This window comes from Amphiprion ocellaris, chromosome 7 (assembly GCF_022539595.1).
Source record: "Amphiprion ocellaris isolate individual 3 ecotype Okinawa chromosome 7, ASM2253959v1, whole genome shotgun sequence".
NCBI lineage: Eukaryota > Metazoa > Chordata > Actinopteri > Pomacentridae > Amphiprion > Amphiprion ocellaris.
In genome coordinates, this window is record NC_072772.1 from 1,882,368 (window position 1) to 2,020,740 (window position 138,373).

Below are 138,373 nucleotides of genomic sequence, written 5' to 3' on the forward strand. Positions count from 1 at the left end.
TACTCTAAAATATGCAATGGCAACTTGTAATATTGGAATAATACAGCTGTTTATGTTTGAACCAGAAACTAATTCTGAGAAGCAATAATGGTACAGGAAGTCTCACTCTCAAAATTGACACGATTGGTTCATTAGGTTTGTTACATATGAAACCCCAGATGTTTAAATCTGTATTTTTGAGAGTATCATTTTTACACTGTGGATCCTCAGCCTGGCATTGACTGCGTATTTGGCTCATGATAAGTCTTCTAGCAAATGAAAACATCACCAGAAACTTGATCTTCACGGAAGGGGGAATTTAAAAAAAAAAAAAAAAAAAGGAAATGCAGTTGCTGTCAGCACCAAGTGATATTTGTAGAAATACGAACTTGACCAGACCAGTGTAGACATTTGCAGTGGACTTCTATTAAAAAAATACATACCAACAGTATCCACTTTTAAATTATCACTTGTGTTCAATGACAACCAGTTCAAAATAAATTCAAATCACACATTTAGAGCATGTCAGATGTCCTCCGAGCACTTGTGGGGTTACATCAGACCAGATGGGTTTTGAACTGTTCAGTTTTGGCGCTGACAGCAGAAAACAGGAGGCGAGCGAGACAGAATGCATAAAATAGTCAATTGTTTTATTCTTTTTTTAACCATGCCACTGAACACTGACGCATACAGAGTTTGTGCCTGAATCCACACTGAGAAAACACTTTCACACACTGTGTTACAAAGCTGTAATGAAGAGGGATTTTACTGCACACATGGCAAGAAGAACAACCCTGATTGGATACCAGGTCGAGCTTTGATCTGGCCCTGAGGTAGACAGACATTGACATAATCTAAACAATGCTAATCACATCCTTCTAGGACACATCAAATAAAAGACAGCTGCATTATCACAACATAGAAAGATCAAAGAAAAAACCCTTTTCAAACAAAAGTGCTCTATTTCTTTTGGTCCACCGAGGAAATCCATTTATAGTGCATGTTCATGTAGAATAGATACAGTGAATGTGTGTTTTCATGGCACTGAGTGTTGTTGGCTACTTAAGAAGGCATTGGTAATGCCCGCAGATGCCAAGATTTGCAAAACACACAGTTTTCATCCGAAGATCTCAGTCCATTGTCACTTTGAAGGGAACAATTTGAGACAAGCGTGTACTTTTATTTTACATCACAATTGCTTGGAACTTGCATCAGAGTATCAGCCACTATCACAGTATGTTGCTTCCAGTTGCAATGTTCAGACAAGGTGAATCTACATGGCAGTCTATCTTTAATTAACAATAAACAAACACCCAGAAACAACTACCAATAGCACAGACCCATGTACTCAAGCACATCAATGCTCTACTTATAAAAGAGGCACAAGGGAGGGATCTTAATCAAATCAGAGACTTATAAAACACACACATTAAGATGTTTCTCAAATCATACCAAATGTAAACAGATAGCAAATTACTGTAATACAAAAATACAACATGTTTAAATCTATAAGGCCCGTGTTAGGCTCACATAAGGGAATAACATACCATGACAGTTTGTACATTACAGCTACACTACGACTGACAATAGCCTGCTCATAGTAATTCAATGTCAGAATTTTCTTTTCATGTTTTATAAAAAAAACAACTTCTTTTCATGTTTTCTTCAATTTTCTCCTAGAAAATTCTTATTCTGTGATTTCATAAGACATCTATATATAGTTAATTATAAAAAAAAAACTACACATAAAAGCCGTTTCGAGGCTTTGTCGCGTTTTTTATTTTTATTTTAACACACCGTTTGACCATGTAAATTTGTGATGTATTTGTTAGAAAAAATAAAACCACTGATGGATGAATAAATTTGCAGTGGATTTCAAAAAAACAAACAGTGAAGAGTGAGGAGAGGTAGAGCTCGCTCTACTCGAAAACCATCCCGAGAGACACAGACTGTGTGATGAAAACCAGCACATATTTGGTAACAAATAAAACAACATATAAATAGCAAAAATCTATTACGAGAGAAACTCAAATTGTGAGCCAGCTACCTCGAAACAATAACACCCACTGCAAGAAAGACAAGGCAATTAAAGAGATCAAGCTTATGAGGTCAAAACGTGGCAGCCATTCAAGTAAAACATGCAGAAAATAAACAACTCCAAAATAAAACTCCAGCAACAGCAAAGGGGGCAGACAGGAAAAAAATGCAGAAGTCACAGGAAATTAAGAGAGAAAATGTTGCAAAGTTCAGCCAATCAAGCCTTTGTGGAATTATTTTCAACATCTACTGCACAATCATAGAAGATGACTGGAGTTGCCCAATGGTTCAGCAATCAGTCAAAACGCTCCTGCTGCACATACAGGTCAGCAGTCACAGCCATTGTGGCATTGATTTTAACCACAGTGGATCCATTAGATACAGTTTATCAAAACTGTGTGTGCATGAGAGGAAGAGGGAGAGAGGAACAGTGTGTGTTTGTGGACAAAAAATAGGTAAATCATCAGGAAACTGTCGACAATTCTGACAATCGATTGATCTTTCAGTCATTTTCGGGGGAAAGTACAAAATATTCACCGTTCCAAGTGAGAATTTGAGTTCTATATAATTGCAAACTGAATCTCTTTGGATTGGACTGTTTGTCAAACAAAACTATTTATTTGAAAATGTCATCTTGTCGCCAAAATGTGCCTACTGTTGGACATTTTTCAGAGTAAAAAGGATCTGACTGGTAATGAAGCTAATCATTAGTCGCAGCCCTATTGTGTACACACATTTTGTATTCGCATGTCTCTGTTGTCAGGTTAAAAACTGTACTATCACCTAGAACGACAACTTCCCACAATGCGCTTTTCAGTTTATCCAAAAAGAGCTTTTTTTGTGAAAACCCTCACAGAAACATGTAATCCTTCAGCATTAAAAATCAGCATCACTGAAGCTACCAGCGTTTCATCCAATAGTGAAGGTGTATGTGTGTGTGTGTGTGTGTGTGTGTGCGCGCGTGTGTATATGTGTGTGCAAGTGTGAGACTGTGCAACGGGTCCAAGTCCTGCTCAGACATAACAGACATACAGGTAAGTCTTTTCTATCCTCCAGTCCGGCGGCACCTCCTCTGGCTTGTGGCCCTTCATGTGCTTCTGCATGGCGGCCAGGCTGGGGCAGAAGTCCTGGCAGATGGTGCACTGGTACGGAGACGCTCCGTTGTGGGTGCGCAGGTGCTTGATCATAGCCGAGTAGTCTCTGGACCGCTGGTGACACAGCTTACACTCAAATGGCTTCTCACCTAAAAAATTCAACAATACAACATTAACCTTGTAGACCTGCAGCCAGAGGCCTGCCAGGTGAGACGGGACTCACCTCTGTGTCAGTGCACTGTACTTGAACAGGTGTGTGTGTGTGTTTGTGTGCACGAGCGTGTGTGTGTGTGTGTTTGCGGTCAAGGATTAGACCTATATCAGTTTGCCTTTAGTTTGATACTAGATATTGCTCAGTCAGTCATCCACCAGAACCTCTTTTTTTTTCTCCTCACTTCAGAGAGATATCGGATAGCGGGCACTAAAATTTCGGCTTTGCTGAAACATTTACTGCAACATTTACTGATTTAGTTAAATCTATTAGTAGTGTTTTTATGTGAAGTAAATTAACATGAAAGCTCTTTGTATCCTTATTTGTTGGAAAGCTAACAGCTGCAAAACTATCAAAATGTTGTGTTTAAGTAATGCATTTAATCTGAATTTGAATAAAACTGTTAATGTTGCTGTGCTTTCACTTATAAAATAATAGATTTGTGGAGAACATAGTGCTTTTTCTTTAGCTGTAAAAAAAAAATAAGTTTTATGGAAAGCAAAGTTTCATTTTTCAGTTCTTCACGTGAATTTCTAAAAGTGAAAAATGCATGAGTCTATTTCCCTTTCACTCATAAAATTTTTTTTTTTTTTTAACCCTGTACTTGGCTTTTAACTGTAAGAAAATACAGGGTTTTAAGAAAATCGAATTTTTGATTTTTCAGCTTTTCTTTTTGTCAGTAGTCACTTGAAAAGCAAAAAGTGAAAAACCTTAAATGCATTAGTCTGAGGCAATAGTTTCAGATTTTTTACTCTGTATGTGGGGTCACTCCTAAAAATGAGTCACAAATATGTGCAGATATTTTTAAAAAGATTTTTTAAAAATCCTGTGATAGGAAGGAATGGTAGTTTGTGGCATTAAATCAAAACTGTAACCATGTTTGTTGTAAGATGTCACCTAGTGCAACAGTGTGATCTACAGCTTTACCATTTTAAATCAAAATATAATAACCATACAAAAAAAAGTCTTTTAGCAGCACCAAAACTCTAAAATCACTGCTCTCCTGTAGTTTTTCGTCTCTGAATTCTCGCCTGTGTGCAGGCAGTAATGTGTCTGACAGCAATAGATTGGCATATGTGGCATTAAATCATAATATTGGCCAAGTTTGTAGTTACATATCACCTACAGCAACTGTGTGATCTTTAACATTTTAAATTTAAGAATAATGAATAGTACAAAAATTCTCTAATACCCTGAAAATCCTGCTGTTCTGTAGTTTTTCTTCTCTAAACTCTCACTTGTAATGTATCTGATAACGATAGGATGGTGTATGTGGTGTTAAATCAAAATATTAGTCATGTTTATTGTAATATGTCACCCAGTGCAGTCACCTGATCTACAAATCTTAGTATCAATACCCTGAAGCCCTGCTCTGCTGTAGTTTTTCCTCTCTGAACTCTCACCTGTGTGAACACGGTAATGCGTCTCCAGCTGGTGTTTCAGGCTGAACCTCTTCCCGCAGCCGTTGCACTCGTAAGGCTTCTCTCCTGTGTGGATGCGTTTATGGCCCCTCAGCGTGCCGTCGTCTCTGAAGCAGCTCCCGCAGAATTCACACTCAAACGGGTGATCGCCTGAAAGCACAATCGTGTCACAACAGCCGTCGCAACATCGCCGTCGCCCGTAATCATGAGAAGTTAGCTTTATGGTTGGCACGACATGGCATGGTGCATATGTAGCTGCATAGGTCAAACAGTCACACAGGCCTATTCCGCACATGCATATCAAGTAGGAAAATAATGTGCTTTCAGATGTCGCTAATGTTATGACATGAGGACACTCCTCTTGGCTGTCTGCTAATAGCTAATAAAAGCCCTCCAGGCATGTGCTGCTCTGTTCTCTATACTGTAGTTAATCTATTTCTCTCCTAGGCTGAGGGTTTGACTCATCTCCAATGACCTATGTGCCTCATTATCTCAGTGTCCACAGCAACAGCCAAGTCAGAGGATACATTGCTCTCCTCATTACAGGCCGATTCTCCTCAATCCCCCACCCCACTGTGGAGCAGATGACATTTACAAAATGTTACTTCCAAGCAGAATGGCATACAAACAAGATACGCTGCCATGGCCAAAACTCCCTTCACTTCTGTCTCTTCACATCAATTATGTATTTCTCCCGTCTAGACATCAAGCCGTCCTGACAGCTGGGAGTGTTATTTAAGGTAAAAGAAGAAAGGGGGACATCTTTTCAGTAAATATCTCTCCGTCTCCTGCGGCACTAAGACTCACCCTCGGTAGAACACACAGACAAGTCATTTCCATTTGCTTTTCCTTCAATATTTATTTGGGTTTCCTCTATCATTTTGGGTGAACCACACTAGAACTGACAGCCGTGAATTGCAGAGGCCCAAAGGCTGTCTAAGAACCCAAAATATAAACAGGATGAAATTGCCCAAAATATGCACCGGCCATAACGGTACAGTGCTGTCATCAGAGAGGTGAGTCATCTTATAGAGAAGGAGGAAGGAGGGTGGGAGAGGATGCATGCAAATTGACTAAAACCTTAAAGCCAATAACCTAAGGAAATTAACCCATATACAAAAATAAGTACAGCTGCCTTTGTCTCCTTTCCAACATATGCATGCGTTTGACACCGACGTGTGCGTTTCATGACAGGAGGTGACACCGTAGATAACAGCGACGGTTCAAACGGTCCGTCTCTTACCCGTGTGCGAGCGCAAGTGTCTTTTGAGGGTAGTGTGGCTCGGAAAGGGGCGCTCGCAATGGCTACAGATGTAGCTGTGCATGCCTGCGTGGACCTCCATGTGCTGCTGCAGGGCCTTCTGGGTCTGGAAGCGCTTTGCACACAGCAGACAGAACACCGCCATGTCAGTCCCTGGAGAATGCACAAGACACAGACGCACAGTTATTTCAGTACCATACACAGACAGGGCCTTAAGTGGGGAAACTGGGTCACTTCAACTTTGTGTGAGTCCTCTGAGGGAAAAGCTTCTTTCAAAGAGCAAGTGCCTCTACCTAAACTAACTCCCCTAAAAGCCCAGAGGCACTTTCAGCTGTGAGTCTTTATATGCTCTATTTTAAACCATGAAAGTCATTGTTTTCTTTAAGAATTTCCCACACAATGCACAGCATGCCAATCACACAATCAGTGGCTCCTTCCTGGTGTCTTAGATGTGTAATTATTCTCTTCATTCCCCATCAGGAGTCAGCTCCAGCCTGTAAAGTCCTCTGCCTCTGTGCTCAAAGAGCAGCTGATAGTAGCTCCACCCTAAATGATGCCTACACTATGCGCTCTGTGCAGAATGTTAAGTAGTGATATCAAGCCATTAAAAGCAGGACTGCAGGAAAAAACACAATCCAGTTTAATCCTGTGTGTGACCTGGCATCTCTTTGGGGCTGCTTTCCTGTTGCACAGAGTGTGGAGAGGAATACAGATAGGGAGACGCTGGCAGGGTAGTTTAAGTCAAAATGGCTATGTGAAGATCCATTGGCTGTCATACAGTCAACACTTGATCTACAGGCTGTGTACGCCTGCACTCAAATCCATTCTGGCATTCACACCGAAGCAAATTCATATGTGCAGTAAGACTGAGGGACTGGTTAATCAGCAGCATTGGACATAATGTGCATGTCCTGGAGAGTGAGGCTTTAATGTGAGATTATGAGGTCCTTATTTCTCTGTCTGCTCAGGTTGCAGATCATTTACAATGCTAGCAGGTCCCATTGCTCCTGACTCAGATTCAATCAGACATCTCCAGCGGAGGATCATTAGTAAACAGAGGACTGTGCCAGCACTTCATTGGAATTCAAGTGGGGTTGCTGTGTCGCATTTAAAATGCAGTCTGATGAGGTCCACTAAATCAAATCATTTGTTACTGTTATTGAAGTGCCTTGAGGCAACTGGCAATTAAATTGGAATTAACGCAGGGAAAGGGATACAGCACACTCATACTAAGAGGGAAGAGTGTCAGACACTTGCTTTAGGTTCAATCAAGTTAACAGACAAGCCTGTTCAAAAGAAGAAAGAAAGAGAAACAAATCAAGCAAATTCTCAGGGAAAACTCAAAAACACAGCGTATTGTTTAGTAATCCATGTATCACAATTTGCTCACACAATGCAAGACACTTTTTGTTCGACTCAGAATTTCACGGATAGCTGCAGTGTGGCATAAAGCCTCTGCTTTGAAACCATGAACCGAATTTTTTAAAAACACTAATAGAAGAGATCATTTGTAATCATTAACAGAAAGATGGGATGAAAGGCATTCCCTGATTTTAGCAGTCCTACAGGGAGGCGATCCAGTGGAATGAACTGCACCTGTTCAGAGGCTTGAGCCTATGGACTTGTGCACAAAGGGCACACAATGAGGTTCAGGCCCTCATTGACCAAGCCCATTAGTCAAAGGCTCCTCACGCAACTCCTACAATCCCTGTCTTTATGCTGCTCCCTAATGACCAGGGCCCTTTCTCACCCGTGGATCACAATGTTTTAGTTGTGGACAAAAGGCCGTCCATTCTCAACGCCTCTGCACCCTCCCCACTCCCCTGATCCGCTGACCATACAGGAAATCCTTTCACTGTCTCACCAGCTTCACCTTCTCCCCGAGTCATACCAAACTAATGCCAGCTCACGATGCACTGTGCAACACTGAAGTCTGGATAATGATCTATTTAAAATGGCTAAAGACATTTAAGAAGCACAGAACGCAGTCTCTGCATGACCCGTGATATGAAGCCACTTTAACTAGTTTTGTGCGTAATATCTGCTGCAGCCAGCAGGGGGAGTGCTTTCTGTTCCAATGTGTCCATGTTACTGAGGCTGCAGGCAGAGTTGAATAGCACATTATCCACCTTGTAGATACTTCAAAGCTGCTTTAATTATCCTCCCTCAACTCTTTCTTTATTAACCATCATATATAGTACATGCTTGTTACAATGCAGCTTGCATACTTTTGTCTGTCTGCTCTGAAAGTTTAACATCCTAGTTTCTCTGTGGAGCTAAACCGTTACTCCCTGACACACTCTTAGACACTCACAGATGTATAACCTGATCTTTCTGTCACCAACAATACTGAAACTTGTGAAAAGAAATATGACAAATATTCTGTCACAAGACTCTCACTCTTGATCTCAGGTTGATGCTCAGTGACAACAGCTCAGCAGTCGTTTTCAGCTTTATTCTGTGCAACTGATGCTGGAAATAAAAATACCAAATCATATCTTGAAGTGTAAACAAAAAACCTTTTGGAGGCACGGAAGTGTTTGTATGTGTTAGTGGAGGCATTTCGCCTCACTGCACTCTGTTAACTTTTCAAACAAAAAGGATTTGCGGTCATAGAGTTTTCCAGTAAGCTTTGGTAATAAGTGCAGAGGAACTTCTTTATGAGAGAATAAGCCCTAAAGTTGGCTGTCATTGCCCCCTGCTCTCACCCTTAACCAGACAATGGGCCTGGGATTTGGGTTTTAAGGCAGAGGATGACCCCTTGACCTTTGGCCCTCAATGGGGTAAATACCATGTAATCAATGGTATTTCTCAAAGGCTGGAGAGTTGACTGAGCATTGTGTTTAGTGGGCAGGAGCTTTAACAGTGGGAATAATGATTTACTTTTAGGCAATTCTGCTACGAGGCAGAAAATATGAACATTGTATGGCTACTCTAATGCACAATTAGCTTAGGAACTGATGACAGTTTGAGGTTGTTGCGCTATTTCAGCGTATCGCCACTAAGACGATGTGTGTGCTCATGTGATTTAATATGGTCTGCCTTCATACATCTGCCACTTATTCAGTCCAACTGAGGTGGGAGCCAGCCAGGCTCTCACGCTGCCTAAGAAACAAAACCATGTGTCTAGGCAACCAGATAGGATCATGGTCCTTGTTGGGGTGAAGTGTTCAAGCTAATCCCTTCATTCACAAATAAGCGCAGCCTGTTTCTTTTCAAGCGGCAAACAAAAGTTTTCCCACCCTGAGAATCTGGGAGTAAACCCACTGCAAATTGAACAAGAGATTGTATCAGTGATGACCGCAAATCTGTATAATTTCTTCTGTGTTAATCTTAACTTCCGTGCCCTGAGAGCCCCAATAAAAAACGATGGGTCTGTAAATAAGCTGGTTTTATATTTGCTGAAAATGTGGAAATTTAACAACATTTTAACAGTAATGAAGAAAATAACTGCCATTATTTTAATAAGCGCTTTGACAATTTGATCTTTTTGTTTCGGTAAATTGTGAATGACAAGTCGGCGCTAAACAAATCACCTGCTGCTATCAAAACAACAAGGAATTTCACACAGATTTCACAGTTTACAATATTACACCAATGCTGCTCATGTCTACCAGTATGCAGTGTGAAGGCACTATATAAACCCTGTCCTCGCGCCCAGCTTGGTGTATACACAGTGTCTGCTCGCACACTGCTAACACCCGGTTAAACATACACAGTCATGCAGGCTAGATTACATACTAGACCTCACATGACCCTGTGCATTCACGCTACTGTATGCAGTCAGCTCCCCGTAGATGAGGCGACTCGAGAAGCACAAACACTAACAGTACCTTAAACAACCCCGGGCGCTCATCAGTAGACCACTAATCTACCCGAGTGAGGAACAACCGGCTCAATAATTAATGCAACAAGAGATACGTTGCTCGTGTTTAACCACCATTCCGTGGACCGGTTCATTCAGGTCACACACTCTGGTTCTTTTTGCCTCGATTCCTAGAATGTTTATCGTATCTTCTGTACCTATTTATTATATTTCACTTTACATGAAATGGCAGTGCATCCTGGAGGCCTTTGTGTATCATTAACAGTCAGTGCAAATAAATACCGAGGGCACAATGGCCAAACAGAGCACAGTTCAGTTCAGTTTAAGTCTTATACGAATTACAACTGGGTTTTAACAGGAGGGTGCAGTATGATGACAGACACGCAATTAAGCGAGCTAAAAGGTCCGCATTAAGGAGGATGCATTAGAAAGCCTGGCCTGTATCTGAATAGACTACAGGACTGTTTAATTAGGGTTTGGACAGAAGGTAATATTATTCACTTGATGAAGCAGCCTGTAATGTGTGGAAACAGTGCAGCTGCTGTGAGTACACAAAGGCAGCACTCTTATGGCCTTTTCCTGAGGGCAAGGTGGCAAAATGGCCAGCCAGCACGGTTCGAAGCATATACAGTCAATTTCTGTGCGTGCTGTAGATAAGCCACACTCTTGGGTTTTTTTCTAAAACTGAAAGCTCGGTGCCCCAGAGCCTCAACTTGCTGTGATGAAACAAACCCCTTTGTTGTGAGAGCAATTCGGAGACATATCCTTTCTTTTATTTTGGGCACTGACAAGTAGGTCAGAGGAGACTATTACAGTGCTGTGGTGAGGAGTAAACAGCAGCACATGATGTTGTTTTCCTCTCAGTCCTGGCATCCAACACCAACAGCAATCCTCTTGCCCTCAGGAAGTCCTCACATACCCCCTACCCCCTTCCCTTCCCACAGTTCAGCCCGCCCCCAGACTCCCACCCTTCACCCTCCTCTTTGATCTTTAACTTCAGCAACCCACGGCCGTTCACCTCTGACATATCAAAATGGCTAAAGAGACTTTCACTGTAAGCTAGTCTTGCAGCCAATGCTGCCAAATTGCCGCAGAGTAAGGTCTCCCAAAAGTAGCATTATTTCCCGTCCAGAGGAGGTGGACAGCAGCGGTGCAGCTGCTGAGGTCTGACAAGTGTTAATCTGCTAAGAGGAAACTCATTTGGCTCACTGGTTATGCCACATGGCAAATTGAAGCCAAGGCTGCACTATCGACACTAAAAAAAATCACCCTGGTGCTTCTTAGAGGAAATAAAACCCAGGTGATTTATTCTTTTAAACGTAAATCTTTGCATGAAGTCGAAGCGTTTCCTCACATGATCCAGCTGATTAGATTACCTGTAGCTCCTGGTGTAGGCTCTGAGGCCTACAATGAGAGTCAGTAAAACAGAAAAAAAAAAGGGTCATGCGTCACAGCCGACCGAGCTGAGATCATGTCAAAATGAGAGAGTAATGCCCTGCCATACCCTGCCTCAGGACACACTGCCAAGCTGAAACTGAGCTCTGGATGTTTACAACTCACATAGAAGAGGGTAGAAACTTCTGGGCATCGTTAACACCCCTCCATGTCCACATCCATTAACTATTCATACTGTGTGTGCCACCTGGAGTTACAGTTACGTGCCAATGCTCCTGAGAGGGTGATCACCTTTCTCGGACAGTAGCAGAAAAGGTGTGGATTCAGACACTGTCAGGCAAATGTACGGTTTGGCAACAATTCTGCTTTAATTTTCACTGTCAAACACATGTTGGACAATAGATTGAGATTGAAGTCAGTAAGGAAAGCATAAATTCATTACTTTACAACCATTAATAAACTAATTACTGGCACCTTATGCTATAGAAGTATGTTTTATTAACTCAAAATACTGCTTTTAATGCTTTTTATTCCATCAGTTGCACACTTAGTCGCTGTGTTTTCACACATTGTTTCCCTTTTTCTTTCTGTAAAGCACTTCCTAATGACTTCACCTCCTCAGGCAGGTTGTTCTAAACCACCAGCCCAGATTGCAAATCACCATCCAGGTTTGTGTAGCCACTCCGCCAAAAGAAAACCCAAAATGCTAACTATTAAGAAAAAAATATTTTGACTCATTCTCATGCCAACTGTTAATGCCAGACAGTCACTGGGTGAGAAACAGGATGCAATACAAACATTTTCTTGATTTGAGATCATTGAAAAAAAAAAAACAAACCACAAAGGTGTTTGTGCTGGTGTTGTTGTGAGTATGTGAGGTAAATAATTTCACAACTGCTGTCAGGAAGGAGTGGAGGATAGTATGTCTGTGTAGCTGTAACGTTGGCTCTGTGGAGCTGTGGCAAAGTGGCATGCAGCGGGTACGGATGCCAAGAGATATTAGTGGGTGATATGTGAGAGGGCCTCCCACCTCCCTGTTGATAAATTATGGAGCATCATGACAGGAACAGTTTAACCCAGCCAGCATGACGAGCAAGTTTAGACCCATGATCACAAGTCCCGTAGTCACGGCTTACTCAACAGCTCAATGCATGCTGCCCAGGTTAAACATAATGTGTGTGGTGTTGGTGCTCATGTGTTGTAAAAGTACCTGTGTGTGTTTGCCTGTGGGCCTCCAGAGCATCCTCCGAGGAGAATGTCGCTCCACACTGATCACACACCAGCGCCTCTGCAGGAGCTGTGGACAAAATCAAGTTTGTATCTTCGTCAGACATAAATGCAAACTTGTGTGTTTTGTAATTGTAGAGTAAGTCGGTTAATTTAGCATTTAAAGAGAGCTGTGGAGGGAAAAAAAAGAAAGCAACAAGAGCAGGAACAAAGGAACGCCGTTTGAAAAGTCACCAAAGAGCCTCGCTTGTCACACACTTGTGCTTTTCAGGTGTTAACACAAGGAAGCAAATGTGCGGAGTACAATGGAGCAGAGGAAAGCGCCATAAAAACACAACTGGGGACAAACAAAAGCACCAGACAGGGTGCAATGGCCCTTCTTCTTGACAAAAAAGAGGCGAGCTGAAGAGTTTTATTTACCGTGCCCTGTTATCAGGCACTGAACAGTGAGCAGACTGTCTGCCTGAGAGGCCACAGAAGGACTGGGTGTTCTCTCTACAGCAGACGCTTCCCGCCTGCGGCACATCCCTTTATCAAAAAAAAAAAAAAAAAAAAAAAAAAAACACTTCAGAGTCAACACCCCAAATCCCATCGCATACACTGTAACTACAGTTCCCAGTTCACCTTTGGAATGCCCTTGTCTATTCTGATGAAGGCATGAAAGAGACAAGTATGCAGTCTGCTTGCAGAAACGTTGCCTCCTTGTTCTGCACTCACCTCACACCTGCACAGACAGACACATAGGACAGATATGCACACACACTCTCTCTTTCTCTCACACACAGCTGTTTGGATGTGGGTTGGCTCTCACAGAGATGTAAATCGGTTGCAGATCCATACTGGCCCAGGGCTCATTCACTGATCTATTTTCTGCTCAGCTGGCTTTAAATGAAGTTAAAATGACTCATTAAAACACCCACAAGCTTTGGGAACTCTGAGCGCTACAGCCTAAATGTGGTCCTCTTTCAACTCTTACGATGCCTCTATACACAGACAGTGTGCCACTGTTCCCAGTGCTGCACACAAATAATAAAAAAAAGCCCCAATCTGTCCATTTCTAAAAACAACAATTTTTGAAAACAAACTGTTACAGTTTTGGAACGGTGCGTTTTGTTACACAGCACAAAAATAAAACTTGGTTTGGAGAATCGTCTTGCACAGTAGTAACAGTGAAACAGTGTTGTAGATGCTGATGTTGTGTGACGCTGTCCAGTGTGGTGTGTTGTGTTGTGTGAGATTGTGTGATAAGGGAAGAAGAGAACATAGTGCATTGTCTTGTGCAGTCAAAGGCACGGAGTGTGCTCTCATCCATAAACCATCAAACTGTCTCCAGACGCGGCTGCAATCGTCCTCCATCAAAACACTTTGTCTGGCATACCAAAATAAGAGCCAGCATCGAGCTGAATACCAAATCAGCCCATTAGAGCAGTGGAGCACTCGCTCCTTAGCAACCAGCGGGATCTAAGGCTGCTATACCGAAATACACAGTGACAAAGAAATGAGATCCACATCTCCCCCCCCCCCCCTTTTTTTTTTGTAGTATTATGGGTTGACACATTGGGATGGGGAGAGTTTATGCAAAAATTCAAATTAGGTTAAAGGTGCTGCTGTTATTGATGTCACTGCGAATTGAAAATCAAAGCATGTTGCCGAGGTCTGTGAGTAATGCGAGGCAATATTTGTGTTTAGGGTGGCAGAGGGTATAGAGGAGTCAAAAAAAAAAAGAGGCACGACTCAGGTGAAGTTTAAAGAGGCAGATTCTCTCTCATCTGTCAGCAGTATGTCATTCCCGAACAATCCTCAGAGAGCAGGCGGAGAGGACAGGGACTTCGCCTTGTCTGTACACATATTCCGACTGAGGTTTCTGTTTCTGTTTTAGTTTCATTTTTAGTCCCTGATCCTCCTACCCTCCCTCATTCTCCCCTCCGCACCCCTCCCTCCTCTTCCTCTATTTTGGATAAAGTAGCTGGGAGAGCAGTCAGGTCTGATTAAGTCTGCATTTGGGTACAGTGTGTTCCTGGACACACATCTGCGAGCGAGCCATCACACACGCTTCGGAACACTGGCAGAACACCCAGGCCTGCCGGCAGCTGATGATGTCATCACTCAGAAGGGGCAGAGCTGGCGAGCTGCCAGAGTCTCCGAAAAAACACAGAAACGATTGAAATGGAGAGAGAGACACGAAGAGGAGAGAGGGAGGTACATAGACCTAAGCATGGAAAAGAAAGCATGATCCAAGTATTCGGAGCAGCACTAACTGGTATGGGGGGGGGGGGGGCGTGAACAGGTGCATCTGAAAAGGCTGCACTACTGTATCAAGAGGGTTAATCAGCACGGAACGCTCTGAGGCGAGAGTTACTTTCGTACCTGTGTGAGACAACATGTGCATCCTTAGTCGCATGCTGTCCTGGAAGTGTTTGCCACAGTATTCACAGCCGTTGCCCTTCTCCTCATTATGCAGCCTCCTGTGGAAAGACACAAACACTAATGTGAGCGTGTTAACAGAGGCAGGAGCAAAAGCGAGAATGCACTTGTGACAATGAAAGTATCTCGTTTCTGCGCCTTTTCTGTAAGGTCTCCCAAACCTAGAAGCACCATTGTCTTCGTAACAAGAGGAGCATGTTTTAATTCCGGCAAGAATCCCTTCGCTGAATGCAACATCATTAGTGTAAGAGGCCCTTGGAGTTGTGAATCACAACGCATGAATGCTAAAAGAACACAGACAATAGGATATCTGGCTAATTTCAGAGTGCAGACATACGCGTGCCTCCACCCGCCAGCACTGCAAGACACTGGGCACGCACTCAAACACCACACACAGACACACAAGTGCACGCACGCAAACCCACATCCCGGCATAATGTGAGCACACACATACACTTCTCCTGTAACTGCAATGAAAAGGAGAAAAGAAGATGATTCGCTGAAGCTCCGCCAGCAGCAAAACCTATCATATCATATCACACACATCCGAGCATGCAAGGCATCTGTACTGTTATCCTTACATCACCCCACTAACAGCACAGCAAATGGCCTAAAAAGAGTCTGCGGTTACTCTGGTCATGAGATGTAAATGAATACACACAAATTCAACTTTATTAGTGTAAAATGAAAGTGTAATTTTGGAGCAACATTTTTGTCTTTTTACAGTTAAGTTTGAACATTTTCCCAACCTCTGTGTAAGATATTTTAACCTCAACGTTCACGCAAGATTCATTAGATTTTATTCCGGGTATCCCGACAGCCGAGACGTCTGAGGTGTGAACATTATATTTCCTTTTTCTCGCCACTGTCAACTATTCAATCAAAGGGTAATTACAGAGTGTCCTGATGGCCTAGGGGTTTAAGTCACTGACCGTGAAATCACGATGTTTCCAGTTTGAGTCCAGCTGGGGACAATTATTGCATTTCATTTTCACTTCATTCCCCTTCTTTCTCCCCTCATTTCACTGTCACTGATACAATAACAGTAAATTATTTGGAGTTAATTTAAGAATAATGACATGAGCTGCCTTCAAACACAAGGAAAAAAAGACAGTTTGATTTATTAGCAGATGCTTTTTTTAACCAGTGCTGAAGGATTATAGGTAGTTGTCATTTTGCAATTTCCAGTATAATTTTTTTAAAGTCACTTTTTTTTTTATTCACTCTGTGACATTTAAATCATGTGATAAAGCGTCTCCACATGAGATACAATCAAAAGCATAACTCACACAAGCAGGACGGCATGAATTTGTATAATTTGTATACCAAGTTTAAATCCTGGGTCAGACATGCTGCTAAACATATATTCTGTGTTGCAGCTTTTAATTCAAAAAATATTAATTGTTCAGTTCTATGTGTAACCTTGAAAAATTACTCAAATAGTGAAGCTTTATTTTGGTAGGCACTACCTGTAATTTTGACAAATTCTTCTATTTTTTTTAGTTCTTTATTCAACTAGATTGGGTACATTTCTGCATTGCCAAACTGAAACCGTGCAAGGAGAGACTTCTTGAACAGCACTATAAAATGTCAATCTGCGGGCCAGGTGTATGCTCAGTGACCTGGTTACACACCTACAGCAACTTCATTACATCCTCAAGCAATGCCACCAATGCAGCTTTTTCAACCTGCGGACATCCGCCTGTCTCCATGAGTAAGCAGCGCGCATCACTAAATATCCCACAGGATGCTCCGTTTCAACAGAGCTCTGGAGTGGCACGAGGCTGAAATGTCAGCCACAGGCGCGAACTGAGAAAGGCTGTGATCCTAATCATGGGTTAGCTGCGCATTAGGACTTTGAACTCGCAAGATTGACTTATTTCTGCTGATTAGCGATGACTCAAATACTGCACAGCACGCACAATTAGAAACATCTGCAATGAAGTTAATGAGAGTTGTCATTGTGCTAGTTGTAAACATTTTGTGTACGGTGACAAAATGCAAACTGACAAGCTCATAAATAAAGTAAAAATAAACAAACAAAAAAAATCAACAAAGCGAGTCGGGAAGCAGAAGTTATCCATCATCTTGCTGAGGCGTCCAGCATGGTCCCTGCTGAGAGGCTCCTCTCTGCTGATGCTAAGGAATGCATATCAAATAGCCAGGGAGACAGCCTGTTGTGTGAGGCACACTTCAGCGCAAATAATCAAACTGAATTTGGAAAATAAGGCTTTGTAAATAACAGCATTATGCGACACCATGGCCTCTTTATACGAAACCCCTCACAAAGACCCAATTCAAAACTTGCCGACACGTCTCACTGTTAAGACATGAGTGCAGGTGTCCCTGAGAATAAATTAACATATTTGCTGTTGCTCCTTCCAGCTTTTAACTCGCGTTGTATTTTAGCATCACGGGATAAAACAAAAAAAAAAAAAAAAAACAATCCTGAAGACTAAGTATGGTCCAATTCAAAAGACACGTGTCCAGCATTTCAGTATTCATCATACTGCATACAAGCACACAACAACCTGCACATCCATCTTTTATTAAACACACTTTGTCAGTAAAAATGTTGAGCAGTGTGTGTGCAGCAGTGTTTTCTCCTCAGCACAAGTACATTTTTTTTAGTTACAGTACTTAAAATAAAACCATTAAAACATACAAGAAAGCTGCAGGAGAGTGTACCAAAAAAAAGATGGATGTTTAGTGCGTGTTACCTGTGCTGCTCTATCGCCTGCCTGCTGTGCAGCTGAAGCCCACATTCGCCACAACACTGCTGGCCTTGAGTCTGGCCCTCGTGCCTCATCCCTGCTGCAAACTGGCCCAACCGGCTCAGGAGCTCCCTGTGCAGCAAACCCTGGTGCAGCAACCCACTGTAGGCCCTCGGGTCCAGCGGCACGCCCAGGGACGGGGCCACCGAAACTGACACCGGCATGCCCTCCGCTGTGTGGTTGGAGGGCACCGAGTATATGGAGGCCAGGTGTTTGTCAGCGATGCCGGGAAAACAGTCCAGAGCGTTTGCCACCACTTGCCCTCCATCTTCGGGGCTCGTGTGCAGCTCCCTGGCGCTGGTGATCACACTGCCTCTCAGGGGCGTCCCCGGGCCCTCGTCTCTGGGCTGGTCTGACATGCAACTTCCCTCCCCGGTGCTGGAGGATCTGCCCTCATAGCCGTTGGTGTCGTCCACCTGCATGCGCTCTGATTTTATACTTCTGGCAGGATCCAGGGAAGAAACCTGGGACAACTCTGCACTCTGAGCCTGCAGCTCCATGTCGACCTCGGTGGCCGGCTTGGGGCTCGATTCTGGAGCCGCTTCGGACTCAGGACCCGGGGAGCTCCTGTCCGTCATGTGGTACAGCGCCAGGTGATGCAGAGCGGTGGGAGTGGTGCGGGTGGGTCCGTCCTGTATGGAATGCTTTTTGGACATCAGCATGTGCCTCCAGTGCCTGGCCCGGCCATGGTCGCTGTGGTCTCCAGAGGTGTGATTCTTCACAGCCACCTCCTCGGTCTCCTCTGCCTGGATGGTCTCCAGCACCTTGAGGCACTGCTCCTCCAGGTACTCGATCTCCAGGATCTCGGCAGCGTACAGCAGGTCATCCAGGTCTTCAGCGGTGGCCTGCAGCGAGGCGGTGTAGGCGTACTCCAGGATCTGCTGGAAGGTCTTCGGGGACAGGAAGTCGAGGGCGTAGCGCAGGCTGCTGCGGTGGAACAGGATCTCGAACATCTTGCTGGTGCAGGCCAGGACAGTGCGGTGCGCCGGGAACTCCTGGCCGTCCACTGTGATGATGACATCACATAAGGTTCCGGTCAGACGCATCTGATTGGCCCGCTGCAGGAGCGTGCTGGAGTGAGTGGGGTTGTGGAGCTGGAGAACACCCATGTTTGTCAGACCCGTATCCACTCGGACCTTTGCTGAGGCCACGCATGAGGTGTGGCTGTCCTGCCTGCTTCAGTTGCCTTCAGCCAGTTGGGGATCTGTGGAAAGTGTGAATGATTAGATACATAAAAGGCATCCAATTACACTCTATTTTGTTTATCCATCAAAAGGAATATTTTTCACATGTGAAATATATAAACCCCCACGTGATTTCTTCAAGGGTTTCATTTGATGCACCCATACATGTTTATGTATTTTAATTAAGAAGCAAAGCCTGACAACAGGTCGATAAGAGCAAAGCAACAGTTTCCATTGCAGGTGATTAGTCTGAGGTCTCGTTCAGAGCGGTCACGTCGCTGTAATAACGTCTGCATACTGAGAGGTGACGGTTCAATTTATCAAGCTCCTCACACACACACACACACACACACACACGCACACACACACAGAGAGAGAGAGAGAGAGAGAGAGAGAGAGCTCCGTGCCCTCAACAGGTAGGCCCGCTATTAACAAACGCCTTCAAGGGCTGATTAGTTCATTTAGGCTGCGCACTTCCATGATTAGATGCGTTAAAGACAATTAAGCCGCCGCTGCTAAAAATACCTCAATAAGTTCTCAAAACTACCAAAATGATGGAAGCAGAGAAAAAAAGCGGAATCCATTTTGCTCCACTACATTTAAATACCTTGAATGATGTTTAGGACGTGTGTGATGCTTGGTGATGCTGACAGGCTGCATCCTCAACTAACCGCAACATCAGAGCGCATCAGGTGCAGACGCGCAAAAATCCAACCTTTATTATCCAAAGAAAACAAAAAGACAAAACCACACATTGCGACAAATTAACCCTCAATGCTGCGCTTATTTACGGTCTGTCTACACGTCTGTCTCTCTGAGGGAAACGTCCGAAAATAAAAGACCCAGTTTGATGTGAAATAGATGTCACGGAGAACTGAACAGTCTGCGTTCCAGTCAAATCAAGTTTGGGAAAATCCGAAATCAGGCTGCGACCGAACTTGGCTTTCATTTCCACGTGTCTGCCGTGAAAGCACAATTCTAATGAGCCGACACACAACTGGCGATAATCAAATATTAATTATTAAAATTAGTCTGGGACTGAAAAGTAGTTCATCGGAGCGGAGTCGGCTGGAAATGAAATCCTGAAGGAGAGAATGAGAAGAAATAATAATGCTGTTTTTTTTTTTTTTAAAAAAATGGATGTCACAGCTGATCTTACCTGCGTCTCCTAACGTCCTTCGCTGATTATCAAGGCAACATCATGCTTACACATTTCACAGTACCCGCTCCAAACTCAGTCCTGCTCCAAGTAAGCAAATCACCAGCCAAGACACGACGGTCAAAGCAGCGGGGAGAAAAGCGCACCGCCGACTGGAGCCTTCACAATAAAACCAGCGTCCTGAGGAACCACGTGTTGAAGAGAGGAGACGATCAGAGCAACAAGGAAACACGGAAAAATACCTATGAAAAAAATTGGACTTAGTGAGTACTTGTATGTTGCTGCTACATTTTAAAAAGAATGTAGCGTTTCTAAAGTAGTTCTAAATACCTCATTAAAGATTAAAGCCCCTTTTCAGACACCTGCTCCTTTAATCTGAGGGAAACTAAACCGGCAATTTCATGTCTGAATAAACACCCTGATCACTTTCTGTAAAGGTTGTGAAGGAAATCCGACTAGGACAGATTAGTTGGATCAGTCAGCAATCCTGACTCTCAAAATGACACCAGTATGTTCAGTAGATGCATGTTTTTTTTTCTTCAATTCATTATAATAAGGTTTTTTTTTTTTTTTTCTAACTATGTTGCCTCACATTTGTTTTGGCTCCAGATGGTGGTCAGGTTCAGCCAAAGCTACAGTTTTAGATAATGGTGGCAAGAGTCCAACTCGGTTAAATGTAAAAGTTTCTAAAGACCCAAAACTTCAAAAACAGAAAGCTGGTTTGAAGACTGTCCCTTGAATTTTATTCTCTTTTAGGTGTTTTTCATTTGAACCTTGTTTTTACAGTCTAACTCTCCATTTTCTTTTATTCTATAAGTCCTTTTTCTTTTGCTCTTATCCCTTGTATCTGCTTATTTGGCACTTTTAGTATTTTATTTGCAGCAATTGGTGTTTGTCCTATTAATGTATTTATACTGACATTCTGTGTTTGGCTTATTGTATTTTTGTTTTTTTTGCCGCATTCAACTCTATTTCTCTACTTTTTGTTTCTACCATCTCTTTTTCTTTCTGTTTGGCCTGACTGGCTTTCTATTGTAATATTGCTTGGGTATATCTTTTTACATTTTTAAAGGTGTTCTAAAAAGATATTATTATATACCACAGATGCGCTTTACACCTGTTTGCTTCTCTCCTGCTCTCTGTGCTCATACTCTGTATTTTAGTACAGCCAAATTCCAAATTAAACTGTCCTTGTTTACGTATTTTTCAGTTTCTGCTTTCAGACAGCTGAACAAATATGAAACAGAGCTGGAAACGGGGCTCGTTGAGATTACATACTAACCAGCAGTCACTTCCAGTCTGCTGCTCTGCACCGCTTTCATTAACACAATGTCATGATAAGCTACAATGAACCGATCAATTTTCTTTTTTGAAGTAGGATTAATGGTTTAGATTGATCAATGGTAATGTAGTGGGAAGATTAATTGATGTAATAGCAGTAGTTTGTGGAAGACCTGGTAACATTTTTCATATCTCTGTGGCACAAACCTGAACTGCATGAAGTTGCATTAACAGATAGGCACAAAGAAGTGACATGCTTTGAGTTGTGTGAAGCAGTTTGGGGAAGGCTTTATCCACATTTTAATGGTCCAAAAAACATCACAGAGAGCACCCAAGACACAGTTTGCTTCAAAATTCCAAAACACATTTCTCATTAATTTTGCTTGACAATAGCGCATGTATTTCTAAATGAAATATCCATAAAAATATAACTTTACTGCAACAAAGACGGAGACTGCAATAGACCAGGTTAATGAGACTCACAAATAATGAATGTAATCAGGGTTTAGCAGAGCTGAAGTTTGGTTTGTTGCTTCCAGCTGTTTTTAGGAGTCTTTCCTCAGAGTTAATTAAATACCTGCAGCATCAAACAGCAACAGGATCCACAGGAGCGTCTCCAAACCAGGAGAGTTGTGCACATTTATGCACATGGAAAGACAGCATGAACTGCATTATTTATTTAGAATTTAGGATGTAACAGCAAGTTACACTATTCACTTTTCTTTACGTCAGACAAACGAGCTGTCACACAGAGTTACAGTTTGTGAACTACAGTTAAATCATTTGTTACATAGCAGTTGTTGTCTTGTTTATTTGCATATTATGTAATATGCATCACTTAATGTACTGTCCAAACTTGCGTGCATATAAAGTATCACATGCTTATTGTGGTTCCCTCTATCACTTTGATGGAATCATTTGAATTAAGCCTCAAGCAATATTAATGGAAAAGTGACCAATGTCTGAATGAGGGATGTCGTCACTGTAACAGATGGATGAAGCCAGAAATGTTGCATATTCTGTGTCTGAAAAGAAGGTTAAAACTATGAAATAAAACGAAGACAGACTTTAATGTACACTACCAGTCAAAAGTTTGGAAATACCTTCTCATTTAATAGTTTTTCTTTATTTTCGGGGCTATTTCCATTGTAGATTCTCACTGAAGGCATCAAATTTATGAATGAACACATCTGGAATTATGTAGTAAATAAAGAAGTGTGAAATAAGTCAAAACATGTTTTATATTTTAGATTCTTCAAAATAACCACCCTTCCAGAGATGCTGAAAACTTCTTGCCCCTTTTGCCTTCACTCTGTGGTCCATCTCATCCCAAACATCTGGATTGGGTTCAGGTCAGGTGACTGTGGAGGCCAGGTCATCTCCATCATCTCCTTCTTGGTCAGATAGTCCTTCCACAGCCTGGAAGTGTGTTTGGGATCATTGTCCTGTTGGAGAATAAATGATGGTCCAACTAAACCAAACCGGATGTGATGTCATGTTGCTGCTGGATGCTGTGGTAGCCATGCTGGTTCAGGGTTCCTTCAGTTTGGAATAAATCCCAACAGTGTCATCAACAAAGCACCCCCACACCATCACACCTCCTCCTCCATGCTTCATGGTGGGAACCATGCATGTAGAGACCATCCATTCATCTTTTCTGGTCTCACAAAGACACAGCGGTGGAACCAAAGATCTCACAGTTGGACCCATCAGACCAAAGCCCAGATCTCCACTGGTCTAATGTCCATTCCTGGTGTTTTTTGGCCCAAACTAATCTCTTCTGCTGGTTGCTTTTCCTTAGTAGTGGTTTCTGAGCAACTATTTGACCATAAAGGTCTGATTGGTCAGTCTCCTGAACAGGTGATGTAGAGATGTGTCTGCTACTAGAACTCTGGGTGGCATTTATCTGGGCTCTAATCTGAGGTGCTGTTAATTTGTGATTTCTGAGGCTGGAGACTCAGATGAACTTCTCCTCAGCAGCAGAGGAGACTCTTGGTCTTCCTTTCCAGGCTCGGTCCTCGTGAGCCAGTTTCGTCGTAGCACTTGATGGTCTTTGTGACTGCACTTTGGGATACATACAAGTTTTTAAAAATTTTCCAGACTGACTGACCTTCAGTTCTTAAAGTAATAAAGGAGTGTTGTTTCTCTTAGCTGATTGGTTCTTGCCATAATATGGATTCTAATAGTTGTCAAAAAGGGCTGTCAGCTGTTTACCAACCTGACTTCTGCACAACACAACTGATGGTCCCAACCCCATTAAGAAGGCAAGAAATTAACCCTGACAAGGCACACATGTGAAGTGAAAACCATTTCAGGTTCTACCTCATGAATCTCATGGAGAGAATGCCAAGAGTGTGCAAAGCAGTAATCAAAGCAAAGGGTGGCTACTTTGAAGAATCTAAAACATAAAACGTGTTTGACTTCACACTTTTTTGTTTACTACATAATTCCAGATGTGTTCATTTATAGTTTTGATGCCTTCAGTGAGAATCTACAATGTAAATGGTCATGAAAATAAAGAAAAACCATTAAATGAAAATGAGGCTGCTGCAAAGAGAGTTTGTAGAATAATGCTTAAATGTGATTTTATTTACAAATTCATAAATACTCATTTTATAGCAAGCACTGCTACATATCGCCACAAATTTGATGCACATTTTTAAAGTGATATTCTTCATGTTCATAAATACCTCAATATGTTTTATACATAGAATTAAAGTAACTTGTTAGAGTTTTGTTTCTTTTCAAGTCTTTATCCTAAATATGTTGCATGCTTATATTAATTTGGAGATAAAATTAGCCTTGGCTGATAAAAGACAAATTAGATGCAAGTCTGTTTTAAAAGTCAGACTTATGCACTTAAATTGCTGTTAAACTGCCAATGAAAATGTTTAGTACAAACATAGAGAACATGCTTTTCTTGTGGAAATGATTCTTGTTTGCCAGCCTTGGTTTACAGGTTGGGGGAAGGGGAGTAAAGAGTGACAAACCTGTGTTTGACTGGAGGAAATCTAATGTTACAACTGAACCTGTTCCCCCCACTGCAGCTGTTTTCATTTCTGACATTTAAACAGATGAGTGCTGCATGTAAACAAGCCTGAAGATAAGAATTTACACATTCTAAGGCCGTGGCATCCTGGTGCTTTAGTGCTTTCAGATGCATGTGACCATAAGAGTCCCTGGTTTGAATCTGACTCAGGACTTCTGATGCATGTCATCCTTTGCTGTCATTGTTTACTCCAGGCTTTTTAATCTCCATTTAAGGTGAAAGTATCCCAGAAATACTGAGAAAAAAGGAGAAATACTGAGAACAGGAATCCATCCAATGCCTTAAGAAGTTTAACTTTCATCTCGTTAACCATTCAAAAATTTGTGGGAAACAGTGCGTTAAATACCAACAATGTCTAAGCCTTTAAACTGTGGCCTGAAGTGGTGAAATATATCTAAGGGCATTTAGAGCTACTCTGTTTTTAGGTCTAAATTTCATGCAGCTTAATACTTGTTGCATAACTTAATCTACTAAGTAGGGTAAAGATGCACACTACCAGTCTAAAGTTTTAGAACACCCCAATTTTTCCATTTTTTTTGGAGGCTGTGCTGTCCACTCCATGTTTTCAAGCTTACCATCTTGGTCTTCTCCTGAGGTAGTTCTGGTTGAGCTTGGATTGATGTTTTGGGTCATTATCTGCTGTAGGATGAACCCCTGACCAGCTAGGAACATACCAGAGAGTTCTGCATGGAGCTGCAGAATGCTGTGGTAGCCGTTTGGGTTCAGGGTTCCTCTCACTCTGTACAAGAACTAACCCTGGATCCAGCAGAACAGCCCCAGACCATCATGCCTCCTCCTCCGTGTTGGACAGTTAATGCAACCCACTGAGGAACCATCCTTTCTCCTACTGGACGGCTACAAAAATCCTGATGGTGAACCAAAGATTTCAAATTTTGATTCATCAGTCCATAATACCTTCTTCCAGTCTTCAGTAGTCCATTGGCAAGCATCTTTTTCTTATTCTGACGTCTTAGCAATGACTTTCTTGCTACAACTCGAAGTCTTCTCTTTACAGTTAAACTGAGACTTCTTACTACGACTACTATGAAGCTGATTGAAGCTGTTGTCCCGTGAGCTCCTATCACCAAGCTGTTGACTCTCAGAAACTTGTCTTCTGATTCTGTTGTGGCTTTGGGTCTTCCAGACCTCTTCCTGTCAGAGTTTCCCCCAGTTTCTGAGCCTTTTGATGGTGAAGAAGACTGTACTCTGTGACACTTTGACTTTTCTCTGTAGGAAAGATGTACATTTTTAAGTTTTATGATGGCCTGTTTCTCTTCTATTGTTAATTGCCTTTTCCTTTCCATTTTTATAGCAACACACTACTTTCTGCAGTACAATACTGTTCTAATAATGCGCTCGATGGTATGATGCCATGGCGTGTTCCAGCACTACTTTCATGCAGACAGAAGGGGTTGTAGGTAATCTAGAAAAGTTGGGACACCTGTGGGATTTGGTAGCACCAACTTTCACAGCTTGTTCGACCTTCACTGCTGCTGAACAGCTTTAAGTTGTTAACCCATTTCTTGTTCCCTGAAAAAAGGATATTTGTGTAATCCTGAAAAGTACTTTTTTTCAGTTTTGGGTAACTTACCTGTTTTTAAAAATCTCTGGCAGTTCAAGACTTACCTTTGTACCATTTCAAGCTATTCACTGGACTTGAACTACTTGAATTTCAATGAAAAACTGGGACAACTGGGGCGTTCTAAAACTTTTGACCGGTAGTGTAAATGTGCGGAAGTGCTTGAATAAATATTAATTGTGTGCTAAAATAAGTTAATTAATCATAATTGATCATAAACTTTGGTTGTATACAGCAAGAGCAGCAAGAAGGAAGAAACAGTTGTGTCTTGTGTCAATTCTTTTTTCTTTTTTTTAACCTTATGTGCACAGATTCAGACTTTTAGGATTTAATACATAGCAAGTTTAAGGAATCAATCCTGTTATCTTGCAGTGTGGGGCTTTCTGTATCACTGTTCTTCTTCAGTCAGTTTCTGGTTTACACATATATCGATACATTACAGCTATATTCCAACTTTGCATTGCATAAGTGTAGATATACTGTGTTCGAGTGGCGTCTTAGGTGAGCTGGTGTGCTCGAGCTGCAGCAAGTGGAAGAAGGGGCTTGTAGATGGAGGACATTTTTAGGAAGGAAAGGGTTAATTCTCAGTCAGGCATTAATGAGACCACGTTGGATCAGATGTACTGTATCAGATGTTACTGAGGAAATAATGTGACACTCGACCAGCTCTGGGCAACAAACACTACATCAGTAGGTACTAATGTTTCTGCAAAATCCCAAATTACATTCAGTGAAATCTGAATTACATTAGTGAGACAATAATCTAACAAGTTTCAGACCTGCTGGAGTCACATTAGTGGCTGTATTTTGACAAGTTATGTACAATATGTTATGTAACAGATAACCTTTGGGTGCGTGACGCTACACACCCAATGATTCCAAGAAACAGCACTGAGGATGTGTCCAAGAATACAAACTATATGTTAAAAGCTAACTTAGAAAGCAATGGAAGTTAATTTGTAATGTTGCAGAGCTGTGTGTGTGTGTGTGTGTGTGTGTGTGTGTGTGTGTGTGTGTGTGTGTGTGTGTGTGTGTGTGTGTGTGTGTGTGTGTGTGTGTGTGTGTGTGTGTGTGTGTGTGTGTGTGTGTGTGCGTGTGCGTGTGTGCGTGTGTGCGTGCGTGCCTGCCTCAGTTAACTAATGACACAAACAGAGGCTTTGAACTCTGCAGTTTTCATTATGGAAAAATCTCTTTCTGGAAACTGCATTCACTGTAACATGTAATTTAACTGTCTGTGATACATTCATTGGTTGCTCTGTAATGTGTAACAACACATTCTCCCCCTTTTCTGACACTCCACGTGATGTTTGTCTCTGTTACATCAGTTTTAAGGTCAAGAAAGAGGCTTTGCTGTAGATATAGTCAGGTCCATAAATATTTGGACATTGACACCATTTTCAGCATTTCAGCTCTGTACACCACCACAGTGGATTTGAAATGAAACAATCAAGATGTGCTTTAAGTGCAGACTTCCAGCTTTAGTTCGAGGGTATTTACATCCAAATCAGGTGAAGACCGCAGAGAGAGAGAGTGTGTTCTTGATGTGACCAACTATTGTGAAGGGTAAGAAAAACCCTTCACAATAGTTGGGCACAGGGATCAGGGAAAGGATTCTTCTGTCGTCCACACTTGTTTTCTGTGGTCTTCTGGGTCTTTTGGCATTTATGAGCTGATCAGTGCATTGTTTCTTTTACAGAATGTAACAAACAGTTGATTTGGCCATACGTCATGTTTTTGCTATTTCTCTGATGGGCATGTTTTGATTTTTCAGCCTATTGATGGCTTGCTTCACTGATAGTGACAGCTCTTTGATTCTGATTCTGATTCTCTTTGGACTTCATATTGAGAGTTGACCTCACCAGATTCTAAACGCAAATACAACATTTGAATTGAATTCTTTACTTTTTATCTGTTCAAATGTGCAAATGAAATAATGAGGTAACACACACCTGGCCATGGAACAGCTGAGCAGCCAATTGTCCAATTACTTTTGGTCCCTTACAAAGGTGGAGGGCACATCTAAAATGTGTTGTAATTCCTGCACTGTTCACCTGATTCGCATGTAAATACGCTCAAATTAAAGCTGGAAGTCTGCACTTAAAGCACATCTGGATTGTTTCATTTCATATCCATTGTGGTGGTTTACAGAGTCGAAATGCTGCAAATTATGTCAATGTCCAAATATTTATGGACCTGACTGTATTAGCAGTAGTAATGGTTTGCAGAACCAGCAGATGGACTGAAAGTTTTGACACTGTTTCCACTTTTGCTTCATTGGTTCTACCAAGTTTATAATTGTATTTCCTAAACAAATGGGAATAAATTGAAAACAAAATAGGAATTAACAGACATATCCACTGACAGGGTGCATAAAAGGAGGACATGCTTCTTGGGGATAATTATTAGACTTCTGTGACCACTGATTTCTGCCTCTTGCTTTGTGGTTATTGGTGGAACTATACAGCGTTTTCTTCTTAACGTTATAATGGATACTGTTTTGTTGATGTCAAGCCGATTGTTAATGCCTCTCTTGCCGTATCCCTCTTATTTAGCCACCAAAATGGCTTTGTTGAGTGATAATTTAATTTGGACTCTGTGTCGACTCAGAATGCAGATTCTGCACAAAATAATGGTGGCTAAAAAAAAATAAAAATGTTTTGGGCTAGTGACACACTTCCTTCCTACACTCTGCTGCTAACTCTTTCCATACCTTTACTTCAGTCAGATTGAAATATGAAACAGGTGATTTTTATAAAGATGGTTTTTCTCTAGATGGTGCAACTTGCATTGTATTTGAGCTCAGTTTCAAAACCCGACTTTAATTAATCCCAGTTTGGACTCGAGAATAAACACACAGTATCATCACAGCAAACTGACCAAGAATCGTTGTAAAAACAGTGGAGATCAGGTGGCGTGATTTTTGAAATGTTTACAGTTTCAGTACATATTTGAATCAAATTTATTGAATTATTTACTGTTGTCATGCATGTCTTTTAAGAAGATGCTGTAATTATTTAACCACTATGATAAAACTGGAACAAAATGATCATTGTCAACAGCTTGTTGTGTAGATTTTGTAAAAAAAAAAAAAAAAAAGAAAAAAGCAATCTTCACCACATTTTGCAGTGTATACTGTGGTGTTATAGAATGGGATTTTCTCAGAGTTTGAAGCAACATGACCCCAACTGTCAACTCGGACACAAAGATGAGTTTTAGCTTTAATCAGTGACTGGAGAAGGAGGTTAAAATGAAAGACCTGGATACTTCTTCCAAAATACAAAAATAAAATATAATCACTTCAGTGCCTGTCAAAGCATTGGATAGTTATTATTAAATGTTTTTGTCCATTTTGATGAAGCACTATACTCCTCTTTCTCTGTGTATTTCTCATCTTTATTTGTCTGTTTTACTTTGAAGGCCAAGCTGCTAACCTCCTGCTTCATCGCGGCTGCCTGCTGCTGACTTTACTGGCTGCAAATCATCAGTGGGGGACGTCACATCTCTGAATGATCCAGCAGGGGCTGCAGTCTCAGACATCTACAGGGCATCTGAACTACTGACAGCCTGCCGGGTGAGGAGCAGTTTGTTGCCCAGAAATAAGCAGAAATCTTGATTGATTCACACATTCACGTAGAGAGCTGAGGAGCTAAATGACATTAGGTGAGAGGGCAGCAGCCGGTCCAGCGTGGGGCCTGAAACTAGATGCCATGCTGGGTCACTGTGGTTGTTGACACAGCACCAGTTTGTGTGGTTCACGTCCATACAGTCATCAGAGGTACTGCCACAGCTGAAAATATCTAGACCTCACTGGTACATAGTTTTTTGACATCCTATCCTGGAAGTATTAAGTTTACTCTAGGACAAACATGCGTTATGCAACACGTGTTTATTTGCTCCCCATCTATCTGAACACTCAGCCCGAGGAATTTCCAGCCTCTACATAACCTGTTTGCACTGTAACCTTTCAGTAAATAGTCCTGTGTGTCCATGACATGGCGATAACAAAAAAGGAATCCAAAAATAGCTCTTTCCTGCCATCTGCTGTCCAAAATGTATCACTGCAAGCTTCTGAATCTAACAGCATGCAGTTACAAGAAAAGGGAAAGGAAATTAATGACAAAATGGGCCAGGACAAAATTAGATTCGGAAACCATTTTTTATTTTGTAAATGGGTTAGCACTCAGACTGTACACAACAGATGTTTTCTGAGTTTGACCCAATAAAACCAAAAGGAACGTCCAGAGACGAGGGAGCAAGGTGGTCTGGTAACAGCCATGGAGTACAAGGAGAGTAAAGCTTGTCTTGTTTGTTCCTGTTCATAGACTTCGAATCTGTGTTCGGTTCTCTGGATCTTTTATCAAACGCTTTTTTTTTTTTTTTTTTTTTAAGTTTGATCTTGTGTTTTCAGGTTGGACCACCCTGCTTCCTGCCAATGGGATCCTGAACTTGTCAAGCAGTCGCTCTTGGTGAGTGATTTTTGTACAAAAAGACAAAAACTTTAAAAAAAGAAGAAGAAAAATAAATTCAAAGACCACATTACAGAACACTTGAATAACAACTGGGGGAGAGAAATAAAAGCATTGTGTAATTATGCCAGAACAAGCCCCAAAGGTAACACTCATTAAATCAATATGACAACTAGTTGCCCCATACAAACATGGGCACGTCTATCTGCCTTGTAGTTATACGTTATGAAGTACTGACTGAATTCATGCCAAGGCTCAAAACACCTCCCTTCACTATAGCTGGCAATATATAGTGCTGTGACCAGAGACGGACAGTTTTATACACTACACGTGTTATAATGACCACATTAGTCCATTTATCATACTTTTCTTCTAATAATACATCAAATAAAAAGGATAGGCTAAAATCTCTCACGACAAAGCTATGCAGATTATCATAGAAACTGATGACAAGACAATCTACTGACACACAGGCACAGTGCACAAGCTTGCAGGCAGGAATGGAAAACAAATCTTTGTAGTTTTTAAATAGTACAAAAATGCTTTTTTGAGTTTTTCATTTATTTATATTTTTTGCACATCTCAAACTATAAAGCCAGACTCTTTGATATGTGTAAATGTGAGGAAGAAACTGTAGCTATCATAGTTGCTGCCCCCCCACAAAAAAGCACATTTTTAGCTCGAGATCATAAGACATTCGCTTAATTCCACAGTTCTTCAACCCTTGGCGGAGAATCAGCAGTTCTGCTGCCAATTTTTGTTGTTTTATAAACATTTGTGTTCAATGAGTTGTCTGTTTTTAGTCAAACACATTTTATTAATGAATATTTTTAACCAGCACTATGGTAAGGCAGCGACAGACTGAATAAATTTGATCCTAAAATGGTCCAAATCTGATCCGATCCTGCACACTGTCGGTTTGTTGTGGGATTTTCTGACAGTCTCGTTCCCCCTGCAGCTGGCTGTGGGTTAATCCTGTATTTTTATAACCATAACAAATATGGTTATAATCCAAACATTGAACTCGGGCCTATGTTTAATCATTGCCAGCATATCTGTGAGATGGAAAATCCCTGTAACAGACAAACTGAAACAATAAACCTTGTAAACAAAATGTTACAACCACTTGCAGGTCAGACATGCAGAACAAGCTATTTAATGAGACTAGCCCACAAAAAAAGGTCAAACTAAAAAAAAATGCAAACAGTTTTACATTTGAACAGTAGAACATGAAAATAAGAAAAATAATTTCTATATATAGTTATTTTTTTTTAACATTTACATTTCTCATAATAATCCAATACTTTTGCACAACTGCAATTAAAACTATAAGCACAATAGAAAGTAGAGTCTAATTTAATATATTTACCAAGCGATCATTATAATTAGAGATTGTTCTTAATCATCCTGACAGGTCAAATAAAATAAGAATAAAAAAATAAAATAAATCTCTTATGACCTAAAGATAAATCCCTTGGGTGTAGTAAACATTTCATGAATAAAACCAGAAATGAAAGCACAGTCAAAGTGCACTCTAACCAATCGCCACAAGTGTGTGTTTTTTTTTGTTTTTTTTTTTTTTAAATATGTAGTTAAGGGCACTGGAAATCAAAACTCCTGCAGTGTTTCTTTCGCTCTTTGCTGCTGCAAAATGTTTTGGATTTGGGCTGGGCTTTCCCCGGCCCATCATGCTTTGCTCTCGGTGGTATTTGTCTGTATGACACTGTTGTGTTCTGCAGTGATCAGGGTGTTTGGTAAGTCTGCCTCCTCCAGTTTGCCTTTCTCATCAGAAAAAATCTTCCTGCAATGGAAAGAAAAGTTCAAAATTAGAAATCTGGACATCTCTGAGCAAGAGAACAAAAACATTCTCAGCAAACAAACACTTCATTTGAACACAGTTTTAACCATTTATTCCCAATGACATCTTCACCCAATATGTAAGAAGACACTGTGGATTTAGAGATCTTCTTACATATTTCTTCACCACCTTGACGACAGTCAGATAAAATTAACAAACAGATAATGACATACCCATATAGCTGCATCTTCTAGCATTCCTGAGCTAAAACAGCAAATGTTAAGCAAATAAAATCTATTAATCAGTTTACTTCTACTTCAAAGAGACTATGACAGAGCAGTTGATGAGCCGTTTGATATCCATGTTCGTCTTAAAGCACAGTCTCTAGACGCTGCCTGCAGCTCGTCTCTTCTGCAGGAAAACACCATAGTCCAGCCTCTGTTCCCTTTAGAGGAGCTGCAGAGTTGGTGAGGATTTCGGCAACACTCAGAGGATTATAGCTACGCCCTGAGACAAACCACCCATTTCAGACATGGAATATGTAACGTCACTATTAAAGTGATTGTTTTGAAACGGCAGCTTGTTGCAGCTGTACTCAGACATGACAGGACTGTTAAGGAACGACCCACAATGCTACTCGGCCTCTGCACAAGAGGGAGTTGTGGCACCAGAGATGGAAGAAGAAAATGTTTTGTGTTCTCCTAAAAGGTACCATGCTTGATTAATTTTACAACATGATTTGCTTTAATTAATGACCGTTTTTAACACTAGGGAGAGTCACGTAATAGATTTTCTTGTTATTTCATCTTTTGAGAATTCTGCTGCTCATTTTAAAATGTCTGACATCCCACAAACATAAAATGACAAGACATTTACTTGAGGCCCCCCTTTTCTGTTTGTTCACCGGATTAAAATGTCTCTATTTATCTGTAATTTCATCTATAAAGATGGCATGAATGAAATTTGAAATATAGGAAAGGAGACTGCAAATCTGATTATTATTGTTTTTAAGATTTTTTTGAGACTGTTTAAAGGCTGCAACTAATCATTATTATCCAGTAATCTGTGATTATTTTCTTGATTAATCAGCTTTTAAACTGTCAACACAGTTCCCTAATACCTGAGGTGAGCACATAAAATTGCTTGTTTCCTCTAAATACTTCAAATATTCAGTTTACTATATAGTAAAACGAAGAAATACGAATGACATCAACCAATTAGTTATAATTAACTGATTTAAAATGAGAAGAATCATATCTGCAGGGTTTCTTAGTGATTATTAAGAGGTGATAATAAAGTGACACATTTGTTTTGTGTTTGTAATCCGATGCACATTCAGTCCAGTCAGAACGTCATACAAAAATCGTACAAGGCCCAAGCTAGTAAGACTATCTTTGCGATTTTTACGTATTCAGGCATTTATTAAAACCTAAAATCAGCAGTGAAATCACACTTGTGTAATGAGCTACATGTCTGAAAAGGGGCTCAACTATGTTTGTGGTGAATGTTGCAAAAGTAGAGAGACCCCACAATGGAGAACTGTCACACATAAACAAAAAAAACCACAACACAATTTCACTCCTATCCACAACAGTGTACTACTAATAATCCCAATGTCATTACCACAATTTACCATTACAATATTTCATATTGTGTGGTCAATGGCAAGATGCGGTGGTGAATGAATGGGCATACAAGTTACACAACCACACATACACACACACACTCACGCACAAACACACACACACACGCACACAGATAAACCTCTAGAGGGAGCCGTACTCATCGTTGACAGGAGGAGCAGTCTTGGCCAGAGTCTCTGATGCCTCGCCTGGGGGGGGGAGGTCTGCTCCGTCTCCATTGGGCAGAGAGAGGGGGCTGTCTAAGCTAATGAGGTCTGCGGGGGGCAGGGAGGATCTTTCGGTTCCGTTTGTCAGCTCTAAGTCTAAATCCACGTTTTTGAACCGCGCGTCAGGGGTTAGTAAGTCATACGTATCTGACGGCAATGTGAGGAAATCATCGGAGATTGGTGCCTTGAGACTGGCGGGGAGGTGAGTGGAAGAAATTGGAGTAACAGGTAAAGGGGAGGAAACGCCTGCGACTAGAGAAGCAGGTTTCTGGGTGTCCAGGTCTTCAAGAGCACTGTGGATCACTGGAGGAGCTGCAACAGCTTTGGCCGTAGGTATGTTATTGTCAACGGTTTGGTCATCAGGTTTGTCTGTAAGGCTACACCCACTGGAATCTGGGGCAGTAGGTTTACAATGTGGGTCTGGTTGTGGAGGGGCAGTAGTTGCTCGAGTGGAGGCAGTTTGTGCTGGTATCTCTGTGTTTAAGGCTACAGCGTTTGGCTGTGTGGAAAGCTTGGTGACCGGTGTGCTTGGAGCGGGTTTCTTGGTGTTAAAAGCGGGAGAGGATGATGGCGAAGATGAGGCGAGAGGGGAAACAGGCGGGCTACTTTTAGCATTCAAGGCTGCCAGTTTAGGGGAGTGTCTACGCTTTGGTGGGATTGGTGCCCCAGGTTTTTGAGGATTAATCTGATCAGGCGTACGAGGAGGAGTGGTTACTTTCGCTGGTTCTTCTGGAGGGTTAGCTCCTCTTTGCTCTATTAACGGCGCTGTTTTCGCTTCGACGGCAGACGTGGAAACGACGGGAGTCGGCGGGGCCGTGTTCGATTCTGGGGTCGGGGCCGGAGCCGCAAGAGGGGAGGGTGAGGGTTCGTTGGCCGGGGTAGACAGGCTACAAGTGAGGGTAGTGGTCTCGCTAGAGGGGCTGTCCTGAGCGGGATCAATTGTTGCAGTGGCTGTGTCAGAGTTGGTGGCTACGGAGGAGAGGGTGTCCAGTGCCAGAGCAGCAGTGTAAGCCGCCAGCCTGAGAGAGCAGGGAGAGAACAGAGACACACAGACTAGACACCAGGGTGACTGTGACAGAGGAAGGGTGGCTCGGAGGAGAGCATGCAGAGGGATTAGTTGGCTTTAGAAATTCACACAAACATAGACAAAGCAACTAAAAAATAGCAACTATTAAGCCTAGTGAGAAAAAAAAAAAACAAAGAAGAAAAAGAGGGCGTCATGCTGTGAGTGAACATTCAAGGATACATCCCATACACACACCAACATGGAGTACACTGACTAGGAAAACTAATGTACTTAAAAAAGGCACCAGCCTTCCTGTGTAAAACTACAGCACCACGCAGAACCACCTAAAAGGGTTAAACAGTACCAGTGACAATCTCATACTGCATCATCTAATTTTTCCAGACTGCTGATATGAGATGGCTTGCTGAGGTTGTCAAATGGCTTCATGAGTTGACCACACTTGAGAGGACAAAAGCCTTTCTGTGTCTTTGACTGGTATTGCTTCAACCTTCATGTAATGAGACAGAAAATTTCCAAAAGCTGGAGAAAAAACACAAAGTACAGTAATCCCTCTGTAAGGGAATAAAAACAGAAAAGCAACACAGTCCAGTGGACTCCACTCAAGAATGACCTCGACTTTTTAAAAAATTTCAAGGGTCAAATTTTGTCCTGTTGAATAACATGATTATTCTTTGAAGTGGAGTGCAGTGTACGACAGCTAAAAGACTTGAGCGGTAAAAAGGCTGTGTGCTGTTTGTCAGCTTTTACTCACTCTGGCTCTGTGAGAGGTGTAGTTTCACTGGGTTCTATTGGTCCTGCTGCATTATGATTGGCTGTGCACTCGTCCTCTGTTCTGACTTCCACTATCGGCTCTTTGGATTCATCTTTCCTGTACGACAGAGACAACAATCATTGTAGAATAACAAGAGACTATCTGATATGACAGGTGTTGTTTCTGGTCCAATCAGCACTAAGGGCAGGTGATGCAAGAGCAGTGGGCAGTTATTATGTCTGGGACTGAATACAGAGTGAATGCTGCAAATAAGGGGATTGGGCAATATGTTAGAATTTCCAGCCAGCCAACATCAGTCCTACAACCAGCGACTGCCAATGTGTTTGTGGAGGTGTGTGCGTAGTCACCACACTAAACAGCTGTCTAACACTATTTGAGAAAGAGCTGGATGGTGTCCTTTGAAGGACACCTCAGCTTGCAGTTTCAAAATCACTGATTTTCACTATTTTCCCCATGAGAGCTACACTAACAGGACAAAGCCAACACGGGGGCCAGTTTTATCACAGAATAAAAAAGTGCACCTTTGATTCAAAATCTAAATGAATCTTTACTGCCAGTGTACATCACACTATTGAATGCTGCAACAGTCAAACTCTAGTGCTGCTATGCAAGTGTGCAGCAGTCTGGTGACATACTCCAACCTTTTACAAATATAAATTCATCTCAAAACTTTAGTAAAAGGATAAGAATGTGAACAATTTGCAAGTTTAGAGGTCCTTTACTAGCTAATCTCCTGCCTGCCAACATAGATGGATGTTCCAGCCTCCTCTGGCTGCTACAGTATTAAATAGTAAAAGATGGGACAACCACAAACTACAGTTAATCTACCATACTTGAAGTGTGTATTATGTATTGGCAGACACTAAATTTTAAATGACTCATACCAGGAGTAAAAGAGAGAACTTGATTGGGACGCCCCTAGCATATATACATACAATAAAGCCTTTGTGTACTATTTTTATCAATAATGTATATTGGCTATATTATCATGGTATTATTAGCTGCCATACAAGCCATGGGGTAAAGCTTGGTGCACTGATTCACACTGAACAAACAGGTGGGGATGCTATGCTATTAAATGATTATGGTGCACAAATGCACATACAGTTTTTGGTCCAGTTTCAAGTATGATTTATGAAGTGAACTTGCTTTTTAGCACCAATCAATCCGACAGCAACTATAGATCTGCTGCAAACCAAATGGACCTCTTAATTATTATTTAGTCACTGCTCCATTTTGTTAACGATGGATATCAGTACAACAACAACATTTATAATATGGTCCAACTCCAACTGTCAGTTTCTATTAGCACACTCTTTAAATTTTACTTTACAGTTACAATTGTATACTGATTTGAATTTTCAAAGATGAAGCCCATTAAACTAGTAAAATATAATAAAAAAAAACTGTTGACTAAGTCAGTCAATCTCCATTAACCGATGAAGAAGTCTATTTGGCTGTATTTTTGTGAAACTGGCAGCATGAGATGTAACTCAAATCAATATACAATGCAGTGGTCCCATTCAAACTGATTCAAAACTGCCTTTATGTGCCCATGAGATTATTTGTTCAATGCTTCACTGAAACCCAACATCCTTAATGTTTCACTGAAAGAGAAATCTGCTTTCAAAACTTCATCTCATTTAATGGCCCATTTTATTGATTCATGTATTATTCCTGTTCCTTAGATACCGACTGAGCAGACCATAATGCAGTCACAAGACATGTTTACTTCACTCAAGAGGCACTCTGGGTTTTCTTTTTGTTGTTTTTTTTTTTTAAATGAAAAACATTTCCCTGGATATCTTTTGATCTATCAGCCCTGAACTTCAGTGTCAGGTTTTCAAAGGCTTTCGGGGTAATTAAGAAGTCACTAATTGAGGCTGAAGTAGAAGAGTTAAGGAAGATTTAGGCAAAATTTAAATGACAAAAAAATCCATTAGAACAACTTGGTTTTGAAAAGCATCGAATCCATAAACTTCACAGGCTGAATACTCTACAAAAAGTATTTTGTCATTCTTCTTACAAAAACTTGCATCAACAGTTTTTTTTTCAAACACCTGCTTAAGTACAGTTGCAGACACTTGGCAACGTTAGCGCTGATTTGGAGTTATCTGTGTCCATCTGGTGAAATCAAAGCTCGTGTGAATAGGAACTGCTGTTGGACCATGTTATGCATGTTGTTCTTGCACTAATTTTATTCCCTCACAAAACCAGAGAATGACTAAATGACAGCTAAGCCATCCTAAGTAGTTGCTGTCCTATCGATTGGTGGTATAAAGCAACACCAATCAATTATATTTGCAAAAAGAACCATAAACTGTATGTGTAGCTGTGCAATCTGATCACTTGACAGCATATGTCCTCCCCACCTGTTTGATCACTAATAATTATACGGTAATGCAGCCAATATGCGTAATTAAAAAAAAAAACAAAAAAAAAAAACTCAAACCAACTATGCTAAGCATACACAAGATGGCAGTAGAGGCTACAAACATGGAAGTGTCACAGCCTGCTCAAGACCTTTACTAAGTGTCGAGCATCACAATAGTGCTGCTGGACAGGTATATTAATGTAGAATAATTAGGGGTAATTATATGCTATGTATAAATACAGCTCACCACACTATAAGCATGCAACCTTTTCTCACAATACCCGAGCTTTGACTAAAAGTGAATAAATAATAGTAAAAAAGGTACAAACTGCTGCCTGCTGCCAATCCAGAAACAACGCACACTTGAGTTGTACTGTTTTATTTAGGTTACTGCAGCATCTCATGCTAGCTAGCGTCTTGAGCAAAGACAACAAAAATGGATTGATTTGATTTTTATTCATCTTCAACGGACCCAAACACTTTTCTGTACACTGGAAAGAAATGTTTTTTGGTTTCAAGTAAAGCAAGCTGGAGTGTTATTTAATAAGCACAATTTAAAATTTTTGTTCAATTTATTCATCTGGGAGCGAACTACAAATATAACATCAAGTCAAGAAAACGCATACTGCTTCTGCTCATGCCAGTATTATGAGGCAAGCCGGCTTTTATTAGGATAGTATTTTCTGCATTATAAGGTATAGGTCGATTTGCTTAATGGTTGGGGGGGCTTTTGGAGTTTTGTTGTAAAAGTAGTCCTACCAGTGTAGCTCTCAATCAACATGCCCTTCCTGTGATGCCATTGGACTCTTTTTGGAATAATGTTGGACAGCTGCACACGATGCACACACAAGTTTGGAAATATATTAGCAATCACCTGCTGTTGGACCATGGTCACATTCTGGACTGAACAGTGTCTGTCGCCTAGTTTAGTCATACCTCCTTATCCTAGTTTCCACCAGCTCCAGAGGGAAATATATGGCTCTTTAGCTGCTAAATGCTCCATGATGTTCACCAGCTAGTTGCTCATTTTATCTGTCTGTTGTTTGGTGCTTGGCAAGTTTTATACATTCAGTTTGTAGGAGCTTTTTCACAGACAGATGCCTTTTCTCAAAAGGACAATGATAAAAGCACTGAGACTGAATAAGTGCTGCTAAGACGCAGGCTGTAAAACCAAATCACAGATGCTGTAAAGCACTTTGTGGAGCTGAAGGGGAACTGTAGAGTTCAATAACTGTGATAATTCTCTCTAAAGTTGTCAGTTATAGGCAACCATTTCATACTGCACTTGGCCATCTAATCCATTTTTAATCTAGAAATATTTTTGGCATTGATTTTAATACTTGTACATAAACAGTAAGACACTTTGACGTATAACTGCATGGTAAGTTCAACTTGGCCAGAGCTGGCAGCTGACAGCAATAGGCAGCATGTATGGAAATGAGGTCTGCGATACTCACACGAAGGCTGCCTTGCCCTCCTCCAAGTTGTGCCCTTTTGTCCCTGTGCCTGATTTGCCGCAGAGACACATGATGAGGCCACATTTGTTGACAAAGTAACAGGTGACATCTACAGCCAGCAGCAGGAGTACAAATACTACAACAAGGATCCCTGCCCAGAGCATGATGCCCATGGAGAGCGCAGCCTCATCACCCATATCTGCCAGACAAGAGACAGGAGAAGGGAGAGCTCTGAACAACTTCAGTAGGACAAACATTTATAGGGACAACCACAAGCAACTAAATCAAGTACTGCTATGTTGCTGTAACCACAAGTACTTTCTTAAAACAGAAACGACTCACCTGCTTTGAGCACTGACACGTTCTAGTTGTTTCAGCATGACTTTTGATGATGCGTTTGTGTTGAATTATTTATACAGCTTTATTTTAAATATGAGGCTTGCTGAGTAATTTACATGCAACCGGCTGTATTTAAAAAAAAAAAAGCAAATATATATTTATATATTCAACCCATTTATTTGGTATTAGAAAGAAAAGCAAACCAAAGCTTACAGTGTGTTGCAAGTTACCGAGACATGCAGGATATTTTGTGGACAGAAAATGAATGTCAGCTCTTTTCCAGATATCACAGAAAAATGCGATTTAACTTCACTGTGTCAAGTCCATTTTGAATATAGCAGAAAATTGCACAACTCTCTAAAATAGCTTCTGTTACATATATTACACACACATGACTCTGTAGATACCAGTGATTAACAGGTAAACGAGGTCTGCTAGCTACTAAAATGCCGCTGAGTGAGGCACCCTCCAATTATAAATGTAAAAAAACAACTATGTAATTCTCAATGACATTTTATAAACATTACATGCATGAGAAATATCTGGAAATTCATCTTAGTAATCTGCACAAAAATAAGTTTCCTGATGATAATTCTGTATATAGGTCGTCAATATTTGCCAATATAAACATTACAAACATTTGTTTTTCAGTTAAGTGTTTCTCTGCTCAACAATGTAAACGTTAATGTTACAAACCCTTACCGCACATATGCAGAATTCTGTGAGCCATTAAAGGATATAATACAGTGTTTATGTAAACGGAGAGGTCCAGCACTCAGCCTTCACTCTGTTCTAAGTGCTATGTTTTTAAAAAATAATCTAATTTCAATTCTACTATTGTTCATCGCTTTAAACTGGCGCTCCTCTCTGCTGTCTAGTGCTGATGACTGGCTGTGCTAATGCTGAGCAGAGTGAATCTGTGGGAGGCGGAGGATTTCCACTGCCTTTGGTTCAGTGCGTCTGTCTGGTCTCTTCTGAGGCAACACGGCACCCTTTTCTCACCCATAACAGAGACACATCTGTCAGGGACAAAGTCTGTTTTAAGGAGTGAAAGCGTCCAGAGAGACAGCCAGGCCAGAGAAAAGGCAAGCTCTCCTCTACAGTTACGTGAATTCCCCATGAAAACTATGAGAGCAGGAGCACAGTGATGAAGGACAAGATGAGTGATACCAAAGTGCATGTCACAGATGAGCAGCCCTGAGTGGCTGGGGGTGGGGACAGCACAACCCAGACCACACCAAAATGCACACAGGTCGGGACGAAAATGTTCACGTGGTCCACCACACCAATGTCCAGGACCAGGCAAGAGAGCAGGAACATTGAGAGAGAGAGAGAGAGAGAGAGGATAGGGGAAAGAGAATAGAGGAGGGGGGGAAATGAAGGGAAACAAAGAGGAAAAATAAGAGAAGGGTGGGGAAAACAGAGGAAGAGAGAAAGTGAAAATGTGTCAGGTCTGAAAACCAAAAGTGAAAAAAAAAAACGATTTCTTGCATTGAGGGAGGAAAAATACAGCAAAACATCAAAGCAAAAGCACAGCACAAAACGGGAAAACTACACCATGTTGACTAGATGGTGACTCAGTGATGGGTGAGTGGAGAATGCTTTAGTTTGGAAAATGAATTAGAAAAAAAGTGAGAGGGAAGACATTATGGCCTGCTGCGACGTTTCAGCGTAGCACTCGACTCGACTCGTGTCTAGCACCTAAAGGGAATCTGACAGGCTGTGTGGGTTTTGCACTGTTAGTAAAAATGCTTCAGCTGCAGTTAAAACCTCAGTGAGCATGTTAATCAGCGGCTATCGGGGGTCATCTGAAAGGCTCCTTCCAAACAGAGGCAAGCTGTCCACTCTAACTGCTATTCTAACAGTAAACAAAGCTAGAGAGAAACTACAGTCATTCAGACGAAATCATTTCATCCTCTGTGGAATGTGCCTGTCCCAGTTCTGTGAGCACAAACTCAAGCTCATTTAGCGAGTGCTGTCAAAACTTTAAAGTGAGAAAATTCAGCCGGAAAATCATTTTTGGCTCACCGCCGTCCAGGAAATCTATTTTTCGTGTAGATTCATTTAGTTGTCATTCACCTTTCAGAGCTCGAGTGTTAAAAATAGAACATGACGCTTTCTCAGCTTTGAGTTTGTCTCCTCAGTTTTCTGGCTGTTTAGTTCCAGTTTAGTGTGAGTGGCCTGAGGGAGGGTACCTGGGATGGCTTCTGGCTGCGAGGACGTCCTGAAGGACATGGTTGCTGGCCGGGACTTGCCCTTCTGATTCTCTGCCACCACAATGATGTCGTACTCTGTGTCCCACTCCAGCCCACTGAGAAACACGTAGTCACTGCCACTGGGCAGCCGGATCTCTGGTTTCCAATCTGACGCTTGTATCTGAGGACACAGAAAAACATACAGTATGTAGATTCAGGGCTGCCACTAACAGTTGTTTTCATTGTCAGTTAACCTACAGTTGATTTTCTTGGAAAGAGAAGACTCAAGGTGACCTTTTCCAGGCCATAGTGACATCTTCCATTCGCTTCAAATCCAGTGATTTTTAGTTAATGTTGTAAGACAAAGAAAAGCAGTGAAGTGTGAGCTTTGAGAGGCTTGAATCATCACTATTTTTGGTATTTTTGCACAATTGAACATTTATCAAAATAGTTGCCTATTTATCTTCTGTCAGTGAATCAGTAGCTAATAATTTCAGCTACATATTCTGAACAAGAGGGCTTCAACGTGACACAATTAAACTGCAATTTTTTTTAGAAGTTCTAAAGATTTTGCAAGCTTTGTTAGAACTGTAATTGGAGCTAAAATAAAAAGTAACTACACCGCTTTTTGGTTTTTGAAGACATTTCACCCCTTGTTCAGCTCAGAGCTAAAGGATAACGATGTCATGTCCCTGATGACTCAGGACCAACACAGAAAACCCTCATTATGGCTGCAACTAATAAATTATATTGATGATTAATCTGCCAATTACATTCTCAATTACCAGTTGTTGACGGATTGTTTGGTATATAAAATAGTGACCAATACCCATAACGGTATCCCAGAAACACCAAAGATATTATTTTTACAATTAAAATGCTTTAAATAAAAGACTAAAAGCTGAGAAGAGGTTTTGGAATCTTGCAACTCTTTAAGTGCTCCAATCACAATACTCACTGGTTTATAACGAACAAGATAATGTAAGATGGGAGAGCCACCATCGTCCTGCTTGATCCAGCTGACTTTGAGGGAGTTGCCTTTAGGCTGAAGATCCCCTTCCAGTTTAGGAGGATTGGGATTCCCTACAGGCACAAAAGAGCAAGACACAAGTTATATAAACACTTGTTTAAAAGATGCAGAGAACTAGTGGGTTACTTTGTGGGAAGAGACTGAGTCACTTCTGTCAGTCCATCTTTCAGAAATTGTGGAGCAAAGAAAAAAGAAAACCTTCATTAGAATTTAAAAGAAAGTCTAAAGTTTGAATATATTCGCTCTCCTTGTTGTTGTCCTTTTGGGTCCCTTGACCTCCTTTGATTGCTCGCCTCGAGATGGTTTGTCTCAAGTTGCACTAATTAGAAAATGACACACAGCCTCATGCTTATCTGATTCATCTGAGTTGCTGTGCATTGCTGCTGTTGCTGAATGACATTCAATTGGCATAAAAAATGCTGAATGACATCCCACCAGTGTCACACAGGGCTTCAGGGTAAAGAGTTATTCCTCATTAACTGAAATGTTTATGTAGGATTTGCATTTCACAGCACAATAAATGGGTTTGCCTGTAAATATAACCACTGGGTGGAACACAACACTAAGCTATGTTCTGTCTTAAACAGATAACTTAAACTAAACTAGTAAGACTGATTTCTACATCAATGTTATATTAAAAGCTTAACATCTAATTGTTCTCCTCTGATCTGTGGAGTTCCTCAACAGTCAATCCTTGGACCAGCACAGTCAATTTAAAATTAATTTGCAACTTGAAGCTTAGCAGTTGTTTAGCAATGCCACAACGATATCCAGCTTTATATATTTGTGAAACCTAAAGAAATCCGAAGTTAGGCCATTAAAGAGATCAGTGCCTGAATGCCTTAGTTTTCTGCAGTAAAACTAGAACAAAACTTACATCTTTTGTCATTTTGTTCCAAATGAAACGCTTGAAATTTAACAGCTAACGTAGTTTGTCTGTTTTCTAACTCAACCCTCAGGGTCATTTTGATTCCCAATTCAATTTTGAGAAATGTCTTTGGTCATTAATTCAGTCCTGTTAGTTTCTTTAAATCGATAAACATTGCCAAAGTACGCAGCTTGTCATCTTTCTAACAGCTCACACTAATCATCCCTTGTTTTGTCTCCTCACATTTTAACTATTAAACTGCACTGTATTGGATTCTTGTTAAGGCCGGGAAGCTGTAGCACTTATTCAATTAGTTTAAATTCTGCTGCATGAATGCTCACAACAGTACAACTCTGAGGCAGTATTGACCATGCTGGCTTTCTACCAAATTATGGACCACCTTCAAAATATTTTCTATTACTTTTAAGGTATTATACAATTTGGCTCTACCACATACAGAAGTGTTGCTGATCTCACACAGGTCCACAAGACCTACAAACACAGACTCCTGCTTGTTCACACCTTTAAGTTCAAGATTAGTGTTTGCAAGACTGAGCTGTACAGACTCCTTGATTATGGAGAACTCTCCCTGCAGGAGTCATATCAGCACACATAGTGCTTGAAATCTCATTTCAAGACCTACTTATTCTCAAAAGCATTTTATTGATGTGCCCTCGCCTCGGTATGTTCATCTTCTTTAACAAATTCTGCTCGTCTTCAACTTAAATATTGATTCAGATGGGTTTTTTTTAAACTTCTTTTCATAAATGTGAATCACTGAGTATCCCTGGTTTAGAAGTAAGTAACTGGCTGCAACTAATGATGATGGTTATTATAAATGAACCTGCTGATTATCTTGCTAAGTCATCGTTAGATGGAAAATGTCACAAGTTCCCAAAGGGACATCTTCAAATGTCTTGTTTTGTCTGACCAACAGTCAAAACCCAAACAAATTCAGTTTAAAATCATAAACAATAAGGAAAACATTCATTTTTAGGAGCTGGAACATTGAACACTGACCACTGAAACAACTGCTGCTTGGTTTTATCCATTAATCACCTCCTAAAAACCACTACTAGCATACTAACAACAAGAAAGCTGTGAGCATAGGTTAGTGTTTAGAGTTTTAATATTTTTGTCTCTCAAATGTCTGATAATATCAATTAATGTTAGTTGTATTAACCGGCGATGCATGGAATTTAGGCTAAGATTAATCGTGAAAAACAATATGGAAAATGTAATGTATATAGCAGATTTAGCTCTCAGCATGAATATGAAACGTTCTTGATTGAAAACCAGAGTAATCTACTGGAAGTATTTTGTGGGTCGGTGGGAGGATACCGACTGTGATAAGAGGAATCTGTTTATTACACGCTTGACTTGTAGTAACACATCCTATATGTAAAGACACAGCAGCCGCCCCGGTGGCAGGCTATCAATACTATGCAAGTGATGCCGATATTAAACACTCTTTACCGTTACATAATACCACGAGGACAGCTCTGGCTCTCTCTCATTTATCCTGCTGAGGCAAACGTCTACATGACTGAGTAATGTGTTACATGACAGCAGAGAAGCAAATAAAGTGTTGTTTAATTGTGGGGCTCTTCAGTTAACGGTTTGGAATCTTCTTTCAAGAATCTGCAACGGCGAGTTACCTTCTGCAGAGTGGAGGGAATCGTCAGCACCATGCAAGCCCAATAACAGTCACAGTCACACGAAATGACATGTGAGTGGTTGAAAGAGGAAGAACATGAAAGACATAAACAGGCAGGAAAACACAGGTACAAGTAGAGGACAAAAATTGAAGAGACAAACTAAAACAGAAGGACAAGGATTCACAACGAAGCTATACATGCTGGTAAACTACACAGGAATTCCTCTGTGTCTTCATGTGAAAAGTGCAGCAGAAATTTATCAGCTTCATCCTCCTGACTTGAGAGACTTTAAAATGTTCAAAGCAACTGTCTAATCAATGCTGGAGGATCTAATCCAAATGTCAACATTCCCAAACTACACCAAATAGCTCAAGCTGGAGGGGAAATGTGTAGCGTTTGAAATGCAGAGATTTGGCATTGATTAATAATACTGTTGTTACACTGTGAATTAATTCAATTTAATTATCATACTTGGATAATTCGGCTGTAAACTCATGAAATGTAAGCGAAATAAAATCTAATCTGTCCGTGTAGGAGTTTGCAGTGATGAGCAGGACATACAAGGTCACAGTTTTGCGATGCTTTAAAGTTATTACAAACGCTGCTAATCAGTAGGGGTGACGGGGTTATCCTGGAGGGAAAGAAACAGCTACAGCAGTAAAAACTAATCTTCTATTATCCCCACTACAGAACAAACCTGTGTCTTCAGCGAAAAAATGAAAAATGCCGTCTAGGGACATAAAAGAGAAGAAAGGCAATCAGAATCAGTTGTCTGCACAGATGACCACCTGCAACTCTGCAATAATACCTCAATGAAAAATTTAAGAAGACTAATTTCTAGCAGACTGCTCGAGGAAAAGAAGGAAAAACAAAACATTTTACTGAATAATTGTCACATTTAGGGTTTGGAAGGGACAAAACCAGCCCACGTGAAACCGAAAGACACTTTCAAAGGTGGCATGCAGTGAAAAATGTGTTTTCTAATCATATTTTATGAAACTATTTCAGCAAATCCACTCTATTAGTTTTTAATTACTTACTGAACAGATAATATTTGCTCAGTGCAATAAAAAGCTATTACAAAATGTGACAAAATGTAAATTAATTTCATTTTGTTTGATGTCTTAGTTCAGATATTTTCTGAAAGCACATTTCAATCATTAGGGCTATTTCTGTTCGTCTTTTTTCTGATTTAATTTCTGAACAGCATTCTAAACCACCTCATACATATTGCCAATGCAAAGATGAAATTAAACTGCTCAAAAGGCTGAGCAAAGAGAGGTGAATCACTTACTTTTGTAAGTGTGGCCTGATGGAAACAACAGACAGATGAGAAAATGGATTTAAAAAAATGGGTGATTACAATGAAAATGTGAGATGATCAGCATGCAGACATGAAATCGCTACCCTAAACACGAGTAGTGCAACAGAAACATACATTCCCAACCAACAGAGGGCACTAAGAACTAAATAATAGATTCAGGATTCATTGCAAGGCTGGTGGGTATAAAGGCAAGAAATAACAACATAGTTTACAAGAAAATTATGGCATAATGAGCCTGAAACGATGCTGTAAAACAGGAGACTTTCAGCAACTGTGCAGATGGGTGTGAGTGAGACGTATATGATGAAATCAGTAGGTAATTCCTGACTAAAATAGCAAGCTGCTTTTTGAGAAGTTTTACTTTGTGACTAAAGTGTTGCAGGAATTCTTCAACATCAAGATGTCTCTCCATAGAAAACCAAGTAAACTAAACAACGAGGAGGTCAGTGCGTTAGTTCTTGCAGCTAGAAAATAACTTGGAAGAAGACAGACTGAGGATGAAAAGACACAGTTGGAAGCTTTTGAGCCGCTGAACAAACAGTCATCGGGCTGATGCGCTTCTCTTCAGAGTTTTTATAGATTCACTTCAGGTAATATGCTTGTGAAGACAGAGGTCAAAAAAGGAGCGATAAAAGCTTTACAGTGTGCTGTAAACTGTGCAGCATGTGCCACTTACGAACAGGCTCCGTCTTGAAGAACTCAGCAGGACTGCTTTCACCTTCACCCTTGCCGTTGATGGCTGACATCTTCACTTCATAGCCCGTCTCTGGCTTCAGGCCTGTGATTGTCGCCTCACCGATGGAGCCTGTTACAATATCAGAGGCAGAGCAATCCCTGTTCAGAACACCTTGATGATTCTGATGAGTGCTTAAACAAACACAGCCTCTGTTTCAACAATACATGCATAATTAATTCCATCACAAGCAAACACTGATTAGCTCAATTCTGATTTCATTCCAACAATGTTTAAACAAATGATTAATCTATTTAGAGATGGTCTAAAACTGAGCGTACACAGAAATAGAAATAACAGCTGTTTCAAATTATCTCGCAGTGTTAAATCTTATATATAGATCACTTTTGACATTAGGATTACCTTCCACATATCATTACTCTTGCCTATTTCATCTGTTAATGTGATGGATTTATTTATTTATTCATTACTTAATCTTGTTTCATGATTTTCCTGCAGATATAAACCTGTACCTATACAAAAGAAAACTTATCTGCCTTTCATGCAGGGTATCTGCACTTCTCAAATAGTTTTTTTTTAACCAATTTAAATATATTTAGATGTAAAAAAATTACTGATGTGGCAATATATTTCAAATAAATTGCATTATAAAAATGAGTATATTTCCATTACTGATCTATACCTAAAAATGACAAGCACATGAACAATTCATGCAAACACCTACTTTTACTAATTTAGTTAGTTTCTAATAAGAATGTGTTTGAAATCCTTCTTCTTTCCCAAAAAAAGCCATCGCCATCATTCTTGTCTCCATGTGAGTTATTACCGTCTTGGACCTCGATGACTTTGTGCACCCAGCCGCCCCTGCCGTGCATCCTCCACTCAGCTCTGTATTTCAGCACAGGAACGCCTCCAGTGGAATCAGGCTCCCCAAACTGGATCTGTGCTGTGGTGGAGAAGGGCCTCACCTCATCGATGGATGGAGGTGACGGAACCTCTGAAGGGAGGAAATGCGGTGCAGTTACAAGAAAAACTCTAAGATTGCAGCACACTAGCGCTGTCAAACTCTGTTGCTCCATTACAGCTACAGACTGAGCTCATGGCTCTTAATAGCTCCAAAATGAAGCGAGAAACTGCTTCATCTTGGCGAAAAATCCATGATTTATGACAGCACAGCCGTATCTTTTGCGCAAAATGGTGCATAGGCTTGACATTCTTTCAGAAAATAAAAGGGTAGGAAAAAAACTTTTAAATGGTGTTAAGACCAATGGATTCAAGTGCAAGCTTTTCCCAATTCAGCCGTTAATGATGATAATAAGTGTGAGCAGCTTGCTTGATGTTTCAAAAAGCAAAACCTTCCAGAGACTTTAAAATCTGATAAACGTTTGAGCTGGAAAAAATGACTTCAGATGCATTCAAACACTTTGCAGTCAGCTAAGCACAATGTAATGTTTCACTATAATGTAAATATCTGCAAACTGTCAACAGCAGGTATTGGAGATTATGTGAAATCTAGTTGAAATGAAAGACTTTCGTTACTATACTTGCTGTAAAGTTTGGAAATATCTATCTCACCTGTGATGTAGGCAATTAATTTACAATTTGTTCTTCATCTACATTCCTCCTTTGTCAAATTTAATGAAAAGAAGAAAAACAACCTTATTCTGGTAAACACACCGCTGCACGCACTATTTTAGAGAAAAGTACATTACTTAAAGCATTTAACCTGCCAAGATTGTCCATATGCAGGCACTGGTGGCTGTTCGGTATTCACATACTGGTGTAAGCACAGTTCCTTTATTGCATCACTTTGATCTTTGAAATGAAAAGGCGCACTGTAATTACTGTGGTTGCCTCTGTTCTGCTCTGAGTGAAGAATGTGGTGTTTTCAATTCATTTACTTCCGACTGCGGCCTAAGAGTGGCATTATCTCCCAGCTCTCTGTTCCATTTGCTTAATGGCTGAGTATAGAATCTGTGGTATAGACAGGTGGTAATCTGATGTTGCTGCAACTTTGATAAATTGCTTGCTACTTCATTTTACACAGTGAAATGTTGGAGATGCAAAATAATGTATACAGTTTTAGATTTCTTTTAACCTTACACTATGTGTACGGCTTAGATCTGCAACAAACACAGAGAGGGAACATTAAATTATCTCATGTTGGTTACGCTACCTTTTCATCTAAATCTATCATCCATGTAAACAAACGCTGCTCCGTGTAATCTCACATTGTAGTAGATGTTTTGGTCTAATGTGTTTTAAGTATGGGTGAAAAATCTTTTCCTGAAGCCCCGAGCCAGAAAAAGTCTCTGCCTCACTTTATTTAATTTGTGTGCCATAATTAAATTTGCCATAACTGATCATTTATCCTTCTTGTGCAAGCTTTTAAGCAGTTATTGAATCACGTACGTCATGCATAAGACTCCTCCTATCATCAATAGTCCTTCAAATTTTGATTAGGCTGACAAAACAGCCACAGGCACTGTAAATGCAAAGTAAGAAACCTGAATCACAGCATCATCACTGACCAGCCTGAATGAGCAGGAACTCCTTGGACTCTGTGCCCATCTCATTTGAGGCGGTGCAGTTATAGCTTCCAAAGTCATTTTCAGACTCTGGGGTTATCTAGAGAGGGGGAAAAATAAAGCAGTAAATATATGAAGGGCAGTGTACCAAAACAGATGAACAAACTTGTGTGTCAAACACTCTGAAGGTGACCTTTTTGTTTGTCCATTAGAGTGGCCTATTTTTATTTGTTGCTGTGAGCTTTCCTGCTGCTGAATTATTCATGAGATTTTTTTCCACAATGAAGCTGAAAGAAAACCCTTCACTTCAAGTGTATGCTCATTAAATCTTGATGACACAGGGGGGTGCGTGTGGGTGTGTGGGCATGTGGAAGAAACGTGTGTATGTGTAGATTAATTTTATAGAGTATAAATCGTAATTTGACACGAGCATGTACCTGCAGGTAGCTGGCTGAGGGACTTCTGAAGATTTTAATGTTGGTGGTATTGGAGTTGGGGAGCTGCAGTCCATCTCTCAGCCACACTATAGATACATCACTGGGAAAAGCCTTGACTTCACAGCTGATATTGACAGGATTTCCCTCCCAGGTATACATAGCCACTGTACCGTGGATCTTGGGGGCATCTAAGAAGGAAAAATGCATTGAACACACACTTCCTTCCAAACCATTTCAGTTTTGTTATAATAGTGGGTGACAAGCAACGCTGATGTTAAAGTGACTTCTACAATAGTGAACTCAGCTTGTAGGCTTAAGTACTTAGAAAATGTTAGAAATGAAGGAAATACTCACAGCGGACCTCCAGATAGGCTGTTTGATAATCCTCTCCAATGGCACTGCGTGCTGTGCAGAGGTATTGACCAGCGTCTGTATACTTGACATACTTCAGAGTGAGGGAGGACACACGGGCATCACTCCTCACCACTACATTTCCATCCAGGCTCTAAATGGCAGCAGAAAATGGCTTGGATTAGAATAAACAGACCGTTCAAATCAATTTTTTTCCATAGCCATATTGCAAATTTACATATAGAGACAAACACTTTCTGCACAAAGATGTGTGACCTGAGAAAACAAAAGAACTCAGGAAAGCCTGCCTTTAATGAAACAGGCACACTGTGCTCCGAAAAGATGTGGAAACGTAAGGACACAGTTGACATTGCAGGGGAGCGTATCAATAATTGATGTCAGAAGGTACTAGAAACCATCCAGTGCTTTTCACACGGAGGGCTTACCAACTTGTGAAATATGCTGATGCATGACAGAGGACAGCAGAGCATTGCCTTACGTGCCACGCCTGCACTTTTACACTGAAGACATGACTTAGCATCAATGCACACAGTGACATCTTTCAGTAAAATAACACGTTCAGTTAATTACTTGTGGCATTTTGTGGAGTATTAGGTTTGTAGTGCTCTTTGAACCTGTATTCAGCAAATGCCCCAGTGATGAAGAGCACATGCCAAGTCACATAGCATCTGAAAACAGGGAAATAAAAACAGACAGCTGGCTAATGAGATGTGTAAGTGACCTTCCTTCTCGAGTTGTACGTGGATTTATTAACTTGATATGCAGCGTTACAGAATTCGGATGTATGTAGCTTCTTCAGGGTCAACAACTCTGTGTTGTTGTGGTTGTACTTGTCAGTTGACACTTAGTCTCACATGGCCAGACCTTTCTGCAGCACGTAATGAACTAACTGCCACTCAGTTATCACTCTGCTATTTCTTTAAACTAATCGTAATTTTACTGGACAGAGCTAAGTGAAGGATGCAGCTATGGTGCTTCCTCAAAATAGTAATGTTGGAATCATTTTGGTTCAACATTTGCATACAGTGAGGCCAGCACTGTTATTAATACAGCTACTAAAAAAAAAAAGAGAGAGAGTTAGGCTACCTATAACTGCATATTCCAAATACGCTGCAAAATCTGAAATTTACAATGTGGTAGGTTGCTAGCATTGAGGTGGTAGTTTTTTTTGTGTGTTTTTGTTAAACTAGCATTGAGACAGTGGAAGGGGAGGAGAAAGCCCTATAAAATGTACCAGCAATGGCAGGTTTAAACCTGCAATCCATACCTGGTGATTCAAACTATGAGACCTAAACTGATAGAGTGTAAAGTTTCAGAGAAGTCGAATTTGTCCTTTTAAACAAACACTTCCCCCAACAGGAAACTCAAACTCATTACTTTTCAAACCATTTCACCCTGAATTTATGGATTTGGGACATGCAAATGTTGTTATACAGTAAGTTTTGTTGTTTTTGTGAATTGTCTCTTTGTCAAGGTGTTGCAGAGCTGAATATCTAAGGCTCTCTTTTGGCTGCTTTCATGGCTTTGATCCAAGCTGCAGGCAAAAACAATGACCGAATGCTTTTACACATATTGAATTAGGGCCCAGTCTGGGCAGCCATGTAAGAGAAACCCTCACTAGTTTGTGTTCAAATTCAATAGACAAAGCACGTCTGGGGCATTCATTATGCATAGCGGGTAGCAGGACCAGGGAGACACTTACATAACACACTACCCTTTTATTCTGACCCCTGTGCAGAAAGCATTCTCACTCGACCCCTGTGGTACTGCTTCTGACTCTTCCATCTGTGCAATATGACACACTACGTACAACCATGAAGTCCTAGTCAGTAAGCTAAGTTCAATATTAAGCCCCTTTTAATTTTGTGCTTCTACTTTTTGGAGAGCAGCATCAAAATGTCTCCAAAACCAGAGCGACATATGGACAGGTTCTCAGGGGTAACAGCCTCCCATTTTTAATATGAAGCCTGTAATGAATGTCATTATCTACCAGAACAACTGTATGTGTAGCGATTCACGCATGTTTTGTAATAATGGATTTTTCAGTATAAATTCACAATGCAGCATATAGTGGCTGTGACAGCAGAGCTCACCAACAGATTATTCTGCTGTACCCACAGAAAAAAGAGACACTGAGGGAACATCAGAGCATAAAATTTAGATTACATTTAGGACATATTAAACTCATGTCTCGCCAAATATTAACTGGCCCTGCATACAAATGTGCCTTCCCTTCCGTAGCCTGTCAAATGAACACTCAGCTGCCTACGCATTTGCAACAAACATGCTCAGCATGCTCATAATGCTCCATGCTCATACTCCTCCCCCTGTGTGATTTATAATGGGATGTCTTGCAGAGAGATACACACTTATCAATTCAGAGCGCAGGTGAACTTTAAAACCATATCATTATGGCAGAAAGAGAAAATTATTATTGCCTGATCCATTAATGTAAACCAGTGCACTCAAGACCTGAAATCACAGATGTGCTGCAAATATGCTGCTGAGATGTAATTTGTGAGGCCACAGTTAACGAGAATACAGTTAATAAAATAAGAAAAAAAAACATCATGTAACTCTGTTTCCAAGTCATGTATGTGTTCCTATTTGAGGGACAACTGGTGACTGAGGCCATCTTTCTTTAAAAAAAAAATAAATAAATAAAATGAAAAGCTTCCAGAGGATAACTCGGATGCGGTGAGCACCTTCATTCAGGTTTAATCAGCTGATCACTAAACCAATTGTTCAAAATGATTAATTTTAGTCATACTTTCAAGGTAAGAGTATAGAAAAAGCCTAGGCAGAAAATCTCAGATTCATCACTTAGACAGCTGATTGCTCTTGGTGCACAAAATATCTTAGTGCAACCATGTGTAAATCATAGTTTTACACAAACCTAGTAATTACTGTCAGCATGTGCTTGATGAGGAAGCCTCTTTCTCTCCCGCTGTAGTGAGCAGTGTGTGACAAGTTTTGTTTTTTTTATACTCTAAACTTTCTGCAGGTGTTACTGATGAATACAGATCAGCTGCCAATATTAATTAAATATTGGCAGCTGACATTTTACGTAATTAATACAGAAAATGTGAATATAAAAAACCCATTCTCAAAACTATTAGAGAAAGGAGTGACAGGAAAAGACCAATTCTCTTGATGTGCATTGCTCCCTGCCATTTGAAAATATAATGAGTACGACTATTTGAGGAACCAAATGGACTAAAAATACACAATCAGTTGTATAAATAACAATGGCAACCCTAACAGGAGATCTTGCACTTAAAACAGGGATGGACTGATCATCAATGACATACTTTGTAAAAGCACGAATTTCTGAATCTGACCCAGTTCTATTCTCGGGACCAGAGAACTGCCTTCAGCACTACTTTTGGAGATGACAAAGTGGCAAATCTCACCAATTTTCTCACATATATAAAACACATATTCGATAGTGAATTCAGTTGAAGATGTAGCTCATGTGGGCAGCTTTCTCTTTTGTCAATTTTCACATTCTTTCAGTTTCAGTCTCTTGTTCTCACATTCTTTGTTGAGGCACAAAGGCATCTTTCATTTCTTCTTACATACATAATAAGTCCAACAAATTAGACTTAGAAACTATATACTGATGTCAAAAATGCACTTTGAAGTTAAGATTTGACAGTAGGCTGAGTGAAAGCCAGAGATGTGGGTGGATGGACAAATATCTAAGAAGACAGGATCAATTTCTGAAGTAGACAAACTAACAAATTGCATCTAACTAAAAAATCTGATATGTTCAAAAGTCTTGTAATAACTTATGTCCAGGGATAGGATAAAGGTCTGAAAAAAACAGGCTGAATTTTATATGGAAGAAGTTATGCAAAGTCAGACAGACTTCCACTGGCCTGTTTTGCTACTGCGTCGTTCTCAGAATTTATCCTCTCCCCAACCCTTATTTGATCAAGAATTTTGATCTGCATCCATCCAGAATTGAATTAGACTCCTGGCATGAAAGATGGATGGGTGTAGGAAAAAGTCATGCATTTAGAATACCTTGTGTTGTTCAGGCCGAGTCCATGACGCCTGTAGAAGACAGAGAGACAACAAACAAAAGGCAGAGCAATTCTTAGAAAGCAATCCTCATCCTGGCAAAGCTGGGAAGCTGCACACTGCATGCAAGTATTAAGTGTCCAGATTATTTTCTGTGCATCCACAGAACCTGAGCTGAATGTATGAATTTGCTAAACGTCTGCTGATACAGTAAGAGGTATGCCTTGGATTTCCTTGCGAGGGAAGCCAATTATGTGACAACAAGAGTTTTCTTAAAGCAGCAAATGTTTGGCAAACTTATTTTCTGCTCTGAACACAGTGGAACAACAGAATTAAGTCTATTGGTGTCACAATCTCACAAATGTTTACAGATAAGAAGGTTATTGGTTTATCAGGATAAGGTGACTCCATTACACTGCTTCACCAGAGATGTCAGACTTCTTTGGTAAAAGTAGTACAGCAAGTATTGATTCACAATCCATTTCTAAGAGCTTAAAGCAGTAATGTGATTATAAACCCCAATAAAATGGACTGGGACTGTTGTCTTTATCATGAATATAAAAAGCCTTTCCTGCATCTAGAAACAATAGTTAGTTCCCTGGTCAATCAAGTGATTGAACAACTCTTGAAGCAATAAAGGGGTTTAAAAGAAGCAATTCTGCTGCAGCTCTTCCAACACCCCAAGTGACACCTGGAACTAAATCTTTGCCTACAGGTGGTTTGTGTTGTGAATGTTAACAATACTCGTGCTACAATCTCAAATTAAGTTGTTTTTTTCTCTTTTTTTTTTCTCATTGTATCCAGTGGCTGAAATGAATGACAAAATGTGGTTTTCGTGAATGCAGAATTTCACGATAATGATATGATGCCAACTCCTACTATCAGGAGACAGGCATGCTAGATTAGTAATTTTTTTTGTGGTATATTAATAAAAGCATATTAACTGACTAACTAGAGATCAGTTTTCATGACTTTGTTCATCACATAGTATTCTCATCACATTTCAATTTTCATGTTTGTCTCATATATATTTTCAGAAAATAATAGTAGTTATTATTATAAAACCACTCAAAGCTTATCTGATTCATTGTTTGACTGAGATGAAGATCATTTTAACATTTTATAATGCCGTATCATCAGTTATTAAGAAAAAAACATCACCTACATCAAGATAAACAAGTGATTATCATCATCATGTTGGTCTAATACAGTCAAACATCTGATTGGACACAGAACTGTTTTAGACCATAGCAGATAAAATCCAACCCAAATGCTTTTAACTGTAGGAGACAACATGCTACATCAAGTTAAATCACAAGACACTGAAAAGCCATACTCCACAAGACAGAAAGCTTTTTAGACGGCATGCTCTATGGATTTCATGATGCTGCAGAGAAAGTGTTAAGCATGACGATGAGATGTGATGGCTGACATAGCGAGAAAAGTATCCAAGCGTAACAGGCAAATGATAAACAGCTATTTCATTAGGTGCAACAGCAAGAAAATGTCAAGTAAATGTATGCAATCTGCTGGAATAATTGTAGGTCAAACCAGTGAATCAAACCATCAATGTTCACATCTAAAATCCCCCTAATATTAACCTCTCATAAACCATGCAGAAAGCTTCTAAAGGAGATCTGGTGTGTCTGAAATCATCTGACTTCACAACAGCTAAGTACCCAGTATCGGTAATGAATCATCCTTTGCTATGAAAATAAGCAAATTGCAGAGGGTAAAACAAGGAGACAGTAAAATACTTATTAGGACATTCATAAGCAAAGCTTACTGTACGAGAGAAGCTTTTTAAGTCCTCGGCTATCACAGTAAAGCACACCATGGACCGGACATCATTACAAACAGCAGTCGACTGCATATCATGTGCACTAAAAAAGAGCACCAGCCCAATTAAAACAAGCAGCCTAACAGTCTGGAACATCACCACCTCATATCCACATCGTCTGCAGCGCTCCCTCTGCAGTAAGTGAGCTGACAAGTATTGCTGTCATATCTGTGACAGGTGTTTGTTTAAGACAAAAGGACAATGAACAACAGCAGATGCGAGCATTCAAAACAGAAGACACCATAACACAATCACTTCACGGCACAAACGTGAAGAACAATATGGTGACGGCTCCCTTGGGACTTATCATTTTTCCAGCCCATTGTTTTTCCCTTCCATAGAAAATTATCCCAACTCTTAGCACTGACATGAATTCATGAGCGTGAAGAGGGCAATGGAGAGGAAAAGGAGATATACTAAGACAAATGCACTAAACACATAAATATGCCCTGGCAGTGTTAAATTCACTGGGTGACGTCAGACTGCAAACTCCTGATGTTGCATCTATTCTGTCTCGTGTCATTGTTTGTTGAGCCTTGGAGCCTTTCCAGAGCATCAGAGAAAAAAACTGACTGGCATTTTAGTGTGGACACCCTTACATCACACTGAAGTAGCAAGCGTGCCGTGAATGAACAGCCTTTTGTGCTTGGAGAAAGCAGTGCTCTCTCTGCACTGACACGTAACACTTGAAGCATGCCTCTGTTTGAGATGCCCTGCCTGCACTGCCGCCACACAACATTAATTACAAATTTTCTTTAAGCATCTCATTACACAATAATCACACATTTCTTTACTCGAGTCTTTAACTCTTAACTGGCAATCTGAATGTTAGATAGTGCAGGCCTTAAAAACAGATTTAATGTCCTTCAACTTGAATTTGTTACAAACATACACCGATTACAGACATAAAATGCCAACACCAAAATCAATCACACATTTTTAATGTGCTTTTAAGTTTTATAATTAGCCCTTTTTCCACTACATCTTCCTTGTGTTTAGTTCAGAATATTTTCAGATAATTACAGCTTGAAAATTCAACATCAAGCAGAAAGTTTAATATGTATTCGAATAAGCAAAACATTCATTATGTAGATAATGTACAAAGCATGGATAAATAGTTCATTTACATTTTCAGTTATTAAACAGACACACTTATCTACAGCGAACTGGAGAGAATGCATTCAAAGGACAGAAAGAACTACAAACCACATGTAAAGTTGATGAAAGTTTTAAAATAAATATATAAACATTTAACTTTAATAGCTCTGTAAACAAAAACAAAACTATCCCCAGATAAGCAGCCATTTGAATTTTAAACGTAGCTCTAAGCAGGCACACACCCACAAGTCTTCAACAGTTTTTGAACACACTCCTTTTATCCCGTCCTTTTCATGTACAGGACTACAGTTTTGTATTGTGCGATACAGTAAGCTTCCTCAATCCTCACATTGTGCGCCCCTTTACTCACGGTTATCGGACAATGCTTTTTGTTTGCCAACACTTAAGACTCGGGAGTGGGAGGTTATTCAGGATGAATTACTTTCTCCTCGTGTTAACCTTTAAAACCCCAAGACCACAGTAGTGGGAACAGAGTCAAATGAAGCTAGACAAAGACTTCTGTAAGCATCGAACAGACAATTAACGGCTAATCTGTTGTGGAATATATCAGACTAAATATAGACTGTCTTTGTTTCTGACATAATTGAAAAGCAGTATCTGAAAGTATTTATCCTGATCCTTTTGCTCAAACATTATACAGTAGTTCAATATGCTGAACTATGATTCAGTGACCATCATCTGCTGCATCTTAATGATCACAGATTTCACACAAAAGGTGAAATATAATTAAAATCTTGACCCTAGGCGCTATCTTCCTTTCACTCTCACATATCTAATAGTCATTCTAGGTAAAGAGCAAAGTGACTAAGAGGTTCACTCCTATAAATGTGTAAATGTTAGCTTAATGGTACCCTGTGGAGTTTTTGACCACTAACAGCACCACGCAGAGGTCTTCGTAGGTTCATCCTGTTTCTAGGACTCAAGACCTGAAACACAAACAGGTTTGGATCCACATTTTATGAGCTCAGTCAGGTCAAATCGCATCCTATTAGCACATGTCCAAGGTTTGTGTAACATCATGTGTAATACCCGAATGGATCTGATGATAATATTACAAATACTAAAATTAGCAGCAAGTCATTGGTATTATAGTTATCTGAAGACCTCTAAGGAGAATGGATTATATACATCATAGCCAGGCACAGGCAGAAAGGTTACATATGTTACTTTAGGTGAGACATAGTTTTGTTTTGACAGCTTGACAACTAACATTAAATTGTAAATGGCTATCAGCGGTAAAATCGGAGCCAACTGGGTCTATGGCTCATGGCCGGGTGCAGGTCCTAAGTCTGTTCCGGTTCTGGGTAGTAAGTACACTTCTACGTGTTTTTGGGTTCAGCGCACGATTGTGAACCTGTGAAGACCCCTTTTACCAATGTTTTTACATGTTTGCGCACATTTTTTGTCCAAATGCACATGGGCATGCAATAGAAATCCCTGTTAATGGTTTCACACTACTGCACGGATTCACAGGTGGTAATAATATGGCAACAAATGCAAGATTTAAGAAGACTACTACCACATAAATATGGATGTAAACAATACTAGTTCTAAAGGTTTCATAAGGATCGGCTTTGCCAGAGTTTTATGTAGAAGAAAACATGTCTGTTAGACCTCCAGGTAAAACACAGTAGGTTTTGGTGGGCAGATCTCAACATAAACAGAAACTGTTTGTTTACTCCACAGGCCACCTTTAATAACCCCTAAACAGACACGTTTAAAGGGTTCTTCCAGGCTATACTCTAGCTTTGAAGCTGGAAGCAAGCCAAAACAACATAAACATACACAAATGCCTTGAAATACTTGGTTTTTCTGAAAGTAGATATTCTTATTCTATTTGGACTGAGCATTGAACCATAAAAAGATCTTACAGCTCCTTTCTAATGCAAAAATGTTTATCAATCCACCGTATAAGGCCGAATACTCAATTAACAGTTGTGTTTTTTATAGTTCATCGTCTTACTACTGCACAGCAAAGCAGATGAAATTGTGTATTTACTAAAATGTCAGTATATTCCTATAAGTCAACAGTCTCTTATAATAAAATGCCAAATAAACTTAATGTAAAGGTCACTGCTACAGTATGTGTGAGTAAAGTACTGTGTATAAATAACACTAATCTTTTTATGATCAGCCGGTTCTGCTTTTTAAAAAAATGTATGCATTTGATGTACAGTGCTTAAGTTGATCAAGCTAATGCTAATCAATAAGAAATGAAACACACTTGGTACCATCTAGGGAGCCAAAGAACTGAAAAGATGTTGAAAAAATGTCTAATTAATTCTGTCTATTCATCACAACTACAAATTCAACAAGACAGAATACAGATCTGTACTGGTTTTCTGACCAATCAGAAATCTCACATCATTATATGATTGGAAGAAAAAAAATGCTTCCCTTCACATGCTTTCGCCTTTTTCAATTCACCATATTCACCCCAAATGAATGTTACATTTATCACACTGATCCTAGATGAAATACAGCTGTTGTGATGATTACAGAGAGCATGATGAACGGACATCAGATGAACAAATGAAACACAAACAATTAGCAGCCATATCCTCATGCATTTATTGAAATCATCTTCCTTGCTGATCATCAAAACCAAAAAAGGAAAATCTAGACAGTCTTCATCTATGTGATTCAGTAAGGCTGCTAATCATTTCTTTGAAACAGCTCTGAAGAGATGCCACAGATCACCGAGTAGACTACAGCACAAAACACACTGCCACCACTGCACAGCTGTGCCGAACATGACATGCGTCACGTGACGTGCCATGCTGCGGCACTCCAGCAACTACACAGTGCAAAAAATGGTGCATAATGCATATTGTAGTTTCCTGGTTTTTGTTAGTAACACAAAGCCTGTGTGTTAAGTATTTCTTCAGTCCCCCACCTGCAGTCATCTTCACACCTACAGTTTAGCTTTTCAGGCATTGTCTTTTAAGTCCCATAATGGTGAGATTGTGGGTCGGGTGTTATTCTACCCCACTAAATAAGGCTCTCTTCATCCATTATGACAGCTCTAAGATCACAAACAAGCAGACCTGTCACGGGCAGGAGAACAGGTTGAGATAGAGCACCTTGGAGATGTGTTTCCACAAAAAAAAATGCTGCTTCTCATGGGACACTGAATAACAGGACAGAGGTGTAAACCATTACTAGGTGGTGGGTCTGTGTGTGCCTTTCCACTGTGGGTGTTGTGGAGTTGCAGAGAAAAAAATAGGCTTGTCGTGACGTGCGTCATATGGTGGTAGTGTGTTTTGCACTTGTGAGCGAGGCTCCACTCAAAATGTATTTTTAAATATCAAACAGTCTGTAGGCTTGATGGGTGGCTGTAGACACTTTATACTTCCATGTTCATGGAGAAGAGTAGCTGCAGTCTGCTTGGATTCATATCAGCTGTAATCAATTCCAATAGTGACCAGTTGTCAGGGATGACAAAATACCCTTTAAGCCTCTTCTTGCAGCACAATCCATTTCTCCATGATCACTTTGTTTCAAACACTCAGATTTTCATTTTTGTCTGCTCAGGGCAAGTGTTTGATACTCAAAAGATAAACTTTAGGTGGAGCACTTTTAACCTCAAATTTCAAGTGATACTGACAGATACCGACAGATATGTTAGACAATCTACAGTATTATGGAGATGACAGACAGACTGAGCTGGGCTTGAATCCAGGCAACCTCATGCTGTGATGGAAAGTTTGAAATGATCAGACAACAGCGACACAGAAATGGTGTTTCCCTTTTATTATGTTATTAAACAAATTTTCATCTGATCTCAGGAGATAAGATCAGTGAAGTTTTCAGGCTATATTTGGCAAGCATGCAGCAGTCAAATCAATTTCATGAACTCTGATGAGATCATTCCTTGGGGTTTTCAAGAAGCAGCTGGGAAATTTTCGATAAAAAGGGATGATTTGATTTCAGTGGGAGTTTTTGTCATATCTGGAGGCATACTTTATACCGCTACTCCAGTACATTTCTGTGCCACACGGATTTCATACCTGATAGATCCTGTTTAGATGTGCCTGTAGGAAGAAAATGTAGCGCATGTAATGGACTGGCTCCAGAATTTCTCTATGAACTAAAAGTATATCTCTGAAGCATTTTCCCCCTCATTACCTCTCAACTGTAGCAAGACACCAAGACCTAGAAGAACCAGGCCATGTGGGCAACAGATGTACGAGAATACCAATCACATATTCATTGTTTTTGATGGTTTGCATGTGGAATAATGTAGAAGGTATTACTCAGAAGATACAGGAGTATCAGGAGGTAATGGAAGATTTAAAAAAAGAAAAGGCGGATTTTAACCATCGCAGTGCCAAAACAAATCTAAAAGATGGCAGCGGAATATCCACTGACTGAACACTATAATGTAAAAAAGCTTTTCAATCACTGGAATGAGCAGAATAATGGCAATAGTGATTGAAAATGCTAAACAAACACATGATAATTCAATGGCTCCAGCAAATACAATAAGAAGCAGGCAAAGTTTAATTATTGCCTTAATTAGCATGCTTATTTTGGAAATGCTATAATTGGGTTTCTGGTGATGATTTTCTTGACATTTGGAGAAAAAAAAAATCAAGTCAAATCTGAGTGTACTCCATATTAGTGACTCCATATTACTGACTGAGTATCACCGAACTAATTATACGAGATCCTCTGGGCCATCTCAAAGGAGGAACTGCTAATTAGGGGTAAATAATCAGCAGTTCAAAAACCTTCTTGAGGGCTTTTTGCAATGAAATGGCACAAGTATCCCACCTGCACATAATCAATATGCCACTTGAATTTAGGTTAAAGGTATTCAATTCGTTCTCCTTCAGACTCCAGTGTCCTGCAGGTTCTCCCTGGTGGTTGCTACTCAGCGTGCCCCAATTCCACATTACATACAAATGCATTACAAAGTACACAGTAAAGAAGTTAATATACAAAAAAATAACTTTGTTATTTTGTACACAAAGGACAGGTTTGGCAGAACAGGACAGCAAACTGCAACTGTAGAAATATACAGCTAATTTTAAATTTAGAAGCATTGCAAACTGCGAGGAAAATAAATCTGTCTAAGGATTATTTTCTGTGCTGTCACCAGAAACAATATACTACCATCTTTCATTTTTGTGTAATTATGCAATTTTTTCTCCTGTGTACTAGTTACTTAAAAACTTAGAGCTCAGAATTTATGCACAATATACAACTGGGACACAGACTACATCTTTGAACCAGGTGTGGTTCATTAACTCCAGGAGGAAAAGTACATGCAGGACACCGGCCCTCAAGGACAACATTTAGTACCTCGGATACTAAATTTGCTACTACCATTATCCACACTGCCTTTATTATTTTACCTGTTCTCCTTCTGTGAACACGTGATCACCATAGCTCCAGCTGATAGTGGGAGTTGGATCTCCTGATGCCTCACAAGTGAGAGTTACCTGCTCCTCCATCTCTGAAGTGCTCTGGTTTACGATGTATGTGATCTTGGGTTTGACTGTAAAACACAAAAGCCTAAGTCATCACAAATGCTCTGGCATAACAAGACAGCCAGGTGGTTTGGCAGCACAAGAACAATAAGTAAAAGAGCAAGTCTGTGGATTTGGGATGAGTTCAAAGGGAGGATGAGGATCAGTGGTTGACAGGTGAGGGGGATTTTTATGGCAGCAAAACTGCATTTAAGCTTTCCCAGTCCCAGCAGCAGTAAAGTTGTGATAACCATATGTGGATCCAGACATTATTCATGTAATATTTTATTTAGACTATCTCAAAGGAGCTGGCCTTCATTTTTGTTTACATTTGAGGGAACTGTCAGGTTACAGTACACCTAGGGTAACCTGAAAGCGCAGCAGGGTGCCACAGCAGTGACATGAGCAGAGCGAAGCAAATTGAAGTGCTACTTCTGACGCATGCAGCTGAGTAACACTGTGCTCTCATCTTTTTCTTCCATGAAGGATGAATGCAGGGGATTAAGCAATGCATTTAATAAATGTAAGCCTATTCAGTATAGTGAACAGAATTTATAATATTTAGCACAAGGAAACAATTGTAACTTTTTTAAAGTTGAGTTTTCTCAACAGATAATTATTAAATATACAAAGGAACAGCTGTGTTGTCATTTTGATATTTCTAAATTAGGTACTTAGGTACTAACATGCAAGTATTTATATTCCAATCATAGATGTCAAAAGACAATCAGTAGGATTGGGATCAGAGCAGATATTTTTTTTAAATAGACTGCATGAGCCATGTAAACCCTAATCCATTCCAATCCTGTGTTTATCATTAAAACATTGGAAATAAGGATAAAGCATACATTGTGAGCGAGACGACCTTAAAACAACACAATCAAATGAAATCTTGCATAAACCTTGCAGCTACTACAGCTCACATATTTTCTGCATTAAAAGTGTTCAGCGTTCAAGCTATTTTCTTTTCTAATTTCAGTGCAGCCCTATTTAGAGCCTCTGAAAGCCATTTTCTCAAACAGATTCTCCCTTTTTATGGTGAACGTGAATACAAAATCTTCTTCTAAAGATAGACCGGTTTCGGTTATTTCTTATGAAAATAACCAATTTACTGTTTTTATCTCTGATCTGCTTACTGGTTTGAAGTGGATGAGGTTCAGCTGTCATCTCATACTTCCATTAACAACATCTGAGCCCAAATCAGATGAAATTTGTGAGGTTTTCCTGCTACAGATGCTGCACTGTCAAGCAAATCGATCAAAAATCACACGCAGGGAACCTGGAGAAAGTAGGTCTTTAGTGTTACGCGTGTGATAGATAGTACCTACGTTTGTTTTTCAGCTTTAACTATGATTATGGCTTCTTTAGTCATTCATATTTAATGTTACAGAGACACAGAAATACTTGCATTTTAAGCTTAGTTTAATGGTCTGCATTGTTCAGCTCTATTGTGTTATAAATATCAAAACATGGTTTTAACAGGCATTTAATACTGAAGAATTCAAGACATGTTTACAGTTTTCAGATGCATACGTTGATGCTTATAAGGAAGCATGCGATTGTAGCTTTTTCCACATTGATGTGAAATAACCAGAGCTTTGTGAGCAAATCTTTGCGATAATGAGGTTAACAACACTGAACAACACTTCTGAAAGCTGTTCTGCGTAATTTTAAGATAATTGTTTATCCATTGAGCAATAAAGAACCCCAGGTTGGCCACTTCTTTTGTTTTGAAAAATAAACTGCCCGAGCTAACGCAGTTTAAAATTTAATTGACACAACTACACAATCTGACACAAAGATTGGGATTGAAATTATGGCTGTTGTGATGTGACAAAATAAAGACAAGAACAATCTGGTGGGTAAAAACAAAGAAAAAACTTCAAAGAGTTCAGCTTAGCTCATCCCGCTTGGCTTGTTCTCTAAATCCTTAAGCTCCATCCCGACATGAAACAATCACAACCCACACCGAAACAACACCTTGTCTTTTATGCCTTCGAAAACAGACACAAAACCATACTATTGTTCTTCCCCCACCTACATACTCATATACCTGATTCCCACACACTTGGATCGTTCCATATTGCCTCTTTAGTTCATGTCTGTATATAAATCACTGTCTTACCAAACACTCTCAGACTGAGTTCCTGTTCTGCTTCCCCAGCCTTGTTCTTGGCAATGCAGGTGTATTCTCCCTCGTCCAGTTTGGTAACATCCATTATCGTCATTTCTGAGCCATCTTCATTAAAACTGTACTTCTCTCCTGCCTCGAGGTCCACTTCATTCCTGTAGAAAAAGCAAGTGTTGCACCATATCCATCTATCAAACACCATTCTTCAGCTGCACCATGTTACAACATTTTCTTTAAAAACCATGATCCCTACATCTTTAGAAAACATGCACAAGTTTATCTCTACATCCCTGAAGGACAAAGTGAAAAGGTAATAGAGTGCAAGTGTGTAGTGATGGGAAAAATAGGTGAAGACAAGGTGAAAGCTGAGAATCTCAGAGCAGAATATGCTTCTGTTAAATGAGTGTGATAATGTTTTTCTTTCACGAGCCTTTTGACATTTGATGTTTACAGTCAATTTCAACAAAAAATGCCTCATTTATTCTAATTTTGTCCAAGTGGAGCATAAATTGCTTGTCACCACTCAAAACCATATAAATCAGAAAATGTTTTCTAGCCTCTGACCTGACTGTGATCACTTTTTGTGTTTCCATACAGTTTTCAACAAGCTGCAGGTGCTGTCTAACTGCACAAGTTTAAAAACATGTATAGCTAACAGAAACAGTGGCTCCTGGGCCGTTTGCGCTTCTTGACCCTGAATCTAAGTTGTTGACAGAGTTAACCGCTGTCTTGGAAACAAGATGAACAGGAACAGTTTAACAAAGCAGGAGCCTATCAATGGCTGTATTCAGATACACTGAATAATGTGGCTATTGTTGACGTGTTAGTCTTCAGGTTACACTGTTTACATGCACCTTTGATACCCTGTGATTAAGTGTCCTATTGCAATGAATAAATCAGCTAGTAGAATATCTCTAATAACCTAGAGTGTCTTGCATACAGATACAACAGTGCACCAGCACTTAGAGCACCATTTGACTGCAGTATACTGAGGCATATTCCTAATAACATTCCTGATGTGGGTGTGTTGCTGGTTGGGTTCTTAAATGTAACCATTGCAATACCCACCTGTAAAAGCCAACTGGCAAGCAAACCTCATGAATATTCAGTCCAATAAAGCATGAGCATACAGCTTACCTCTGACAACAAACTGCAGCTGAGCTATAATGTTCATTTTTTCAATGTATTCTGTTTCTGTTAAAACCCTTACTTCACATCTTTATGTAATATGATTTGCATTATTTACATTCTTCTATAAATAATGCAGTAGCCTATTAAGACAACAGGTTACTGATGGTAACATTACATTTGTCATGCAATCCTGCTGTGTTATAAAACATTATAAAAACCTACATAACAGAGAACCATAATTGGCTGTAATGAATATTATGATTACATTATACTTCGTATGCTGGAGAAAATAATACTGTAAAATAAGCCACTTGAGAAAAAAAATAGCCAGTGAAAAAATCTGAAAATGTAGAGGAAACTTTTTTTTTCCCAGGAGGAATCTAGCTGGTATCTGGTATTAAATATAACCAACACAGTTTATTATTTTTGACTTGCAATGCCTCATTAGTCTGTTTCTGCCAATTTTTACTTCCGTTGACGCTATGTGTCAACAACCATTTGCGCTGCTTACAACACCCGGCATTACCAAGTGAAAGACTAGTTTTTAGCCACACTAGCAACGGGATGCTGTGGATCTGCCAGTTGGTTTTTTCACTATTCAGTACAGTTCAAACTGAAATATTTTCAAGACCCAGTGTGTAGGATTTAGGGGCATTGAGCAGCAAAATAGCAGATTAAATGCAGATTTTTATTGTGTATTTTTAATTTGATTCGTTTTTTGTGGTTCTATTGTGTATTTCTGATTTTATTTGCCTTGTTCTGGATGTACAGCACTTTGCTTCAATCCGTGGTTGTTTAAAGTGCTATGTAAATAAAGTTGGATTGGATTGGATTAACACAAAACTAAATAGCATTTTCTCTCTTTTCACTTATATAGAACATACTGTTGTCATCAGGTCTCATTAGCTACTTCAGTAGATTCTTTCAGATATTTAGGAATGGTGTTTAGCCATTTAGTTTGTCAAACTATAGGTCATAGCTTCCATATGCGATAACAAGTATTACTACTATATCAGTACTAATGCTAGCTGTTTTACATGCTAATGCAAGCACAGTAATGATAAAAAGCTATTTTAGTCTAAATATATAGTCTGATTGCAAGACTGAATTACTGACTTAGCTAGTTGAATTTTTTATTTTTTTGTCTACAGAGTAAAAGACCAGTTTGACTATCTGGTAACGTTATGGTGCTTAGAAGGAGGGGGAGTGTGTGTAAGCTAGTGTATGGTTTGTCCATTCTGGGCTACTGTAGAATTCTATCTGCAGATGAGGAAGGGCTCATTTGTAGCTATAGGTAATTATACACAACTAAAAACATAGTTATGAATACTACATTCCATTTTTGCAAATAGATCCTGCTAAACCCTACACACCGGTCGTTTAACTATTTCACTGATTCAGATGGAATTTAGTTTTGGTTCAAAATGAAATGTCTCGACAACTATGGGATGGATTGCCTTGGAAGTTGGAAGATGAATTAATGTCACCCTCAGGATGAAATATAATAACTATATTCAAAACTTACATTTGACCAAGCACATGCAAAACTAATGATATTTCTCAACTACACTTTGTTTAATGCCAATTAGCACACTCCCAGGCTAAACTAAGAAAGTGAATATGGTATGCATTATTCCATTAAACATCAGTGTATTAGCACTGCCAGTGTGAACATGTTAGCCTGCTGATGTTAGCATTTAGCTTAAAACACTACTGTGCATATGTACATCAAGACATAATTGGCAGGATTACTAGTCTAGTAACTAGTTTGTTCACTTATGCCCAAAGAATTATTTTAAGGTTGATGTAATCTAATTTAGATTTTGTAAAGCTTTAAGTTACTTACAATAAAATAAACTGTCTCTACAGGTCAATAATGGGTTTGTGTAAACTGTCAGAGATGACAGCAAAGTTAATAACAGAGTGAGTTCCTTACATGCAACAGAATACACTGTATTATTAGCTTACAGACTATCATCATATGTCCTGCCTAATTGTAGGTTACTTAAGTAATTGATTATTAGGGCAATGCACTGTTATTGAGTGCAAATGCTGAAAGCTTTTGGCCCCAGTTGCTCGCTGAGTTATACCTTGTCCAGGTCACCATGGGTTCAGGATAGCCATCAACAGCACAAGTCAACATGGTGGGCTGCCCAACATCGGCTGTGGCATTTACCTCTGACTGCCATATCCTGATGGTCGGAAGCACTGAGATGCAGAGAGATACATAAATAATGAAACAGGAAGAAAAATAAAATTGGCAGACATTCACATGTATAGGCAGATGGTCATATAGGTACAAAGATAGACAGCAGGCGGAATAGCAGAAAGGGAAGCGGTGACAAATTCAGAGCACTTATTTTAGGCACACTCATTTGCTGGGCTCAGAAGTTGCAGGAAACAGACTTCATTAGCATGGAACATCTTTGATACACGGTTGCTCTGGGCAACTGTTTCCACATTGATGCTGAGCCTGGCCACCTCTGAGGATCTACAGCTTATTTAAGCGTCATGGGACACCTGCCACACAAAAAACATGTGCGCAGGAACAAAAGGGAAGAGGAAATATTGTGAGGGAGAGAGGGTTGCTAACCATTCACAACGACCTTGATGACACGCAGATCAATCTCGCCGCGGGCCATGAGGCGACCCTCGCAAGTATACAAGCCCTCATCTGTCTTCTTTATGCCACGAATTTGAAGGTGGTTGTTGCTCAGTACCCTAAATCGAACTGAAAAGAAGCACAAGATAAATGCATTATTATGTACGTAAATATACACAACATGTTTACAACAACACTGCCTAAGTATTTAGTGATAAACAGCTGTTGTGCCAACAAGCTTGTGAAACAGAACAATAAATAGAGAAAAGTCTTGTCTGAATTAATTGACCAATAAAATATTTACTTCACTTAAACAAAAAAACAATAACAGTGATGTCTAAGTAACTGATGTGTCTACACCATCGTTGAAAGAATAACTTATCCAACAGAACTTTATCTCCATTAGATATGACTGAAATGCTAGTGGAAAACAACTGTCTTTTTTTAGGGCTCATATTTTATGTTTTATTTCCACTTTATGAAATTCATTTCAGTACATCCAACACCCCTTCCACCAGCTCCAAAATAAGAGGAATATGGCCCAAGCCCACATGAACTTCTTCAGTTTGAGATGAAATGTGAGCTGAATAAATTTAATCATGTAATAACCCAAAATACTATTACAACCCACACATGAGTCCGTGTTATTATTTTCCAGTGAGCAATACCAACACCACCATACGCATTATTATATTGCTCAGTGTCAAGGGTGAATAACAGAGAGTCAATTGTATTTTCAAATTCAAAACCAAATTAATTTTTCCCTTTCAAAGCACAGGGTAAACCCTAGAGAAGAATGGCAACAAAAACAGGGCATAAGACATTTCAAGCCTCTAACACTGGTAAATCTGCATGTATATCATTAAGTCGCTTGTCTTTGGGTGCCTGTGTCTGCTTAAATTTTAAATATGTAGTCTATGATCACCAGATTTGAAATAAATTACGAACATTTATAGGATAACGATATTTTTTATACCGACAAATCAAAGTACAGATGGTTTTACCTTAGCTGACATGTTTCAACTGCAACTGCAGTCTTCTTCAGAGCGTCATCTGACGTGTGCTGACACGTCCTTTTTTATCATGTGACCGGTCTGACAGATCTGTCAGAATCTGTCAGATAGGCCACGCCCCCCACCGTCCGGTGGTCTCTGGAGGATGGAGTCCCAGGTATTAGAGGGTGTAGCTCCTCGTCCCGGTTCATGGAGCAGCTCGCCTGCTTCCTGATCTTGATGGCCTCCTTGATCCATCGTTTATGCTTGTTGGTCTCTGATGTTACAATCCTCCTCCTGTCCCAGTCCATGATATGATTGTTTCTTTTGCAGTGATCTGTGATGGCTGATTTTTTGTTTTCTTTTTTCTGACAGATCTGTCAGACCGATCAAATGATAAAAAGGACACGTCAGCACACGTTGGATGACGCTCTGAAGAAGACTGCAGTTGCAGTTGAAACATGTCAGCTAAGGTAAAAACCATCTTCACTTTGATTTGTCGGTATAAAAAATAACGTTATCCTATGATAATTAACGACAAAATGAACATCATCCAAATATTACATTTAGAACATTTATATTTTGACTTTTAGGCTGGACCTTGGATTCTTATACTCCGTTTTCACGTTTGTCTCTTTATTTGGTTGTACCAAACTTTAATAAGACAGTAAAACTCCTCTGAGTTACATCTTCATCATGTTTTACACACTAAACCTGAAATATACTTGATTTCTATAAAGATTTAAGGGACGATGTTGTGGACACTACAGCAAAAGCTGACAAAAAATATCAAAATGTATTAAAATATACATAAGAAGTGAGTATGCCTTTGTGATATTGCATTGCAATATCAGTTAAACATCAAATGATTCAAAATTGTAACACCTTATAATAATTGCATCACTTTGAGTTGAACAGTACTTATTTACTCTTATGTAAAAGAAAAACAAACAGTTAAGGAACTCAATGCAATGAAAGTAAGTCATTACTAAGATTTAAGCATTTGTATTTTAATACTTCATATGTCCCAACTTTATTTTTGATAACCACTCCTCTGCATGGAGAATACCAGCGTCAGAGAATTGTTTGTAGAGATGTTTTGCCAATTGCTACCAAGACTTTTTTTCAGCTGCTCTTTGCTGTAGACGTTGTGTTGCTCCATCTTTAAAATACCCCTAAGGTGTTGTGTTGGATTCAAGTCAGGCGACATACTTGGCCAGGACAGTTTTCACTTGTTTCTTGTTTAGAAACTCTGGTGTGAGTTTTGGCAGTGTGCTTTGGATCGTTATCATGCTGCAATATTCCTCTTCTGCCAAGCTTCTTCAGACTGTGCGTTATCCTGTCAGCCAGTATTTTGGTGATGCCATCTATCAATGTCATCTCCCCAACAGCTTTTGCACTCATCCAGCCCCCTATCATCACACGCCCACCCCTGTGCTTCACTGCCAGGAATATGCATTCACTGTGGTAGTCCTGGCCAGCTTGATGCAAAGTATGCCGGACTCCATCTGAACTAACAAATTTGTTTTGTTTTCCGTTGAATGTGCTCCCAGTGTTCATCAAGCTTCTGTTCATGGAATTTAACCAAACTTAATCTTACAGATTTGTATTCAACAGCAAGCGAGGGTGTCTTTCTTGGACACTGTCCATCAAGGTTAACATTATGCAATGTCCTTCACACTGCGTGAGCTGTCACAGAAACTTTGATTTTCATTGATAACCCCTGTGCCAAGTCTGAAACACTTGCCCATCTGTTTTTTAGAGGCCGATAGTGAAAGTAGCACAGACATCTAAAGAAAGTAGTCTGTGGCATCATAAGGACAGTTACTGCTGACCTAATTTGTGTTACTATGGATCATTACTGTGGTCCTTTTCCATCTTTGTGAAGTTTCACAATCACATTTTCCTTCTCCTCTGGCAACTCTTTTCCACATGGAGCCATGGTGCTCCAATGTAGGTAGACACAACCATAGATACAAAATTGAGAAAGTTCTGGTATTCATAGGTCATTCCATTACCATGTTTATGCAATCTGCTAAATTGTAAATTGCAGGTGCTTTCAACTTTGATAACAGTGATAACAGGTTTTCTAACTTGTGTGTCCGTGGTCACAGACACAGGTATTCAATTTTGTTGCATTGAGTTTCTACTTTAGTGCCTGTATTTTCTTTAAAGTGTTTCTGGGCTATCTGTTTTTGGTTCATCACAAGAGGATATACTTTACCATAAACTTAGAAATATTGCAATTATTTAGAGCTGGTAGAAGTTTGATTAATTTTTCATTTCAGTAATACTGCACAGGGGTGTACTCACTCTGCTGAACTCAGTAATTCATTCTCATTATTTCACATTATGAGATTAGACTTGTTAAACTACTATAGAACTGTTCTGCATCACAAGCTGAAAGCAGCCAACCACCTAATCAAGTGAAAGTGAAATAGAAATCCCATGTAGTTCAGAGACATCTTACCATCTTTTTCCATCTGTATTTTGGTGCCTTTATATTTCCAGAGGACGGTGGGTGGAGGTGAGCTGATGACATCACAAATGATATTGGCATTGTCTCCTTCATTAAACTCTTGGGGTGAGGGTGCATTTGTGAAGGTGATTTTTTCTATAATGAAACAAGTGAAACACATTTTTCACTCAGTGAGATAATGAGTCTCATCAAAACACACTTCACTCTGTGTGACTGTTGGATAGGAATAGACTTTTATTCACTACATTTCTTAAGCATCTGTAATAAAATAATTCTCGAATTGCTACAGAATGTATTCAAAAGGACAACAGTAATATTTATTCCAATAACTCAATTTCACAGCCAAAAATGGTCAAACCGGAAGAACGCTTAAAACATTTACTAATCACCACACTTTTCAACATACCAAAAATCAATTACTTAATACCTTTCACAAGCTAAGGCTTATTATCCTTCTAAAAAGGCTCCCCTGACGGTTTAAGTTACCGGAACTGAAACAATCTGCAGCCATTTCTAAAAGTGATTGGCTAATGGAATTTGCTGGGGGCCTCTATGTGGCATAGAATGAAGTGCTACCGTTACCTTACAGACTTGACTTAGGGCGCAAGTTCCAGAATCGCATTCGGCTTCCCGGCTATAAAGCTGTCTCATCAAGGCTTAACATATGATGCCATTTGTAGCCACATTGTGCAGCTCATTTCTTGAAACGGTCGGTAAAAGTTTTAATGCAAAATCTGCTCCTGTAAAACCCATTGCCTGCAGGGGGCACAAGTAATGATATTCCAGTATACAGTATGTTATCATTTATTTTCTTTGCGGGGGGTGACTTTGCAAATCATATGCAAACTGCTGCGGCTACTGTTCTTTCCTATGGATGGCAGAAGTTAACGTGTATAACTGCTTTGACTATTAGCTTGCTTAATGTGAAACTGCAAACCATAAAATAAAGCTGCGATGTTATTTTGTATAATACTGTACAAAGTACAGTGTACTGACTTCAATATGTGATGTCTACATGGGTGACCACTTCTCATAAAGACCTAAGATAGGCATTGAAATCACAAAAAAGTTTTATTTCGAAAAAGACTTCATTTCTGATGGACATTTGCTGATGCTTGGCATTCATGGAAAATAAAACCCATTACTCAAAAGAACGGCACAACAGACAGGATCATTAAGCAGCCCTCTAATGGTCTTCCGACCGTTTATTGAACTGATGAAAAATCCATCCTCACTTGAGAAGAAAAAGAGTAATGTGTTGCCCTTGAGCAGTCAATAAAATACTATGAGTTCAATAAACAGGCTTCTTTTTCTTCTATGCTCACACCACTCTATAATTTAGAGAGAGAACTGTATGCGGTGAGGGAAATACTTACGGAAGATTTTTACTTTGACGGTTGACTCCCCTTGCTGGTCTCCACTGGTAGCGACACATTTGTATGTCCCCTCATTTTCAGTCCCGGCTTTGTACAGAGTGAGGGTGGAAGATGACTCATCGTTACGGGTTACTGTTATGTCTGGTCTATTCGGTTCTATCCTGTCCCCAGTTGGTCCAAACCAGTCTATGTGCTTGGCAACGCCTACAACTAAGAGCACAGACAGAGCACAGCAGAAGTTAAGAAAACAGGTATCTGTAAGGTGCACATTTCACATCAGTGAAGTCAATCAGTGCCCACAGACTGAACACTATAGGTGGTTCATGCTACTGCATGAACTGAAATCTGCAGTGTAAACACTTAAACTGTGTATAACAACCAACATGTCAGGAGAAAAACAACTAATAATATACTGAAAAAGTTTTTTTAAAGGTCTTCCGCATTTTTTTCCCCCTTAGACCGATATAGAGAACAAGAAACAAAGGACACTGAAGGAAGCACCACGCAACAAAGGCTTGATTGATTGATAAGACTGAAAATAAGGGCATTTCATCTACATGAATACACAATACAAATGCTAGACCTTCAAGTAATCAGTATACCACTTAATAGATAATAAAGATGGCTTGCTTGCTTGTGAAGTTGTTAAACCCTGCAGATAATGTTCTTAATGTGGAGTACTGAGTATTATTTTATTGATTATACTTTGAGTACCATTTAAGATTCAAGAGTTTTTATGTGTCACATGCTCATACAGTATGTGCAATGAAATACACACAAAGACAATTTATGCAGTGTGCACACATAGTGCCAGCATATCAGCTTGAATCGGGCTATCATGAGGAAGACTTTTGAGAAAACTTCTTCCAATTTGTTGTTTTATTTTTGGCATTAGGCTGATTTTATATATGTGCATATATATAAATATATATTCTACAATTCTACAACTTCATTTAGCAGACGCTTTTATCCAAAGCGATGTACATCAGAGAGTAGATACAAAGGGTTTTCTAATCATCAGTGAGCCTTTCAACACCATTAACTAACACAATGTAGCATTAGAACACAGGAGTGATGGTTGCTGGAAAAGTTCCTCTGTACCCCTATGGAGATATTTCTTTAAAAATCAGCAACAATGTCTAGACTGTATTTCTGATTCATTTAAGGTTATCTTCACTGAAAAAAATTGCTTTTCCTTCAAAAAAAAAAAGGGGGGGGGGGGGGCGCATTTCTACTTCAGCAAGATAAACTTACCTTCGCACATAAAGAATTTGGACTCTCCAAGACTTATCTCCCCGTGCGTTGGTGTGATCTGCACTTCCAGTGAAACTACAACAGAAAAAAAGCACAGAATACAAAATCAGAAACTACATATTAAATGAGGCATTGTTTAAGAATGCAGAAATGCTCGACACTGTTTCAATATTATGAGACACTACAATTGTTCAAACAGAAAACACTAATATTTTATTTATCCAAAAAGCTGATTAGACCTGCAGCTGTTGACATACCAATGTGTGCCATCTACAGGCAAGGACAGAAGCTGGCACCTGCAGGCAATCAGTACTACAAGTGTGGGTTGTTTTTTACGATTTCTGTTTGATAAGCTTTGATTTGCTAACTACTGCAAAGAGCACTGAGTTTACACTGGGGGTTTCATTGACTGTCTGCCTGGACTGAGAATCTACCTGCACTTGCAGTTTTGTAGTCACAAACGGAGCTATGCATTTTTGTTTGATAATCTAACGTCCGCTAAAGGCTAGCGTAACACAAACTTTGTGTTTTTTAGTTGTTTATTTTTGGTAAACAGGTGGGATAAGTATTGAAGCTGGAGTGTAGCACTTTACATATAGATCCACTACATTCAAGCCCTTACCAAATAACCTCGCACGGTGCTGATAAAGCCCGTCAGCATCAGATAAAAATCTTTGTATTTTGCAGCATGCTGGAGTTTCAAATCTGATTTCTATGGCAACATTCCCATGCTTGCACACCAATAGTGAGAGTAGAGTAGAGTTTACATCAACCAGCAGCCATTGGTTTATCAGTGACGGAGAGGGAAGCATGTGTAGCCAGACAGATGGGGTATGCAGCAGCAGCTAGGAATACATACGGTGGTCAAATCTATAGTGTCCAAGAAAGGTTTCTGATGCTGCAGATAAAAAAAAACTCACCCACATCTTTGAACATATATCAACATTTTTACAGAAACTGAAAAGGCAGTTGGAACATTAAATCTGTTAAAAGCAATGTCCATGCCCATCAAGAAAATAATTATGCCAGTTTTGGCCCTAGCAGCCCTATTATTACTGAAAAGATGGGTATTTCTTATTCCTCTATTGCCTGCAGTCATCTTGTCCTTTCAAGAGAAATAACATCAAGCCGGGACTGCAATTATTCAGTTAAAATTCAGCAGCGGGCAAGAACCAGCGCTGTGCTCCCAATGTACCTTGAAATAAATTATTTTCAAAATGCTTCAGAAAATTCTTAGAAATCATGCCGTCTGGTTCATGTCCCTCAGTGGGAGCCTGCACTTCATCAAAGACTGGATGAAAAGGACAGATTTCTATTATTTGACACGAACGGTAGTGTGGCCGGAAACACTTCCGTGCTTAATTAGAACAAAGCACCACTTGTTTCCTCCCAGGAGGGGTAGTCAGGGTTCCAATGGCTGACTAAGAAGTGTGACTAAATGGGCCAAAAATTCAGTACTATAATATGCATGAGCAAGACTGTGCTAATGTACATGTACCACACTGGAGGTCAGGGTGAGAGAGGACAGACAGGGCCTTCAATTGACACAGGGAAAGAGGACAGTGAGGTCTAATAGAGATGTCTGGAGCAAAAACGCAGAATGATTTCTGTAATGTCAACTCGTGGAGCGAATAGGCAATTATTGATTTATTTTAGCCAATCTGTTTCAAGTCTTCCCATAAAAATGATACCCCCCCCAATCTGAAAATGTAAAGCCAATTCCACCTTTGAAGCCCAGTTAAATCAAAGGTTAGCAGTAATCCATTGCCAATACCCTGTTCTTTATTTCTAGTAAATTAGAGCAAGAAAGCTGTTGAGACAGTCTCATTATTTTTGCAGCATTTATTCAGTTTAATCAGATTTTAATGAGCATTTTTGCCTAAGTCATTTTTTTCTGGATTTAACTGATAAACTGTAAATAAGCCTTTCTAAATTAGTTGAAAATGAACAATTACTAAAATACTAGGCACTGACATGGTTACAGTCCCTCTTTCGTACTTTTTGTGATTGTAATACATGTGGTGTTTACATTCATTAAGCCCCCTCACAACTAGATAACCTCCCAACTTTACAAAACAGTAAGAATTTTACTGAAGGAGGACCTGAGGAATCAATAGCTTAAACTTGGCACAATTATGCCCCCTCACTACCCTACCCACTGCTTCTTAGGTGAGCCATTCACAATAAGCAGGTGCCTTTCAATCTTCCAGATTGACTTACTTTCTGAAGCTGCTTTTGCCAATTCTAAAATGTCTCAGAGTAGAGTGAAGCAAAGGAAACGTTCTGCTTTTGGCAACAGGAGTGAACACATTTATCTTCATGCACTCCCAGCATTTGAGGTACAGTGGATTACTTTTAATATTGATGGCACTGTCTCCACAATAACAGGAACAGGTGCATTGTGTGGCTGATGTAGCTAACGTTACTATTAGCCTTGATTGTAAGTGTGGACTCTGTAAAACTAAAGGATACTCAGAGAAGGTAGAAACTTATAACTGGGACTGCGTGGGTTACTATATTTTCATGTCATTATGTTTCACTGCAACCTAAGCCAGGGTTTGCATCTCTTCTGCACTCATATATACTTCATCTTAATAGAGACAATTTCAAATAAAGCTTTTCTTGTTTACATATTTTTTTGTTTTTAATCTTGAACACCCTAATTAGTATTAAACAATGACTAAAACATAGCTCTTTAAGACTATATGTCAGTCACTTGAGACCCATTTCCGAGCACTACTAACATACTGACTTTACAACCGCAACATTGTCTGACAAACTCACCGTACACATTAGTTAAATACAAGAGATGTCCTGTGAATTCAGTGATATTTCTATATGAAATGATCTCTCTCTGAACAACATGACCAATTTTAGGAATATCTGCATAAAAAATTACAAACTGACCAATTATTAGTTATTTTTCTGTTCATAGATTAAGCATTTCAGCTTTTATCCCATCAACCTCCCAGAATTACATACAAGGTATAATTACGGACACTAAAAAGACTAAACCTGAACAAAAGAAAGTGTTTTCTATATTTCCCAGAGACTGACATTAAGTGTGATCTGTCATGCCATCAGAGTGGCAGTGAAAGGTAGGTACTGAATGCAGGCTAGGAAAATCACTGTAGTTTGCATTGTCTCTGCTGTCAGATTATCCTCATTTGAGTCAATAATACAAAGCACAAAGTACTAAAATCGACAGTTATTCATTTGAGAGTTTCATTTTAAAAAGAGTCCAACTGTTTCATTTTGGTGGGCAGGATTTGATGTTTAATCTGATGGAACATCAAACCCAGTCATCAGAACGCAACTCGTTTTTACATACAAACAACCAACAAAAAACAATGATATGCTAATTTTATGGAAAAGGTTTATGGATTTTGTTTTAATTGCACTGAGCAAGTAAGAACGGTTGGTATTCATTTAGTCGAATGAACAGGCAACTCATCTGCAGAGACAAGCAAGCTGATGATGATTATTCAAGTTTAAAAGTTTGTTTGTACAGCCCATTTTCACTTCTAATGTCTGAAAGGGCTTTACAACTATATTATTTTACAACCCAGGCAAAGATTTATCAGCAAAAACACACTGAAGAACACACAAAATAACTTTCTAAGAAACGACAAATACAATTAGACAGTAGAAAAACAAAAGGGAGTTGGGCACTGATGTAATAAACCCATTATAAGAAGTTCAATAAAGTAAGAATGTCCAGTAAAGGTTGAGTGGAAAAATCCCACACAGATAAGACCATGAAAAGATCAATTGTCAGAGCTAGGGAGGTGAAGTGGCAATTCAATAGAGGGGTGAGTTGTGGGGCAACTGAGTTTACATTACAAAGAAGAAATACCACATGTGCACCACCATCACTGGCTTTCATTAGTGTTTCATACATTGACTGAAATAGCTGGACTCTGTGTTTATTCGGTCCTGAAGTGCCAAAGCACAAGCATTTGTTCAGACACTTATTCCCTTTGACATTTTTTCAGGAAAGAGACATAAAAGCTGCAATTTCAGATAACGTGAGAAAATTATCTCAGGATTTACTGTAACTCTGTAATATGTCAGAGAAATGCAGAAACTGCAGAACTATCCAGAACATACTAAATGCACTGTGTTCGAGGACTAAATTAAGTGCAAAAGTAAGCTACTCATTGGGGCTGGCATGAGACTTTTGAGCCTTTGGGATAGAATCACAATGTGCTCATGGTTTTGAGTTGTGTATGCGGTTGTATGGATACAAAGCCTGTAATCTCTAATCAAGGCAAAGGAGCTAACTCACAACTCCACTGATTTTATTGTGTAAGTTCTCACATGAAAATAGTGATTCACATCTCTGCTGGTTTGGCTTCTTTTGAAAGTTCAGTCACTGCTAAACAGGGAGCTCTATCTCATGTTTCCCTGCCTTCAGCCTGGTCAGGTCGCTGCTGTGGCAGTCCTCAATGTCATTCAGCTGCCTCAGCAGTGAGTCTCTTGTCTTGCAGACAGACTCCAGCTTCGCTCACTGGGGCTGCAGCTGGCGACAGTAGTCAGCTATTCACAGACAAACTTTGTGGCATCCTTGTTCTGCTCTGCGGCCTCGGTGAGTTTGGCATAACAGCACATGAACCAGTTCCCCTCCTGCTGCAGGTTCTGGTTGGAGTGGCTCTCCAGCTAACAGTGGATGTTCCAGAGAGTAGAACAAGGACTACCATCATCAGCTCTAGTCCAAGACGGAGTTGGAGTCTGTCCAAGAAATGAAAGACTCACTGGAGAGGCAGCTGACGTTAGGGACTACCATAACAGGAACCTGGCCTGTCTGTATTTCCCTGCCTGTGCCTGCAGGTAGGGAAATACAGACAGGACAGGAAAATACTGACTGGTTAGCAGCAGCCAAACATTTGAACTAAAATACTTATACACAGCACCTTCAATGACACAACCAGCATGATTTCTCTGAAAAGAAGATGACAATGTCAAATTAAAACCACTCATGACATCATGACATGCTGTGTCACATTACTACAGCCAGCAAACGAGGTACACCTACTTTTAAACTTTATTTTTTATTTTTTCTGTTAAGCCACTTTATCCTCATCTCTCACCCTTGTATATATTGTAAATATTATTACTATTGTTCTATTATTATTTTATTCTTATCACTATGTCTACTGTTACATAAGCTGCCGTAACAATGTAAATTTCCCCTGGCGTGGGGAGAAATAAAGAACTTTATCTTTATCTTATCTAAACTAATGTAGCATAATAAACTTGCAAACATCTTCCAACCTATATTCCACCTATATCACTGAAGGTCCAATGACATTACAGACACTTCTGAATATAAGAATACAATTCAACAACACCACAACCTTCAGCTACCAAAATGGTGGTAAAAGTGAATCAGCTTTTTAAATCTATTCTTGTCATATTTACAGACATCATAACCTTGATGAAAGCAGGATTTATTCCATCTGTTGTATTCAGTTGTGCTCATTTTAGTTGACTGTACCAAGTGAACTGGCATTTTTTTATTAAATAATTGGAAATAAACATTAGAAAATAATCCGTATCGTGACACATGGTTGCACCAACTGAACAGAACAGTGGGGTCTGTTCACTTTTGGTGCAATCTGAGCTAAAGAACTACAATTTGCCAGTAACAAATACATAAAACAACTTACTTTGTATATACATACATACACACATACATATTAAAAATCGATAGTGTTCCCGAGAATCAATACAGTATCACAAAATGCAATATTGTGGTACTCAAACGTGCAACAGTATTTTTAGCTAGGATTCCTTGGGTAGCACCATCAGTCTGTTGATCGGTTAGTTCACTAGACAGAAATATATTAACAACTGCTGGGCAGATTGAAATGGAATTTTCTACAGACAATCATAGTTCTCGGAGGATGAGTCCTGGGGGTTTTTTTTGTTTTTTTTCAGGGCAGCACACAATCAAATAATCAAAGATACTGGTAATCAATATTTGGAGCTGTTATACATTTACAGTAAAAATGAAAATCTTGATTCTATAATTTCCAACACCAATACAAAGCATATTTGAAAGCTGCATTTGTTTATTTATGTTTTACATATGTTTCATTCAAGAGAGTTTTTCAACATATATCCGTCAGTTTGTTAGGTGGTTGCTGGTGACATTTAATTAATCAGACACTGCTGCAGGCAGGACCTTGTTCGACACCACAGAGTGGTGGCTACAGATCGAGAGAGGTGGCTGCATCAGAGTCAAATTAACACATTTTCTAATTATTTATTCAGGGAACTGGTGAAGAAAAATAACAATGCCAATAATAATCAGAAAAATATGCTATATCTCATCCAATAATTGACCAAACCACAAGTTGGTCTACCTCTAAATCTCAACATCTACTTGTGCAAATATTTTTACAGACATTCATGGTTCTTAGCATACTTAATTTGATAATTTTGTTTTCCCTTAGCGTTATATTTGTTCTTTTTAGTAAAATATTGCTAACTGGCTCTGGATTGCCAGTACATTTGGCGTAGACATTGTTCCCATCAGCCTCAGCTTTACTTGGAGTTTATTTGAGGACTTTTTCGATCCTGACTTATTACAGGGTTGGACATCTTAGTACAATGGGTCACAGATGCTCAGCTCTCAAACTAAATTTAAATTTGTTAACTAGCAAAAGTTAGCATTTTAACACTCCAAATTAACTGGTAAACTTTGCGCTTGCTAACATCTGCATGTTAGCATTGTCAAAGTGAGCATGTTAGCATGCATATTTTAGCATTTAGTTCAATACACTGCTGTGTTTAAGAAAGCACAGCCTCACAAAGCCACTAGCATGGCTGTAGTCTTATCGCTTAAAGATCTGATGGACAATTGATTTCCCATATGACAATCAATACTAAGCCCAGCTCAGTGGAGAAAGCATTTGTGCCTGCCAGTGTCTTTCTAATATGACTACTTCAATTCCTACAAATAACTAAGCAATTCCAAAATCTCTTACTGCAGGAAACAACATACTTGTTTTCATATTACAGAACAAATGTCATTAATTCATAAAAACTGAAAATCAAAATTCAAAGTATTTTCTAAAATGTATTCTTTATTCTAGTGATGGAAATATGAAACTGAAAGGGCATTGCTCTATCTGTGAACTGCTTATTGTCAAGCAGCAACTGTAAGTCTTAAATTTTTTAACACGTTCCAAGAAAGGAGATTCAAAGTATGACTGTTATGTACTAAAACTGGAACAAGGACTTAAAATAAGGATAGAGGAAGATGGCCTGAAGAGCATCAGAAGGTGTTATGCACCACTAATTGGCAAACCTAACCTTAGGCTTATGAAACTTGCATAAAAGCAGCAGTAACATACCCAAACCTGTGCTAAGTTTCCTGGTTGTTAAGGTCTTCAACAGTAGACTGGCTCAGACCAACAGAGAAATAAGCAATTCAAGTAGATAAGAGTGACCTAGTTCTGGGAAAACACGTAATCTCCCTGCAGTTAAACTTGACATTCCAATGCTTTTACAAAAACTAAACATGAAAAAAATTCCCTATGGGGAAGGCCCCTTCAAAATCAACCTGTATTTAACTCCCTATAATGTAATAAATTAAAACAGGAACACCAAGTTACAATGTGCCTGGAGACTGACCACAGACATTCAAAGATAAGTTTCATTGCTTCTAATTCACTTTACATCCTTAAAAGCAGTGGAGTGAGTCAAGAAACAAAGATGTATTGACAAAAACCAATACTTAGATAATTATATTTAATAATCACTGCTTTCAACACATTCCCAATTATGGATGCAGAATATGGTTGGAATCTGAAAATCAGCTGCCAGCAGATGGATTAAAAATGCTGGTCTGAACCAAAATCTGAGCTGCAAATTAAAGTCACATTTACGTGAAAAAAAACTTGACAAATGGCATGTGTGCAGAGAAAGATGGTCTGCCAAAATTGCACCACAATACCAAGAGAAATACCAAGAAAACAGCAGCAATAAATCTAGTTGTTGGTCTGTTTATCTGCATCCAAACAAGAAAGCACAGGGCAAATTTGAATGCAACACAGAAACTGTGGCTATGACATTAGCAATTCATTTGTGATGTAACATTTACTGTAGCTGTGGGCAATGTCGTATTTGGATGCAGGCTGATCATGACTATAGGAGACAGCTTGCAGTGTCAATAATTCATGTCTCTGTAGGTCATCAACAAAACCTTAGTATTTGTAGTCTTGGAGCAATCTCATGAAATTTATAGTAACATGGAGGAAAATACTACACTGTCAGTGGTAGTGCATCATCCCTTAAATAGTCTCTGCAGGTTCTTAATGCAGATCACAGCATGATGCAGTAAAATGCAAAACATGTTGTGGCATTTACCTAAATATATCTGTACTGTAGGACCAGAAAGGGCTGCACTGTTACAAGTTTGCAATATGCGACCGTCGTTGGTTATGTGTATCCTTTTAAGGATCATCATGCTCGTGATTTCTTCAGCACAGCCATGAGACATTGTGCTATAGTACTTAATTCTAGTAAATGCATGTGTCTGCACATGTATGGCTGCATCTGTGTCCGACTCTGTAATGACGTTGGGGGAAAGGAGTTATTTCATGAATTAAAATGACGTACCTTGATGCCTTTGGGCTATAACAATCAGTGGTTGCAGTTGGAGGACCTAAAATAGTTTCATGTAGCCTAAACCCATATTTTCTAGCTTGGGTTGTATCTTAAATGTAAGTTCCCCACAGGAGTACATTGTTATTTTGGAAGTAAGTGATAAGATATGAAGGGCAAGGAAACCATATAGATGAGAATTTATGCAGTGCCTAGCCTTTTCGCTCTGGCCTCTGTGTTTATCTTGGAACACCTCGGGTGCTGCAGCCTAGGCTGTTGGATGTTGTAGTAAGCCTCGACCCAAGCCATGACTCGCCTCACTTGCCATACGGGATTATGCTCATTATCTATTCTGCCTGCGTAGAACACACACACACACACACACACACACACACTCAAAACCACTTAAACTTAAGCCTACCAAATTGACAGTTACAGTTAGAAACCTCAGCTTACTATCTGTTATCCAAAATAAACAAAAGATCAGATCTGTCCTTCAAATGAACGGTGCAGAAGCCATTAGCTCGAAATCACTAAGTCATAATACATTACAAGAACAATATTATTATAATAAACATACTTGTGTTTTATACAAGGTAACCGCTAACAACAGGGGAGTTTCTGTTTAATATCGTATACATTTCAAAAAACATCTTCAGTTGGGACAAATTTATGAGTTTTGTCTCTGTATACCACTGCAGTGAATTTGAACTGAAGCAATCAAAACGTGATCAAAGTACAGACTTTCAGCTTTAATTCAAGGGTTTTACAAAACTACTACGTTAACTGTCCAGGAATTACATTTTTTTTTCATATAATCCCTCTACAGGCTCAGAAGTAATTGGACAAACTAACAATTATAAATATAAGGGCTATTTTTTTTTATACTTGGATGCAAATCCTTTACAGTCAGTGACTGCCTAAAGCCTGGAACCCATGGACATCACCAAATGCTGAACTCCCTCCCTTGAGATGCTTTGCCCAGGCCCTTACTGCAGCTGCCTTTGGTTGCCTCTTGTTTGTGGGTCTTTATGCCTTCAATGTTGTCTTCATTAAGGGAAAAGCAGGCTGCTGGGCTGAGGTCAGGTGACTGACTCTGCTATTCCATTTCTTTGCCTTAAGAAGCTCTTGCGTTGTTTTTGCAGTATGTTTTGGGTCATTATCCGTCTGTTCTGTAAAGCACCACCATATCCGTTTTGCAGGATTTGGCTGAATGTGGGCAGAAAGAAAAGCTTTGTACACTTCAGAATTCCTCCCGCTACTTCTATCAGCAGTCAAGTCATCAATAAACATCAGTGACCTAGTTCCACTGACAGCCATAAATGTCGTAACACTGCATCCACCATGTTTTACAGGTGATGTGGTATACTGTTAATCATTCCTTTCCTTCTCTGTACTCTTCTCTTCCCATCAATACAGTTAATCTTGGTTCCATCTGGGCAAAGAATGTTGCTCCAGTACTGGGCAGGCTGCAGGTGTTTTTGTTCTGAGTGTTACCACTGTTTTGCACCCTGAGGTAAAATGTTTGTGTTTACAATCATAAAGACATTTCTTGGTTGGCAAGAGTGTTTTGATTTGGCTAGATGCTGTAAAGGGCTTTTTCTAGACCAAGGAAGGAATTCTGCAAGCATCCACTTTAGTTATCTTTTGTGGCCATCCAAGCCATTTGGTGTTGCTGAGCTCACCAGCGCATTCTTTCTTGAAAAGAATGGAACAAACAATTCTGTGGTGTCTTCAGCTCTCTCTGATTTAGTTTTTTTTTTTACATCATAATTGCCTCTTTCACTTGCATTGACAACTCTTTGGATCGCATACTGAGAGTTAACTCCTACTGTTAGTACTGCTACCAAATGCAAATTCAACACAAAGAATCAAGTCCAAACCTTTAATCTTCATAATTTTTCACTAAACAATGAGGAAACAGACTCGTCTGGCCATAAAATTGTTCATCAGTCCATTATCCAATTACTTTAGAGTGACCTGAAGGGACTATGAGGCAATGTCAGCAATTTCTAAACACTTTGTGCAATATTTTTGTTAAAACCTTTGAATGAAAGCAATAAGTCCACACATCAGTCACATCTTGATTGCTTTATTTCATTCACTATGGTGGTGTTCATAGTCAAAATTGCAAAAAACTGCATCACTGTCCAATATATTTGGACCCCACTGAATATGTAATTAAAAACCTTAAAAGGCAAAAATCTGCTTTTACATAGCAGAAAATAATCATACTATATTTATTTACTACACTAAGATTTTTTTAGAGCCAAACTGTTTTACAGGCTACTGACATGTAAAATCCATGCTTAATAACAGAGGCATTTTTTTAACACACACACAGAAAAACAGCAACATGAACACAATACCAAACAGCCAATAAAACACTGGTAGTGTCTGTACAAACAGAAAGCACATGATTTAGAATCCAAATGTCTCCAGCAATGAACTGCCTCTGCCTCAGTAACGGTGGAAGGGCATTCGCAATGTATTGAAAACCACTGACTCACATTATATCACAGTTTATTGATGATTATGTCCCGTGCCCTCAAGCTAAGAAAAACTGCCAAAACTTCACCAGTTGGACCAATTTATTACATTGATTTGATGTGACAAATACAAGACTCAAAACACAAATTTGCCACTGCAGCAACCTTACATCAAGTTTGGTTCTTAAAATACTTCTACTGAAATTACGACACACAAGTTACAACTGGCAGGTTACTGTGAAATATCCAATAATGCCAATAACATCACAAGTAAGCAACTTGTTCTTTTAAGCACCTACAGGCTCATGGATTCTTCATGAACACGAGTATCAAGAAAATCTACACAATGCAAAAAAAAAAATAAAAAATTACAAAGCATTTAATTTATAGCAAATCCTGCGATGACATCCCAGATTTAAAGTGACAATGGACACCTAAAGTGCATGCATTCGGCGCTTTCTAGTTTTAAGCAGAAGTATTTGCTTGCTGCTCATGCCTCTCAACCACAGTTATACTAATTTCTACCAGTTGCTATGGAAACGTGTTTCCCTGCTCCCCTCTCCCCTTTTTTTGACATCACCACTCAGTCTCTCTCCCTCTCTCGATCTCTCTCCCTCGCTCTCTCTTGTATGGTTGTCTGACTGGATGCTGCAGTGTAGCCTCAGAGGAGTGACTATTTACATTGGAGTGGTTGTCAAAACAACGCGCACAATTTCAACTGATCACCACGCCTGCTTCAGCCTGCTCGGCTGTTGGTGTTATGATGCTTCAGTGTCTGCATCAGTGGACTGCATACTGTATAAACACAAAAGCTGTGAGTTCAACCTTCCATACAGTTTCATTCAGTGAAACCACATGATGTTTAAAGGAGCAAATTTTAACTATTCATTTGAGGCTCAGCTGGTGCTTCACTTATTATAGCCTCAAGCTAAGGCAGCCATATCTGCCAGGCTTTAGACACTTGAGGCAATTCGTTTGAGCATTACTTTTTAACCATAAGACTGCATAACAGATGGCCAGCAGCTTACAGTAAGTCTCTGTGCATTATTTTTAACAGAAGTGGGTATGTGCCAACCCAAAAAGGAACCACTACAGAAAAAAAAAAAACTGATTGGTTCTTAATTATATCCATTTCAAAGCTTTCAGGACAAATTACCCTTGTAAAATTTAAATCTTAATCCCAAATCATCTTTTTGTGGCATCTATAATACTCAAGGGGGCTTACAATGCAATTCGTATGTGCTTAAATCCTTTATAACCTTTTATAACTGATTAGTTGCAATGTTTCCAAAATTTGCAGTCACATTCAGCAGTTAACAGGATTTTATTTTATGGCAGCAGAATGTTACGTGTTAAAAAATGAGGGCGTAAAATATCACTTGAAATACTGACGTAATGGTCATATTTGTGAGTTATATAATAGGGCAGCACACATTAGAGTAAGAGGCCAAGGCAGCAGAAGTTGATCTGCCACAGTGGAGATGATTCAGCTCTGTCGTTAAACAGTGGCTGTTTGAAAGACGCTTGGTTGTGACAGTCAAGTATTGTAAAATATGTCACCTAATGCCATATTATATTTATCATATTGTCAAAAGCCAGAAAGATCATTTCAATTGTTTTACTATTTCAAGATTAACTAGATAAATATGACTAATGAATTATAATGTAACTCATAAAAATGTAAAATTGTTCATGTTGAGTCACAGCAAAACTTGATTTTGCACCATTATAGCACAAACCTTTTAGAATGTGGAGCTAAACTCAATTTTCAGTTGCACAAGAATGTAACATGCTCTTGGACATGTCCCTTTCTAACACAATTTAAAGACTACCTAAAAGCATAAATAATAAAATACCAAATACACAGGACATTTTGTGCTGTGGTAAACACTGCACTGTGCTTTAAGTAACATAATGACTCAAACTGAAGCCCAAATCTGAGTTAAAATCATCTATCTCTAATGGGTATATGCCTCTCAGAGCTGCATTCCTCTTCCTCCCTGTGCTGAAGATAAGCTGTGACTCAATGAGCTACGGTGCACTCCACTTCAGTGGCCAACAGAATTTGCCCTCATTCAGGCAATTTAGTGTGAGTGCCCCTCAGCATCTGCCTCAGCTGTGCACTGCACAACAAAAGCCCAGGGAGGCGAAGAGCTGAGCGCCTGCGACCCATCATGCCATGCTGTGTACTCCTGTAATGACTCAGTATTTAGAAGGTTGAAAATAAGGCCAGAAGAAAATGTAGACATCGTGCAGCCAGAGACACATAAAATACAGAGAAGAGAAAGTTTATAGAAAAAAAATATCACATGAAAGAGATTAATTGCAGCTTATTAAATAATTCTGACAATTCTGTGAACACAAATTAAAGCCACAACAATCCAGAATAAACAAGTTTTGTCATCAACAACACACAAATATGTGATGCTGTGAAATAATAATTTTGCCTAAGATCCCAGTTTGATTTTCATCCAGCTTGGGGCTCCAGCAGAGATGTACAACCTGTGCAAGAACTGAGGGAGCAGTCTGTCACTATGTCTAAAAAAGACATGCATAATCAGTGAAATGGAAAGATTCTTGGAGCCTGAATTCTGGGGACGCTGCAAAGTTTTTTTTATTTTAGGCTTGAGTCCTGGGTGGCAACTACATGCAAGAATAGGGTGTCTGTGTGGCTTGAACAATGACTGAAATGTTAACATCTCTGCAAACACAATGAATCACCACAGTCTGTCACTTTAAAAAAAACAAACTCATTCTTCCAGTCAGATTAATCATTACAGTGGTTCTCAAGTGACTTCCCTGTTAGTGCTAGTCACGACACACTCCTCTGAAAAAGCCCACAAAGCAGCCACGCCGCTTGCTACTTGTGAGATAGCCATTGAGGTTTAGGAGAATATAATAAACTATGACTGTGCTGAGCAGATTTTCATGCATATCTAATAGTTACTGTAACAACAAAGAGGCAAAAAGGGGGGATTGGCAGGGCAGGAGGGCAGGAGGACTGGAGCGAGGGAGCCAAAATGACCACTCAGCCACAAGATGCCTGTGACTACACAGAACCGCGAAGGCTGGCACATGCACACAGCTCTCTCTGTGTGTCCATTCAGAACGCAGACAAGCTGGGACGAGCCGGATAAGCCTGCCTGCGACTCCACCAGGAAGAGGATCAATAGGAGGGAATGCACCATTTCGGGTACAGCCAGACAGAGCCAGGGGCAGGGCAGAGAGGCAGAGCAGCACTTGAGTACTCATTATGTTGTGTAGGATGACACAGAGTGTGCAGCCACTTCTGGAGTTATCCATGAACATAGGAAGACGATGCAACCCCCTCAGAGATTAGGGCAGACCACACAGTAATTGGATTAAAGCTCTAATGAAAATAAAAACTGGCATGAGCGTGTCTCCATCAAGGTTACAGAGCTGAGGAGGACAATCATGCAAGTATGTTGATAGCAGGTACAGAAACCAGCTGCCAGGAGCCCAAAGCTGTCCTATGACCAGATAAATATTGGACAATGTTCACCACGGCCATCTCTTTTCCCTCGCTTGCTGGCATGGAAACAGTTGGCTGCAGCTGAGCATTTGGACATCACCCACCAGCAGTCAATCACAGAGTGATGTCCCACCTCCCATACTAACAGAGTCTAAAACACCTGCCAAGTATCAAATGCCAGTAAAATTTGTCTCTGCCAGTAAATAAACAAGGGTCACCCATCACAGTGGCCAAGATGATGATGCCTCAGCTGGTCTTTTCCTGTCCTCAGATTATGTCCCTGCTGACCACTGTGCACTTTCTCTAACTGTAAGCCAGTCAAACCAAAGGAAAACAGTGGCTATGTATCAAACAGGTTTCTGATAAGCAGTCTCTTGTGCTACCACTACAAAAAATGCTAAAGTTATTCCCAGTCGACTTTGTGGTTTACCAGCCAACACTGATTTACAGATGATTGCATATAAACAGGCTTAATGATAAAGCAAAAAGAAAGGCCCAATACAATGAAAAGATCTACAGTAGATCAGAGTAAGAGTTTGAAATCAAAGGCTGTTTCTGCTCATGTCATTACTGAATTTTTCACAACATTCCTGACTTAATACAGAACATGAAACAGCACTCAAAATGAGCAGGTTTGTGTTGCTCTTCAGTCACATCAAGCAAGCAGATGGTAAAAAATAGAAACAGCAATACTGCAGCATGAAATGTATTGTAGAAAGTTACTTAACATATCTAATTTTAATTTAGTCTTACGATCATAAATATTTAAACATTTTCAGAGCTTTCCAGTATTGATATCGATTTGCTAATAGGCAAAATGGCAAAAGACAAAAAATATATATATATTGCTTTATTCTGAAAACATTATTATTTTGTAGATGTTGAATTTCAAGGTAGAGACACACAACCCTAGCTGTGCATTTTTAAATCAATCGTAATTTCAAGATAAACAAAATACCAATACAGCGTGTTGAAAAGTGACCAGCCCACTGCAACAAGTAACCTACTAATTTTATGTCAGCCTGGGGAACCTGCTGTTTCTTTGCAACATAATGTTTCCTGCTCTTATAGAATCTGTATGCAAGCGACCTCTCCCTCTATCTTACTAACCAGACAGCCCCCACTGAAATGCCTTCAGTTCAATTCATCTTTCTGATGTGTACGTGCAGTGCATCTCCCTGCTGAAAGATTAGCCTCTTGCTAAATACACTGGAATAATACCCCACGATCACAACACAGAAATCATCTATGCTCCGCAAAAGAAGCTAATTTGTTTTTTCCCATGCAAAATTACACACACTTTCTAAGTTGGCCATGGGAAATTTGTCCTCTGAATGTGACCCATCCTAACACAATCAGGACCGTGCAGCCACAATGCAGTGCCTTGGGACCAACTGCAGCTCTGACTCCAGTAACATGGTCAGGGGCAGTAACAGGGGTATCCTAATAACTAATGTGCATCGCCTGAGGAGTTGGAAACCAGAGCAACCAAAGGAAATTCACATTAAAAAAAACTATGGTTGAAATAGAATTTTAGTTAATTGGGGAAAGAGGGCAGAGGGGAAAAACATGCAGCAAATGGTCCTCAATGGAATCAAACAAGTGACTCGCTGCTTGCTATGTGTCCTAACCGCTCATCTGTCAGGTCAACTCAAAACAGCTTTTTGAATGTAAAATCAGGCAAGTTTTCTGATTAATATCACATACTACATGTTTCAATCTAACAGCATGCTTTGAATATTTGTATCCAGGGTCATGCTGTAAATTCTTATCTCAGATTCAAGCTTCTCTAGTGGTTAGAAATGCCATGTCGGCCTTCTGACAAGGACATGCTTAGTAGTACTCCAGTAGCATGTACGCGTTATTCAAGGCCATACCTCATGTCCCTCATTAATCCATGCCACATCTAATTGTGCTAAGCCATAACAGTGGGCCATTTGCATTCTTAAGCGTCAGCGCCATGCCCTTTCAAAATAATTCCAGTTGCTGAGTAATTAGCGATGCTGCTGACAACCTAGCTGAGGTGGGTAACACCAGTCAGGTTTTATTTTTTATTTTTTGACAAAACAGTGCTGGTTCAGTCACGAACCAGCTGTGCACAGGGCTTGAGGGGGAGGTTTAGGTTTAAGCAGAAAGGCAGTCATGGCAAATCTCAGTCTGTCAACATTATGAAGTCTTGTTTTGTGTTATCTCTCAGTCAGCCAAGTCTTTGACACAAATGTTGTGATTCAGTTTTTTAGCACATTGGGTGAGACAACAAATTCAAATTCTACTCATAGACGAGACAGGCAATGACTCATGAACAACCTGTTACTACACCTGCTAAGCAAATCTGTTCCTGTTTACTGTTAGCATGTAACATCAGGTGTCCCTTTCTCTCCAGTTCCAAGGCACTAACACACACACACGTTCAAGAAATATTAAGCATTAAAATTCAGTGCACTTGATCATACCCCATACAGCTATCTGCTTCAACGAGAGTCAGCAATAGGAAATATTTTTCACTTAAAAAAAAAAAGATTCTGTTTTTATTCCCTTGGTTTTGTTACAAGCATTCTCGTCATGTTTCTGGTACCGCTGTCAGTACAAAACAGCAAGGAAAGCCCAAGGTTGTGTTTTGCATTCTTTGAGGCAGACTGACGAGGCGTGGTCGGTCTTCACAACGGCTCCATTGAGGGCGACAGATGGCACAGAGGCACCTTATGACACAACATGAGCCTACACACACACACACACCTAGTCGGCCAATCAGAGGATGCACTGTAAAAATAGACACTGGGACAGCACTAGCCTCCAGAGAATTCACTATTCTGTTTCTTGGGGCTAGAATCTCCGGAGACATCCACCGAGAGAGAAGATTGCTATTAATCTAGGCACTTAGAAGACAGGCTTGTGATGAACTAGCATGGGGTAATGCGTTTTTTCTGCTATTATGCCTGCTTATTATACATGTAATAGGAGTCTAAATATGTGGCTGTTTCAGCTAAGTGGCCCAGACTAATTTAATTATCAGTGGACATACATGGATTTAAGGGTCATATTTGCCGTTGAAGGGTTTTGAAGCAAGGTACATGTACTCACTGCTATTGCCATGATTTGTTATTGGTGGAAATCATTTGTTTGACCTTAACGTTAGACTGACCACTCAACCCCACTGATTGCTACAGATTCACCACTTAAATTCATTAAATTCAGTCCGAGGTAGAGCCAAGACAGTATACCGTGCACGTCTGAGCTGAAGTTCATTGAATGTTCTGTTACAAATCCTGTGAGCTGCACTGTTTGAATAAATCTGTGAGAAGTAGAACGCCTGGGGAATTTAGAAGTTAGAAATTCTAGTAATCTGAAAAAGTCAATTTACTCGTTTTTAGGAAATTCACATTATCCTTGGTGAAGGAATGTATTCAGTAGATACATGTGTCTTCTGTTCACAAGGTAACAAACAAATGTAAAATAAAAAGATGATACCAAAAGCAGCTCGAACAATTTTTTAGAGTAACACACAAGTGGACTGTATATAAAAAGCAGACTATATGCAAGAGAACATTTTGTTAAAAATATTCATGAGATGCAGAGCGAATGCATGGTTTAACTTTGCATGATGGGTGATATTTTAAAATTTAAAAATGTTGACACATTTCCAGTTCCAACACATATAAATAGCTTCTCAGAGGGAAACAGGAACTTCTCCAGACAACAAAGCCTGAAAAGTTAGAGTAAATTAAGAAATCTGTTTTTACTAAATACTCACATGCAGTGATCTGACCTTGACAAACCAGAACACTCTGTTTTCAACATATTTCTGCCAACATTTACTTGCATTTACTGTTCCAACACTACACATCTTCAATCAAGCCATCCCCTTCCCTTTGCTACAAGTGTGGAGCCTTTAGGAGACAGTACAAGGTCATATGTGCAGTCTCTCTGAGGATTCAGTAAAAACACAAATAAACTCACTTTTCTCCCTGATTGAATGCTTAAGACAGAGTTTTAGACCAACAGCTTGGTCATAGCAAGGGTGAATCCAGTGGCTACATATTTTTCACGGTTACTGCACCACTTGTTGATCTGCAGGCACTAGTCTGCTGATGGCACGGAGACACACAGTCAAAGCCTATCAAAGGTGCACGTAAACAGATTAACTTGAGAAGACTTTAGCCTAATTATTCTGTGTAGGTAAACACAGTTTGTATTTTGCTTCTGTGTACTTGCCACTTGTTTAGGGTAGCAACTTTCCTCTGGTCATTTAAACAAGATCTCTGAGACACTAGCAAACTAACCACAGCTGCCTCAGCCCACAGCATGTTGAAAATGTGGGAAAACAGGTCACCCTATCATTGAATAAATATCCAAAACCTAAGGCAAGACAGCAGCTCTACGGTGGAGGCCTCTAATCATAATGTCTCATGCTGCAAAAGGATTTCAACACTACATTCCTCCAAGCTAATTTTCTAATTAAGTTCTATGTGAAAATAAGATTGAAAACAGAGTTGCATATTTTACACATTAAATTGCCATGATTTGGACAAATACTGAGGATATTGCAGTCCAACTGGAATTAAAATTATTATTAATAATATAATGCGATAGTAAATCATTTTTGCTAACTGAGCATTTGGGAATACAAAGCAATACCAAAAAAATTACACTTTACGTGTTATGATCTAATGAGGGAAGCATCTCTGAAAATATGCGCATGTTAATCATATAATACATTACGATGTAGACACATTTGATCATCCAGAGTAAAGGAATAATGTAAACTACCCAAAGTAACGCATTTTTCAAATGAAAATATGTAAATGTCAGCAAATATAGTGATAAGAAACTTAGTAAATAAGTATTGCAACATAACACTAAATCCAACACAAAATGTAAAAGAGATAGTTACTTTTGTATCTGACTCAGTCCCCTCAGTCCTCATTATATCAGTATACCAGAAACTCTGTGTGAACATATTTTCTATTGTCACAGTCAGATGGGGCCGATGCCACAACAGCTGATGTCAAGCATCTTTAATGCTAGAGCATGGTGGCTTGCATCCGCTAGTGAAACAGCAGCGTGACCCTTTTCAGTCAAAATGTGTTTTAACTGTATGCTACTGTAGCCACTCAGGCAGAGAAAGCAGCAATGTGCTGTCATAAGGCAAAGAACAGTCCTTCACAGGCATATCTCCCCTCTGCACTAATGGTTGGTTGTTGTGAAGGAATCTCCAGTGGGAGTACATATGCAAGTCACCACTATGCCACTGAGAATACAGTGAATGATTTGTGTTTGCTAACAGTATAAATGCGACACTATCAAAGATTTGTGTTTTCATTCACGGTATTAATGGTCCATTAATCAAAAATGCAAATCTGATAAACAAAATGTGCCTCAAAATGTCTTTATGGTGTCTCACCCCTAAAACCTACTTGGGCTTTGTTAAATACATAAACATTATCTTACTGCATTGTGAACATTTTCAGCACAACTCTGAAGACAAGTGTATTTTGAGCTGCTTTAACTGTGGCTTAATACTAACAATCAAATACTTGATAGCATGTAAGACACTGCCAAAACAATGAAGGTAATCTTTAGATGGTATTAGCTCTAACAGGTAGTTCTTCCAGATGTTGTGTTACCTTTTTTTCCATACATTTTAAGTATAAATAGATGACCTGTCACTACACTGGCCTGGTCACTCTGACTGTCGATGTGAGATAGTTTAATTTGCTTCAGAGGGCTTGGCATCTGACATTGCACTCTATGGCATCTATGGAAAAGATGCACGATGGGGTTCATGACACATCCGGCTTCTGCTGGCAAAGAAAGCAAGACGGCTTTCAGGCGGTGGAAGTCAGTGAGTCATACTGAGAGGAGATCCTTTAGGGAGGAGCGTGAGAGACATGGTAAAATAGACCGAGACAGACAAGCAGACAAGATGCCAAATTCACAGAGTACACACAAAAGCAGTTTGGTTCAAAAAGATGGCACTGTATGATACACATTCTATTTAGATATTGCTTTTTCAGTCTGCTTCTTTTCAGAAATACTGTTTCGGTTCAACCCAGTGGTAACCATTATGTATTCACATCAGTGTTTAAGTCAGCAAGTAACCTTGCACATCTTCTTTTGTCCTTCATCCTCTTTCATCCCCTCTATTTTACTGCAAATTTCACAACAAATGGGGATTGTGAAGATCTAGATATTTAGAGACAGTACCTGTGTCAATAGGAATATTCCATCTAAATACTAAAAAACAGAGGACTGATCCAAAGGGATTGTATCAATTTGTTGCCAGTAAATTTTATTCATTTAATATTAGACTAAGGATGTGGCTATTCAGTTATGTAGGGATTTGTCATATCAATTGTCTCAAGGGTGAAGCATTGTTCTCTAACTCATTTGCTGCTTTTTATCTACAGCTCGTTCTTTATGATTCATTTAGATTAAGTGAGATAAAACAATGAAGGATAATGGCTTTATCCGAAGCTCAGTACCTGCAAAGCATGTTTATGGGATTTAGCAATTCAATAATCACAATATTCTGGATTACAGTGTTTTAGCTGTAGCAATGGTACTTTATTGTGACGTTAATGAAGTAATACTACATTAGTAAAACAAAAAGTGCTACAAGTTAGTTTTTCTTTAATCAGAAATTTTCAAAACGCGGCAAAATCTATTTGACAAGATTTAGTGTAAGATTCCATGAGTTATTAATCACAATTATCAGCACTTATCTATTTGGATGCACTATTTATTTATAAAATCTTAAATATTACAGTTTAAGGCTGGTGTACAAACAAACCTTTAAGGCCGGCATTCTTTTTACTGAATAATCATTAGTTCTGAATTAATAATCAATTCTGAATAGAGCGATAAGACCAAGAATCTGAATCTAAATGTTAGATTGCCAAACAGTCCCACCCTAGTAATTTATGTAATTGCATATGCTTATTTTTTTTTTTTTTTTTATCAGATCCTTCTCACTTTTCTCCAAAATATGTCAAAAAATGTCTAACTTCCTATCCAGTGGCATCCCTGTCTGTGTCTACAATCCACAGACTGATGTACGATTACTGGCAGTACATATTGTGTTCAGAGTTTACTCTTCCATTATCAGGCTTAGGCATTGTGCCTAAGCTTTTTTTGCACAGCACCTGAGCTGAATGAAAAGAAAAGACTATGCTGCTAGTGCTTCACCACTCTACAAATTAAAGGCACTTTATTGGCCCAAATAGAAGACAATTGTATTTTCTGGAAATTACATTTGAAAAAACGAGGTTACCTTACAATTGAACACTTGACAACCAAGTGGTTATGACACCAAATAATAATTCTGAATGGAAAGAGTACCTATGAGAATACCTGTGCATTATAGGGGTTGTCTGTACCCTTTAATTCAATAGATTTCTTGTGTGTTTATGGTGAGCCTTTTAGTGCCAATCAGCCGTAAAAGTGTTTTGTTAGCCCAGTTTAACTAGCAGGAGTTCTGAAAGTTCATGTTTTACTGATACAGAAGAAATAAATTCTTGATGAGTGAAAACAAGTTCATACAGTCTTTTTCCTGAAGAAACGGATCAGCAAAGAATTACAACTATGACAGGTGATGATCTTAAAAAGACAGGCTGGAAAAAGCAAACTGTCAGAGAAAATGATTCAAAGAGAGACACTGATGTGCTGTTCTGACTCAGTCAGCTGCCGAGTGGCTAGACCTACTGAGAAAGTGACCTGCCTACAGACATCCAAACCAAACAAAAATTCTGATGAGTAGCAAGATGTTGAGAAATATCACAGTTCAAACAAAAACTTATCTGTATAAATTTTTAATGATAATGGTTCAAAATGAGGTGGAAAAGCACACAAATTTTATTTCATCTAGATTACTGATATTCTTGGCTTAACAGCCTACATCATCATACTGGTCAGTTCACATCAGAGCTTCTAAAATGTTTTGCCACATTAACAGCTAAGCTAATTGTGCCAAATACCATCTCTTTAATTTGTGTTGAGTGTCATAGTGTCAAGCATGATAGCCTCCACAAAACTGGGGCCTTGTGTTCAAAACTTTGAGAAATCTAACAGGCTGTATGAACACAGTATAGCATCAATCAGAGGTTAAAAGGTCCAGCTGAAAATCTAACAACCATTATGAAGCCATAAGGTCAATATAACTGAAGAAACACTGCCTTGAACCTTTCTAGACACTGTCAGTGGGTTAAAAGCTGACCAACTGTTTCACACAGAGCTCACTATAAGGTTCAGCAATAGTCTGGAGTTAATCACTACCACCCTAAAACAGAGACTGAAGAAAGTGTAATTACATGGCAGTCAGACAGCACCTCAGACATGGAGATGTGATTGTGCACTGGTCCAAGAGAGCTGCCATAAGGTCCTGTAATATCCAAACAGCCTTCAGCATTTCAGTACTAATCTTATCCATCACCTGCCACTGAGGAGTTAACTCGTAGTACTCTAGTGACCTCTGACTCAGAGATAAACCTGAATCTTCCAGCTACACCTTCTGTCCAATAGATGTGTGCGTGCCGGGTTCAAGAATTCCACTAAGTCCTCTCTTCAGCTCTCAATGATGCTGCCAGTTAATGCTAGGAATCCAGTGTTCTAAATAAAAACAACTTAAATTGGTCCTTGATGGCCTCTGAATATTGCTTCCACACCCAAACTTCAGTGGTTTCATCTGACTGGTTATAGCGTCTGTGTGTGAAAAAGGATGGTGGTCTGCAGTAGACGGACTGAATTTCTTTGTGTTACACCCTCCTAGTAAAGATAGTCCACTGGGGAAAACGTTGTTGTGACTCTGTGTGTAATAGACGAAATGTGGCTGGATACATTTCATTTAGCAGTTATAAACACCTCAATTTGAAGTGGCCATCAAAACGGGGGAAAAAAGAGAAAGATGCTCATGTCATGAGAGTGCAAACAGTAACGAGCCAAATGTTGGAAAGATGGTCTAATTTCCTTACCATTACTCATTCATTATTCATTGGAATCAATCACCACAGGCCTGTGTGTGCTGTCCAGATAACAAAGGTCAAAGTGGATGTTCAGATGTCAGACTGCACTTGCATAATGTTCAGATATGAAAGAGAAGAATCTCCAAAACAATCCACAAGGGCTTGCTGAAAATACAAAGTCAACTACTGACTGTTTGACTAGCTGGCTACAGCAATAATGATCAGATTAGATTACATAAAGCTCTGGAAATATGTGTAAATATTTCATATCTAACATAATATTGAGACAGTTAATCGTGTCCATGCACTAACAGTTGCAGGAGCTACAAGGAGTTTTGTTACACAATGAAAAGAGGTCCATGTTGCCTTTTTGGTTTCTTTCTATCTTTGGACATGTCCATTACATAATTTTAGATTACTCTACATGAATAGGGATGGAATTAGGTTAATTCCCAGCCCCAGTGATATCACTTTCTAAATTTTTCTTCTCCTCCTAAAGCTCTAAAAATCCTGAGACATTTATCCATAAAACTAATCAACTCGATAATAATGTGACACTTAACTTATCCCTCTAGCTGTAGGTTAATAAAGCTGCTAAAAGGTAAGGATTATATACAATCTTCTCATAAGTAGGCACATTTTTTATGAAGAAAAGGGCTTTTGAATAAAGAGTTTGTGATTTTTATGCAAACGGCTAAAGGTCATTTGTGTATGATTACGTTAAAAACACTCAAAATGTGCCAATTTCCATCGAATGCATCACACCAGACAAAACCTTTCACATGTAAAATTGCTAAAGTGGGTAAAAATATACTTGAGTGACTGTTAAAATACTTCTACTGTCTGGCCAAGTATCGCCTGTCTGTGGGAATCACTGCCATCATTTCAAAGTGGATCCTGCATGTTGAATGGATGAGATAGAGCTATAGCTGCTAATGCTCCCCTGGAGATAGAGCCTTCTTACTGTGATCTAATTAGAGATTAAATATAACTGAATATAATTGAATGAGTGTCATTGCACTACTTTACTTTTGGGTGGACACTTTCTTTTAGTTTTTTGTCTTAGAACAAACACATAATACTGTTTGAAAAAACGAGAGTATGCTAAAAAGAGCAAACTAAATATGTTGTTGATGGAAAATGGAGGGAGAAAAAAAACTCAATGTTTCGTTACAACACATTGCATCTTTTACTGAAAGTAACTGCTTGCAACTGTTTCGCCACACATTTCAACAACATTCATGCCCAGACACTGTCATATTCAAAATGGTATATCCAATTTGCAATTCTCAACACGGAAGATGAATGGCTGTCAGGCATTCTAAAATCCGTCAACAGATCCCCTTTAGAGTTAATCTGCAATAGATCTCAGATCCAGTGAGTATGGGTGGGTGGCGTTTCATCCCTCCACCTAAGAAAAATTAGTCATCAAGCAATTAGAGACACAAAAGCAATAGCATTTCATTTCTATTTTCGAAGATTAGCTCCTTCAACTACTGCTCCAGATATCACTGTCAGGGAAGATGGGTTAAGAGGGATTCCAAGTACTTTTAAAAGTGGGGGCAAGTGCATAAAGTTTGATTTTGGATCCCCAAGTGATTGAGGCTATATTCAACTTGTCTTTAGTACAGAGAAGTCAATGAAAAACTTAAAACAGAAGAGCTCCATGTCTTCTACAGATGAATAAGGAGTAGTTCCAGTTCAGAATCACATCCCATGTACCCCAGTTGTAGCTTCAGGTCTTTTTTCCTCCAAAGGAGCATTTACACACAGCATGTCAGATAGCTTGCTGTACAGGCAATATCTGCACAACAAGCTAGCTAACTCTGCCAACAGCTCTCTGGACTAATTTATGTTTTTGTTTGTTTTTTATGTTTTTAGGTACAGAAGTTTAGTTTTATACAGAACATTTTATTGACACATGAAGTTTTGAAAACTTCCATGTTGCCCTCTCCTCTACGACTCCCAAAAACATTATGCTGACCCCAAGCGACGAGTCCAATGCACCGTGTCTGACAGTCCTATTATCCACATCTGCACTGTACTCACGGACGATGACAATCTAGTTTCCATTATAGCTCAGCTTCCCATTCTAGCATTAGTTTCAGTATTTCCTTTTTTTATTTGGAAAAAAGGTGAACTTTACAAAGGAAGGAGCATGGGCACTCTCCATTTATTTGGCCAGGGAGCAGGTAGACGGTGAGTAAGCTGAAGTCACCAGGGAGACAGAGCATGCTGGAAACTAAAGTGGTAGGATGCTGGTAGTCCAATGCCGTGCTAGCTGCAGTGTCTGCAGACTGTCTGTTATTATTTGCAGTTTGGCATTGTCTTTAGCTAACTGAGTGTAGCAGGCATCCAGAGAATCAGCCCAAACATCCTGTGAGTTTAAACCCTCTTTGGGGCCAACAACTTGCAATTTGCACACATCCAATTTGGCTGGTACTGGTGCAATTGCCAGCTGATGTTCTGTCTTGAGCAAGGCAGCTCTGTCATGGATCACTTCCTTTACAATTTTGGAGGCAATAACTAGCATGCTTTGGCATTTGCCTTGTCTGTGTTACTGGCTAAACAAGCAGTTGGTTTGTTAAGTTTCAGGGGTACATGATATCTCCAAGAAAAAAAAAGTCACTCTCGCTGAAAAAATGTATTCTGCAGCTGTATTTGATTTATCATGAAATATTAGGACCCCATCTTAGATTGCTCCACTCCACTGGAAACCCCTAGCGTTTCTCTTATGATGGATTTTTTTTCCATAACAATATTAATTCACATCATGACTGTGTGAAACAGAGGTATCTCGAAGTTTACAAGCAATGACTAAGCCTGTAGAGGAGTATTATGTTAGAGAGGGTGACACACTATGGTGACTGCATAAAAAGAACGCCTGAGGCATAGCAATCTAAATTTTCCCTGCTCCATGCATGGTGATGCATCCTATAGTGTTTCAGTAATGAATGCACCACGATGTGCATGGATGCATGAGAAGACACACACACTGCTTCCCTTCACACCACACAAAGGAAGTTTTGAGCTAAATCCTAGCCAACAGCATGTTGCTCTATTATGGTAAGATCAGACTCATTTTCATAAATCACGCATACTGTACGCTCAAAACGACTGAGCTTGAGTTGAGAAGACTCATCTGTATCTCTTGTAAAGCGGGACACAGTTCCTTCCAGCACAGGTAGTGACATGACTGTGAGCTCATCTTCTCTTTCAGGGGCCACATGGGCCGCAGACAAGGCTGTGATGAGTTAGTTTGGGTCACAGGAGGCCTGTCTTTCCCCACTTCTTTCACTGCCAAACAACAAGAAACAGAAAGGCCAAAGAGAGCCAGGAGGTGCTCTCAGTTCATAACAACCTAGGCAAAAGGGGGAAATCAGCCTATATTTACAAGTGAAAAGCCTTAAGAGGAAAAAGGTGACACATTTTGCAAGTGCATCAAACATTTAGATAGTTTGGTACTTGCAAGGGGACTTGGTAAACCTTTGGTAAGAAAAATACAGAAAGAAGGAGAAATAGTCACATTGAAATGGCTCCAAGCTGTTTTCACTAATGCCGTGTTAATCAAAATTAAACTCAGCTGTTTACAAACAGATAATTATAACATTTCCTGCTTACAGCGTCACTTGAATGCTTCAGACATACAATTTGAGTGTTAAGTTGTCTCGCCTTTTCCAAGCAGATAATTGATACTTAACAAAACTTTGTCAGTCCGCAACATTCTTTGACTTGTTTTGTCTTACAAAAAAAAAGCTTTAAACAGGAGAGAGGACATATAAATGCCAAAAGCTTTGTTGGTCTAGGGTTACATGTCCACAGAGATCCTGTGCTCACACTGCTGCTGGCCTCATTTTTTTTTTCTTTTTTTTTTTTTTAATTTGATGAATGACAAGGACACAATACTTTAATTTCCAGACAGTGATAAGATCTTAGCATGTTGGAATAATTTTCAGAGAAAACGCATAATGTGAAGTTAGTAGGATTGCAATATTTGACTAGAAAAGCAATATCTTAAGCACGTTTTTGGTTCTCACATACAGTAGAAACAAGACAAGCTAATCTTCCAGGCTTCGCTGTTCAATGCTGTGTTTAACCTGTTTCATACTCTTAAATTAAGCCTGATTAATTTTAATCTGCAATATAAAAACTCAAACCTCAAAGGAATAGCATAAGGATGCCACCACCACAGAAGCTAATCACTGAAAAAAACAACCACTAAGCCCACCGCCTGTGCCTCTTCTGTGAGCAAGCCCTTATGAGATGATGTTTATGTTCCTCCTACTGTGCTTCACAGGGTCACGTGCACGTGTAATGTCATCTTTTTGGCATCCTTAGGCAATGAATCTCCTCTCAACTCTCTCAGACCTGGATCTGTCTGATCCGCTCCCCATCACTAAAGAGTCAAGTAGTCCTGGCTAGAACAAAACCCCAGCCTCTCTCTTTTCCTTCTCCCTCCCAATTCTGGATGAAAAGCTTAGATTCGGTTAGATTGTTTAAAATGATATGTAAGAGATACGAGGGCTGCAGAGTCTACAGTTTAATTTACAGAAAATTATTATTTCACCGACTATTTACGGTTGTTATTTTGACAGTGAAACAGTTTTAACAAATTACATTTTTCAAATCATCAATAGATACTTGTGTCTGAAACATGAATACTGTTCCCCAGAAATATTTTTTGCCGATGCAATACTTGTGTGGTCTCCATCATCTGTTACATTCTGAAATACATTCTGGCTCAATAAACATCCCCTAAAGCTTAGCAGGAGCTTGTCAGTAGACACTCTGATGTTGGCAGGTTTCGTTATTTGATAAGACAAGACAAAAATAACAGCAATCAGAGATGAAAAGATAAGGGCTTAGCCTTTACCCACTTTGGCTGAATTTCTTGAATATATTTCTTCACTATGAAAGGTCTTAATGAAATTTTGCAGAGTGCTGCTTGACACAAGACATCAAAGGACAGTTTGTTTTAGCAAAGCCCGGAGATGCACATTACAGTAGCATCCCTGTTATGGCTTTGGTTTATAGGTGTTCACTCCTGGTTCGCACATAAACACACTTTCAATCTATGGTGGTTTTATTAGGATACTGAAGTATGCTCTTTTACACAAGTGCTTAAAGACAACACTGTTGCAGCAGTGTGTTAATCTAAGCCACAAGGAAATAGTGCCACAGAAGATTCAATGAAATATATAAATATATTTCTTGACACTATATTTTGAAGATTTTACCATACGAATCTATGAGACAAGAATGGATTTTAGCTGTTCGATGTGCACAACTGGCTTAGATGAAATAGATGAAATATTTAAATGAAACACCAGCAATTGGTTAATAATTAATAGTCAATTATCTAGCAAAAATGCCAAATATTTGATTGCTTCAGCTTGTCAGATATGAACGTTTGATGGTTTTCTCTGTTTTATATCACTAGAAATGTAATACCTTTGAGTGCTGATGCCAGTTACCAACACAAGCAATTTAGAGAAAAGTGTTTTAAATACAACATGATCAATCAGTTAATAAGAGAAAGATAATAGCGAGATTCAACAGTAATAAAAAACAATAAACACGTGGCCTCTTTGCAAGGTATGACCATGTTGAGCTGGGTCTCAACATGGTCAGGGACAAACAGTAAAGGTCTCTGTGCTGAATAGGTCCTTCTGTAGTCATGTCGGTGACTGAGGCGAAATCATCAGTTTTTTTCAAAAGACATGTCTTTTGGGGAAGGAAAATCTATTTTGGCAGAGATCTCCTAAATAAATTCACAATATGGAAAGCCCTTCTGCCAGTACTCCATGTGCACACACTACTTTTACATAATCAAGTTGAAGCTGTTGGACTTGACGCCATTGTTTCTGGCAGTGTTGATTTCCATCCTCGTGAAGCTAAGTCAGACGTAAAGAAGTCTGGAGCTTTTGTAAGCCTGCCTGCAGTCAGCCATGCTTCCATCTTGCTTGTAAACGGTGCAACATGGAGCTACGTCATAATTTCCACATGACCTGACTGATGATGTAACGCGGCCTCAGTAAAACAATCCTACTGTAAAGCAGCGAGTCACGTATTCCGATTCACAAGAGCCATATGGTGAGATGCAGAGTTGCAATTCATTCATCAGTCTCGCAGTTTGAGGACATCATCTCGAACCTTTGCCAGATTTGCTTCATTTCTCTCACTTTCTGCATGCTATGTTTCATTCTCAGAAACGACTCCTTATTCCAGTTATCAACTCAAAGAGAAACAATTAATAATTCTGTCAGGGAGCTCAAAAGGACCCTTGAGCGTTCAGGCATCAGGAGTGTAAAGTAAAGCAATAGAAGGTTAAACCTTCCTCAGCCTCAGTTATTAAAGCAGAAACTATGCCATATAATCATCTACAAAAAAGGATTTTCTTTGATTTACATTGCGACTCAAGGTTTCATAGGGCCACACTAAACTACTACTTCTGACATTTGTGTAGAGAAAAATAACTGTTAAAAATGTCAGTTCAACAAAAGGAATGTAAAAAATGTTTAATTTTATCTTCAGCGATGACACAAGTTATGTGACAAAGCAATCAGTGTGTTAGTCATAGGGTTGTCTTCTCCAGCTAGATCTGAACGGGGATGATGTACATGCAAAAACACAAATACATTTAATATGGACATTAACTGGCAGTGCACTAAACTGTGAAATGAGAACTGAAAACCATGCAGCCCATCTCTTTTATGTCCATAATTCACATAACTGTGTCAACTCCACATTGCGTACTTCTGTGCATATCTATGTATTCAAAGGAGTGCTTACCAGGTTATCATGGCAGCCTCAAACCAAAAACCAAACCCCAAATTTTATACTTTCTTTTCCAGTTATGCTTTAAAATGAGAGGATATACTACAAATATGATCAAAAAGTGACAAGAAGTAGTCGTAAAAAAAAATATCACAGGTAGGTCTTAGTGCATTTAGAAACAGTGGCTAGACTAACAAGTTATTTTTTCAACAGCAAAATACCCCATTCAAATAATATTCAGTCACAATGCTTAGTTTAACTAAACAAAAATGTTAAGGATCCTCATCAAAAGCATTATTTGTTAGTATAAAAATGTGAATACTGACAGATAAACCATTATCTGATATATCAAAGTCAGTCTCAGCCACGCTATATTATACTACTGTATTCTTTAGAGCTGCAATAATTAGTTGATTAACCCATTAGTTGTTATCTATCAAATTAATCACCAACTATTTGGTTATCAGTTTGAGTATTTTTTTTAAAGAAAAGAAGTCAAAATTGTCTGATTCCTGCTAATAAAATGTGAATATTTTCTGGTTTATTTTTGTCCCCTGTGACAGTGAACTGAATATCTTTGGGTTGTGGACAAAATAAGACATTTGAGGACATCATCTTGGCTATGACAAACACTGAAGAACAATTTGTACCATTTTCTCACATTTCATACACAAAAAAACTAGTGGATTAGTGTAGAAAATAATCAACAGATTGTTCATCAATGGAAACAACCACTATTCCAGACCTAGCATGCTTTATTCGGAGCAAATCTAATAAATTAACTCGACCACATATTTCTCACAGCTGGAGACATAATTAGCAACTCTGCTAAAACATAAAAAGACCTTCTTGCTCAAATTAGATTTGCTTTTTTTTCTCATCAAATACTTTTATTAAGCTAACAGGTTTTCTAAATGTATTCACAAGTATCCTGTAATTGAATATCCTGCATTACAAGGGTGTGTTTAAGTGTATTTGACGGTAGCTGCACTACAATATCAGCACAAGTGTCAGGCCCATTGCAATGCACTTACATTATAATATGGCACGAGAGAAGACCTCATCCTGTAATTGAGGTCTTGCACATGTATATTTTAACATAATATTTTCCAATAAACGCCAGAGCGAATGCATTACCCTTACAATGCAGTGAGGGCTCCACTCCCTCTGCGTTTTGCACTCCTGCCGGAGGAACACCCCTGCACATATCGGATTGTACATAAAGGATTAAAAGGCTGTCCCACGAAAATCCTGAGCTTGACTGTAGCCGAGAGTACTACTTCCAACATAAGCACCTCACATGTCAAATTAATCAAAAAAATGGGCGTGCAAGTGTTATTAACATGTCATTTCACACAAAACTCCCTCAATTAGACTTACGTAACGACACATTTTACCAACTTAGAGGATCTCATTTCAAAGCCTTTATCGTGGAATCGGATTACATAACAGATGATTCAGAGTAGAAGTTGTGCTTTGCTGTGCATCAGTGTTGCCAGAGAGAGCACATAAAACCCAGCAAGCGTCCCTGCTGATGCACCCTCCGTGCGCCTCATGTCAACGCCATCCTCCTCACACCTGTACACACGCACAGGTGCAATGCCACAACAACAACAACAACAACCTAAAAAAGGCGTTAAATCTGCACAATGCACCTTTAAGAAAACGTGAGTCAACGCAGAAGGCTCACAGGGAGCCCAGCATCACCCCCATCAACAACAAACACGTCCCATCCGAGCACAGACCAACGGCCCACATCGACACGAGCACAAATGCAGATCCTCACGAAACATTTTCCCCTCACATAGCATCACCCCCCACCCAGTGTGCGCATCCATGTCATTTTAAAGCGTGTTTTCCTCTTCAGTATCATATTTTATTTAATGTGCAATAATGCTGTCAGCGTGTGGATCGTCACGCAAAGAGCAGCGTTATGTGGCACCGCTGAGTGTGTGTGTGTGTGTGTGTGTGTGTGTGTGTGTGTGTGTGTGTGTGTGTGTGTGTGTGTGTGTGTGTGTGTGTGTGTGTGTGTGTGTGTGTGTGTGTGTGTGTGTGTCCAGAGAAAATAGTGCCCCCCAACACATTAGCACCAAGCTGCCCCTAGTTAAAACCCAGCTCTCCAGTAAGCTAATTAGCAGCAGTCGCAGTAGAGTTACCGTCGCACCTGCGGGCGGAGGATGCGAAAGGATGCAAAAGGATGCCTGCGGTCCCCCCCACCTCCTGACCACAATTAATGTGTTTTTCTTATTTTTTTAAAGGTGGGGAGAAAACGGAATAGATAATTCAAAACAAAACAGTCTGTAGAGTTAAAATGTGACATTTCTCCTACCTGCACAGCCCACGAGAAGCAAGGCTAAGAAAATATCCGTTGACTGGACCATCGCAACTCCCCGAGTAACGTGAACGTTAAACGGCGCAGCAAACGTTTTTTTTGTTTTTTCAAATCTCCGGCTCGGTCCCCCGTCGGTGTCGCCCTGTTCGGGTTCCTCTCAGCAAGTGTTCATCCTAATCTATATATCTGGGCTGCTCGGTGATGAGTGTCAGCGTCCGTTGATGACAAGCGGGCGGTCAGAGATTAGCGGTGATGAGCGCCAGTGCACAGTTCAAAGTCTGACTGACAAGCGGAGCCTGCGCACACACGTGGATCACTCCGCACAGGCGGTGGAAGGGACCTCCTGTTAAATAGTGCGAAGGATATCAAAGGGAGGCAGTGTCATGGGAATCCCCCCTTTAATAATCATAATAGTGCACAAAAAATAAAAATTTAAATGAAAGGAAGAACGATGCTGTTTCGAAATGCATAGAATTAAGAAAATGAGTTAAAGTGTGCAAAAAGATTTTAAATGATGTTTTTGTGTCGATATTTACGTTGTGCATGCCACATTTTTTAGAGCAAATACTGCTGACCTTCTCTGACTTTCCTGACATTTCTATAGAATAAAATGTGGATATGTATAGAGATGTCTGGGTTAGACACTTTCCAGGAAAGACACCCCACTTAAGAACAATGTCTATTCTCTTTTAAAATGTACGTTGTTTTAAAAAAAAAAAAAAAAATCAATATGTTATGCGTACAACATGTTTAAGTGGACAAATTTATTTCATAGATTCCATCTTTGTTAAATAAATTCTTAAGGGTTATCTACCCTCACAAGTTACTTAAAAAAATATAAACTTGTGACTTGTGCTTGATATCAACTATATTCACAAATAACAGCAAGATGAATATTAGCTAATGGATATGGACATTTTTTTGTTGTTTCTTTTAAAAACAGCTTTATTATGGCCAGTCAATTTATAATTTAGCTCTAAAAAAATTCTGCCAAATAAACATAGATCTTTAACATTATTAGCCGAACATAAAATCAGCTAGTTATCCTTTCAGGCAGATAATTCTACATATTTTTTACTGCTAGTTTGCTTATTATGTCACTGTATTAGATAATAATGTCCGCAATTTATCAGAAACCTGACATTAGCAGGCTAGAATATTGAAAATCATTTATATCTATGGGTGGCTTCTTCTGTCAAAAATCCTACACTTACATTTTCACATATTGCAGAAAAACTGTTTTAGTAATTTTTTGTTTAAACTAGTAAAAAAAAACAACCTTCACATGACTCTCATTTTAACAGTAAAGAAAAGTCTGTATACATGACTTATATTCACACAGGCTTATTTTGTGCTGTCAGAATATTGCGTCATCTTAACTCCAAGCCACTTCTTTTGATATCCTCAGACCTGTAAAATGATTTCAATATGATTTAAACAGCAGTAAACTCACTAACATCCAAGAAAAGACCTGAAATGAAAAATGACTGTATCTAATGGAAAGGAGGAGGAATACGGTAGGACGGCTTCTCACCTCGGGGGGGAATCTTACCCCAGTTTACCCTAGTTTTTTTCTAATTGCCCATTGACCCAGTTTCAGTGCATTTTTTGTGTGTTGAATGAGAGGCTATGTGTGACAATATCTCAGGAACTATTAAAGATAAAAGACTGATATTTTCGCAATTATTTTCCATTATGCCACTGATTCAGACTATTTAATACTGGACAAGTGGATCAAATAGTCTCTGACTATAGGTTAGTTGAAATAAGAGTTGAAATCAATGTAACTGAAAGCTTTAATATACACTTAACAGAATATAAGCATAGCAAGTTAATGGTCTTGAATTTATGATCAAAAGAGCGTTACACTTTGTCAGTTGTGCACAAAAAGCTGTTAAACTGGTGATAGATTCTCAAGCATTGGGTTAATCCACATCCTCGTCAGATGTAGGGTTAAAGGATTAGATGCACAGATCAAATACTCCTTTGACCAGTTACTATACAAGGCCACCTTCAAATGCAGCTTTATTCAAAAGACATGATGCCACAGATTACAAGAGAAAGATGAGAACAGGCTGTTAGCATGCTGGTATGTTAGTCAGGGCTGTAGCCAGGCACTTGAATGTCCACAACACCACCATTTGTCATATAAAAAACTATTTCAGACGGATGTGGTGTTCAACAATGTGATCCTATCTCTCAAAATGTCCACTGACTTTACCAAGCCAGGAATAGTGAATATAGCAAATGAACATTCCTCAAGCCAGTATCGACAACCTCACTTATTCTTTTGTTGCAAATATGTGGCACTACACGATGAAAAGGGCAGATACATTTAGTAGTCCTTTCCCGTTTTCAATATAGTGTGTACTTGGTTGTTTCATGACGTCCATTCTGTTGTAGAGATACCATATGCTCCGACAACAATACTTATTCCCTTGCGTTAAGAAGAATTTGTAGATTTCAATAAAACTATTACATGCTGCATTTATATATTTGAATTTTATCTTTTTTTCAGATTTATTAAAGATTGCTTAAAGCCACTTGTAACAACTATTTAATTTGCCAGTAGATATTAAACATTTTGTTTAAACTCCTAAAAACTCATCTCTGTGTGTCAAAGTTCCATATTTTAAAGTTAAATTTTTAATGGAAATAATCCCTTTATGCCTTAAAATTGCAGTCCTCATCCACCAGCACTCATTTGCTGCAGCTCAAGCACACTAGCTCACCTACATCTCAAACAGCCTCTGTTAAACTAGTCTACACTACACAATGGCAGGTTGTAATGTTGGAATAATTTAGGCTATACAAAAGGGAAACCAGTTCTGAAGAAAAATACAGAAACAGAAAGTTCCACCCTACAAGTTCACAGAATTGATTCTCTATGTCTTTCACGTATGAAAGCCTGGAATACGTGTATCTGAGACCATCATCAGTACACTGCAGTTTCAAGTATAAAATTCTCTGTCATGGTGTTGCAGCTTATTTTGTGCATAATGTGTCTTCTAGCATAACAAAACACCATGTGGACAAGTTACAGACAAGTAATGGGAATACTGTTCAAGCTATGTTGAATGAATTAACTGTAAAAGTAACTTTTTAAGCCAAAAAAGATAAAATGTTTTCCCCATTCCTGACTGTCATGAGTGAGGATTTGCAGCCTTTGTCAGTCCTACGTTATAGAAAACTGAACGTCTTTGGATTCTGGACTGCTGCTTGGACAAAACATGTAATAATGATACCTTGTCTCTAGGAAATTGTAATGGCATGTTTTTCTGTCTGCATTTTATGCTGCTGAAATGAATTAGTAATTAAAATAACTATAACATGCAGCTCTAGTTGTCAGGCAGTGAAATATCCCTTTGATTTTAAGCATTACTATATGTTCAGGAGAAGGACTGCAGAGGCTCTGGACCAAAATTCATTAATAACAACTTGACATTAATGTATTGCTATACATTTGTAACCACACAGCCTAATTACCACATACAAAAGGAAAAGCATCAGTCAACAGGATTTTTCACAAACTCCAAATTTAATAGCTGATTGATGTATAAATGATTAATTTAGCATTAAAAGAGCCTGCATTTCTTTTAAAACCTTTATAATAGTTGCCTTATTAAAAAGTGACACCACTTTATTGCATATTCATTATAAACGAAAAGCAGCCTGTTCAAATTTCTCTGTTCTTTTTCACATTCATGCTTACATTTTTATTACATTTATCCTATCGGTACTGTTTTCTCAAAATTGTTTCTTCCAACTTGACAGTTCAAAGGCAGTTTCAAAGCTTTTATCACAGTCCCAGGAATATAATTCTGGCAGAGAAATAATAAATCCCTCTGTTTAATCCATCTATTTAACTGTAGAATAGAAACTCCTCTGGAGTTTATTAAAACCCCCACATTCCCAGGAACAAAATGATGTGTAGGCTACAGCTGCAGCTCTGACAACGCTAATGATAAAGCCTTATCATAATGAAAAATTGGACAGTAAAGTCTCTCTTTTGAGTGTTTGTTTTATTATGTTAACCTCTGGCTTTATGTCTGCGGATAAACACATTTAATTGGTTATTGTAAAGATTAGTTTATGACTCTATTATTTATGACAAAGTATTTATTATTTTAAGTTTGTCTGACTCTATTTTGCTGCAAAAAGAATAAGCAACACTGTGTCTGCATACAAAAACGAAGCTAAATGCGGATTGCTAAGTGTTAAACATATTTGAAATACAAGTGTCAAACCAAAATCATTGCCTCTACATAGTTTTGCAAAGCACGGCTGTGAGTCAAATACTCGCTTGACCCAACTTCATCCCACCAGCAAACAAACAGAGCCTTGTGCATTCCACTTTTATTTAGGCTGTAAAGTGTTTAGTACCTAAGAGAATGCAAGAACAGAGTGTTGTTTGCTTGCACAAGAGGGACAAAACTACACCCAGCACCCTTAGAGTACAGTTTGCCATTTATTTGCACTTTTCGCCAGCAAAGAGATGCAATGGGCCAAATTTTAATGAACCCAAATAAGCCTGTGGGCTGGCTAAAAAATGAATTGTGGTCAAATCTTGCTTATTTGCTTTATCCCACCCTTATACAGCCTCCCAACAAACCACCTCAGGACATGTGGCCCCAAAGCAATTCACAGACTCCTTTTCCTCTGCTAACCACCCATCTCTGAAGAAGCAGAACAAGAAGGGAACATAAGGGTTACTTTCAGGTTAGTTTAGGGCTCTGTGGGGCTAAAATGGGGGAGTTTTGACTGGCATTTGCGCCTGAGCATCAGATAAGAAAAGGTATGACTCAGCTGATGACTCATACATACAAATGCCCTCCGAATATACAGTAGTGTTTTATTCAGTGTGCATTGAAGTCGAAAATCTGATGTAGCCTGGTTTTATTTTTAGGCTATTTCGTTAGTGTCACAGCTTAGTTCTATTTGGATTTGCAAGAAATTTCCAAGTGGTTTCACCCTTTTACCCTTACAAAAACCCTCGAAACTGCTTGAGTAATAATTTACACTTGTGGGATCTCAAAGGTTTCAGTCAGCTAAATTCCTCTGTGTTAATTAATAAAAACGCCTAAATGGAGATTTCATTTTCAATTAGTCTGGAGACAAAAATCACACCATCCTGAAAAATCTGCCCAGCAGTTCAACAGTGTTGCAGCAGTCCAATTTATACCACTGTCATCTCCTATGTGTTAACATTGCATGGACTGCCACATGCCTTAATCTTCTTCATGAAAAAATTAGTTTGCAGAAAGGAAAAAAAAAGTGCTCATGTATCTCCTTTGAGACATCAACTCCATTTTTGTTAAACTGAATATGCTGTCCATTTGTGGTAAGGTACACATAACATGCTCTTTCATCTATTCACATTACCCAGAATCCCTTTCAAAGATCTATCTGGCTTCATCTCTCATGTTCAAACATAGTAGTAGTGGTGCTGGTGGTGGTAGTAGTAGTGAGGCTGCACATGCTGAGATTTAAGTTCATTCTTTTATTTGATACAGAGAAGCACAGGACTTAATCTAAAGTCTTTCTTCAAATATCTCTCTCCAAGTTAAAACATGTGTTTCATTACACACCAGGCTGTGAGGCTATTTTGTGATTTAGATTTTCTTCTCTCTGACCCTCCTTTTTTCAGCATCTCTCTCTGTCCCCTGCCCCCTCTCATCCCCTTTCACCCGTTACCACCACACATGCGTACTATCTGTCTGTCTGTTTATCTAGCTTTCATTTTTTTCCAGTTGAGGATACACGTGAACATCCTCCACTGTAGGAGGGTTAAAAATAGCTTCTATTGCCTCCTCCACTACTGTAACAGAAGGCAACATACAGCACTGATATGAACGCTGGTTTCTGGGTCGGGGAGAAAAGTAGAGGTCAGCTGTGCAGGGAATTGTATGCATGCAGCATGTTCAGGATATATCAGTGTGACTAACGAGAAAAACATAGGAGCTACAATTACTCGATAGCATTGTTTTGAATCCATCCTCTCCTTCTTATCGAGTCTTGCGGTGTGTGTTACATAATCAATTACTTTCCCATTCAGACAAAAGAAAATCAAACAAAATTGTACTGTGGATCAGCTGGCTGGTAGAAATGCAGAATCATGCCCTGTGACGACAGCAGATTTCAATCAAGCTCTGTTGGATCACCAACTTCAGTTTTCTTTGATCTTTTTGCTGCATTCTAAGCATTTCTTTTACCAAAATGAAAAATTTTCCAGTTTTAAGCTGTAAATGGACTGCTTTCAACACTAAAAGCTGCTCAAAGTAGAGGCACAAGCATCAAGGTGATTGGCCAATCTAATTCAATGTTCTGCTATGTTACTGAATGACTCAGTGAAAAGCTTTGAGAAGACTTTGAAAGCACCATCATTCAATTATCACCTTTAGTGCAGAAAGACTGGGCTTCCTATAATCACAGGACTAAGGGGTGTGTATCAGTTAGCTTGAGTGAGAGATGGTGTTGTCACACAGTGGACTCATTGTCCTGAGAGTCTGTCCTGCATAGCACACAGGGCCCCTTTGTGGACTGCAGATATTAATCTGCGCAGGCAGAGATCTGGAGGAGTCTGACTAAGCTCACATATAACCACACATCAGCACACACAGAGACACACAGACACAGCCATATGCATATTCATTATGTAACAGCAGAAAGAGAGGAAGCAGTGTCCAATCCCATACAGCCTCCCCGTCATAAAGATTTCATTCTTCTCAGATGATTTACACTCAGACTGCAGGATTGTCGTCACTGCTGTAGACATTAGGTGTCACTGCCAGATGTCACTGTGATGCTCTAACCAACTTTCATCACTACCAAATACAAAGAAGGCTTAGTTTTTCTCATAGTCTAGCATTTTTCTGCCAAACCAGTGACAACATTTTACCTCTGCCTCATCAGCAAAACCCACAAAAATATTCTGTGACCACATGTTGACCAAGTCAGCTAAATCACACAAATAATTCAATTGAAGTTAGTAATAAAAAGCCAATTTTCAAATGAAGACAGTTGCAGTTCCCCTGCAGGGATATTGTTAACACTTTAATTTCTTCAGCTAGAGTCCAACTGCATTGTTCCCCAAACTAAATTCTGTAAATGAACCTTAGATGCTGCATGAAATAAATGGCAAACCTTGTAGTATAATGCAATCCAACACAAGAACACTACAAACTGCAGCATCACAAATTAGGTTTACATTACATTCTGCAAGTATATCTGCAATCTGTCATAAACATGTTGTAAGATGAAATTGTTTTCAGTTTCTGTTCAAATCTTAAATTAAATGAACAGCTGCACGTCCGACATTGAACATAATAATGGAACAGAAAACAGAAGTGAAGTCAAACCAGACCAAAAAGGTGTTACTTTAAATAAAGCTTAGATATCTGCTGCCATCTAGTGATAATAAAACATTACAGCATGAAAATGGAGCTTCAGGTGAAAAAACCAAAACATCCTGAAATATCCCTTCACATGTGATATGGTCTTGCTGGCGTGTGGGGGCAGCATATTTCTACTTTTAACCTCTAACAGCAGATTTCCTCTGCTATTGTATAATTCATGCATGGACCGTATACAGAGGTAATTAAGAATGAATGATAAATAATGTTGATCACTTTTGTGCTGTAAAGGGCTGTAATTTGGAAAATAGAAGATAATAGATTTTCATTCTGTGCCCATTGTGTCTGGATCGAGTCCGAACTCTCTGACTCTGACCCAATCCTCCAGCTGGATAGGAGCTTTAACACACAGAGACCAGAACGACTGCAGTGATATGAACTAGATTTGGTATGGGAGATATTTGATTGATTGTTTTCTGTTTCCTGTGTTACTTTCAAGCAAGCGGTCCTTGGTTATTTAAGAAAAGAAAAATCTCACATTCCGAGTTCTGCCAATTGCGTCTTTTTTCTGTGTTTGTTTTGGGATATATTCACACTATTTTTTCACACATCACTTTGTATCTGCGGTTGTACCACTGTGTAGATATATTTCATTAAATCTAACTGGCAGCAGTGGTACACAACAGTGTTTACATCAATATGTCAAAGACTCTCCGCTGTTATAAAAAAAAAGACTATTTTAAGGCAGCTGTTCTGCTTTCAGATGTTCAAGTCTGACTTTCACTACCTATTTCTTCTGAAAACAATCCAGATTAGTGAGAAAAACAACACAAAATGTACTGAATAACATTGAATAAGCATATCAGAACATTAAAATTCACTTACCTTATGTGGTATTCTCTAGAAACAGCCTCCACTGTGTTATCACCTTCAGCACACACATGCAGAGTCACTATGCCTCATTGCTACACCACATTCAAAAGCAAATTATTGTAATAGTTCCCTGAAAAATACCGAAATTACAATCTGATAATAAAATGAGTTCAACACAGATGTTACATCTGAACAGGTGGCAAAGAGCTGACTGGTGTTATAAATCCATCAAAACAGCCTCCTCTCCAAATGCACTTGTCGTTATTTATAAAGGGTATCAATGATTAGAGCAATGGGCTGATTTTAAGACTTTCACTTGCAGACAACTCAAACATCCTGTAAAGCAAGCTGAGCATGCACCAGCTTCTGTAATGTGCACTGACAGTTCGCATCAGATCTCAGGTCTTTCAAGAAGCCTGTCACTTTGGATTTCACTCGAAGCTGTATGACAAGCCTCTAACATACTCAAACTCCGTTTCAAACCCCAGGCTATGCAGAACACTGCTCTCAGTCATCAAACTGCCTTCAAGATCCTCCCCGCAATCCTGAAACACTGAAGAACGTTAAAGCAAAAAAAAGAGGAGAGATCCATAAAATGTGTGATTGATGAAAAGAATCATCATCTGCATGCACAGGATGAGATAAAATGGTGCCACTCTCTACAAAAGCTATGCTATCCACTGATGATACCTCAACGGATTAGAAAATATAGTAAGTTGATCTAAAATAGGTCACTGGATTGCTTGTATGTGCACCCTGCATTAAGTGCTATACTTTAGAAGCAATGTGTTACTTTCACTGTATGTCTTATTACCTACTTTGGGACTATTGGTGTTATTAGTCGGCTGCTATGAGCTCCATAAACAGAGCTGTGCTCAGTGTGTTTGTTCGTTTAGCCTTACTTTAACAGGTTTTTCACTGTGCAGTGTTTATGTGAATAATGTTATGGCCTCCACCGGCACTCCAGTCCACTGGGGTTATTATCTTGCAAGCCAACCTGGAAGTTAACTCTGCCACGGTTCGTTGGCTCCAGCCCCTACTATAACTTCAGCAGGGTTTTGAAAGTGCCTTTAGATTGATGCTGAAAAAAAGGTGTGTGTTAAACACAGGCAGACACCAGCTGAAATAGACCTGAGCTCAACACCCAGTAGTAGCCAAGAGCAGTGGGAATATGTTACAAAAATCATAGCACAAATGTGATAATACACATATCTGACAGTCTACACTAGCAAATCTGAAATCAGAGTGAATTAAAAAGGTTGTAATGTAATATTGCTGTTCACTGCCCATTTAGTTGAATTTTAAAGGCAGCAATTTTTGATTCACTTGCATTAGTATGTTAAAATGTCCAAATGGCATGTTTATATGTTTTATTTCTCTTGCAAATTGAACACTTAAAACTGAAGAAGAATGAAGGGAATCATTTTCTTGCAGAAAGTTGTCAGAGAAAATCTGGCCGAAATGTAAATGTCAGGTTTACACAGAAACAACTTATATTCTGAATATTAAATGATTAGTTGATGAGTCAGCTGAAAGAAAATCAATTGGCAGCAATTCTGCTAAACATTAAACTGTTATTTTTATGCAAAAAATACCAAAACTTTGGTGTTGTCTGTTTGACAAATGCGAATGCTTGTATTCTCAGATTGTCAGCTGACAAAGTTTTTGACATGTTTCAATATTTTCTGGAATTTTACCTCTGAAATAATATTCAACAGAAAATAAGTTGTTGTTTGACAGTGCTTGAATGATGGCTTAACATCACCTTGCTTAAGGTTTTTTCTGTGTTAACCCCTCAAGCCCAAGGCTAGCTTCTGAAATTTCCACTTTAAAAAAGAAAAAAACCTTCCCCAGTTTCAGTCAATAACAGAGACACAAGTGTAAGGACACACTGAAAAACCTTGAGCTTTATGGATAAGAGACACTTGGGAGAATTTTGAAAATACAACAAGTGTCCTTGTTCCCGTTACCAGGCCAGAGTAAGATTTGAAGGAAAAAAAAACTACAGCAGAAATGGACATTTTTTTTTACTTTTGCCTGACCAAAACAGCAAATTAGAGAGTAGATATCAGCCAGTTGTTGAAGCTGTTCTAAAAATTTTCAGCTGCAGTTCCACTTAACAAAGCAAATACAAAGCACAACCAGTACTACCCTACCTCTTCGCTGAATGCACCATGGTCTACAACACTGTAAAGGTGGTGAAGGTTTGTCTTTTAATAATAGATCTCGACTGATTCCTGTACAGGGACCTGCAGGGTAGAAGAGCCTCATTATACAACACAGAAGGAAACAACTGGTGCAATCTAATAATGCAACCTTTATGACAAATGAAATCAATATAAACTGGATTTGGACACAGAGTCCCACTACGAGACAAAGCCACAGGATGGAGGATAGAGCACCTGTCGTAATTAATATTCTACTTCAGTGGTGCAAATGTGCAGTTAATGAAATTATGCAGACCTATATCTAGAAATGGTAGTAAAATCGGGGCTTTGGGGCATTTGCGTGGCTTAACCAGGAAGTTTAGCTCTTCTCTATGCACCTCTAAAGCGCTCTCATTAATATGACCTTTACATGGTCTGTATAAAACCTACAGTGTGTTTTTGCTATTTTATGATTGGCTACTGTTTGTCAGGTGAGCAGTTGCCAGGTAACTTCTAGATTTTCCATTTGATTGTACCAAGGCAAGAAATCAGCTACCCTCAGATTGAATAAAGTGTATTTTTCTAAAAAAAAAAAAAAAAAAAAAAAGTTATAACAGGCTTACACCATATTTTACTTGATCAATTTTAGCTGAATTCCAATCATATCTTTATCTTTAAATATATCTTTATGAGAAATAATTAATCAAAGTTACTCTGAAATTTAAGCCACAAAATTAGACCGCTCATTAGCTCGGCGACTTTTTGTAATTCTGCTGTTTGAAAAGCCAAAGATCCTGAGATCCATTGATTTCATAATGTATTCGGAGATTCGCATCATCTGCTGCACCGCTGTGTTTTGGAAACCACAATTCTCTGAAGCAACACACACCCCTTCCATCAAAGCAGCTGTAAAACTGTAAACACACTTTTATTTCTGCACAACACTATTATCATAGACATACAGTATGCTTTTCTTATCACTGGAAAGGAGTCAGTGTAAACATATTTAGACTTTGGGACACTGTTTGTTTTTCTTTATATTCAAAAGGCAAATTTATTTATGCATGCGCTGATACAACGCTGCATTACTCTGGGCCAAACAGGAGCCAAGGCCAGAGTGGTACCTCTGGCATTACTCTCATTTTGAAGTACAATGTGGACTTCAAACAGAATGAGATGGACTTTGAAGGGGAGGTGTTCAGTTTTTTCCTCCCCCTTTCACTTCTATTGATTGTGTGAAAAAGATAAGAACAAAGAAGTTTTGCCTGTTGCTCATTTCCTTTGACCCCTCTCATAATTCACAGCCTTTCAATCATCCTGTCTTGTCTTTTCATCTGAAAGTAACCTGAAAAAACTTTGCTCCTGCAACCTCAGTCTGAGGTCAGAAACCTCAGGAATGCGGTTTTGTTCAATAGCTAAATGTAGTGTTGTATTTTAACAACTCTCTGAGACATCTCTGCTGAATTCCTTGCAGTAGAAAATTTGTGTACTTTTTAATATGTAGCTATAAAGTGGGCAGTCGGAGTGAAAGGAGTGAAGTCTTAAGAGGAAGATCTGACGAAGAGTTTGACATAGATTGTAAAAATGGCATCAGTCTTAACCTAACACTTAAAATACTATCAGCTTAACATATCTTTAAGGTGATTCCATAAATGTTTCATCCCATTTTTCATTACACCTTCCATCATGTAGTGCAAATGTCTGTTCATTTCATGTTATACTTCACTCTGTGTCCCAGAGAGATAAGATCATAAGCACGCATTTATAACCGAATTCCATTTAAGTCACATCTGCCATGTTACAAGTATGTAGTGTTTTGATCATTGTATGTGAAAAATTTATATTTATTGCAACCAGTAAAATATTTTTTTCCAGATTATAGATAACATGCTGGGTTCACCTCAGACTTTAAGTAAATACAGAAACAAGACAAATTGATGAAAAAAGAAGAGAAGAGAGACAGAATACACATTGAAAAAGTGGTGTTTAATCATCTATGAAAAATAAGAAGTCATATAGTTACAAGACCAATAGAATACACCACAATAAAATACAAAAATATTTTAATTTAAATAGGATTTGTGACAATGCAAAATCTGATAAAGCAGGAAAAGTTTATTTATCAGCAGTCTATTTGTTATAAATGAGTTTCCATGTCACACCCTTAATGTTAAGGCATAATAAAGCAAACAAATATCTCTAATTGAAATTAAATATTGTGTAAATGAATATTGTGTAAGAGGAGCAGGAGGTTTCCACCTGAGAAGAATCACATATCAAGCTAAAAGAGTTAGAAAGACACAAAAGTCTTTCCCCTGATTTGTTTTTACTGATCTGAGGGCGATTCCAAGTGGAGCAGTTTTTCAAAAATAGTTAGACAGAGGCTGAGATAATTACAGAACTCACACTTAGTAGGTTGAACGCAACATAGTTCTAAAAGACAGGTAGAGGAAGATGGATGAACGTCTGGGTCATATATCCTCGACAGCCTAACCTTAGTTAAGTGATAGCGATGAAGGATCCAGAAATGGAAAAGGGGTGAAAGCCCTCTCTGCTATTTTGAAATATAAATCATCCTACTACAGTATTTCGATACTGTGCAGTGAGAGAAGTGGATGAGGGAAGACAAGTAGTAGGTAGCTGCTGCTAAATAATAATATTAATATTAATATTAATAATAATAATAATAATAATAATAATAATAATAAGAAGAAGAAGAAGAAGAAGAAGAAGAAGAAGAAGAAGAAGAAGAAGAAGAAGAAGAAGAAGAAGAAGAAGAAGAAGAAGAAGAAGAAGAAGAAGAAGAAGAAGAAGAAGAAGAAGAAGAAGAAGAAGAAGAAGAAGAAGAAGAAGAAGAAGAAGAATGACGAAGACGACGAAGAAGAAGAATAATGACGAAGAATGACGAAGAATGGCGAAGAATGACGAAGAATGACGAAGAATGACGAAGATGAAGAATGACGAAGACGACTACTAATAATAACTACAAATGCACTCAGACAGTGGAATACTCTGCCAAGGCTGTTCAGTCGTTATATAATTTCTGATAGCTGAAATCTTTCAAAGATTCATGGATCCAGACTATAAGCGCTGCCAAAATCTAATCAATTGGTCCATGTGTCATTTCTGACCTTCCATGAAAATTTCATCCAAATCTGTTAATCCATTTTTGATTTATGTTTCTAACAGACAGACAAACAGACAGACAAACCAACACTGATCGTCACATAACTCCACCGAGGCTCCGCCTCCTTGATTGAGTAATAATACTAAGAGAAACAACAATAACAATAAAAATAATATGATGATGAACAACAACGCGAAGAAGAATAATCGGAACAACAGCTTCAAGAACAAGAAAAATAACAATGATAATAATAAGAAAAACATCCGCAATAAGATAAAGAACAACAAGAACATGAAGAACAACAAGAAGAAAAACAACAGCAAGAAGAAGGGAACCATCCAAACAAAATTCTTATGGATACAGATCTTTCAGTTTTTTAATACTACAAACATGCTAAAAAGAAAATATTTTATCAATTAAAAGAAAAGTTTGACATTTTGGGAAATATGCTCATTTGCTTTCTTGCCGAGAGTCGGATAAGAAACTGATACCTCTTTCATGTGTGTATGCCAAATATGAAGCCAGCAGCTGGTTAGCTTAACATTAAGACTGGAAACAGCTAGTCTGGCTTTGTTCAAAGGTAACAAAATCCACCTGCAGCAGCACCTCTAAAGCTCACTAATGAACATGTTATCCTGCCCATATTGTGTAACATCACCATCCTCATAATATGAGACAAATATGGCCTTAGATCTTGGACATGGAGTTAAGAATTGAACTTGCTCTTTCTTGTTATACCATCTTGTGATGAGATAAGAATCAATAAACAAGCATCAGTCAAGACAAACAGTGCATAACAATGCCAGTCTCCTGCTTTGATATTCTATAATGTCTGTCTTTGTGCTCTTTTCGCAGTGCAAAATGTCCTCATGTCATGCTTTTGCTCATTTTTGACAAAGAAGAAGCAAGAATGCAAATGCTGTCTGCTAATTAATTACACCGCCTGATGGCTTGGCTGTCCATATGTATCCACCTGGCCCATTAACTTTCAATACAGGGAGTGGATTTTTCGCACCATTTCTACAATTAAAACAGTCAAGACATATACTTCTCAATTCATTATGCTGCCAATTCTTATAATTGATTGCCCTCATTAGGCTATTAAATTGCTTTTTTCCAAAAGAAAAAATCCCAAAAATTAAATGACCCCTGCAACAGCGAGTCAATACAGAGCTCCTTCACTGAGCTCGTTTGATGATGCAGTGTGTTGCAATTACTGAGTAGTCGTCTAATTTCTGTCTGAGCTCAGACAGCCTTCATATGCAAGTCGCCTCTGCCTTTCAATTCATCACAAGAGGAAACAACAGAACTATTACATTTAGGGGCTTTCTGCCAGATAGTTACGCTGGAATCATGGTTAATACACAGCTAACAAAGAGTGACGTGAAATATGTCAAATGAAAAATAGCCCAGCTGACGAGCCTAAATTTAGCTGTTGCATAGTTTGGTGCTGCCCATCACTCAAGCGAATGTCTCCTTTTTCATGAAAGGAAAGGCCAATCTGATAGTACAGCTGACTTTCCCAAGGTTACACGAGCTGTCATGTTAAAGGTCCTGTCCAGAAGAGCCGGAACTGATGTGTATAAAATGCCACATCAGTATGATCACACAGACGCTTGTTGCAAATAGAAGTCAATATTGTCCTCTACCTAGTGTGACTCCTTACATAACCTGTAGATGAATGCATAATATGTCCAAGCTAGCTCCAGTTTACATTATTTGTCTCAAAGAACTAAAAAAAATAAAACAAGTATTTTCATAACCTTTACAAAAACATTTTCAGGTTTCTCATTTACCAAGCTGGAGATCCCACAGTCTACATAATAAAGAAAATACAGAAAAGACTTTTTACCCATCTCTCACTCGCAAGTATTTTATTAAACCATAGAAAAAGATTACCCTAAGAAACTTGTCTCGTATGTCAAAATTTAAAGCTTTACCTCCGTTGTTGATTTAAACATATCTTATTATTCATTATTTTGCATCTTTGTGTCACATGTAAATCCTGGTGAAGCTGTTAGAAAGCAACTGTCATGTTCACTGGAGCAAAAAAAAAGTGGAACAAAGGGATTTACAGTATAGCTGGGTGTCTAACTGGGACTGACAACAACACTTCATTTCAGTGTGTCATTGCATTGTGGCATCATGCATTCGGATACTTGTCACCACTCGGGTGGAAGCTCATGATGCAATGATTGCTCATCCACTTTGTACAATGCAATGCAGAGAGATGGGACTCTCGACAAACATCTTTGTTAAAAAAACAAGAGGCACCTTGAGGAATTCGTTAAAAATCTTCATTACTGGGAAGCAGACCTGTTCCTTTTAACTCCAGTTGGTTAAAGGAGACTTTGGACTTTGAAAAGGAGACTGAAAACATCTTCAAATGCACCTCTCATTATGCTTTGGGACAGCTCAGTCTGAAGCAAAATCATACATCTGTCTGTACGACTGATGTAAGGTGTTGATTCAGACTGAATGGTTTGTTACTTGGGCAAACTGGCGCCATTAAGAACATACCAAACTAGCTATTAGTATGGTTCCTGTTAGCAGAATGCCCATGCATATATTTAGAACTATCACCAACCATTTTGATGCTAAAAACAAGCTAAATATGTGATGATTTTCAGGCAACTTTTGAAGTCTCTCTAAGCGGGTTTGTGAATGTTTCTCGATGGACATCTGAGATTATGAAAGTCAGAAAGTGTAAATCGTGCTGAAACTCAATAATGTGTATCCTATTTGTGTTTTCTTTTTTTCTAAATATTTTTTGGCCTTTTTATATAGGACAGTGGAGAGAGATAGGAAACTAGGGAAAAGCACTGGGGGGAGAACCTGCAGCAAAGGGCCGTGGGCTGGACTCGAACCCATGACCACTGCGTCGGGGACTAAAACTGTTGAATTACCGGGACGCCCCTAAATGTGATTTCTTTTTTAACTGAGTTATTTCTCTAAGTAACAAGCACAATTTTGTTGCCACAAACTACAGACCTATGGTTTGCTGCAGTTCCAGTCTCATAGCTGACATACTGCTTGATTGCATTAGATAAAGTAAAGCAAAGCGATGAAGAGTATGCTGTTAGATTTTACTTTTTACTGCATCAGGTAACTAAAAAAAAAAAAAAAAACAGAAATACAAAAAGTCCAAGTAAATAGTAGCAACAGTAACAGCAATGCATCAGACTGCTGAAGCAAAAAACAATATCCATACCCATGCCAAATTTTGATGTATAGTAAGTTTTTATTTGACCAATGGGTTTCTTCTTGCTTAATATTATATAAAAAGTGAGGAAAGATGTGTAGTTTCTGGTTTGTTTGACTTCTTATCAATACTCCTTGAAATTGTTGCAACTCTTTAACAAAAAAATGCAAGTTTCTATACTGTTTCCTGGTCATTTTACCATGTTCTAAATTGATAACAGCTGATGCAGCAGTTCTATAGTCAGTTTCTAGTCAATTGCAAGTCATGGTTAAGACCAAGGAGCTTTGTGGGCTTGCTATTAAATTTCCTTACTGAAAGAAAATTGCATATTGTGGTTGCACACAGTGTTTTTAAGTGTCAGTGGCCACAATGCAAAGCATAACCAAAGGTACAAGAAGCTCCACATTGAAAAATCTCTGGGGGTGTGATAGGAAGCCAAAAGTGACAACTGCACAGGCAAAAATGGTAGTGTGAGCGTCCAAGAGGAATCCAAGGCTCACCACGAAGGCCATCCTGATGAATGTGAGCAATTCAGGTACCAGCATCTCCACACAGACACTCCAGCGGACACTGCTGAAGGCTGCTCTCCATGGACGCCGACCAAAGACGACTCTGCTTCTCCAAGACAAGCACACAAAAGCTTGCCTGAAAGCTCATTTGGACAAAGAAGAAAGCTTTTGGTCATCAGTTCTGTGGTCGGATGGGATGAAAGCTGAGTTGCATGAACACAGGCACGTGGCTTTTCATTTGGCAAAAGAAAGGAGAGGCATTCGACCTCAAGAAGAGCATGGCGGGGAAAATGTAATGGCATCACGAGAAAAGAGGACGACATTAAGATTCTGGAGGAAAACATCAGGCAGACTGTGGAAAAAACCTAGCCTTAAGCTGCACTGGACCTTCCAACAAGACAATGATCTGAAACATACAGCCAGAATGGTTGAGAAATGGTAAAGGGAAATCAGGATTAACATTTTGTTGTCCACACCTCAGTACCATCGAGAATCTGTGGAGTGAACCAAGAAGCAGAGCGATGGCAGGGAAACCTTAAAGAGCTGGAGATGGTTGCAAAAGAGGAGCGATCCAGAATCTTAAGTGGAGACATTTAACAGTGTATTAGTAATTATAAAAAATAAAAGATGTGATTAGTGGTACTTACCTTAAAATTCATTAATAATTAACATCTCTAACACAGTTTTGTCATTGTCTTTCACTTATTTATATCATTTCCAGATAGAAAAAACTTACTGGTCTAATAAAAATTCCTCATAGATCTAAATTTGGCATTAGTATGAATCATTTTGGGCTTCGTTGAACCTGCAGTTGTTTTCCAAATCCCAGCCTGCACCTGACTCTTAAACTTCAAGCAGTGTCTTTGCCTCACATCTGGCCCACTTTGAAATCCTCAACTTTCATTTTTTATGCACAATCTCTGAAAAGTTGTTTAAATAACCTTTTTCTTCTTCCAGTCATGTGCATTTATAATGTTAAGCTTTTGTCTCAAATCGAAAAGCACTCTGGGTCAACTTCTGTGGTTTTAAATGTGCCATGTAAATAAGGGTGACATGACTTGACCAACCTGTGAAATGGCAAGTATTTTCACAAGCTTTGTGAATATATTCAAGAGAACACCAGTTCCACCAGCATGGCTGCTTCTTATCTGAGCATTATTCTCTGAAATGATTTTTTCTCTTCTCAATCCGTGCCTGTTTGCCTTTCATTTGAGTGACAAATTTTCAAATATACAGGAACGAAATCCTACAATCACAGAGCTCTATATGATCTGTGGCTGTGTAGCTGGGTCATTTTCTGCAATATTCAACTTACTTCAACTCGAGCCACACACAGTGAATATTAATCAGCACTTAAACAAACAGCATATGGCATCTTATTTCATGCAAATGTTTAGCCAGTAGCCACGAGTCTTAAAGAGCTATGAATCACTTTTCAGTATTTATTGTTTAGAATGAAAGACCGCAACAAGTAGACCATAAACAAACACTTCAACCCCTAATTGTCTTTGTTATGCTTGTGCATGAGCAGTTATCAGCGCCCAGAGCCACACAATATGACTGGCAGCACTATGCAAGCGCAGACTTCTTGTTCATAAATTTTATGATTAATACAGATTGTGTTGTAATCTGGGGAAGCATGCTGGCATGAAGGATGAGGATTATATATATATTTCGCCTCAGAAACTAATTGAAAAGAGCCGCGATGGAGCTCTTATCACTTGTGTCCCCAGCTGAGCTATGGCCATGGTGAGATATGAGTGACAGGAAAAAAAAAGGGAGACTTAATGAACAGCATGTGACTGTTGAATAGGCAGGTACTGGATTGTAGGCCTGGGCATGTTTTAATAAAGATATCTTATATTAGTCGGGTTTCAGCTATTCAGATCGGGTGTGAATACCTGTGGCCTGTTGTGAGCACTTTTGTAGTGGATGAATGAGCAGGGAAAGTCACTCCTTGATAGAAGGCAGCTCTGATACCTGTGTGGCACAGGGATATAGTTAATTTAATCCAAAATGGACATTCAAGCTGGAAAAATCCAATAGTCTTTACATTAACTGCACATTAACAGGCAGCATTGAATAATATAGCAGTTTAATGCTTATTTACCTTATTAATATTTACATTTTTGATCATGCTACACCATTGTCTTTACAGGAATGACCAAGTTTGCAAAACCAGGCCTCTGCAGCAACAGGTAAGAATTTTGCACAACTCTGTCTGAACTTACACCAGTGAGTCTCAAATCCAAATCCTGATCGGCATCTTAACTGACACAGTGGTCCCCAACCCTTTCTGCTTGTGGCTTCTTAAGAGGATAGTTAGATATTTTTGGAAATGTACTTATTTGCTGTTCTTGCCAAGAGTTAGATGAGAAGATCTATATCGCTGTCAGGTCTGGATGGTAAATGTGAGCCAGCAGCCAGTTAACTTAGCCAAACATAAACTGCAGGAAACAGGAGGAAACAGCAAGTTTGACTCCATCCAGGTTTTTTTTTTCTCTCCTGGCAGTAGCTTTATATTTACTGCACAGATATGGCAGTATAGATCAGGAGCGTTCAACAAACACCACGTCAGAAACTGAATAAGTATATTTCCAGAAACATCCAACTATTCCTTAAAAATGAGGCTGTATTTTCCTCACCAGACTGTTCCATTTGAAGGGTTTTTAGTGCTCTGACAAGGTAAATGTGTGTCATATTTCACAACAAAAAAAACAAACAATACCCCGAGTTGTAAAGTAATTTGCAGTATATTTGAGTGCCGTGAAGGGATGAGCCATACTTTTGAGAGCCTGGGAGCTTTTCTATGGTGTCTGGGGAGGAATATAAACCATTTCAGAATAACAATGTGGCATTTGTGACTGACATTTCCAGAAAATGTAGTCTAGTGTTCTGGATGTTCTGTATAGCTGACTCTACATCAACCCACTTTGGCTTGAAGTTCTCACTTGCAGATCAGTGATAGGTACACATGGAGTGACTTATGCACAGCGGTATTTAAAGGCAAGTGCTGCATCCGTCCTTAAGTAATTGGCATATCAATCATCCACTTTTCTGCAGAGAGTAATACGGTCATGTTTCCTCACTGTCTCACAGTAGCCTGTTATCTCACACAGAGGAAATATAAAGCAGAGTGTATCCTCAGCTGAACATTCACTCTTGGCGTTTGAGCTACAGTGATGGGTTTTATTAAGTTCCACTTGAGAGAGAAGAGCATATTTTATTCAATTGAATGTTCTGACTTAGTGTTGATGACAATAGGTGAGATACTTATCTCTTTGTCAGATACAGAATTGTAGACCTTATTGGCTGACTTTCAGTCAGAAGAAAAGAAAGATACAAGTGCAGGAGGTAAAAACTACTTAAAAGTTTAAAATCAGCTTCTTGGCATACTATAACTGCTGCTTTATAGATGGGAATATTAATCTATTGGTTGGCTCACATACTTTAGTCCAAGTGCAGTTTTCATTTTGCACAGACATTCCTGGTTTCCAGATGCTGAATCCATATTGTGATCAGCTGAGTTTTGCATTAGTGCCACCACAAACACTTTGGTGAAATATGCATCCAACAACTATTTGATGGATTGTTGTGAAATTTTGTATATACAGTCATGGCCTCCAGGAGATGCATCCTAGTGACTCTTTTGAGCTGCTGACTTTCCTAAGGTGCCGCAAACAGGCCAAAGATTTATCTTACCCAGGGAAACATCCCAACAGTAACAGGATGGACTTTCACAGAATCAACATTTTGTACAGATATTAGTTCCCAGAGGAGCGCCCTGTGGTCCCATCACAGAGTTAACATTTTTAAGTGAAATATCTCCACAGCTATTAGACTGACTTCCATTAAATTTGTGATCCCCACAAAACAGTTATGAACAGAATCAGAATCAGCTTTATTGGCCAAGTATGTGACCACATACAAGAAATTTCTCTCAGTTTATTCTGTTTGTTCTCAAGGTCCTAGAACAAAATACACATGTGCTTTTAAGTTGAAGACAAGAAAATGTGTTCAGCTACTAAATTTAGCTTTAGATAAGTATAAAAGAGCTCATTTAAAAATGAACCTAAAGTTTATTGCCGATTCTAATGAAATAGGAATAAATACTAAATAATTTTAAGTTTAAAATCATTTTTTAGGCATACCAGAGCTGGAGCTTTATGGATGCCAATATTTATCTGTTGGTTGGTTGACGTGCTTTAGTTGAGGAACAGTTTTCATTTTGCACAGATATTCCTGGTTTCCAGATGCTGAATCCTAATTGTGATCCCCTGAATTTTACGTTAGTGCCACCACAAACACTTATACATCCCAACAACTATTTGGTGGAAACATTCCAACAGTAGCAGGATGGACTTTCACAAAATCAAAATTTTGTGCAGACATTAATAGTTCCCAGAGGAGCAACCTGTTGTCCCATTATGAATTTGACCATTTTAAGTTGAATGTCTCCACAGCTATTAGACTGACTTCCTTTTTTTTTTTTAAACAGTTATGAACAGAATTAGAATCAAACTTATTTTCCAAGTATGTGAGCACATAGAAGGGAAATATTTATTTTCTTTGTTGGGGCATTAAAACACATGTGCGTTTAAACATGAGTTAAAGAAAAAACTAATGTTCAGCTACTATGTGCAGCTGTAGATATGCACATTTAAAAATAAACCTAAGGTTCATTGCAGGTATGTGATAATGCAGGAAGAATACAGTTTTTAACAATAAATACAGGATTACCGATGCTTTATATACATGAGGTAGGTGGATGATTGTGCACTGGAGTGGAATGTGCAATGTTGCTGGAATGAAAATGTTGACAGGTATGTATTAAACTGTATATACAGTGGTTCAGGATTAGGAATTCAGGCGAGGATCTGGAGTTACAGTGGTTGTTCAGTGTTACTATATAATTAAAAAAAAAAAACAATTCTCAACTGGTAAACATGGGAAACACAATGCCTGAGAAAGGCTGGCAAGGTTCATGTTGTTGGGAGACAGTGCTAGTGTGATGATGTTAGCATATAGCTCAAAGCCCAGCTGTGCCTAAACACAGCTTACTGACTACATTTAATTCTGTTGTAGAGTCTCATAGAGCTGCAGGCAGGGCTGTAGTTGCTGCTTTTACTTTGTACAGCAGTGTCACATATTGCATATGTACTTTTATCCTCCTTATACAGAAAGGTTCCAGATGAAAAAGCACATTGCTATGCTATTAAACCAAATAATTAATATTGTGCATCATTGTTTTTCCTGCAATTTAACAAGACATTTTTGGAAATTAAAAATAAAGTAAGCGTCGCTACTTTTTACGCTGCACATTTATTATCTGGATTGTTTCTGGACCAAAAATCTGTTTTCCAAAAGCAGCATTCTGGTATCTGTACTGTTCATCAGTACTATAAATCTACTTAAGTAGTCCTTTTTAATCAAGCGAAGCCAAGTTAGAGAAGCTTTTGAATTGAATAACTGTGCAAAGCTCCATCATATCGTGACAAGTAAGACTATGGAAAATACAGTTTACACTGCAAAAGTCAGTCGGTGTTTGGCTGCACCATCCACTCCTTTATTTCGACTTTAAAGCTTGACATGGAGTTGGAAGACATCAAACCAAAGGTCAGGCTGACGATGAGGAAGACAGTATCTGGAGGCCAGTCGTAGGATGAGAGTGGGTTAGAAAAGGTGCAGAGGCCAGCGGAGATCACCATTTCAATGCAGATGGGCTGCCTCTGTGCTTGCCCAAAAGCTTTTCATTTTCCTCAAGTAAACGTTTTGGAAAGACTTTTGAGACTGCAACAGTGCACAGGATGATTTGAGCAATAAAACACCAAAGTTTTCTTCTTTTTTAAAGGCTAATGGATAGTTTACAGTTTAGGTTCAAAAGCAACAATTCGCATGACTTCTGAGCTGTAATAATGCTTGATTTAATAATTGATTTTCTGTCCAAATCAGACGAAAGATATTTACAAGGCAACAAGATTGAGTTAATTTAACATTCTTATCCACACAATAGAAGTGGGCAGCTTTGTTGTCTGTAGTTAAACCCTGAAAAAAAACTAAAGGAAAACTCTATTCTCGTGAGATAGAGGACTTTAAAAAGTGTTTTTGTTGTTCATTCTTTGAAATAAATGCAGCAGTGTTATGAGTGTGCAGCTTTCTGATTCCATTTGTTGTTCAAACAGAACAGTTATTTTGTGTTATAAAATGAAACAAAAAGCTTGCGCAATCTTTGCTCTATAAAGCAATCTTGCAATATTTAAAATATTTCTGTTTTATTGTTTGGTGTAATCTAGTTGCTTTATTATTCTTCAGATGTTTGCAATATGTTGTTGTTCATGTTTTCATTGTTGGCTCAGGATGTTGGATTCAGGGGATTCTGGCCAGGCTGGTGAAGGCTGAAAATATGTGAGCACAATATTAAAAAAGTAGTGTGTCAAACACTGGAGCATTGTACGTGATGTTCTTCTGACAGACGTGTCAGACATTATGAGGCCAGCATACCAGGACATTCCATGTTGCTCATGAAGTATTTGGATAATTAGGGTCACTGTAAACTAAAACACTAACCGTCATTCTCTGCTGCTTGTGATTTGAATAAATCAGTGTCTAAATTAGTTGATGAATCTAACTGCACTGACTAATTTCATTTCGAATGTGGCCCCTTTAACTCACAATGATTTGCTTTCTGGTTCATTGCACTATGAGCCATTATGAGAAGGTGGCATTGCTGTTTTTTTATATGAGTACCTTCATGTGAGTTGCCATGATCACCGTCTGAACTACAGAACTCACTGTGTGCTGTGAATATTTGCGTATACGTAAATATTAGAATAAATCCAGTCACCTGTAGAGGCTGCTCACAGTGTACCGTCTATCCTCTGTTCTATAACACTACTGCAATAAGAGTTTAAACTTTCAGCAAATTTTGCTGCCCTTACTTTTGGATAGTCGCTGCAGTGGAGGGCTCTGCCTCTGGAAAAACAGCATTCGTTCTTTCTTTCAGTCTCCCTGTTTGGAGCTCCGCTGCGAGGACAGCAAAGCATCGGGGCAGCACCTCTTCCATACAACACCGCTCTGCTGTTATTCCACTACCCATTGAAACATTTTCTAAGTGCATGGATTTGAGTTGCTGCAGTGTCAAGGCACGCGGGCCTTTATTTGAATGACCTCATTCTCATGAGCCTTGCCCCACACTCTCCAGTCAATTCAGGCATGTTCGGAGTGACCTAGACATGATTTTAACTGAAGACTCTCCAGTCTGTTTGAGTTGAGCGTGGTTCAACTTTTATGAAAAAAGTCCAAGGATATAAAAGTCTGACAGAAAACCACATCAAACAAGATCCAGCGTGAAGATAGGCTGACATTGCATTCATTTGGAATTTTCATTTAAAAAACTATATTGATAATAGAAAGTTTCACAATGGTCTGTCCTTGTTGAGGGATATGAGTTCTGAGATGAGAAAACTACAATATTTATAGTGCAACACTCCACCTAAGTTGTCAAAAGGATTCATTGGTAGAGCAGTGTGTTTTCAGCATCTGTAAAAAATAACACAATACAAAATGAAACCAGTTTGATGTCGACTTATAACTAGTGGCCAACTTGATATAATTCATATATCAATTTCAAATATGTGTAAAAGTGAGAGATATAGAAAATAATAGTTGGGCATAGCCTCTTGTTCTTAAACCTGCATTTACTCTAGCAGCCAGCAGGGGGAGACTCCTGCAAATCAGATTGTGTAGATGTCTATGAGGAAATGGTCCTATTTCTTCTTTGATTTGTTGTTCCATTAAACAGTTTCCAGGTGACTTTATGGTCTCATTCACCAGTTTTGAGACTGATTGAACATAACATTATCGTCTTTTTGTAAATTGTGGCCCTCTTTAGAGCAGTTAGAGCTCCAGAATTATTCTTGGACTCGTTTTTATCTCATGGTCCATCTTAAATCATCATTTTTTTCTTCTCAACCATCTCTAATTAGCCTTAATTTGTTTTTTATAGCATGAAATGTGGCTATTTTACCTTGATAATAAAATACTTTTCCAAAACAAAGTTTGACTGAGATTACCTCAAGAACTACTCAAGTTAAATCTTGAATTTGCCACTGTTATTTTTTCATTATGTCATTGATTCAGAATCTATAATATAGGCCAAGTTGATTAAATAGTCTGATTATGGGAAAGTGGTAATATGAAAGAAAAGAAATTGAATAAATTGTCTTTTAAATTTTAAAAGTAAAAAGCCCCATCCTGCAGCACATATTAAGAAAAAAAATGATGTTACAGAAGTCAGCTGGTGATATTTTCTAAACCATCTGTATTTACAGGTCACAATAATACATGACAAAGCATATAGAATACTTTTTGATGAGAAATACTTCATCCAAAAATTTAACTTATTAACTATGTATCACAAAAGTACCACAAAAACAAAATTATTGGTAGACAGCCTAATCCAAGTAGAACAGAGTTTTGAAATGGTTAAGCGGTATCTCTAACAGTTCCTGAGATATGGTCATTCCAACATAGCTTAAAATTTTAATGCTAGAAAAAACTTGCTCAAAGTGGAGCAGTTTACATAAAGACATTCCAGACAGTATTTAATATATCAAGCTAAAATTTCACAGATGCCATTTTAAATATGTATATTTCATGATAAAACTAAAAATTTTAAGCAAATCAGAGATGGCCTGGCAGATGGTCACTGATGAGCTGAGATGGAATCATCCTCATGTTTTCACATTTTTATAAAGAATCCCCAAATTAGAGACAAATGGCAGCAAAAAAAAATCAAAAACAATAAACAGCTAATTGTGTTAAAAATGCTTCAATACATTTATCTTAATTGACCTCTTTTTATTTACTTGTAGTGAGACCTGTACCACTTTATATAGCAAATTTTTGGTGCATTAAAAGTCTGTCCCTGTGGCTTCGTGTGTGCTCATTTATAGATATGGTCAAATCCAATATGATATGTGACTGTGGCAGAGAAAATTAAACTATTTAATGCAATATTTTATCACTGTCTTAAAAGCTTATAGTTGTTGAGTTTACAAGAAAACTAGTTAAAGGACCAGTTTGTGGTTGTTGAATTGAACAATACACTTTACTGAGCTCAAAAGTAGCAACATTATTCTGACAAATCGTAATAGATATAATAATACTATGCATTTTATAATAATATGCATTTTTATCTAATATGAACTATGTTATGTTTAGCACATCTTTTGGTTATGTTCTGATTTTTGGTAAATTAGAGTCGCTCTACTGCAGATGGAGAGAACAGAAATGAACAGATTTTTGACAGTAGGTAAATCTGAAAAACTTTTAATTACTCTCAACTCAAAGAAACTTGCTTCATGAACTCTTTACACCAACAGAATGAGAAAGAAATAGAGAGGAAGGGTGAGAATAAAAGTATGAGACCCAATTAAGCCTGGCTAAAACACTGCTTTTCACACCTGATGAAATCCTGTCTGTTTTCATAAAGACTCTCGTAGCACAGTTTCCCTTTCATTTATTAAATAAGGGAACTTTTTAAACACAGGGGAGGAAAAGTAATCTGCAATGCTAAGACTGTTGCTTGATGAGCTGTGTCTTCTACACAAAACTGTTTTAAAAAGAGAATAATAGCAGCCTTATGGGATAAATTCTTGAAATTGGATTGGCCATTATTATTCACTTGTTAGTTTATTTAACAAGGACAATACAGATAAGAGTAGTTCTGAAAAATAAATGCAACCACTGTGGTGTATTATGTTCAATATATTGGGTGTTTGGCTGAAGCTAATTTGCAGCTCATGTCGGGTTTTTAAGTTCATGGTAAAACAACACACTGAACAAACCTGTGTGTGTGTGTGACACATTTATATTACAATGAATATCTGTTCATGGAAGCATTATAAAAACAAGCACAATCCAGTCAAAAATAACAGTTTTTTAAACTAATCCTGAAAATTGAAGATGTAATCTAATTTCAGGAAAATATCAAGTACACAAAGGCTGAACCTGTAATTCTGTCTCCCTTGAGGCCTGCTCAGCATAACAGAGACAGCACAAGACATTGTAGTGTAGTATTATCATAACAATGGAAATTTACATACAAATTAGGACACTATAAAGCCCACTTAACAGTTTACAGGCCACTAACTATCTAATTAAACCATCACATTAAAGCCGAAATAATAACTCATACTCATGCTTCCATAAGGCTTACACTGCAAAAATAGAAATGTTTTCTTTAACTTAAAAGAGGATGCAGGGATCTTGCGAGTGCAACTGCTGCATCACCTTTGTCTTTAAGGAAGTGAGACCACACACACTGCTTTGTATGGATCTAAGGGTTCAGTTAAAGTTTAAATGTAATCTGGGGTCATTGAAATGTATAGAAAATGCTATTGGAGTAGATAACTGGCTCGATAGGATCTCTCTTGTTAAATACAGATGAAGCATTAAAAAAGGGATAGTGGTAGCAATCTTTCTTGAACAGTACAGTGTTTCAGCTGACTCGCCAGGAGGTTGAACTCTGCACACAGCTTTTCTATTTATGAAAAATAGGTTGAAAGATGATAACCTTTGCTATTTGTCGAAACGCTCACAGTTTATAACTATTAAGAAGTGTCTGGATGTTTCTCAGCCATATTATTGTGTCTTTGATGCCAGTAATTGAAAAATGAAATTATTTTGATGTGTGAAAGCATAGTCTTAGAGACTAATTTGTGTATCCAATAGGATTACAGACGATTGCTACATGCTCTGTCAAGGTTAAAGCATTTTATTAGATTTTCTGAGGTCTGATTCCTGTGCGGTTGGTCTTTGGTGTGCATTTTACAGTGTAATCATTGGAAATGAAGTGCAGACGTGGGGGGAAAATACTGGCTTAGTTTGTTTTGAATAGTGTAAAACAGCATATAATGAACTTTGTTTGAGCTCTATCTTGGGGTGCTATTTACTGACACAGACTGAAATCTCCATGTACTGTAGGTCACAAAAAACAGGCATATGTGTGAAATCAGTCATGTGGGTTTTTGAAGATACAGGCTTTAGTTTAAGGGATTAGTCAGACTAATTAATATGCGAATGTGTCTGTAACTGCTGATTTAATGCTATTCAGAGGAAATGTCATCAAACCGACTCACTAAATCTGCTATAATGTTCGTCTGTTTTAGTGCTTTGAGGCACCATTTACAATTTCCTTCGCATTTGCTGCAACCTTTGATGGATAAATGTCAATTTTATATGGCTTTTGTTGCTTCTATACATATGCATTAATATGATGTTAGTACAGGTATTAGGTCATTGATTTGACTTTGACTTTAATGTGCAAAATTATAGGCACAGCATTCTTCATTAACAGCAGGTAGCCAGCAGCCCTTTGGCTCCCAGCAGAAATAGACATGGATAGTTTGATGCTAATGATCCTGGACCTGCATTATGCTGTTCACTCTACTGTATGTGGGTATTTTCAGCCAAGCATTCCAGCTGTGGTAATAATTCCAGTAAAGGGGTAGCTAGCAATATATCACCAGCTGCTATGCCAACACAAAACTAGTGAGTTTCTTTCTTTTTTTTTTTTTTTTTTTAAAAGAAGAAAACATGGTCTGCAGCCAGAACCTGTGTTGCTAATTGCTGTATAAAAGCTCACAATCCCAGCTGAGGTGGTTCTTTTGTGATTATGAGTCTCCAACCCATAATCATGATAAAATGTTAGTATATTACTGTTTTTTTTAATATTTATTTATTTATTACAAGGATGAATAATCGATTTAAAGGTCTGCATTCCAATCAACATTGAAACACCTTTAAACAGCTCTGTAACATACAAGCTTTATTATGGCCATGAGGCAGTACTTTCCAACTAGTGTTTTTTTCACCGCAGGACATTCAGCAGTTGCCAGGGGGTACGTAAAAGGCTTAGTAGCCCTCTTATTTTGAAAAAATAGGGATGATCAATTCATTAAAAAAATACACATATTAAGTAACACGTGGATGCTACTGTTGCAGTTAAGTATGTGCAAGAACAAGTCAAAAGGCGAGCAAAGAGGTTGGTTATTTAACAGGTCAAATAGTTTTCCACTAGTAATGATTGAATGGCATTATCTATTGAATTTGTTAAAAGTGAAACAGCTAGAATTAATGGATAACAAGCTAGCTAATAGTTGAATCAATGAAAGCAACGTATAAGTAATGAGTAAAGAGTCGCAGCAGCTTTAAGTAAAGGTTTTCTATGGAAAATCTTCTTATTAATAACACTGATAGCTGTTAAGTAAACTGTAGGCAGCATCTTTTTGCATCCTGGGCATCAGTCAAAACAATGATGGGACTAAAGTTACACTGCCCTCATAGTTTGATGATAGACTATATATGACTGACGCTGGTAAAACAAATGGTAGAAATGCTGTAGGTTTGGTTAAATGAGACTATAATTTGAGGAATGTTGTCTTTTTTTCCTATGATGTCCCTGAATGAATTGAATGGCCTGCTGATTTTGACTCTTGCTTCCCCCTGATTTATTCATTTATTTTGTATTTGGTTGGATGGACTTTGAAAGATGAAACATTCTTTCCAGGGATAGATAATGCAAAATTTGTGTTTGTGTGACTGGATTTCTGGGCTGTAACAGTAGCTCTTGTTGCACACCCTTGGCATCAAGGGAAAGTACTCAGGAGTGAGCATAAATGCTACTTCCTTTGTGACATTTCATCATTTGTGACAATTCATCATTTCTTTCATCAGCCGTTCTAATGTTTTTATATATATATATATATATATATATATATATATATATATATATATATATATATATATATATATATATATATATATATATATATGTATATATATATATATATATATATGTATATATATATATAGAGAGAGAGAGATAGATAGATAGATAGATAGATAGATAGATAGATAGATATAGATATATAGATATATATGTACACAACCACAAAGTATCTTTAGGAACAAAAACATTTTCTAAA

General features: G+C 38.9%; 2 protein-coding genes across 10 annotated transcripts; both read right to left on the minus strand.

The window, feature by feature from the left end:
- Positions 1 to 608: 608 nt before the first annotated feature.
- Positions 609 to 20,153, minus strand: zbtb16b (zinc finger and BTB domain containing 16b). Of its 2 annotated transcripts, none has more exons than XM_023272050.3 (7): positions 19,993 to 20,153; positions 17,596 to 18,853; positions 14,819 to 14,916; positions 12,435 to 12,521; positions 5,986 to 6,156; positions 4,725 to 4,892; positions 609 to 3,259 (listed from the first exon to the last, which is right to left on the minus strand). In XM_023272050.3, exons 2-7 carry the CDS (start codon positions 18,756 to 18,758, stop codon positions 3,030 to 3,032), a joined length of 1,917 nt encoding a protein of 638 aa, XP_023127818.1. In that variant the 5' UTR covers positions 18,759 to 18,853; positions 19,993 to 20,153; the 3' UTR covers positions 609 to 3,029. The 2 variants fall into 2 exon arrangements, with proteins under 2 accessions (XP_023127818.1, XP_054868195.1); XM_055012220.1 differs by lacking the exon at positions 19,993 to 20,153 and adding an exon at positions 19,441 to 19,571.
- A 9,885-nt stretch (positions 20,154 to 30,038) lies between these two features.
- On the minus strand, positions 30,039 to 108,460 carry ncam1b (neural cell adhesion molecule 1b). 8 transcript variants are annotated; one of them, XM_055012017.1, is made up of 21 exons: positions 108,172 to 108,460; positions 75,514 to 75,588; positions 74,260 to 74,469; positions 72,875 to 73,018; positions 69,404 to 69,541; positions 68,901 to 69,018; positions 65,674 to 65,834; positions 63,435 to 63,577; positions 62,085 to 62,108; positions 55,119 to 55,148; positions 51,072 to 51,222; positions 50,718 to 50,905; positions 50,284 to 50,380; positions 48,579 to 48,749; positions 47,735 to 47,863; positions 43,137 to 43,261; positions 42,179 to 42,359; positions 39,645 to 39,843; positions 35,793 to 35,909; positions 33,948 to 35,033; positions 30,039 to 32,168 (listed from the first exon to the last, which is right to left on the minus strand). In XM_055012017.1, the coding sequence occupies exons 1-21, from the start codon at positions 108,221 to 108,223 to the stop codon at positions 32,054 to 32,056; spliced, it is 3,654 nt and encodes a 1,217-aa protein (XP_054867992.1). In that variant the 5' UTR covers positions 108,224 to 108,460; the 3' UTR covers positions 30,039 to 32,053. The 8 variants fall into 8 exon arrangements, with proteins under 8 accessions (XP_054867992.1, XP_054867995.1, XP_054867996.1 ...); XM_055012020.1 differs by having other exon boundaries at positions 33,930 to 35,033; XM_055012021.1 differs by having other exon boundaries at positions 33,920 to 35,033.
- Between the last annotated feature and the right edge of the window lie 29,913 nt (positions 108,461 to 138,373).

Bases quoted from the DNA above. Each gene is read 5' to 3' on its own strand.
- zbtb16b (XM_023272050.3), bottom strand. From the start codon at position 18,758: ATGGGTGTTCTCCAGCTCCACAACCCCACTCACTCCAGCACGCTCCTG. The intron at 6,157-12,434 runs GTACTTTTACAA...TGCATTCTCCAG, and splicing joins CCACAGGCAAACACACACAG to GGACTGACATGGCGGTGTTC. The intron at 3,260-4,724 runs GTGAGAGTTCAG...TGAATTTTTTAG, and splicing joins GCATTACCGTGTTCACACAG to GTGAGAAGCCATTTGAGTGT.
- ncam1b (XM_055012017.1), bottom strand. From the start codon at position 108,223: ATGGTCCAGTCAACGGATATTTTCTTAGCCTTGCTTCTCGTGGGCTGT. The intron at 74,470-75,513 runs GTAAGTTTATCT...CTGTGCTCTTAG, and splicing joins CAAATTCTTTATGTGCGAAG to TTGTAGGCGTTGCCAAGCAC. The intron at 50,381-50,717 runs GTACATGCTCGT...CCCCCTCTCTAG, and splicing joins CCTCAGCCAGCTACCTGCAG to ATAACCCCAGAGTCTGAAAA.